A 144,179-nucleotide genomic window follows, 5' to 3' on the forward strand; every position below is an offset into this window, starting at 1 on the left:
AGTTGGCTTTTGTAGAATGGAGTCACTTTTTGGAGGAGGCTGTTCAACAGATCACAGTGATTACTGATCACAAGAACCTGTCGTACATTGAGTCTGTCAAACGTTTGACTCCTACACAGGTGAGGTGGTTGCCTTTTTTTTCATGCTTTTATTTTTCCATCACCTTTCAACCAGTTCCAAAAATGTCAAGACTGATGCCTTATCTTGCAGCTTGGATCCGATATCACCTCCCGAACTTCCTTCCTCCATTCTTCAGCACAGAGTGGTCATGGCAGGGGTGTCTTCAGAATTGGAGTGGGAGATTCATGAGGCTCAGTCTCTTGCTCCACCATCATTGGCTGATAACAAGCTCTGTGTCCCTGTTCAGTACCGGTTGAGGGTGCTCCGGGAGTTCAATGATTCTGCTATTAGTGGGCATCCTCGAATCTCAGCCACTTGAAGAGCTATTGCTAGGCTGTTTTTGTGGTCCTCTGTGGCCTACGATGTCACTGTGTTTGTGTCTTCTTGTGATATGTGTGCCCATGCTAAAGTTTCCCATAACTGGCCGGCCGGTGAATTGGTGCCGTTGCCAATTCCGGATAGACCTTGGACTCATTTATCCATGGACTTTATCACTGATCTCCCTCCTTCCAATGGCAAAACTGTTGTCTGGATGGTGGTTGACAGATTTATTAAACACGTGCATTTTGTACCTTTGGCAGGTCTGCCTAATGCAGAAACACTATCTAAGCTGTTTGTTGAGCACGTGGTGCGGTTACATGGCGTGCCTCTGAGTGTGGTTTCGGATAGAGGGGTACAATTTGTGTCAAATTTCTGCAGGGCATTTGTAAAAGGTTGGGTATTAGCTTGATTTTCTCCTCGGCCTACCATCCCGAGGCCAATGGTCAGACGGAGAGGACCAGTCGCTTGAACAAATTTTTGCAGTGTCTTACCATGTCTCAGCAGGATGATTGGTGTTCTTCATTGCCCTTGGCTGAGTTTGTATTTAATAATTGGATTAATCAGTCCACTGGCACCTCTCTGTTCTTTTGTAAATAATGTTTTCAACTCCATTTTGGTGAATTTTCCAGGCTGGATTCAGGGTGTCCAGGGGCTGATTCAGCTATTCAGTGGTTAGAAGAGGTATGGAGAAGTCCAGAGGAACATTGGGGAGGCTCAGGGCAAATGTAAACATTTTGCGGACAAGCAATGGTCTTTTGGGGCCGGTATTTCTAGTAGGACATAATGAGTGGTTGTTTACTAAGAACATATGGCTGAAGGTTCCTTCTGTTAAGCTGGGTCCCAAGTTTACGATATCATGGAGGTTGTCAATCCAGTTGCCTTTCACTTGTGCCTTCCTCCATCGCTTCAGATCCCCAATGTGTTCCATAAGTCCATCCTGAAGTCATATGTACCTTCCTCTGTTGGATGGCCATCTCTTCCACCACCTGTCTCTGCAGATGGTCAGACTGAGTATGAAGTGGAACGGATGGTGGATTCTTATATGGTCAGCTGTTTATTTCAGCATTTGGTTCACTGGAGGGGTTATGGTCCTGAGGATCAATCGTGGGTCCCAACACAATTTGTCCATGCTGATTGCTTGGTTCTGGCCTTTCACACTCGTTATCCTGGGAAGCCTGTTGGTCCAGTTGTCCCCCTTGAGATGAGGGTGCTGTCATGATCCAGGCCGGGTTTTGTATCCTTTCTCTCTTTCCCAGTCTGATCATGTCAAGGGTTAATTTTTTTCTGCTTCATTCTGGCTTCAGGCTGGCTATTTCTCTCCACTGCATCCTGCAGGTGGTATCAGTTACAGCTTCTGCCTACGGCGTGAGTAGCTGACTCCATGTATACCCTGATTTGTACTTTTGGTGTTGCTGACTTTGCCCATGTCTGTTTGTTCCCCTCTTCCCGTGCCGACTCCGTGTTCCCTCTTTCATGTTTTGGACTCTCTGGTATTTGACTTGGCTTGGACCCTGACCTGCTATTTGTCTCTTGTCTTTGGCATATCTGCTCCTGACCGGTACTGACCCATTTGGCTTGTTTCTGACTCTGTGTTTATTTATTCCTTTGGTACTGCCCTTCAAACTAATATCGATCTTGCTTGTTTGACTATTCCGCTGCCACCTGCTGGTAGCCTCACTGCTGCGCTGCAGGTCTGCTCTTGCTGTGTGCAGTCCTCCCTCCATTCTATTGCCATCTACTGAAGCTTGCATGCATCTATCTGCATATCAGCAGTGTGACACCCTCAGCTGCCAACTTAGCAAACTTATTAGGGTGTTTCAGATCACGACTAGTCTCCCTGGCACTCTTCCCTCTAGCCTGCCTTCTAACTATCACACAGCTAGCTCCCTCACTGTCCTACAGTTCCTTACTACCATCATCCCTCACATCTATCACATTGCTCAGTGAGCAGCAGACTTCTTTCCATATTGTCTATGGATCTCAGTATTGCCAGCTGCACATATAGATCCAGTACCTGGGCTTCCAAATGCACAATGTGCTCATAGCAGTATGAACCCTCGACCGGCTGTTCAAGGATTACATACAGTACGTTAGTATTATTATTTATTATTTTTATTATACATTTTTATAGCACCATTTATTCCATTGTGCTTTACATGTGAAAAGAGTCAAATATAGACAAATACAATAAACATGAGCAAAACAAGGCACACACAAGTACAGAAGGAGAGAAGACCCTGCCCACAAGGACTCACAGTCTACTGGGGATGGGTGAGGATACACTAGGAGAGGGTAAAACTGGTTGTGCGGCGGTTCAGTAGACTGAGGATCACTACAGATTTTAGGCTTGTCAGAAGAGGTGGGTCTTCAGGTTCTTTTTGAAGGTTTCCCTGGTTGCAAGAGTCTGATGTGTTGGGGTATAGAGTTCCAGAGTATGGGGCATGCACGGGAAAAGTCTTGTATGCGGTTGTGGGAAGAAGAGATAAGTCGGGAGTAGAGAATGAGATCTTGAGAGGATCAAAGGTTGCATGTAGGTAAGTACCAGGAGACCATGTCATGCCATGGAGGAGACAAGTTGTGAATGGATTTGTATGTCACAGTTAGGGTTTTGAACTGGAGCCTCTAGACGATAGGAAGTCAATGAAGGGCTCGGCATAGGGGAGAAGCTGGGGAATAACAGGGAGACCGGTGGATTAGTCGGGCAGCAGAGTGTAAGATGGATTGGAGTGGTGCCAGAGTGCTAGAGGGGAGGCCAAAGAGTAGGAGGTTGCAGTAGTCGAGGCGGGAGATGATAAGGGCATGCATTAGTGTTTTTGTGGTTTCATGGTCAAGGAATGCACGGATCCAGGAAATATTTTTGAGTTTGAGACAGCAGGAGGAGGCACAGGCTTGGATATGTGACTTGAAAGAGAGGGCAGAGTCGAGGATCACCCTGAGGCACCGAGCATGCAGGACTGGGGAAAGTGACCAGCCATTGACATTGATGGAAAGATTTGGTGGAGGGGTAGAGTGAGATGGGAAAATATGATGAATTCTGTTTTGTCCATGTTCAGTTTTAGAAAGCTGAAACAGTAGATAGACATTGTGGGATTTTGGTCAGTAAGGAGGTGAGGTCAGGTCCACATAAGTAGACATGCGTGTCATCGGCATAGAGTTGACAATGCAAGCCGTGGGATTCTATGAGCTGTCCCAGGCTGAAGGTGTAGATGGAGAAGAGTAGGGGGCCTAGAACTGAGCATTGGAGGAACACCGACAGACAGGGGGCAAGGTGAGGAGGTGGTGTGGGAGAGGAAGATCCAGGATAGGGCCAAGTCTGTGATGCAAAGAGATGAGAGAATCTGTAGCAGGAGTGAATGGTCCACAGTGTCGAAGGCAGAAGACAGGTCCAGGAGAAGGACAACAGAGTAGTGTCGCTTGCTCTTGGCGATTAGTAGGACATTAGTGACTATAGTTAGGGCAGTTTCAGTTGAGTGATTCAGTCTGAAGCCAGATTGTAACCAGTCAAAGAGGGAGCAGGAGGAGAGGTGGGAGGACAGTTCAAGATGAACATGCTGTTCCAGTAGTTTTGAGGCATAAAGGAGAAGGGATATCGAGTGATAGCTAGACACAGAGGATGGGTCGAGGGAGGTCTTTTTGAGGATGGGTGTGATCAAGGCATATTTGAAGGAAGAGGAAAAGACACCATTTGTAAATGAGCGGTTGAAGAGGTGTGATAGAATTGGGATGAAGACTGTGGCAAGGTTAGGGATGAGGTGGGATGGGAGCTGGGCAAGCATGCAAGTGGTGAGGTGTGATCTGGACAGTAGGGTGGAGAGCTGATCTTCTGTCATGGTGGAGAAGCTGGTTTTGGAGAAACAGGGCTGAGCAGCTAATAGAGGCATTGTGGGCTGCGGGCCAAAGCTTTCTCTGATCATATCAATCTTCTGCTTAAAGAAAGAGGCAAAGTCTTCAGCAGTGATAAGAGGAGAGAGGAGGTGCTGGGGGATGGAATAGAGAATTGAAAGAGTTGAAAAGCTGTTTAGGGTTGTGAGACAGGGAAGATATGAGAGATGAGAAGCAATTTGTTTTGCCGCTGTGAGCGTGGACTTAAAGCTGGTGAGGGACTGCTTGTATGCGATGAAGTGTTCGGCAGAGTGGGATCTCTTCCATCTCCACTCAGCAACCCTGGAAGCCCATCTCAGTTCTTTGGTCAGGCTGATCAGGCATGACTGCCCATGAATCGTACGACTTTTGCTATGCGTGAGGCAGGCGGCCGAATCAAGTGCTGCTTTTATTGTGGTGTTATAAAAGGTGGCAGCAGCATCTTCATGAAGAGAAGCTATGTCTGTAAGAGGGAGAAGGGTCTCAGAGAGTGATTGCAAATTGAGGTGCTTGAGATTTCTGTGAGGGTGAGTGAATTTGTGGAGTGGGGTTTGCACACTAGGAGTGGAGAGGGAAGAGAATGTCAGTAGGTTGTGGTCAGACAGGGGGAGGGGTGAGGTAGTGAGATTAGTAAGGGAACAGAGGCGGGTGAAGATAAGGTCCAGCATGTGACCACATTTGCGAGTGGCCATGGAGGACCAGCTGGGGTGGAGGCGTCAATGGGGATGTTGATGTCAACCATGATGATAGTGGGGATGACAGCAGAGAGGAAATGAAGTAGCCAGGTGGTGAAGTATTCGAGAAAGGTGGAGATGGCTTGTTTTGGGGGGCAGTAGATGACAGCCAGCTGGACGTTTTTGGGGGAATAGATGAGGACGGAGTGTACCTCAAACAAGGGAAGAGCAACAGAGGGTGGTAGCAGAATTGGGGCAAAGGAACAGGTATCAGAGAGGAGCAAGCCAACTCCTCCACCACGCTTGTTGCGGGAGCAAGGGGTGTGAGAGAGATGGAATCCGCCATAAGAAAGCTCAGGTGAAGATGCTGACGCAGAAGTGGTGAGCCAGGTATCAGTAATGTCAAGGAAGGAGAGTTTGTGGTGATGAAGACATACATGGGGCGAGATGTACATTGGAACGCTTTGCCAATAATGGAGCTCATTTCCTAATGGTGATTGCACCAGACAGAAATGTTAAGTAAAAAGAAATATATTAATTATTTTAAAAATTCAAACAATTCAGTAATTCCTCCCTTGTAAACTCCCTGAATCCAAAGTCACTGAATCACAGTGATCTTTTTTCCCCTTCAGCAGCAAACCACCCCGCAGCTCAATGCACTTCCAACTGGAAGCCCCAACCAGCTGCCACTGATAAACCCTTAATTATGAACCCCCACCCTTATTTTACCCCTTGTGAGTATAGCTACACCTTAGGATTTAAATTCAATGTAGTTAACCCTTAAACACACAGATAGTAAAATAAGAGACTAATCCAGTAAAGAGAAAAATAGGAACCCTAGCATGCGTATTGGGGGCCTTTTAGGCCAGCATGCTTACTTTTTTGCTATTATCTGCAAAATTACTTAAGTTAGAATTTTGAAACTTCAGGTAATCCTCAAGTATGTCGATGTTGGTAATATCCAGATGTTCATATAATTATTTTCATAGGCATTTCGGTGTAACAATGCTTTTTTGGTGAAAACCACATTGTATGGATTGGGGGCCTTTTAGTACTGCAGTGCGCAGGCACCGGAAAAGGTCAGAGAGGTCCGGCGCCTGCGCACTGCAGGACTCTGTCCTGCCCTCAGGTATAGGAGTAACCCCGGCACACTAATAACATGAAAGTAAAGTCTTCTCAACGACAGTCTTTAATTGTTGTGAAACACACAACAATTAAAAACTGTCGTTGAGAAGACTTTACTTTCATGTTATTAGTGTGCCGGGGTTACTCCTATACTTTAGTCTTGTTTTTTCCCAGAGCACCTAAGTTGGGGTTTGAGCCTGTCATATCTACTTTATATCTGTCCTGCCCTCAACAGGGCAGAGCAGTGCATCTGCGCAGGAGCCCCGACGGGAAGCAAAGAATAGAATGTCACAGCTAGAAGATGGGAGGCGCCGGACCGCAACACCCATCGGACCAAAACCGGACCCGGAAACAAGGAAAGACTAGAAGGAATGGGATGAAACTGAATGGGAAGAGACACATCTATAATAATAAATGCCCTAACCAGCTTCCGGTTGTAACAACTTCCGTCCAGTTGTAACCGGTGACGTCACCACACACACACGCACATGTTAACCCTCAACACACCACACCGCCTCAACACACTCCTCTCACCTTTCACCTCCACTCATGTCCACTCACTCTTTCACTCCACATACGTTCCTTTCTCTCACTCCGTTTCTCATACTCACACCGTCATCGTCGCTGCCCCGACATCTTCCTCCGCCGCCGCGATCCAGGATCCAGACGTTCTCCAGGCCGCCGACATGTTCTTGCGGGACGCCGTCTTGGATATCGTGAAGTCACGCGATATTAAAGATGGCGTCGCTGCAACAACATGTCGCTGGCGTGGGCGACATCTGGATCCAAAATGGCGTCGGCGTAATCGCGCGAGATTTCGCCGACGCCATCTTTTTGGATCCTGATGTCGTCCACGCCAGCGACATGTTGTTGCGGCGACGCCATCTTGAGTATCGCGGGATTTCACGAAATCCAAGATGGCGTCCCGCAAGAACATGTCGGCGGCCTGGAGAACGTCTGGATCCTGGATCGCGGCGGCGGAGGAAGATGTCGGGGCAGCGACGATGACGGTGTGAGTATGAGAAACGGAGTGAGAGAAAGGAACGTATGTGGATTGAAAGAGTGAGTGGACATGAGTGGAGGTGAAAGGTGAGAGGAGTGTGTGTTGAGGCGGTGTGGTGTGTTGAGGGTTAACATGGCAAGAGGTGTTAATGACGTCGGCGAAATCTCGCGAGATTTCGCCGACGCCATCTTGCATTCGTGAAATTGCGTCATTTACCTCACGCCGACTTGCTGTGCGGACGCTTGGCATTGCCTGTACCACCATAACTACTGCTGCCTTGGTCCTATGCCTGTTTACTGCCGGTGTCTAATTACTGGACCAATTTGCCTGTACCGCCATAACTACTGCTGCCTTGCTACTCTGCCGGTGTCTAATTACAGGGCTAATTTGCCTCTACCGCCATAACTACTGCTGCCTTGCTCCTCTGCCGGTGTCTAATTACAGGACCAATTTGCCTCTACCGCCATAACTACTGCTGCCTTGCTCCTCTGCCGGTGTCTAATTACAGGGCCAATTTGCCTATACCGCCATAACTACTGCATTTGTCCTCTGCCGGTGTCTAATTACAGGGCCAATTTGCCTCTATCGCCATAACTACTGCTGCCTTGCTCCTCTGCCGGTGTCTAATTACAGGGCCAATTTGCCTCTACCACCATAACTGCTGCTGCCTTGCTCCTCTGCCGGTGTCTAATTACAGGGACAATTTGCCTCTACTGCCATAACTACTGCTGCCTTGCTCCTCTGCCGGTGTCTAATTACAGGGCCAATTTGCCTCTACCGCCATAACTACTGCTGCCTTGCTCCTCTTCCGGTGTCTAATTACAGGGCCAATTTGCCTCTATCGCCATAACTACTGCTGCATTGCTCCTCTGCCGGTGTCTAATTACAGGGCCAATTTGCCTCTACCGCCATAACTACTGCTGCCTTGCTCCTCTGCCGGTGTCTAATTACAGGGCCAATTTGCCTCTACCGCCATAACTACTGCTGCCTTGCTCCTCTGCCGGTGTCTAATTACAGGGCCAATTTGCCTCTACCGCCATAACTACTGCTGCCTTGCTCCTCTGCCGGTGTCTAATTACAGGGCCAATTTGCCTCTACCGCCATAACTACTGCTGCCTTGCTCCTCTGCCGGTGTCTAATTACAGGGCCAATTTGCCTATACCGCCATAACTACTGCTGCCTTGCTCCTCTGCCGGTGTCTAATTACAGGATCAATTTGCCTCTACCTCCATAACTACTGCTGCCTTGCTCCTCTGCCGGTGTCTAATTACAGGGCCAATTTGCCTCTACCGCCATAACTACTGCTGCCTTGTTCCTCTGCTGGTGTCTAATTACAGGGACAATTTGCCTCTACCGCCATAACTACTGCTGCCTTGCTCCTCTGCCGGTGTCTAATTACAGGATCAATTTGCCTCTACCGCCATAACTACTGCTGCCTTGCTCCTCTGCCGGTGTCTAATTACAGGGCCAATTTGCCAATACCGCCATAACTACTGCTGCCTTGCTCCTCTGCCGGTGTCTAATTACAGGGCCAATTTGCCTCTACCGCCATAACTACTGCTGCCTTGCTCCTCTGCCGGTGTCTAACTACAGGGCCAATTTGCCACTACCACTTCATAACTACTGCTGGGCAATTACAGGGTCAATTAGTATCTGTTTACTCTACAATACTCCAGGACGCCTTCTTCACTGCCAGATAACTGCCAAATAGACTCCTTTACCTGTGCCAACATGAGTCATAACAAAAAGTATGCCAATGCCAGTGAAAGGAAAGCAGCTTTAGCACTACGACAAAAACAACGCCGTGCTAATGAGACTCCTGAGGAAAAACAGCATCGACTTGACAAGATTAAGGCTTATAAACGCCGTCGTCTCACACACGAATCCCCTAACTCTAAATCTATTACATTGGCTGAAGAAGCCTCTATACGCCATCACCGCCAACAACAGACGGCTTCTTCCTCATCATTATTAGTAGACTCACAACAGGATGCTTCCACATCAGCATGTGGAACAAGTTACTACCACACTTCATCCCATATGCCGTTGACTGACATAACTAATCAGCAATCTGTTTCTGCCCTATCAATACCACCATTAGTCAATACCAACGCACAGTTTCTTCACATACAAGCTGCAGTTAGCCCGCAGAAAGTGCAACCAAGACAAATATACGTTGGTCTCAAAACTAGGCGCACCCCATCGGTTGGACATGCACTTCTACTACAACCTCACATTTTCACTAATGATGAAAATAGTATTACCGAACACAGCTGTGGTGACATGACCCATGTATGTGAGCATTGCGAAGCTTTGCATTTTGTAGCAGAGATACCTTCTGATAACAACTTTACACTCTGCTGTCAGAAGGGTAAAGTCCATGTACCCATACTACAATACCCTGATGTCTTTACACGTTTGCTGAAAGGGCAAAGTGAATTTAGCAAAAATTTCATGGATAATATTCGAAGTATTAACAGTTCCTTTGCTTTTGCCTCCATGGGTGCAAATATTTCACCACCTCCTGGATATGGCCCATACTGTTTCCGCATACATGGCCAGATCTATCATAGAACTGAAACACTACATCCCTCAGATGACCAGCAACGCGCATTTGCCCAACTTTACATTCTCGATACCACTACCGCAAACGAACAACGCTTACGATGTAAAGAAAATCAAAAATGTCATCCTACATTGATGAACATTATTGCCCTTCAAATCCAAACTATTAATCCTTTTGTGGAAGCTTATCAAATGTTACGTGATGTGGAAGAACAAGAAAAAATTAAATCTCTACAAAACGGAACTGTCATGCCAAACATCACTATGGCTATTAAACAAGATCGTACTCAAGACCCTCGACGCTACAATAATCCCACTGTCAGTGAAGTAGCAGTCGTGTTTCAAAATGACAATGGTGAGCCACTAATGTCCACTCGCAGGATTTCAGAATACTCAAGATGGCATGGCCGCAAGAACATGTCGCCGGCGTGGACAATGTCGGGATCCAGGATGGCGCCGGCAGAAGATGATGTCGGGGATCGTGGAGCAGCGACGATGACGGTGTGAGTATGAGAGACAGAGTGAGAGAAAGGGTCGTATGTGGAGTGAAAGAGTGAATGGACGTGAGTGGAGATGGTGAAAGGTGAGAGGAGTGTGTGTTGAGGCGGTGTGGTGTGTTGAGGAGGTGTGTGTGTATTGAGGGTTAACATGGCAAGAGGTGTGTCACTATCCTCTCGATGCGATAGCATCGGGCCTTAATCTAGTATTAAATATTAGAAAAAACTTTTGACAATGAGGGTGATCAATGAGTGGAACAGGCTGCCATGAGAGGTGGTGAGCTCTCCTTCAATAGAAGTCTTCAGAGGCTGGACAGACATCTGTCTGGGATGATTTAGCGAATTCTGCTTTGAGCAGGAGGTTGGACCAGATGGCGCAGGAGGTCTCTTCCAACTCTACGATTCTATGGGTGAGTATAATCTAACTCGTTTTTCTTCTCTTGGTGCATTATAATCTTTTCAGTAAATTATGAACCACAACACTTATTATATGTATATGCAATATTGCCAAATCTAGATATATACTTCTATAAATTATGTGTTATGCTGGTCAAGAATAAATTGTGGAATGTCTTTGTTGCATCTGCATCTACTAGTAATCAGCAACAACTGACGACAATATGGCATACAGTATCTGTATTTCCTTGTTTTTTTGTTGTTTTTTTTGTAATTGAACTTTAATTATGTTCTTTCTACCTTCTATCATATAAGAAAAGTATATACTATTTGTGATACTCCCACGGTCTGCACACATTTTGGTTGAGAAACTTTCCCCTATCTTTTCTTCTTTTCTTTATGTAACTTTAATACGCAATTAATAAAGTTCTATATTTCATTTAAATATGCTCCTTGTGTGTCACATTTATAGGTTGTGTATGCAAACTGTGAGGCAGCAAGAATATTCTGGGTATTGTAGCTCATTACAATTCCAAATTACAGTTCATGGGGCACCTACCAGCAGACAAATTGCTATTTGATGCACAACAACTCTTCTGCTGTGTAGCTTTTCTTCCCAAGTCCTTGTATCTTCAACGAAGACTGAGTGCATGCCATCATTTGTCATATGGCAGCATGATCCACAAACTGGTAAGGAAATGACTGCATTTCTAGCATCTGATCACAGGAAAAAGCTGATTTGACCCAAGAGAATTTGACGATACGTGCTCTGTGTATAAGCAATACCAGCAACCTCCTTCTCTGTAGAATTCAGCTTCTTGTCACCTGTCTTGTTCCCATCCTAAACATGTTAAAGTGTCAAAACTAACATAGTAAATAATACATGGATGCTTTTTTATTTGGAAAATGATGATGAAAGAACTTTTGTTTTCATTTCATGAAATTCTGCTTTTTATGAGTTTCTATTTTCTAATGACCATCGCCATTCATGACTAAAAGCTGACGGCTCCAAGAAAAAAACACAGTTCTCTTTTTTTTTGAGTGCCACACTTCCAGTACCTCCATAACACCATTAACCTTCAGATTAACCTTATATCTGCAGGTTAATAGAATAATCACACCTGACAGGCTCACTTTAGGCTACGTTCCAACAATGAGCCTTTGATGCTACAGTTTTTCTGCATCATATTAAGTTTATTAGGTTATTGGCATTTTTTTCATTGTGTTTTTTGAGTACTTTATTACCTGCATTATTATCATGTTTTTGATGTTGTCGTTATTGTCTCTTCTTGGTACATCATATAAACTAAAAGCAATTAAGTGATCAATTAAAAAGAAAAGAAATGTTAATGCAATTTACTTTTTATTAAAATGTATTGTTTCCCTTGTGAAGATAAATTGTAGTTGTTTATTCCGGATATGGAAATTTGGCATTATATGCATGAACAAATTTTGCAAAACATTGGAGTAAATGTATAAAGATAATTAACTACATACATAAACCACTTAATAGATTACATTTACCTGGATTATTAAAATAATTATTCAGTCAAAGTTGAAAATCAGGGCCTAAATTAATGTTTTAACTATAGTTGAAAATCAGGATACCTGCTGCAGTGTATATACTGTAATTAGAGTTCCCAGAGGACATAAAGACAACGAGTTTTATAAACTTGAATCCATTCTGCCTCCAGCATTCCCTTAATAAATACTTCTCCAAAGAATTCTATAAAGATTAATTTTTTTCTATGGTTAACTAATTTTTTAATTCAAACAATATCCAAAAGAGTCTTAAATAATCTTTGACTGTTGGAGAACATAAAAGACAATTGGGAACTAGTGGTAAGTAGTATATGCATGACTCATAGGTTGAATGTACACAATAATATTATTTTTTTTTACTCATTTATATAACTCCACAGCGCTTTACATACATTCTCCCTGATGGGGCTCACAATCAAGAATCCCTATCAATACGTCTTTCGAATGTGGGCAGAAACCAGAGAAACCCACGCAAACACGGGGAGAACATACAAACTCCTTGCAGATGTTGTCCTTGTGGGATTTGAACCGCAGACCCCGGTGCTGCAAGGCTGCAGTGCTAACCACTGAGCCACCACGCTGCCCATGTATTAAAAATGGCTTTTTATAAACTCTTTGTGCATCTGATTTTATAAGATATTGAGGTACATCCCGACAGGCTCATGTGTGGATGATCTGTTCCACTAGAGATGTTAAACTGACCATCCATACTTTACACTATTACTGTAGAAGACTATAAGGCATTATGTTACTTGTGTAGCACGGCTGTATTACTAAAAGGTACAGTTATATGATCATTCTAGTAGACTTTGCTTCCAGTCACACATGCTCCAGAGAAGGTTGGTATTCAAAGTGCTGGAAAGTGTTTATTAACCTGCAACATTTGCAAATAAATAGTGTTTTGGAAGGGACAGATTCCATTTTAAAAGGCCACATTACTTAACAATGGTTTACTTCTATCGCTTAAGAGCCTTTCACACATAGCGAGATCGCTAGCGATATCGCTAAAGCGTCACCGATTTTGTGGCGCAACAGCGATATCGCTAGCGAGCTCGCTTTGTGTGACACATACCTGCTACTGGCCCCCCGCTGGATATTGCTGATCGCGCTTGAAGTGCCTGGGCCATTTTTTCCACATTGGCGTCTCGCTGGCGCCGACGAGCGACGCATGGATGCAGGTGGAAGACGGATCGCTTATCGCTGCCGCGCTGATGGTGAGATGTACCTGTTTGGCAGCTCACTAGCGACAATTCAGCGATGCACCAGCGATCCTGACCGGGTTGTGTCATTGTTGGGATTGCTGGTGCATTGCTAAATGTAACGGGACCCTTACTCTGCTGGGTAAACTAACCCTTTCAATAATTATCACTCTTAGACTATTGTTGCTGGCATGAGACTCCCCAAAATTCCACAATACTGCAGAGTTATTTTTTTAAGGCCTCAGTCAAACATCCAATTTTTCCACATGAGAAAAAAACAGTCCATTTTTTTAATCAGACTTTGATTATCATTATGCTTTTATAGCACCACCTCATTCTGCAGCACTTTACAGACATTATCATCACTGTCCCCAGTGGGGCTCACAATCTAAATTCCCTATCAGTATGTATTTGGACTGTGGGAGGAAACCCACACAAACATGGGAAGAACATACAAACTTCTTGCAGATGTTGTGCTTGCTGGGATTTGAACCCGGGACCCCAGCGCTAACTACTAAGCTACTGCTGCCCCTGATAAGAGTTTGGTCAAAGTGTCATCATTTTTTCTCCATTCTGACAGTCTGTGAAAATTGGATAACATCTGATTGCAGTCTAATTTTTTCACAGACGCATAGACTTACATTATTAAATCCAAAGTCAATGGTCCATAACCAAATAAACAAATCAAAATTGTCACTTAGTAAAACACTAAATAACAGCGGCAAAGAAGGCAAAGTGAACACTCAAAAAGTGTCATCATCAGTATATTTTATTGCACAATCACAAAAATGACAAAACACAAAAAATATTTGTTCTTAAAAACAGATGCTTCTTGTGTGAAGGAAGCAAAAATTCCATCCCAATGCAGACATAGTCTGTTAACTGATACATCCTTGAAGCCAGCATCAAAGAGGTGTTTATAGTATCATCCTATGGTGATGCAACCACATATGAGGCTATACCCACTCCCATATTGGAAATGACAAAACCAGACAAGGTAGAAGTAAACAGACTGCACTCAGTATCACCCAACATTACAAAATCAAACGATTGTCCAGGTAAGTACTTTCAAAGTGCATGTACATATAAGAAAAGGAAATTAATCCTCATTAAAGGTACCCCATGGTTATTCCACATGTAGATGCAACAGAAAGTGAAACTGCAACAAAATCAATGATACGCGAGGTATACTGAAGTACATGTGCATAAAAATTGTAACCTCCTTCTCCTATAAATTAACACAAAATTGCAAGGTATATGTTATCAAAGTGCATGTACATATAAGTGCAGGAGTTTAATATACATTGCAGGAGCCAAGTGGCTATTTATCATATGGATGCAGCAGAGAAGGTGCTATAAAGCAATCATTGAGTTGCATATGCATAAAGATTGTGACTAGACATGAGAGAACGGTCAAGGTTTCAGTTCGATTCCCTGAATGTTTAGACGTTTGTTGAACATACCCGAACCTCAATTGAGTCAATGGGAGGATAAACAAAAAGTATACACAACACCAAAAGGGGTGACAAATAACTTCCTAAAAAGCTAAAATTAGGACAGACATCATGAAAAGCAGCATCAATTGATCCACAGTAGAAATTTGCAAAGGGCACAGCAGCAGTCAGCCATCGGCCATATATGAGGTATCAGGGTCTGTGCCAACATTTACAGCTTGGAATTAAAGTTTCAATGAAGACCAATTGGATTAAGGCAGTGGTATAAGCCATCTTAGCTGGGAGCCCTGATACCTCATACAACATCTCCAATTATTTTTTTCTATAGCCATACTCAAATGGCACAACCATCAGTTCCATACACTGATCTTGGTAGAAAAATGTAAGGAATGTAACACAGGTAGTTGACTGGCAATCCACTAGATGGAGAACAAACTTGGAGTCTCCACATTTAAAATATCATTGTTACATGCTGCTAAAGTGGCATCAAGTTCTAGAGTAGAAACAGTATTAAAGGCCTCTGACACACCTTCCACTACAGGAGGCCCACCAGACATAGACCCAACTTCACTCAACACATAAATAGGTTTGTAACATCAGCAGCAGTAGCATCCACAGGCACAGAAGATGCCACTAAGGTGGCACAGACTGCAATAACACAAGATCTATGTATGACACTAAAAACTACACCATTGCCTAGTCTGCCCAGTCTGCGATTTTAGTGCAAAAGTCATTGGACATCTATGACTTGTTCATTTTGATGAATCATTTTGATGAAAGTTAGGTGGTCTACACTTTCAGGGGACAGATGGATGCACTTATTCATGAGGACACCACCAGCAGTGCTGAAAACACATTCTGAAAGAATGTTGGCTGCTGGGCATGACAAAAACTCTGAGTCGTTTCAGGTAGAGATGGGCAATCCCAAACAGTAAATTTCGGAATATGTACCAAACCTACTGTTTGGGCATGGACACCGAACACAGACTTCACCAGGAAGCCCGTGTTACTGTTTGGGTTTGGCTGCCCAAACACCGGGTGTTTGTCATACTGTCATGTGCATGACAGTGTGGCAAACACCGCTTCTGACCGGCATTGAAATAATCCCCACCGATCAGAGAGCCACGGTTCCCACACTGTCAAATGACAGCGTCAGCACTCAGTTGTGATCTGAGGTATCAAGTTTACCTCTGGTCACTGGTGTCAGCTGATGGGACTACTGCTCCCATCATCCAATGCTTGCTGCAACCCTTAGCTGTCAGCTTCAGCCAGGCTAGTTATCAAGAATAGAGAGGTCCGCACTCTGTTTTTTGACAACCAGCTTTGCAAAAGCAGAAAGCTGGGGGCAGGTTTTCTCAGGCTGGTAAGGGGCCATTAATTTTGCCCCCTCAGCCTAAAAATAGTAGACCATAGCTGCCTGAAAAAGGCACATCTCTTAGATGCGCCAATTCTGGCGCTTTGCCTGGCTCTTACCACTTGCCCTGTAACGGTGGCAAGTGGGGTTAATATTAGTGGGGTTGATGTCATCTTTTTATTGTCAGGTGACATCAAGCCCACAGCTTTGTAATGGAGAGGCAGCTATAAGACACCTATCCATTACTAATCCTATAGATGTATGGTAAATAAACACACAGCCAAATTAAAATCCTTTGTCAGAAATAAAACAAAACAAAACACACATTTACTTTTTTAATTAAAAATAGCAATCACTTTTATACTCACCAAATGCCTATTCCACCAAAGCCCTCGTCTTCTGTAAAAAAAACAAAAATAAAAAGCAACAATATCCCTCACCTATCCATCATTCTGTCTCATGCCGTAATCCATGTCTGGGGGTAAAACAGTTTTAACCTGGATGGTGCCAAAATGCGACCGTCCAGGCTGACACCCACTGGTGACCGAATGCTTCAAGCACAGCCTCAGTGATTGGTTGTGACATCATTGAGGTTACCTCCGGTCACTGAGGCTGCATTCCCAGCCAGGCTGAACTGCCATGACCTCGGTCAGATCCCCGCTAGCACCGTGAGAGTTTATCCATGGCCCCATACCAGCCTGAGAATAACAGCCCTCAGCTGTCTGCTTTAGCGAGGCTGGTTGTCAAATATGGGGGGTCCCCACGCCATTTTATTAAACTATTTATTTAAATAATTAAAAAATATGTCATGGGGACCCCTCTATTCTTGATAACCAGCATTGTTGAATCTGACAGGTGAGGGTTGTAGCCCCGAATTGTGAGTTATGCCTGGTAGGTCATCAAAAATACCGGGGTACCCACATCATTTTTAAAAAAATTATTTACAGCACAGGAGTCAGCTAATGAATACTCCCATCAGCCACTCCTGCTCTCGCTGTTATTAGAAGCAGCAGGTATCGGATGATGAGATCAGTTTATGGGAGCAGTAGTCCCATCCCTTGACACCAGTAACCATAGGTAAACTTTATACCTCGGATCCCACCTGAATGCTCACGCTGTCCTTTGACAGCGTGGGAACTGTATTTCTCTGACTGGAGGGGATGAATTCACCACTGATCAGAAGCGGTGTTTGCCGCACTGTCATGCACATGACAGTGTGACAAACACTGAATGTTCAAGCCCCCATTCAAGTGAATGGGCTTCGGTTTTGGGTACAGGTCCCAGTACAATTCTGGTTTCCAAACCCAATCTTTTTGTAACTGTCAGGCTGAACCCACCAGACGCGAACATCCAGGTGTCCGCCCATCTCTAGTGACAGGTGAGCTCAGGCCACTCTTCTCTTTTTGAAGAACAAAATGCAAAAAGGTCCAAATTCCCCCTGATAGCATTGATATTGAGCTCTAGTTACTTCTGCACCATCCTCTCCAGTCGTTGACAACGTGTCAGACTTGTATAGTCTTCTGCTGGTGCATGGTCTGGTCTAAAAAATGTGAGAAATGACTCATGGAAATTGCTTATACCACTTTACCCTGCTGTTCCTGCTGCTATTGTTTTTGCAAATATGCCTTGTCATTCCCAGGGATAGAAGTCTAGAACTGTTATGTACACTGTGTGCCTTACTGCTGTCTTGGGGAAAACCAATCTTAAGATTACCAACAAGCGTGTTTCGATACTCCAACACGCGCACATCCCTTTCCAGGGAGGAAGCATCTGGCAAAATTTACTCCTGTATCATGGATCTAACACAGTGGCAACTAAGTAGTCAGCACTATTTTTAACTGTAAGAATATGGGCATCATGATGAAGATAGTGCAGCAAGAAGGCGATCATGTGTCGAGCGCTTCCATGAGGTCCAAGTCCATATTGTGTTGGTGGCAAGGAAACACTCAAGGTTGCTTCCTCTGTCACCTCCTGCCAACCACAGACAAGAGAGAGAGGATCATTATTATCTTCATCTCCTGACTGTTGCCCCATCCATCACCTCTTTCTCCTCAACCTCCTCACTTTGTCCCTCTGCTCCAGCACCTTAACTAACAGTTTGTTTGGTACCATGAGCCCCCCTTGATTGCTATAATCCACCCTCCTATGGCACTCATCTGTGCGATGACAGTCCAGAACTTATAGATATTGTTATCCCTTCCACATCCTCCTCTGCTTCCACCTTTTCCTCTGGGACCACTACATCCTCCTGCATACTATTTAACGTGTGCTCTATCATGTAGATAACCAGAATAGTGATACTGATGATGTCAGCGCTAACCTTCTTAGTAGCCATTTCAAGACTGTGCAGAAGAGTGCAGAGGTACTTCATCTATGGCCACTCCGTAAGCGTGATTTGCACTACGCCCTTACTACATTTGCACAGGCAATGCAAAAGGATATAATGCACATTGCAAATCAAACGGTTAACAGGTAGGCCGAAAGACCTCTGTAGCAATGCAAGTCAATGACCTGCGGAGTGTAACCTTTGGAAGTGAGCACACAGTGACCGTGCTTTCTGCAGCAGCGCATCCAGGCTGGGATAGTGGCAGAGAAATTGCTGTACCACCAGGTTGAGGACGTGAGCCATGCAAGGCACATGTGTGAGGTTGCTCCTGCATACAGTTGTGGACAAATGTATTGACATCCCTGCAATTCTGTCAGATAATACTCAGTTTCTTCCTCAAAAATGATTGCAAACACAAATTCTTTAGTATTATTATCTTCATTTAATTTGTCTTAAATGAAAAAACACAAAAGAGAATGAAGCAAAAAGCAAAACATTGATCATTTCACACAAAACTCCAAAAATGGGCCAGGCAAAAGTATTGGCACCCTCAGCCTAATACTTGCTTGCACAACCTTTAGCCAAAATAACTGCGACCAACCGCTTCGGGTAACCATCAATGAGTTTCTTACAATGCTCTGCTGGAATTTTAGACCATTCTTCTTTGGCAAACTGCCTTCTCCAAACTGCCATTTTTAGATCTCTCCACAGGTGTTATATGGGATTCAGGTCTGGACTCATTAATGGCCACCTTAGAAGTCTCCAGTGCTTTCTCTCAAACCATTTTCTAGTGCTTTTTGAAGTGTTTTGGGTTATTGTCCTGCTGGAAGACCCATGACCTCTGAGGGAGACCCATCTTTCACACTGGGCCCTACATTATGCTGCAAAATTTGTTGGTAGTCTTCAGACTTCATAATGCCATGCACATGGTCAAGCAGTCCAGTGCCAGAGGCAGCAAAGCAACCCCAAAACATCAGGGAACCTCCGCCATGTTTGACTGTAGGGACTGTGTTCTTTTCTTTGAATGCCTCTTTTTTCTCCTGTAAACTCTATGTTGATGCCTTTGCCCAAAAAGCTCTACTTTTTTCTCATCTGACCAGAGAGCATTCGTCCAAAACGTTTTAGGCTTTTTCAGGTAAGTTTTGGCAAACTCCAGCCTGGCTTTTTTACGTCTCGGGGTAAGAAGTGGGGTCTTCCTGGGTCTCCTACCATGCAGTCCCTTTTCATTTAGATGCCGACGGATAGTACGGGTTGACACTGTTGTACCCTCGGACTGCAGAGCAGCTTGAACTTGTTTGGATGATAGTCGAGGTTCTTTATCCAACATCCACACAATCTTGCGCTGAAATCTCGTGTCAATTTTTATTTTCCGTCCACATCTAGGGAGGTTAGCCACAGTGCCATGGGCTTTAAACTTCTTGATGACACTGCGCATGGTAGACACAGGAACATTCTGGTCTTTGGAGATGGACTTGTAGCCTTGAGATTGCTCATGCTTCCTCACAATTTGGTTTCTCAAATCCTCAGACAGTTCTTTGGTCTTCTTTATTTTCTCCATGCTCAATGTGGTACACACAAGGACACAGGACAGAGGTTGAGTCAACTTTAATCCATGTCAACTGGCTGCAAGTGTGATTTAGTTATTGCCAACACCTGTTAGGTGCCACAGGTAAGTTACAGGTGCTGTTAATTACACAAATTAGAGAAGCATAACATGATTTTTTGAACAGTGCCAATACTTTTGTCCACCCTCCTTTTTATGTTTGGTGTGGAATTATATCCAATTTGGCTTTAGGACAATTCTTTTTGTGCAAATTAAATAAAGATAATAATACAAAAGAATTTGTGTTTGCAATCATTTTCAGGAAGAAACTGAGTATTATCTGACAGAATTACAGGGGTGTCAATACTTTTGGCCACAACTGTAGGTCTACCACCAGGTTTGCACGATTAACGCACACGGTCTTCCCTGGCTCCAGGTTCAGTGGAGACAGCCATTGCTCTAACTCAGCCTGGATAGCTGTCCACAACTTTCGAGCTCTTTAACTGCAATCTCCAATGCATATCAATTTGAAAACTGCCTAATTGTGATGAGGTTCTTTGGACTTTTGTGATTTCTTTAGAATTATGTGAATATTTTTTGTGTCCTACCATCATGGGTCACATTCACTTGAGTTCTAGAGTTATATAAAGAGAAAAAAGAAAGATTATATTTTAGCAGCGGCTTAAAAAAAATTATTTATGAAAATTATGATAGCTTTTCAATTATGCAATTGATTAACTAAATCATTTAAATTGCAATGATCCTATTGATAAATATGAGAAACTGCATGCTATAAACTCTGTATTTTACTCATGACCATCAAGTGTCTTGTCAGCTTGTGTGAAACTAAACCAAGCAATAGCGTTTGTTACATTTGGGAATTTTATGCTAGCAATACAAATATTGATTGTCACATATGTCATTGTGTTCCTGGAAGGAGAGCTTGTGCTTATGAAATGACGGATTTACAGGACTAGAACTAAAATATATCAGCAAATACTTATGAAATAATTGATAACTGTCCAATATTTAGTAATGTAATGAAGAGTAGTAAAATGAGAATGATGTGGGTTATAATTGTTATTAAAATGTATTAAAATAGTTTATATACATGAAAGTAATCATTGAAATTTTTTGATCTCAGATGTCATATTTTTTAAGTATAGCTTTAGACATGTTTCAGAATAAGCTGTTGTATGTATACATAGGAAATAACAATCTTTCTGGCCATTATATGACTAGCATCTTGCATTATTTACCATTTTTCTCTTCTGCAGGCAGCATCTTTAATTGCCAGTTTTCCATGATCCAGTGAAAGGAGACTACATGCTACAATATCTCCCATGCATAGTACACATAGATGTTAGACATTCCTGCTCCCCTCTGTGTAGAACAAGCTCAGAATTAGCAGCAACATCCAAGACATCTAACAGCAAGATCCAAGACATCTAACAGCAAGATTGAGCAGTGTAGTTGTGAATTCAGCACTGGGTTAAGGTAAAACACTTACCAGAAGACAGCAACACCTTTTCTGGATGGGTGTCTCTCTCGCCTCCATTTACCCCACTTCCCTCTTAAGAGTGTTCTATTAACAGCTTAGTGACCAAAGTAATTTTGACCCTAATGACCAAGCCAAATTTTACAATACTGACCAGTGTCATTTTATGTGGCTAAAACCCTGGAATGCTTCAACATATGCCACTGATTTTGAGAGTTTTTTTGCGACATATTTCTCTTCATAATAGTGGTAAAATTTCTTCGATGTGTGTTGCATTTATTTGTGGAAAAAAAAGGAAATTTGGCAAAAATTTTGCTACTGTCAAACTTTTAATTTTCATGTCCTAAATCAGAGAGATATGTCACACAAAATAGTTAATACATAACATTTCCCATATGTCTACTTTACATCAGCACAATTTTTGAAACATAATTTTTTTGTTAGGAAGCTAGAAGGGTTAAAAGTTGACCAGCAATTTCTCATTTTTCCAAAAAAATATGCAAAACCATTTTTTTAGGGACCACATCCCATTTGAGACTGTGAGGGGACTATATGAGAAAAATCACCTGAAAGTGACACTGTACAAAAAACTGCAACCCCTCAAGGTGTTCAAAACCACATACAAAAAGTTTATTAACCCTTCAAGTTCTTCACAGGAACTGAAGTAATGTGGAAGGAAAAACTAAACGTTTTACATTTTTCCTAAAAATGTACTTGAGACCCAAACTTTATTATTTTTACAACGGTAAGCCAAAAAAAATTGGACCCCAAAATTTGTTGTGCAATTTCATCTGAGCATGATGATACCATATTTGTGGGGGAAATCTACTGTTTGGGTGCACGGCAGGTCTCAGAAGAGAAGGAGTTTCATTTGACTTTTTAATTGAAAAATTTGCTGGAATAATTAGAAAATGCAATGTCTTATTTGGAGAGCCCTTGATGTGCCTAAACAATGGAAACCGAAAGGATTTTAACCAAGGGCATAAAGAACATTTTGAAACCACAGGTATGACACAAAATTTGATAACATCAGGTTGTCATATTGAGTAAGCTGTCATTAGTGTTGAGTGCAAGTGCTCGCTACTTTAGTTTGCATCAGCTGCTTGGTTATGCAACGAATATCGCGGGTGCTCGATTGGCATGCTAGAGTCCCTGGCCCACATTTTCGCGGCTTCTTGACACCCAAGAAAAACATTTCTGACCCCAACCTTAGCCCTAACCCAACCCTAACCCCAACCACAACCTTAAGCCCAACGATAACCCTAACTCTAACCTCAACTGCAAAGAATGGAAAAAAATATATAATTTTTATCTAACTAGGCAGGTCACAAAGCGAGAATTGATTTACTATTTTTTCTTGTTTTCTTTAGATAACTGTGATTGAGTCTAGCACAGTGATCAAAAGAAAGCAATAGGAAAAAGGCCAGCAGATCTTGGCGGGCACACTGCTCATGCACCCACCATTTTTCAATGAACTGATCAGAAGGGCCATCGGATGGTGGAGGTATCATAGAGAATCGGGGGGCCTCATTTCTCTCTCCTCTAACGTGTGTATTACTTCAGAAGAGAGAGAAATCATTGTAACAGAGGGCATACTTTTTTTGTGATTACCATTATTCACTGAATAATGGCTATCACGTGAATTTCGACCCTGATCATGTTCTCCTGGGTCTCAGCTATCCCCGATAGCTGAGAACACAGAGAGTGCGGCAAACTTTTTCCCTATCACCATTTTAAAATAGTAATGAGGGAATAAGCACCCTTAGCGGCCAGTGTTTTTATGCATATCGGTGGTTATTAAGGGCTTAACATAAACTCTTTTGCAATCTTTCATTAACCTGCAAATCTGTTTTCATTATAGATGATCAGTTTAGGCAAAATTGTAATTCATCTGCTTGTGTGGATTTTTCCAGAAATTTTGATTAGCAAATAAGTTATTTTACACAAAATTATTGTGTCACCTCACCTTTCCACCTGCTGCTCCCTACCCACTGTTCTGTCCTTTGTGCCTTTTTCACATTGCATTTCTGGCCTGACACTTACTCTTGGTCAAGACTTCCAGCTGTAAGTAGGCTCCATCGCATGTGCAATGAATTCTGGGGCCTGCTTATGGCCAGAAGCTTGGTCTAGAGTGAATGTTGAGCCAGGGTTGCATAGCGATAGAGGCACAGAGGACTGGAGATGCCAAAGGGTTGAAAGAAATTATACAGTACATCACCAATCACTTTTCCAGCTATTCTCAGTGCTCCCTGCCTATTGTCCTGTCCTCCTTGCCTCTGTTGCAGCTCATCTTTGACCCAGCGATCTCTCTATGTCGGGGCTTTGGTCTGCCAGCAGTGACCTTTGGCTGGAAGTTGAGGCTCGGTATTTACTGTAAACTGGGAATTTCAGGCACAGGTAGGCCCTGAATCATGAGCAGTGAACTCCAAGGCCTGCTTGTCACTGAAAACCCAGGCCTAGAGTGAATTCCTGGCTTAAGATACAATGCAACAAAGCAACAATGGAATGGAGGAAGCAGGCAATGGGCAGATTCAGCAGGGGCGTCCAGTGAGGTGAGCAAATGAGGTATGCTTTTAATTTATTATTTTAACCTTTTGCTGTCACTCTACTCTTCAGGAAGATGGCAGCTGCAGTTTTCCATCATTTTGCTGAATTTGCTCAAATCGGATTACAAAAGCAATCTGTATTATCCAGGATGTAGATTTTTTAATCACATTTTTAAAAATTCAAGGAAATTCAATTTGCTTCTATAAACTGAAATAAAAGAAATTTACATTTTGCTTCTGCCCTTTTCCTTAGTCAGTTGTCCCATATCACTTATTATTTTACTTTTTAAACTTTTTTCTCTTTACTTTAACCCCTTCCTGGATGCCGGGCATTCTATTAGGAAAGGTGTTTCCCCATTATTTTGCTCATTTTTAATTTTTTCCCTTCTTCTTTATAAAGTATTATTTATGAAATTTTACTTGATAACCTTGAACTCAGTTATTCCTTATGAGCATACACTGTATCAAAATAAGGGATGTCTGGGAAAATTTGATAGAATTTTGGATAGGTGGAGCTCTTCTCATCTTACCATACTAATGTGTAATGATTTGACAACACTGTAAAATTTTAAGATTTACATTTTAAGGCATCACATGGAGGATAATACAGTGCAAAGTGTTTGGCGGTGAGATAGTAGTTGTTGCAGTTCCCCCTTTCCAGTCCATACTTAATGCAGCAGCCAGGGTCATCTACCTGGCTAATTGTTACTCGGACGCGTCCGCTCTTCGCCAGTCCTTACACTGGCTGCCCATTCATTATAGGGTCCAATTCAAAGTGCTTGTTCTCACCAACAAAACTCTCCACAGTGCGGCACCCCCCTACATCTCCTCCCTCATTTCTGTCTATCGGCCTAGCCGACCGCTGCGCTCTGCAAAAGATTTTCAACTAACCTTTGCACTAATCCGCACCTCCCACTCCCGACTCCAAGACTTTTCCCGTTTTGCGCCAATCCTCTGGAATGCTCTACCCCAAGAAACTAGGACTATCCACAATTTGCACAGTTTTAGGCGCTCTCTCAAAACACATCCATTCAGAGCAGTCTATCACGTTCACTAGTCAAAGTAATTTTATGTGCAAGTGTGAGTATGTAGCCCATTCACTATCTCTGTCCCCCACCTTCTCAAGATGGCTGGACCATCATTGTAAATACACCATTGTAAATTCACACCTGTACTTTGTATCTCCCCCACCTCATTGTAGATTGTAAGCGCTAACGAGCAGGGTCGTCTTATTTTACTTTAATTACTGTATTGTTAACGTTGTTACTTATGACTTGCGCTGCGGAATAGGTTGGCGCTATATAAATAAAGATTATTATTATTATTATTAGTTTAGAGAATTCTTCTGAGTCATGAATTACCAAACATGTATAAGATTGAATGATACTCAATTGTTTCTTGTTCAATTGTTAACTGGTTTATTACTTATGTAACAGCACAAAAACTTGTGTACAACAGAAAAAATACAGAGAAAAATGGAATGCCTCACCGTGTCAATGTGCCTGTTAGCCTTGAATTTGCCAGCAGCGAACCAAAAAATTTTGTCTGATCGTCAGATCACAATGAGAGGAAGAAAAAAGTTGTCGGATCACACAGCTGAAACAATTCTTCTTTATTTCACACCATCATAAAAACGTGTAGATATATCCACAAATAGATAAAAACAGAGTCACATTCTTACGCTTTTCTGGCTATCAGCCCTTAGTCATAGACTGTGACTCTGTTTTTATCTGTTTGTGAATATATCTACACGTTTTTATGATGGTGTGAAATAAAGAAGAATTGTTTTTGATTATTCAGCTGTGTGACCCGACAACTTTTTTTCTTCCTCACAAAACTTGTGTAATCTACATGGTACAAATAGTTTATTGTGCAAAACTTACTGTCCTTTTGCAAATGCTCTGTAAGCTACACATGTGTTATTTTGGATATATACAAGTGTGTACATTCTATTTTGTGTTTAATAAACAAATTTAAAAAAAAAATAACAACAAAGATGAATGTGCGACACCCCAGAGTCCGGTTGTCACAGTGACATTGCCTCCCTCTATGAGGTGAAGTCATGCTTGGAGGCAGAAAGGGGACCCCCATGCCAGGTAACATAGATTAAATCACAATTCCTGCTTCTGGTCAGAAAAGGGAGCTGCCTTATAAATTCTGGCCAGCAGAGGGGGTTGGTGAGTTAGCTAGAAGTGAGCTGAGGAGGTTGTCATAAAAACGAGAGCAGCTGTGAGCAAATGACAGGACAATTAAACGTGAGGTAAAAAGATCTTTCTGAAAGATCCAGTCAGTTCAAGACAGGGAGCTGATCTGTGAGGAACTAGTGAGGGAGAGTTGGTCTGAAAAGAGGGAAAGGACACGAGCAGAGACAGAGAGGCTCTGGAGAAGCTAAAAAAACTGCATATAGCAGCCCCCAGAGCGAAGCGCTATTAGAGAGAAAGGGACGCCAGAGTCCTGGGTGGGCAGGAGTTGAATGTCCTGCCGCTGCATCTGGAAGTACAGGGGATTGTAAACTCCTGAGCGACATTGAATACCTCAGGGTACGGCAGCAGATAAGGGGCTTGGGGCTGACGGTGAAAAGCACGCTACCCGTGGAATAGGCTCATGCTGACAGCCGTACAGGTTAGTGAAATCAGCACGCAATTGAGGGTCGCATCTTAGTTATAAACAGCGGAGACCTCCACACAAAGCGCAGAAGGAAGGTTCCTAAACCCCCACCTGGCAAGGTGGATCCCCTGAATGCCTCCAGGCAAGCTGGACTCATTCCATCACCTGTATGTGGTACTTTGGATTGAAACCAATTACCAGTAAAAGGTTAAGAAACTGCACGTCTCTGTGTCCTTCTTTCATTTCTCTGCACCCCAATGTTCACAGCCATCTTAACTATTAGTCAAACATCTTTGCCCTGGGACTATTGCTCTACCTGTGGCTATTTTCCCCTCAGCTGCGACACACCAACAGTCTCAGGGGAACAACACTGCAGCGCTGGTTACCTCTGACCAGAATACCACAGGTGGCATCACGTATTTAATCATCTATAAACTTTATCTTCATTTTTACCACATCTAACAACATCACAAACAACTTTCCCCCCTATTTTATTATTTAATGGACGCCCCAGGGCCACGGACCGGGTCGCCGCCGCCGTGACACCGTCCCCCATTGAAGTCGATGGGCCCGGTACCGAGTACCCCACAGCCCTGCCCGTCGCACTCGCGAGCATAGGGAGCTCCAAATGCAGGCCGGAATGTTCTAAAATGCAATGCTTCTTCTATTTCTAAAACTTAACCTTTTTTTCCAATAATCTGTAAATTACATTTTTTCTCTTACTTATGTTTATTTGCATGCATATAGCCATCAATCATATATAAAAAATGTTGTTGCTATTTAACAAATAATACATTGGTTCACTCTTAGGGAGCATACAGAAGTATGAAATATATCAAACTGCTAGTGCTGAAAATAAAGGAGTTTTCTTAACCTATGTGGAAAATAAATAACCAAAAGTGATGCTTCACTGATAGGCCCAAAGTAAAATGCAACAAATGTAAAATGTGCTAGCTTTTGCATGATTGGGTAAATTTCTGAACATCTGATATTCAGAATAAGTCCTAAATTTATCATAAAAGGTTCTCTAAACCCTAAGAAACATTTTCTAAAAATACTTTAATTGAAGGGGCTGTCATCTTTTATCTTTAGGAGCACATTGCATCGCAGTCTCCGACTTACCAGGCATTGATGTGCTCCTGAATGATCATGAGTGATAGTTCGGGCACTGCCACTGGTGAACATTGTATGTTCTCCACTACAACTGGCCAGATTCAGCTTCAAAGCAGTGCTGGCAAGCACTAGAGCTTGTAAGTGCTGCTCTTCTTTTTTTAGAGACTATCCATTGCTGATTAACTGCAGAGGTGTCCTTTAGCAACAAGCAGTAAACTATGAAATTAAAAGTACCTCTGTTGATTAGAATGGTGAGGATTTTAAATAAAAGACATGAGAGCTGTGCCTGGCATGATCACTGTGGGAGCTTGTCTTAATGACAGATCAGCTCATGTAGCAACAGCAAAGTTCTGTGCTATCCTGGCTGGGTATACATCCAGATGCCAAAGGTATTAGCGACCACTGCATCTAGATGGCTGTGAGAAGAAGGGGAAACTATCTTGAACATTCCATGACTTGATGATTCTCTTGGTTGTCATGGCCTCAAGGTCTGTCAATCATGTTCGACTGATCGTAACTGCTATAAGCAGCGTCAAGAAAATTTGCAAATAAAGAGACATTTTCTAAACTTCTTTGAAGCAACTATGGGTTCAAAATACTCATTGCATTCCTAGATTAATTCCTTGCAGCGTGTAGTTTACAAAATGGTGTCAATTTTAATGAGTTTCTGCTTTTTGGTAACTGAAGTAATCTGCAAGTGTAATATGATATGGTACCTGCAATCTATTAGATCCATATTTTTGCTTTAAATGACAAATAGTGCATGCGACTAGTCCTCCAAGTCCTACTGTATGTCCAAACAATAGCTTCCAACCACATACTGTGCATTACCATGTTCAATAGAAATCCCTAAAATAAATTTTATACATTTTGTAGAAAAAAATAAAAAAATTGTGGTAAACCTTTACACCTATACTAAAATAATAATTAATTATTTAAAAATATATACAGTAATTAAGTAGACATACAGTAAAGGAAATAATTACTTGATCCCTTGCTGATTTTGCAAGTTTGCCCACTGACAAAGACATGAACAGTCTATAATTTTAAGGATAGGTTAATTTTAACATTGAGAGATAGATTATCAAAAATAAAATCCCGAAAATCATATTGTAAAAATGATATAAATTTATTTGCATTTTGCCTTGTGAAATAAGTATTTTATCCCTCTGACAAACAAGAAGTTTGCTCACATGTCAGACGGAATTTTGGTCCACGCTTGGCAACTCGGAGCTTCAACTCCTTCCATAAGTTTTCTATGGGATTAAGGTCTGAAGAGGAAACTGGCTACGTCATTCCATAACCTTAATGTGCTTCTTTTTGAGCCACTCCTTTGTTGCTTTGGCTGTATGTTTTGGGTCATTGCATTGCTGGAATACCCAGCCATGTCCCATTTTTATTGTCCTGGCAGAGAATATGAGGTTGTCACCCAGGATTTTACGGTACATGGCTCAATCCATTCTCCCATTGATGCGGTGAAGTAGTCCTGTGCCCTTTGCAGAGAAGCACCCCCAAAGCATAATGTTTCCACCTCCATGCTTGACAGTGGGGATGGCGTTCTTTGGGTCATAGGCAACATTTCTCTTTCACCAAACACTGCAAGTTGAGTAAATGCCAAAGAGCTCAATTTTTGTTTCATATGATCACAGCACCTTCTCCCAATCACTAACAGAATCCTCCAGGTGTTCCATGGAAAACTTCAGACAGGCCTGCACATGTGCCTTCTTGAGCAGGGGGACCTTGTGGGCACTGTAGATTATAAACCTTTACGGCATAATGTGTTACCTATGGTTTTCTTGGTGACTGTGGTCCCAGCTGCCTAGAGATCATTAACAAGTTCCCCTGTGTAGTTTTAGGCTGATCTCTCACCTTCCTCATGATCAAGGATGCCCCACGAGGTGAGATTTTGCATGGTGCCCCAAGTCGATGTAATTTTGTATTTCTTCCATTTTCTTACTATTGCAGCAACAGTTGTCTCCTTCTCCCTCAGCATCCTACAAACGGTTTTGTATTCCATTCCAGCTTTGTGCAGGTCTATGATCTTGTCCCTGACATACTTAGAAAGCTCTTTGGTCTTTCCTATGTTGTAGAGGTTAGCGTGAGTCTGACTGATTAATTGAGTCTGTAGACAGGCAGGAAGCTTAAAGAGGAGAATTTGCATATTCCAGATGCCTTATGGGAAAAGCAAAGAGTTTCCCTCAGCAAGAAGATTGTTAGGTACAGCAGGGACCAACTGCATTGAAAGCATTGCCAAACCAGGGATTGAAGCTTGAAGAGGACAATTTGCATATTACAGGTGCCTTCTGGGAAAAGCAAACAGTCTCCCTCAGCAAGAAGATCGTTGGGTACAGCCGGGACCAGCAGCTTGGAAAGCATCACCAAACCAAATTTTTGCCTCTAGAACACTATTACAAGGAAGATTGGGTGATTGAGTAAATTACACAAGAAGTAAAACGCATAGCAGATTACACAAGAAGGTTATACACAGTAGATTACACAAAAGGAACACACAGCAAGTCAGCAGGATCTAAGAGTAACATGACAGATGTGACAACCTACATGGTGAGCTATAACATGTGCTACATGTTCACAGATCGACCAGAAGAAGAATCCAACTTCACCTACCAGAAGTGTAGACTACTGGACCTATTGGAAAAAAAGGTGCATGGTCTGGAGGAAAGAATTGCAACTTTGAAACTTATCAAAGAAAATAAAGACTTGCTAGACAGAACAGAAGCATCTCTACTGGTTACAGAAGATGATGAAAGTGTCAGAGAACTTCCAAAAGACGATGAATGGAAGCATATAACAAAAAGAAGCAAGAAGACCATGGAGACATCACCAACTACACAACTGAGAAACTGATACCAAGGCCTTGTGGAGGATGAACATGGCACACATAAGGATAAGGCACTACCAGCAAGCAAAGAAAAGGGCACACAGCAACACCCAGAAGTGACAACAAAAAGAACAGCCAAGAAGAGTGGTAATGGTGGGAGACTCACTACTGAGAGGCACAGAAGCAGCCATCTGCACATCGAACATAACTGCAAGAGAAGTATGCTGCCTTCCAGGTGCAAAGATCAAGGATGTGACCAACGGGACACCAAAGCTCATCAATTCCAAGGATGTCCACCCATTTCTTCTGATACATGTTGGCACCAATGATACGGCAAGGAAGGACCTACTGACAATCTGCAAGGTTTTTGAAGAGTTGGGAAAGAAAGTAAAGGAACTAGATGCACAGGTAGTTTTTTCTTCTATCCTTCCAGTGCATGGGCATGGCACCAGGAGATGGAACAGTATCTTTGATGGGAACAACTGGTAAAGATGATGGTGCATTCAACGAGGATTCATATTGCTGGACCGTGGCGTGAATTACCTGTAAGACGGACTCCTCGACAGAGATGGACTACACATCAAAAAACCTGGGAAACACACTTAAGACTCGCTACACTCATCAGGAGAGTGTTAAACTAGAAGAAGAGGGGACAGAAAGAAAAACAGACTCGAACATGGAGACAGAAAATATACTAATGAAGGATATGAGGTTCGGCAAAGAAGACCCAAAACAACATACTCGGAAGGGAGGTAAGAAAATTTTTAAAACAATCCACAGGGAGGAGATTGGAACAAAACAAAATACTCTAAACTGCATGCTTGCAAATGCCAGAAGCCTGCCAAACAAGATGGAAGAACTAGAAGCAGAAATATCTACAGGTAACTATGATATATTGGGAATAACCGAGACCTGGATAGATGAAAGCTATGAATGGGCAGTCAACTTACAGGGATACAATGTGTTTAGAAAGGATCATAAAAATTGGAAAGGAGGAGGGGTTTATCTTTATGTAAAGTCTTGTATAAAGTCCACTTTAAGGGAGGATATTTGCGAATGGAATGAGGATGTCGAGTCGATATGGGTCAAAATACATGGAGGGAAAAATAGTAACAAAATTCTCATTGGGGTCTGTTACAAATATAATAGAAATCATGGAAAGTTTACTACTAAGGCAGATAGATGAAGCTGTAACCCATAATGAGGTCCTTGTTATGGGGGACTTTAACTCCCCTGATATTAACTGGGAAACAGAGACCTGCGAAACCCATAAAGGCAACAGGTTTCTGCTAATAACCAAGAAAGATTATCTTTCACAATTGGTGCAGAATCCAAACAGAGGAGCAGCACTTTTAGTACTATCTAATAGACCTGACAGAATAACAAATCTGCAGGTCTTCGGGCATCTAAGAAATATGGACCACAATATTGTACAAACAAGGAGCGTTTTTCCAGTGAGCAATGGAGGAACAGTTGTAGACGTTTTTGCAAAAAACTTCTTAATATTTAATGAATAAAAATGTTACATATAGAGACAAAAATTTCACCCCTCACCCCCCTAAAACTACGGATGCCTTTATCAAGTTGTTTTCCGGCATATTGCAGTATCAGAATAAATAGAAATTCCACATGAATACCCATTGCTTGTCTCAATATTTTACTTAGCCTTTTACATTTTAGTAAATATTGCTCAGTAGGTGATATTGATTTATAAATGCTATGCAAACAACCTTTATATATGGTTTTAGTTTAATTTAATATTGCATGCCTCTATATCCCTATAATGGTTTCCGCTGATGAATACTTTAGTTGCAAAGCATAAATTTGCAACTAAAGGACGAAGGAGATTTTATTTCCGAAATGCGCGTTGGGGCGCGTTCTTATACAACCCATATAGCGCCAATTGGCTTACAGGTATTTTATATTTTGCACACGCCTTATGGCGATCTGTATACATTATTTCTTTGCACAACAGCACTTTTTGCACTTTGGGCACACTCATTAGATATTTTGTGTCACTTTATTCATGTTTTTTTGTACCTGGATTATTAATTAAGCCTTTTGTTATGGATTGGTTTTTCCATTGTCCATAAATATATTGCTCATGTGGTTGTTTATGTCATTATTTTATTTTATTATATACATATATATTTTTAATGCATTTATTTGTTGTGCCAATACTTCAATAAAGGCATTTTTAATAGATTGTATTATTTATTATTATTATTGTTATTATTTTCTCACTATCATTGTTACACCTTTTTTATCCTGGTGTTTTTTATTCTAATCCATCTTTGAATTTTTTCTTATCTATACCCGGATGGTTTGCCATCCTTTACTTGGGGGATTGGTTCCATCACACTCTTGATATTGATATTTGTATTTTTATATACTTTGTTGAGATTATTGTATTATATACAGGCATCGTGTGATTGTTTCCTTTTCCTTGTTTATTCCTATTTGAAATATTGTAGTAGCAAGTAATAGTTTATATATATCTTTTTGTATTAAAACTGCATGTTTATTCAAGGAAGAATCATCTTGAAAGTGGACTGATCTGCTTCAGCTTAATGACTTGCACATGTGTGAAGTGAATTTTTTCACCTTGCAACATGGAACGGACATTATATTTATTCTGAGACTGCAAGATGCCGGAAAACAACTTGATAATTGCACCCGCCAAAACGCGAAGTTTTAGGGGGGTGAGGGCTGAATTTTTTGTCTCTATATGTATCACTTTCGTTCATTAAATATTAAGAAGTTTTTTGCAAAAACATCTACTACTGTTCCTCCAACTCTCACTGGAAAAGCTCTCCTTGTTTGGATACAGCTGTGCTTAGTTTGGACTGAACTACATCCATCCTGGAGCATCTTAAATGGCCGTCACAATGGTAAGCTGAAATTTATTAATTTTTTCCTTTGCAGTATTGTGCAGTTTCACTTGTCTTTCGCTAGGGGGACTTGTTAGGGAGTCACAAAAACACTGAGCTTTAGGAAGGCAAAGTTTGACCAGCTTAGAGATGCCCTTAATCTGGTTGACTGGGACAATGTCCTCAGAAATAAGAATACAGATAGTAAATGGGAAATGTTTAAGAACATCCTAAATAGGCACTGTAAGCGGTTTATACCTTATGGGAATAAAAGGACAAGAAATAGGAAAAACCCAATGTGGCTAAACAAAGAAGTAAGAGGGTCAATTAACAGTAAAAAGAAAGCATTTAAATTAGAAAAGCAGGATGGCACCGTTGAATATCGAAAAAAACTATAGGGAGACAAATACTTTATCTAAAAAACTAATTAAAGCTGCCAAAAAGGAAACAGAAATACATTGCTAAGGAGAGTAAAACTAATCCCAAACTGTTCAACTATATCAATAGTAAAAGAATCATGAGTGAAAGTGTAGGCCCCTTAAAAAATTGTGAGGAAAGAATGGTTGTAGATGACGAGGAAAAAGCTAATATATTAAACACCTTCTTCTCCATGGTATTCACGGTGGAAAATGAAATGCTAGGTGAAATGCCAAGAGACAAAGAAAACCCTATATTAAGGGTCACCAATCAACCCAAGAAGAGGTGCGAAACCGACTAAGATTAAAATAGATAAATCTCTGGTTCATATGGCATACACCCACGAGTACTAACAGAACTAAATAATGTAATAGACAAGCCATTATTTCTTATATTTAGGGAATCTATAGCGACGGAGTCTGTTCCACAGGACTGGCGCATGGCAAATGTGGTACCAATATTCAAAAAGGGCTCTAAAAATGAACCTGGAAATTATAGGCCAGTAAGTCTAACCTCTTTTGTGATAAAATATTTGTAGGGTTTCTGAGGGATGTTATTCTGGATTATCTCAATGAGAATAAGTGTTTAGCTCCAAATCAGCATGGGTGTATGAGGAATCTCTCCTGTCAATAACTCCATATCAGCATGGGTTTATGAGGAATCTCTCCTGTCAATAACTCCATATCAGCATGGGTTTATGAGGAATCGCTCCTGTCAAACCAATGTAATCAGTTTTTCTGAAGAGGTAAGCTATAGACTGGACCAACTTGAGTCATTAGACGTGGTATATCTTGATTTTTCCAAAGCGTTTGATACTGTGCCCCACAAGAGGTTGGTACACAAAATGTGAATGCTGAGTCTGGGGGAAAATGTGTGTAAATGGGTAAGTAACTGGCTTAGTTATAGAGAGCAGAGGGTGGTTAAACATGGTATATTCTCTAACTGTGTCGCTGTGACCAGTGGGGTACCGCAGGGGTCAGTGTTGGGACCTATTCTCTTCAACATATTTATTAATGATCTGGTAGAAAGTTTACACAGTAAAATATCGATATTTGCAGATGATGCAAAACTGTAAAGCAGTCAATATTAGAAAAGATATTATTCTGCTGCAAATGGATCTGGATAAGTTGGAAATTTGGGCAGAAAGGTGGCAGATGCGGTTTAAAAATGATAAATGTAAGGTTATACACATGGGAAGAAGGTATCAATATCACCATTAGGCACTAAACGGGAAACCACTGGGTAAATCTGACATGGAGAAGGACTTGGGGATCCTAGTTAATGATACACTTATCTGCAGCAGCCAGTGCCAGGCAGCTGCTGCCAGGGCAAACAGGATCACGGGGTGCATTAAAAGAGGTCTGGATACACATGATGAGAGCATTATACATCCTCTGTACAAATTCCTGGTTAGATCGCACATGGAGTATTGTGTACAGCTTTGGGCAGAAGGATATAATGGAACTATAGTGAGTACAAAGCAGGGCAATAAAATTAATAAAGGGGATGGGGAAATACAATAGCCAGAGAGCTTAGCAAAATTAGGATTATTTAGTCTGGAAAACAGATGAATGAGGGGTGATGTAATAACCATGTATAAATATATAAGGGGACAACACAAATATCTCTCAGAGGATCTGTTTATACCAAGGAATGTGAGGGTCACAAGGGGGCATTTTCTGCGTCTGGAGGAGAAAATGATTTTCCACCAACATAGAAGAGGATTTTTTACTGTTAGGGCAGTGATAATCTGGAATTCCTTGCCTAAGGAGATGGTGATGGCAAACTCAATCGAAGGGTTCAAGAGAGGCCTGTATGTCTTTCTGGAGCATAATAATATTGCAACTTACAGTTATTAGATTATTTAGAAGGACGTAGATCTGGGGATTTATTCTGATGGAATATAGACAAATGTCTTTTTTCGGCCTTGCTAACTATGTTACTATGATTCTTTTATAAAGGTGACTATGTAAGACAGCTGTCTATAATGCAGGTAATGAACGAGTTGATTAGCAGCGTCTAACTGGTCTGTAGGAGCCAGAACTCTTAATGGTTGGTAGGCGATCAAATACTTATTTTTCACTGCAAAATGCAAATAAATTTATATAATTTATACAATGCGATTTTCTGGATTTTATTTTTGATATCTCTCAATGTCAGAATTAACCTTCCTGTGATGGTGTGATATGTTATGCGGGTATCATTTTGTGTCTATTTATATTTTATGGATTTCCATAGTGTTGTCTTGTTGCCCTGTATCATTCCATGTATTCCCCATACTGTCTAGAGTCTCAATTACCTTCCAAAAGTCAGATAATTGAATTAGGTCACTTACTGTCTGCAGCCTGACTGTATCTATGCCTCTTGATGAACCCCCTGTAGTGCCTTAATCCCCAAGGCACCTTTGTCAGGTCTGGGAGGCCTGAAAACCACCCCAACCTGTCTGACTACCCCTGGACATAAGGAGGGGGCTGGGGAGGACAGGAGCTGTACAAGTCATACCTTGTGTGGTGATGATCGTGTGAAGACAGCACATGTCAGAGAGGAGGGGAAGCATATGGACCCATTGTATCCTCTGTCTGCTAGATTATTGGACTCTCATCTCCTTGGACATTCATCCTGTTACTGAACAGCATTCGTGTTCTGGACTATTGCATGCTCAGTGTGGTTGTTTATGGACCTTTTAGCCTTGCCTATAATAAAGGTCTTGGGATTGTTCACACTTCCCTCGCTCTGTTGATTGTGTGGTATCGAAGAATGACCCCGTGACACTACCCTTAAAATTATAGACTGTCCAGGTCTTTGTCAGTGGGCAAACTTACAAAATCAGCAAGGGATCAAATAATTATTTCCTTCACTGTATGGTAAATGTCATTTATTAGCTATTTTATGTGGTATGAAAATCTGATTCAAATGTTTTAAAATTCTAAGTTTGAAATTTGCTAATATTATTGTTATTGCTAAACTATGGATTTTTGGTAATAAAAAACACTAAAATATTGTACATTGTCTCACAATAAAATCTCAGAATTATTGGGTTGGGAAGAAGCATTCCAAAGTAATTAACACATAAATTGATTTGTTTAATTTGAAGATTATGGTCTGAAAATCAATTTCTATGCTGACAGCAGCAGGAATATGTACATTTTCATCTACTTAAAGTTGCTAACCAAGTTTGGCACGAAAGTCTGCAGTCATTTTCAGGAGGTCATGTGACTGCAAGTATGTGATATGCATACTTCAGGCCACATTCTGACTAAACATGTGCGGCCTCACTCAATTCACACATATAGAACAGGGCCTGATATGTCAAATTGCAATATCACAGGAAGTAGGCATGCAGCATACTTGATTCCTGTTGCTACTACAGGAGAATCTTGACAGTGCACATTGTGTGAGATGTGAGTATTCACAAGTCTTAATTCATTATTAAAATACTGCAGACTTTTTTTGCCAAACATGTATACCCTATTTAACAAAATGTGAACAACCCTTTTTTTATTAAAGAAACCACTAACAATAAACATTTGTTTATATAAAAAAAATGCAGTGAAATAAGTTTAAGGGAATCTGTCAATTGGTTTTTGCTATGTGATCTGATGAAAGCGTGAGGTAGGTGCCAAGACACAGATTTTAGGGATATGTCGCTTAATAGACTGTGTGCTGTTCTTTCCATACAATTAATGTTTTATCACCAGGAGATTATCACTGCCCAGACTTGCTCCCTTGTGCCATGTGGTTTGACCATGCCTCCTCATGTGATAAGCAGCTCATTGTCAGTAGACAATGTACACAGAGAGCTGTGGTGGGGGTGAGGCTAGCTTTTGAGCTTGACTACATACTACCATACTACATCTAAAAACTCTGATTGTGTCACAACTATTGCATGCAATGACCTAAGTGACACATCAATGGAGTCATGGTTTATTTTCCAAAGTCATGATGCTCTCAGGTGAGGTTACAAACCCTGGTAATAGATTACATTTAACAGATAAAATGAAACTATGCTAAATGTAGGCACAGTGAGTATGTGTTAATAGTTCCTGCTTAACTGTACTATTGAGTTTTGCCTAGAATTATTATGTTTATGAATATATACTAACCAATATAATTAAAATTCACAGTTTTTAATAGAAGAAGAAAACGGCATCATGGCATTATTTTGTCCTTTAAATCTATATCTCTACATTAAAAAAAAGTTTTTGATTCACATATCTTAATAAATGCCATAATGACCAGTGGTCTACATAACATTTTAAATCATTTAGAGAGTAAAAATGTACTTTGCATGAGGTTAGTATATTAGCAACCCAATTTGTAATACTGCCTTGAGGAATAATTGAACTTTTTCTCTTTTTGTGTTCAGCTTTAGATTGCTAGATATTTTTACTGTTTCATTTAAGCTTTTTACATTGTTACTTGTGCTCTCATTTTATTTTTATGAGCTCAAAATTATAGTTAATGCCTCCAAGTGATACATATTTGAGAAATTAAAAAATAAGAGTGAAAATAATTATTATTTCTAAATATTATATAAAGTTTTTGTAGCATCTAGAAATGCTAATATAGCTTTTTCTTTCGCAAGGGCTTTTCTTAAACACTGTCGGGTTGTCAAGCAATAACTGAACCAGTTTTATAAGAATCACAGACATGTTTTATAGAACAATAATGTCATGTTGGTGATGTTTACAGTTGAGAACCACATATTTAAAAGCAGTAAAAATAGAAATAACAAGACTAACCTGTCAATATTACTGCTTCAATAACAGACTGTAAACTTTTGTTTTAACAAATGAATAGTATTGAGCGATACCATCCGATATTGAAAAATATTGGATCGGATTGGATCGGCCGATATCCAAAAAGTATCGGGTATCGCCGATTCCGATCCCGGAAGTCCCATTCAAGTCAATGGGACAGAAATATCGGAATAAAAAAAAAACCCTTTCTTTCCTTGTAGGTTAATTCTACATGAAGAAAAACAACTAATGATAATGTAGAATGTATTGGGGGAGGTGGAGGAGACATTAAAGGCATAGAGGTTTAGCCCAATCAAATGGAATAGCAGGAATACATTTTTTTTTTAAGACGTTCGGAGTTACAAAGATATTGACTATGTTAACCTTTTTTATATTTTGTCAGATATGTATGTTTCACTACTTCCATGCTCTTCACCTTCTTTTTTACTTCTCCCACACTTTCTCCTTCATGATCCTCAGCAGCAACATCTTTTTCATCAACTTCTTCTTCACCTTATTCATCTTCTTCTTCTTCTTCACCTTCTTCCTGTTATTCTTTTTTTTACATTCTTCATATTCTTCTTATTCAACTATTATTCTTCTTCATATTCTACTTCATCTTCTTCCTATTCTTCTTCTTCATTATATTCTTATTTGTGACAGGCATTCCTGTAGTTGTTATCTATAAAAGTTTGAAGATTACACCTTCCGTTCTGCCTGTCACAAAAGATTTACAACAGGATTTGTCCGCATTCAGTTTGGCCTCCAGCAGCAGGCATTTTCCAGGGGCACCACGAGGAGGAATGGACTCACCCCCATACACTGCTTAGTCTTCTTCTGCTTATAATTTAGATAATATCATTTGCTCTGATTTTTAGTCTTATGCTTAATGTTCTTCTGCTTTTGGTTTTTCTGCTTCTTGGTCTTCTGTCTCTTGTTGTTCTGCATCTTGGTGGTTGTCTTCATGTTCTTTGTCCTCTTGGTCATCTTCTTCAGGGTCATCTTTTTGGTCTTCTTCGGTGTGGTCTTCAGGGTCGTCGTCTTCAGGGTCGTCGTCAGGGTGATCCAGAGTGAGAACCAAAAACCATTTCCACAAGCTCGAACTTGGAAAAGTAGCAGAAGGTACAAGAAGGCTGAGGAACTGCTGAGAACCAGCTGACGGTACTGGAACCCGGATGGTTAGCAGAAGGAACAAGAGCAAATGGAACTAGCGAGGACCAGCTGACGGTGCTGGAACCCAGAGTTGCAGCTGAAGGAACAAGAGCCAATGCCACAACCGTGGACCAGCTGACGGTGCTGGAACACGGTTACTAAGCAGGAGGTACCTGTGCTACAAAGCACTACCAACGACCAGCAGACGTTGCTGGAACTCGGATACCAAGAAGGAGGCACCTAGGCCAAAGGCACTGCCGAGAACCAGCTGGCGGTGCTGGAACCAGGATGGGTAGCAGAAGCTGCAAGAGCCAATGTAACTAGCGAGGACCAGCTGATGGTGCTGGAACCCAGAGTGGCAGCTGAAGGAACAAGAGCCAATGGCACAACCGTGGACCAGCTGATGGTCCTGGAACACGCTTTCTAAGCAGGAGGTACCAGTGCTACAAAGCACTACCAAGGACCAGCAGACGTTGCTGGAACTCAGATACAGAGAAGGAAGCACCTCGGCCAAAGGCACTGCCGAGAACCAGCTGACGGTGCTGGAACCCGGGTGGGTAGCAGAAGGTACCCATGATAAACAAAGCTGCAAGGCCACGAGCAGGCCGCAGTTACCGAAACCCACAGTCGCCCAGGGGGGTGCTTGTCCTATTGGCCATACGGAACCAGCCTTTATTACCAGAACCCGCAGCCCAAATAGGAAGCACCTAAACTGCAGGCACCATAGACGCGGCTAACCCGACCGCAGCACGACCGGACAACGAGTCGGTGGCAAAGTGACGTTGACACTACCCGGAAACAGCAGGCGTGCTGGAACAAGGCTGAGCAGGAGGGAGTACCAGTGCCAAATACACTGCCGAGAACCAGCTGACGGTGCTGGAACCCAGATGGGTAGCAGAAGCTACAAGAGCCAATGGAACTACCGAGAACCAGCTGACGGTGCTGGAACCCAGAGTGGCAGCTGAAGGAACAAGAGCCAATGGCACAACCGTGGACCAGCTGACAGTGCTGGAACACAGTTTCTAAGCAGGAGGTACCTATGCTACAAAGCACTACCAAGGACCAGCAGACGTTGCTGGAACTCGGATACCGAGAAGGAGGCACCTCGGCCAAAGGCACTGCCAAAAACCAGCTGATGGTGCTTGAACCTGGATGGGTAGCAGAAGGTACCCATGATAAAAAAAAGTTGCAAGGCCGCGAGCAGACCTCAGTTACCAAAACCCACAGTCCTACAGGGGGTGCTTGTCCTATTGGCACTACGGAACCAGCCTTTATTACCAGAACCCTCAGCCCACATAGGAAGCACCTAAACTGCAGGCACCATAGACTCGGCTAACCCAACCGCAACACGACAGGACAACGTATTGGTGGCAAATTGACGTTGACACTCCCCGGAAACAGCAGGCGTGCTGGAACCGGGATGGGCAGGAGGGAGTACCCGTGCCAAAGACACTTCTGAGCAGCAACTGGCGATGTTGGAGTGGGAATGTGGACAGAGCATTAGACATTGCCGGACACACATCTGGGGTTCAACTGACGTTACTGAACCCCAGTAACACAGGAACAAGTGTTGATTGTGCAGACGCCACTTCTGAGCAGCAACTGGCGGGGTTGGAGGCCAGGGGAAATACTAGAGACAGAGTGGAGCCAGAGGCCTAGTTGGAGCACGTTTGAAATCAGTAGTAGTGTGAATGTGGAGGCAGCAGGAGATATTGCTGTCCACACAGCAGAAGAGCAGCTGGCATTACTGAATCCCACTAACACTGGAGCATGTGTTTCTCTCTGTGCAGACGGCACTTCCAAGCAACAACTGGCTGTGTTGCAGCCCAGGATCAGTCATGGAGCAGGCGGATGCCTAATTGCAGCAAGTTTTATAGGTGATGTAGTTTGAATGTGGAGGCAGCAGGAGATATTGCCGTCCACACAGCTTGGGAGCAGCTGGCATTACTGAAACCAACTAACACTGGAGCATGTGTTTCTCTGTGCAGACGGCACTTCCAAGCAACAACTGGCTGTGTTGAAGCCCAGGATCAGTCATGGAGCAGGCGGAGGCCTAATTGCAGCAAGTTTTATAGGTGATGTAGTTTGAATGTGGAGGCAGCAGGAGATATTGCCGTCCACACAGCAGGGGAGCAGCTGGCATTACTGAACCCCACTAACACTGGAGCTAGTGTTTCTCTCTGTGCAGACGGCACTTCCAAGCAACAACTGGCTGTGTTGAAGCCCAGGAACAATTATGCAGCAAGCAGAGGCCTACTTGCAGCAAGTTTTATATAGGTTGTAGACTACTACTGATTGTAACCTTGCTCCGCTTCGGCCTCTGGCTCCACTGTCTCTAGTATTTCCCCTGGCCTCCAACCCCACCAGTTGCTGCTCTGAAGTGGCGTCTGCACAATCCACACTTGTTCCTGTGTTACTGGGGCTCAGTCACGTCAGCTGATCCCCTGATGTGTGTCCGGCAATGTCTCCTGCTCTGTCCACATTCCCACTACTAGTAATGGGAAGGTAAAGGTATAGAATAATAAATAAAGATAGTAGATGAAGATAATAGATCATAAACTAAACATGAGTCAACAGTGTGATGCAGCAGCAAAAAAGGCAAATACAGTTCTGGGATGTATTAACAGAAGCACACAGTCTAGATCACGTGAAGTCATTATTCCCCTTTACTCATCTTTGGTCAGACATCATTTGGAATACTGTGTCCAGTTTTGGGCATGCATTTTAAAAAAGACATCAGCAAACTGGATGAAGTTCAGAGAAGAGCGACTAGAATGGTGACTGATCTAGAAACCATGTCCTATGAGGAACGGTTACAAGATATGGGAATGTTTAGCTTGCAAAAAAGAAGACTGAGAGGAGACTTAATAGCTGTCTACAAATATCTCAAGGGCTGTCACATTGTTGAAAGATCATCTTTATTCTCATTTGCACAAGGAAAGACTAGAAGCAATGGGATGAAACTGGATGTGAATGAGACACAGATTAGATATTTGAAAAAACTTTTTTTGATCAATGAGTGAAACAGGCTGCCACAAGAGGTGGTGATTTCTCTTTTAATGGAAGTCTTCAATCAAAGGCTGGACAGACATCTGTCTGGGATGATTTAGTGAAAGCTGCTTTGAGCAGGGGGTTGTTGGACCAGATGACCCATAAGGTCCCTTCAAACTCTACCATTCTATGATTCTATGCCAGATCGGGGAATGGATCAGGAGGGACCAGGGATGGCAGAGATACCCGGAGGTCTCAGAGGCTTCATTTCTCTCTCATCTGGCATGTATATCATTTCAGAAGAGAGAAATCATTGAAACAGCTGGCATTTTTTTTTACCTGAAAATCCTGCCCTGATTATGTTCTCCAAGGTCTCAGCTACAGCCTTATTCATGATCGCCATTTTAAAATGGTGATGAGGGAATAAGTACCCTTAATGACCTCTGTTTTAATGTGTTTCAGATGTCTTTATGGTGATAAAAAATGGCAAATACTGATTTTGGGCATGACTTAGTTTATTGCATGTTATGGTTGAAGTAGCTCTTTAATAACGTGACTGATATCGGCACAATGAATGTCTGCACATACTTACCTTTCTGCACCTGCTCTATTTCAGCAAAGCCCTTGGTATACACTGGAGTCCAAAATTGTACACAGTATTCTAAGTGTGACCAAACTTATGACTTGTATAGAGGCAAAGCTATGCTCTTGTTATGTGCATCTATGCCTTTTTTAATTCATGCCATGATTTTATTTGCCTTGTCAACAGCTGTCTGCACTGGTCACAGTGACAGAATAGGTGGTTTTTAAGGTAGTGTAGGTATACTATTACTGAATACACAGATCCAGCTAAACCATCAGTCCTTCTAAGAAACTAATTACTGGGTATATATATATATATATCAGTGCTAGGCAGAGGGCAGTGTATGTGGGTGTATAGATATCAGTTCTAGTCAGGCAGGCATTGTATGTGGCATGCTTCATTGCATTCAGCAAGACAGTCAATTTCATTACTGTTTGCTGCTGCTGCCTATTACAGATATTTGCTGTATATACATAGCCCCAGGTATCAGTGGCTAGGAATAATTTTTTTTACATATTAATTCTAATCATTTTTTTCAAAAGCAATTCAGAGTACACATTTTTTCCCCATTTCCTTTTTGGCACTGCAGAATGCAGCCACATCTTTTTCAAAGTACAGCATGAAAATCCAGTTATTTTAAGCAGGAGCGATCACATCTGAGTACGCAGAAAATTCTGCCATTTTTGTGGTACTCTAAAATTTTGTTGTAGTGTCTTTTACAAGTTCTTGACACCAGTTTGCTGAAGAAAAAAATTACTTAAAAGGCAAATATTTTATACTGGGTTTTGTCCGCCGCACGGATCACATATCATTGTGCTCAAAATTGTGGCATTTCAGGCCTCCATTGAATTTTTTTTGCTGTGTGTTAGCCTAGTTATTGACACCATTTTACTGCCAAAAAAATTTAACAGACCATATGTTTTAAAGTGGGGCATCTGTGTCACAGGCATCACATATCATTGCGCTCAAAATAGTGCCATTTCAACTCTCCATTGAATTTTTTTTGTTGTGTGTTAGCCTAGTTATTGACACTATTTTGCTGGGGGAAAAAATACAGGCCAGATATTTTAAATTTGGGTACCTCCGTTACATGCCTCACCTATCTGCAGGCAAAAATTGTGGCATTTTTGGGGCTCCACTGAACTTCTTTTGCTGTGTCTTCACCTACTTATTGACACTTTTTTGCTGTGAAAAAAATACAGGCAAGATATTTCAAAGTGGTGGATCTCCATCACAGGCCTCACATATCTGTGGGCTAAAAATTGTGGCCTTTGAGGGCTAAATTGAACTTTTTTTGCTGTGTCTTAGCCTAGTTATTGACACTATTTTGCTGTGCAAAAAATACAGGCCAGATATTTAAAAGTGGGGGATCTCCATCACACACCTCACCTATCCATGGGCTAAAAATTGTGGAATTTGAGAGCTCCATTGAACTGTTTTGCTGCATCTTAGCCTAGTTATTGACATTTTTTTTGCTGTGAAAAAAAGTACACGCCAGATATTTTAAGGTCGCGTTCCTCCATCACAGGCTTCACATATTAGTGTGCTCAAAATTGTGCCATTTTAAGCCTCAATTGCATTTTTTGGCTGTGTCGTAGCCTATTTATTGACACCAGTTTGCTGCCAAATGAAAATTGCTACTTAAAAGGCCAGATTGTTGTGAATTCACTTTCTGGTCTGCCTCTGGTTGCTGGTGAGGGTGATGGAGCTGGTTGTATTGAAAGAGGAGTCGTGAGTTCTCTTTCCGAGCTCCCTCTGGTGGTTGCAGGAGGTAATGATGCTGATCTAATTAACAGGCCTGTCACCTGATAATGGGGACGACGATTGGACATCTGGAGTCTGGATTTAAGACAGCCTACTCCCTCTATCCCTGCTGGGTTTTTTTCCTGCCTCCTGAGGTCTTAGTTTCCAGTTCAGTACCTGCATTCTCAAGCTAAGTGTTCTTTGCTATTGTTCACATTTGATTTGGTTTCTTCTATTCAGTTTTGTGTGGTCAGCTGGCCCCGGCTGGGGCTGTGCTGAATTTCCATTCTTAAGTGCCAGTTTGCTTTTTGTTCCTTATTAGATTGGCCTCTTTTTGCTCTGTCTTCAGAATATGCCAGAGTGCTGGTATAGTGGGTGAAGTCTAGTGACTTGAGGATTTTTTTTGCTATCAGAAGTGTTGGACATTTTTGCAGGGTTTTTTTGCCGTGATTGCAGACAGTTTCTTTCCTTTCCTTTCTAGTTAGTGTGGGCCCCATCGTTTGCTCAGCCTATTTTCCTGCCTGTGTTTGTGTTTTCATCTTGTCTCACCGACATTATATGTTTGGGGGCTGTCTATTCCTTTGGGGTCTGTTCTGGGGTAGTTTAGATTTCCCCTTTTCTGGCTTTAGGCTTATTTAGTCCTCCGACTGTGTCGAGGCGTCTAGAATCATTGAAGGTTCGCTCCACGGCTACTGCTAGTTGTGTGGATAGGATCAGGGGTCTGCAATCTGCTTACTTACCAACCTCTCTGGTTTTCTGTGGCTTAGCTTGGTCTTGTTTTCCTCCTTGGTGACCCAATCACAACACCAGATATTTTAAACTGTGGTTTTCCTGCACACAGATCGCTTATAACTTTGCTCCAAATTCAGCCATTTGTACTGAACATGGAAAATATAATACTCCATTTAAAATGGGCAAGGCATATGGCAAGGGATGGGTAAGTTGATGCTATGGTGAAGGTGCATACAGAGGCAGACGACAAGGCCATGGGCATGCTGAAATGGTTCCACAACAAACACCCACATCTTCTCGCCTGACCTTCTTGTCCCAATTACTAGGGGACAGCAGAAGCACACCACTATTGAACCCAGAGCAGTGTCAAAAGGTTGTTGGTTGGATAACTTATAATGCTTCCAGTCAGTTTGCTGCCACCACCACCATCACCCTGTCTTCCACATGGTCAAGTCTCAGTAGCCATGAGTCCTCATTCTGATCTTCCTTCCTCCCACCATGCCGTTCGCCCGGAGCCAACTGATCCCACACTTAGACACTCCATACAGGTGTTCTCATTTTCATTTATACATTATGGCCTCGCGCCCAGGCCACTTGAAGCTGGTCAAGAGAAGATTGCATGTAGCGATGTCCAAATATTTGAACAGCGATGTTCACACGAAGGCAACGGTGGGAAAGTGTCACAAGAGGTTGATGATGATGACATACAATTGCGACAAAGTCAGGAGGAGGACCAGGTTGCGGAAGTGGAAGACGAGGTGGTGGATGATATAGTAACTGACCCAACCTGGAAGGAGGACATGCAGAGCGAGGACAGCAGCACACAGGTGGAGGGAGGCGTAGCACCCCAACAGGCAGGAAGAAGCAGTGTGTTGGCCGCAGATAGAAGGCGGGCAACCGCTCCCCGTAACACCAACACAACGGAAGTTGCTTGTCCAACTGTTAGGTCTTCCCGAGTCTGGTTGTTTTTAAAGACTCTGCCGATAATCCCAGAAAGGCCATTTGTGCCACTTGCCGTACCCGCATCAGCAGGGGTAGCAAAACTATCAGCCTCACCACCACCTGCATGATCAGACTCATGGCAGCAAAGCACCTGACTTTGTGAGCAGAACCCCAGGGTCCACGAGCAGTGTCTGTGGATGACACCACTGCTTCTGCTGTTGTGCTTGCAGGCCAATCCCCTGTCCATGGTGCATGCAAAGATGCCTCCTGCCTTGCACCTGTCATTGCACACACTCTACTAACACCATCATCAATAGATATATCCAAGGGAAAACAAACGATCAAAGAAAATCCAAATCCAATTGTTTAGAAAATACAAACTACAATTTTGTTATAAATATCTGGACATATGGAAAATAGTGGGACAAGAGTCAAGGACCAAGCAGGGTTTGGATTTTTTTGATCATTTGTTTTCCTTGGATATATCTATTGTCATCAGCGATTGTTCTATTATGTCCATATTTAAACCCATTATGTAAAATTATATGATAGAGTTTTATAATTATTTCATTACATTCCAAATGGGTAATTTTTCCATGAAACTGTTATAGCACCAACATCAAGCATGTCCACGTCCTTGTCCCAGCACAGCGTTCAGTTGTCCATACCCCAGTCCATGGAATGCAAGCACAAATGTGCAGCCAATGACCCTAAGGCCACAATAGTAAATTCACACATTTCTCGGCTGCTTGTGCCTTTTAGGCTCATGAAGATGGAAGCTTTCCACAACCTGATGGCGGCAGCCATCCTCGGTACTCGGTCCCCAGCCGCCACTATTTCTCCCTATGTGCCGTCCCCATATTACACAAGCACTTGTCCTACAGCATTAGCTGTGCCCTCAACATTGCTGTTACTGGGAAAGTCCACCTAACCATGGAGCGTTGCAGCTTCCAGCTCACCAATTGATGTCCCAACATGTTGGATCTATTCACTGTAGATGTTGGAAAAGATTTGTCAGCAGAAAAGGGCAGTTGTTGACTACCAGCATCAATAAGGCCCTCGGCATTCAGTTCAGACTCCACACATAAGACCTCAGGAGTGGACATGGATATCAGACATATGTACCATTCTCCAAAATATTGAGGACTCCACCAGGTTGGTGAGAGGCGATAACATCATCATTATCACCACCATCACACTTCTCTGTGTTCTGAAACGCTCTCTGCTCACAATCAAAAAGTAAGCATTGCAGGCAGAGCATGATGAGATGGCGCAAAAAAAAACAACCATACAGGGTGATTACACACAGCCCAGCCTCATCTCAGCCCAATGTGGATTAGGTGACAATGAGGAAGAGGAGGAGGAAGAACAGGAGCTATTTCATGCGCTATAGAAGGTACTTGTTATGATTGAGTCACCGAGGAGGAAAAAAACAAAAATACAAGCTCAGCCCAGAAAATCAGAGAGGTTGGAAACTAGCGGATTGCAGACCCCAATCCTATCACACAACTAGCAGTAGCCGTGGAGTGTTCCTACGGTGATCCTAGACACCTCGTCACAGCCGGAGATCTAAATAAGCCTAAAGAGAGAAAAGGGAAAAACTGACTGCCCCAGAGCAGACCCCAAAGCAATAGGCAGCCCCCAACATATAATGACGGTGAAGCAAAATGAAAACACTAACACAGATAGAAAGATAGGATGAGCAAACGATGGGGCCCAAGCTAACTAAAAAGGACAGGACAGAAAAGCTGCTGTCTGCAATCTGAGAAAACCCTGCTAAAAATATTACCAACACAACTGATAAGCAAAAAGGACCCTGAAGTCACTAGACTCATCACTCAGAATATTCTGGAAGCAGAGCAAAAGAGAACACTGATAAAGGAATAAGAATCCAGCACACCCCCAGCCAGGGATGGCTGAACTCCAGAACAAGGTAAACAAAACCAAAACTAATAAGTTCAATAGCAGAGCAAAAACTTATCTTTGGGAAGCAGGAATCAGACTGGTCTCAAAGAATCCAGCAGAGAAATCACCAGCCACTTTGAAGCGCGTCGGCTGCCTTATATCTAGTCGGAAGTTCCTTGTACCCAGTCACAATCCACCTGATCAGGTGTTTGGTTTCTTTCATCCAAATCAGCCTCACTACCTTCCTTCACCAGAAGAGGGAGATCCTCGGACACAAAAGGTGAATGAACAGATGAGCTCACAACAGGTACTACAAGCACAACTGTCATACCATCTGTTCAGCGTGGATGGCCTGAAAACATGGAGGAGGAGGAGGAGTCCATGGTCCGTCGTCCTCTTGGTGAGGACAAGAAAGTCTTGCCAGTTAGCAGTCTGGCACATATGGCTGAGTTTATGTTATGCTGCCTTTCCCATGATCCTCATGTTCTCCAAATTTTGGGTGACAGATAGGGATGAGCAAGTAGTGAAATATTCGGACTCGCTGTACTCGTTACGAGTACCTCCTAATACTCAGGTATCGTAATGAGTAGCGAGTGCAATGCAAGTCTATGGGAAATTGGAGAAATGGGCTGTGTGTGTGCTGGGCTGGGCGAGGACTGTGTGAAGACTGTGCGGGACTGTGCTGGCCTGTGAGAAGACTGTGCCGGTATGTGTGGGACTGCGTTGGGCTTTGCAGGCACTGTGCAGGGACTATGCCGGGCTTTGTGGGACTGTGCTGGCCTGTGCGGGACTGTGCTGTGCGGGGACTGTGCGATGACTGTGCCAGGCTGTGCGGGACTGTTCTGGGCTGTACGGGGACTGTGCGGGCTGTGCTGATTATTGTGAGGTGAGTAGTGAAATACTCACCAGGATTCGAGTACCGCGAGTACTGCATTACTCGCAGAGTATCGAATCCTAACGAGTATACTCGCTCATCCCTAGTGACAATCATTACTGGTTGGTGACACTTCTAGACCCATGCTCCAGAGGCAGACAGGTGTACTAAAATGGAGCAGTACCAGAGGGCCATTGTTGCAGAACTATTAAAAAAATTCTATTCTAAAAATGGTGGCCGCAGAGGTTACAGTTCATTGGAAAACCAAGGAGTACAGACGAGAGAGATGCAACTCCAATCCAGCAGAAGCAGGGGAACACTGGCAAAGTTTTGGGATAGTTTTTTCAGACCATTCCATCGCAATGGCCCTGAGGCACAGGGTACTCTCACAAGGAGTGGAAAGTTTTGGAAGTTGCTGAGGGAGTACCTTGCTGACAGTACGAAAGTCCTCCGTGATTCCTTTATGCCTTATAATTATTGAGCATCCAAGCTGGACACATGGCATGAACTGGTTCTCTACGCCTTGGAGGTCCTGGCCTGACCTGCTGCTAGCGTTTTGTCAGAGAGGGTATTTAGTGCCACTGCGGGAATTATACAGTAACTGATAAGCGCTTCTGCCTGTCAACTGAAAATGATGACAGGCTGACTTTTATAAAAATGAACAAGGGCTCGATTGGGCCTGACTTCTCTTTACCACCGAATGATAGCAGCGTGATGTAAAGTCCAATCCAGCATCTTTATTTGGGAGGTCTATTCCTATGCATCTCTTCACACCCACACATGTGTATATGCTTCAAGATTTGGCTTATTTGCTGTTGTCCTCATCCTTATCCTCATCCTCATCATCCACCACCATTATATCACCAGGGTGACCGTGGTCCGTGATGCAACACCAACATTATAGTTGTAAAGAGTATTTGTCACAGTACTTCCTCTCAGGGTGTCTGGGATGCAGGTTGCTGACAGCTCAGCCATCCAGCATGGTACAGGGGCATGCTGAGGTTGTCAGTACTGTGATTGACAGCATGGCCATTCAATGTGATTCAGGGCGTGCTGAGCTGTCAATGTGTTTATTGACAGCTCAGCTAGCCAATCTGTGATTGTGGGGCGTCGGCTGTCTCATGTGTTCATTATTCCAATTAATGGCCATGCTTCTTAACTGAGCTGAGTTTCTCAGAACACTGCCAGATGTACTGTATATTCACCTTGTGAAGTTTGTGCTTTGTGCTCTCTTGTGCCTTGAGTTCTACATGCTTGATCTGTTGCCTGACTTTGAACTTTGTTCTTACAATCTGCCTTTTTAACACCTTCAGCTCTGATTCATTCTCCTCATGGTATTCTGATTTCGGAATGTTAGCTCACTACGCTTTTGTCTCTTCCTTCTGTTTATGACATACCCTCCTGGCTTCTGACCTTGGACTCCTTGACCACTCTGACTCATGGCTTGGCCGTGAGAAGTGACTAGCTTCACATTATTTATGATTCCCATAAAAAAAATTTTTAGACATTATTTTGCTGTATCCTCCCAGGGGGAAATGTTTGTCAGCCCGTACACTTACTGTATGGGTATTACAAGTACAATTAGGTCCATATATATTTGGACAGAGGAAACATTTTTCCAATTTTGGTTCTAGACATTACCAAAATGAATTTTAAACAAAACAATTCAGATGTAGTTGAAGTTCAGACTTTCAGCTTTCATTTGTGGGTATCCACATTAAAATTGGATGAAGGGTTTAGGAGTTTCAGCTCCTTAACATGTGCCACCCTGTTTTTAAAGGGACCAAAAGTAATTGGACAATTGACTCCAAGGCTATTTCATGGACAGGTGTGGGCAATCCCTTCATTATGTCATTCTCAATTAAGCAGATAAAGGGCCTGGAGTTGATTTGAGGTGTTGTGCTTGCATTTGGAAGGTTTTGCTGTGAAGGAAAAATGCGGTCAAAGGAGCTCTCCATGCAGGTGAAACAAGCCATCCTTAAGCTGCAAAAACAGAAAAAACCCATCCGAGAAATTGCTACAACATTAGGAGTGGCAAAATCTACAGTTTGGTACATCCTGAGAAAGAAACAAAGCACTGGTGAACTCTGACTCATGACTGAAGATTCCACCTGCCCAGAAGAAAATCGAGGATGAAACGCAAAGTTACAGAAAAAAGGCGATATCAAAGTGGCAGAACTAGCCCTATTGTTTAGCGCATATTCAGCCAAGGGCAAAAATGGGGCCTAGTCATCCTGATCAGCAGATATGAAATATCTCAAATAGAATTCCAAAGTCTGGTGTGTTCTCTCAGTCTGCCCATTGGTCTGAGGATGAAATGCAGAGGAGAAAAATAGCTGAATTCCCAGTTTGGAACAAAAAGCTCTCCAAAATCAGGAAACAAACTGGACTCCTCTGTCCAACACAATGTTCTCAGGAATCCCGTGCAAACAAACCACCTGTTGGAAAAAAACAAGGGCACCAACTCTGAAGAAGATGGCAACTTTGGGAGTGGTATAAGATGGACCATCTTAGAAAACCTATCACAAATCACCCAGATAACAGTCATTCTCTGAGAGACAGGAAGATCAGAAATAAAATCCATTGAGATATGGGTCCATGGCCTCTTGGGCACTGGCAGGCGCATCAACAACCCACTAGAACGAGAACATGGTTTAGACCGAGAACAAGTCCCACAGGACTGCTCAAAATTCCTGACATCACGAGATAAGGCAGGCCACCAAAAAGTTATGTTTATTTATGCAAATAGCCTATTTATAGGAGGAAGTGTTCTCAGTATTGACCATTTAATGAGTTTTGACAACATGACTTAGGATAACAAGCCAAACCAGAAATTCCACCTGCAAACACATGTTTCGAGGTGTTTACTTCTCCTCATTGCAAAGAAGATCTGATTAGGCTAGGTGAGAGGTTTAAGAAGGAATGATTGTCCTTGTGAAAAGTGCTAAGCAAGCAAAAGCACAGACTTATAGGCCAAGCAATGCTACTCTGGGTATCTAAATATGCAAATAACCACCTCATAGAGGAATAGCACTTGAAATCTAGTGTCACATATTAGATGTAGCAATCCTAAAACTCATTATCTGCCCTTAGTGAGCCTTGCCGCATTAGTTAAGAAGCCGGACAAGAAACTACATTTGCAGACACATGCTTTGTGCTATTTGGCCCTCCTCAGTGCAAAGCAGTAGATCTGATTTGGCTAGGTGAGAGGCCTCTGCCATTGTTTCTAAGGGGAAATGTTTCTCATTGTGGAGAATAACATGCCACCAGAACGAGACTTATAGGCCATGCAATGCTTCTCTGGCAATTTCAATATTCAGTTATTTTTATTGTGATACTCTAGATTAGCAACTCTTATAAAACCCTTAAAGATTTTGCCCACAGTTGCTGTTAAAGGTACTTGCCTATAATTTTTAGGCTCAGTTTTTGTTCCCTTTTTGAATTATGGTCCATTTTCATTGCACCAATCCAGTGGTACAGACCCTGTTACTGTGGAATCCTTAAATATTTGAAATAATGGCCTGTCTATTACTGTGTATCCCGTTCTTGGGGATATATGCTAACCGGGCCCGATGATGTGTTTATTTCAGTGTTTTTGAAGTGTCACCATACTTCTTGCTTGCTCCCTGATCATGATGCGTGTCATGGGATGTTCTTTTTTAAATACTGTAGCATTGAAGTCATGTAGGAGATTGGCTTTTCCTTCATCATCTTTCATCATTTCACAGAGAATTTCATTTGAACGACTCAACACTATCATATTTTAGATTTTCACAGTTTATGTAATTGAAGAATATTTTTTAATTATTTTTACTTTCCTTGTCATTGACAGTCATTGTCTCAGTCTTTGCTGCCTTAATTTGTTCTTTACAGAATGTATTTCTTTAGCTATGATTGTCTAATGCCTTGTCACTACCATCTTGCTTTTATTCCCTAAACACTTTATTTTTGTCATTTATTACGTCCATAGCAGGTCTCTTTAGCCATTGTGGTTTCCTAATATTTCTTCCTTATTTATTCCCATAGAGTACATATTGTGCAGAGATCCTATTTAAGTTTTTAATAGTTTCCCATTTGCTTTCTGTACTTTTATTTCTCAGGACAATGTCCCAGTTTATGGCAGAAAGATAATCTCTTAGCCAATGGAAATTAACCTTTCTGAAACATATTGTCCTTCTAGCCCCTCTACTATATATCTTATTAAAGGATATATAAAATCATATTATTTTCTTGTCACTATTACTCAAGTGACCACCAACTTAATTGATCTTAAAGTGCTCCGCCTCTAGTTGGATCTTATATAGGTTCTGCAAAGTAATTACATGCTTCTCATATGTGAAGAAGGTTACTTTGGAAGCAAAATTAACTATTTATTGATTTTATAGAGCTGCAAACATCATTATGAATCACTATCATGGTTTGTAGCATGTGGAAAGTAAGCTGTGTTACTGAAGATGCAATAGAAAGGAAACAACCACAAACAAATCCAAATGTTTATTTTCGAGTTGTTGAACTGACTTCTTGGGAGGTTCTGCCTAAGAAAAAATAGAAAGCTTTTTTTATGTATATTTTTCATTTCTATAGTGCCAACATAGTTTGAATCACTTTCAGAGTGGGCTTCTACATATAAAAAACACATTACAGAGTAAAACATAATTCAACAAATAACAAGAGAAGTGAGGGTCCTGCTCACAAGTTTACAAACTTTGAGGAAATAGGAGATGCACAAGCGGTAAATGGTAAAAAGTGGATGTATTGTACAGCCAAGCCATCAATAAAATAAACAGGGTATTCACATGAGGCTGGATGAACTGGTAACCAGCCAGTTTCTGTATAAGTACAGATACAAAATGCTACTAAGTGTACGGAGGCTGTGTAAAAATGCTATGAGGGTCCTGATTTGGAAGAAAATTTTGTATGGGCAAAACTGGAATAGTCATACTAGTGAGGTGAGACAATAGGCCAGTTTAAAGAAATGTGTTTTTAGACCATAATTAAGCCAGTTGGTATTGGTAATTAATCAAATTATCCTGGGTAGTGCATTCCAGAGAATTGGTGCAATTCATGAGAAATCTTGGAGACAGGAATGTGAGATTCCGATTAATGAAGATGTTAGCTGTGGTCATTAGCAGAATGGAGCACACATGTAAAGTAGTAGATAGAGATGAGGGAGGAGATGCAGGGTGGTGCTGAACTGTGGAGAGCTGTGTGGGTGAGAGTCATACGTTTATATTGGAACTTGAAGCAGATGGTCAGCCAGTGCAATGCCTAGCACAGGGTAGAGGTATCGGTGTAGCAGTTGGAAAGGAATATGAGCCTGGCTGCTACATTAAAAATGGATTGGAGAGAGGAGGGAGAGAGACGGATTAGTAGAGAGTTGTAATAGTCCAGAAGAAGATTCATTTTCATGAAAAAGTTTGCAATTATTTTAACCCCTTAACCCCCACGGGTGGTTTGCACGTTCATGACCGGGCCAATTTTTGCAATTCTGACCACTGTCCCTTTATGAGGTAATAACTCTGAAACGCTTCCATGTATTCTGGTGATTCTGACTCTTTTTTCTAGAGACATACTGTACTTCATGTTAGTGGCAAAAATAACTTGCGTTTATTTGTGAAAAAAAGAGAAATTTGGCGAAAATTTTGAAAATTTTGCAATTTTCCAACTTTGAATTTTTGTACCCTTAAATCACAGAGATATGGCACACAAAAAACTTAATAAATAACATTTCAAATATGTTTACTTTACAACAGCATAATTTTGGGACCAACATTTTTTTTTGTTAGGAAGTTATAAGGGTTAAAAGTTGACCAGAGATTTCTCATTTTTGCAACACCATTTTATTTTTAAAATTTGCAAAACAATTTTTTTAGGGACCACCTCACATTTGAAGTCACTTTGAGGGGTCTATATGACAGAAAATACCCAAAAGTGACACCATTATAAAAACTGCACCCCTCAAGGTGCTCAAAACCATATTCAAGAAGTTTATTAAGCCTTCAGATGCTTCACAGGAATTTTTTGAATGTTTAAAAAAAATGAACATTTAACTTTTTTTCACAAAAAAATTATTCAGGTCCAATTTTTTTTATTTTACCAATAGTAACAGGAGAAATTGGACTGCAAAAGTTATTGTGCAATTTCTCCTGAGTACGCTGATACCTGATATGTGGGGGGGAACCACTGTTTCGATGCATGGCTGAGCTCAGATGGGAAGGAGCGCCGTTTGACTTTTTCAATGCAAAATTGGCTGGAATTCAGATCGGACGCCATGTCACGTTTGGAAAACCCCTGATGTATCTAAACAGTGGAAACTCCCCATGTAACCCCATTTTGGAAACTAGACCCCCAAAGGAACTTATCTAGATATGTGGTGAGAACTTTGAACCCACAAGGGCTTCACAGAAGTTTATAACGTACAGCCGTACAATTGAAAAATCATATTTTTTCCACAAAAATGATATTTTCACCCCAAATTTTTATTTTCCCAAGGGTAACAGGACCCTAAAAGTTATTGTGCAATTTGTCCTGAGTACGCTGATACTCCATATGTGGGTGTAAATGACTATTTGGGCACATGGCAGAGCTCAGAAGGGAATCAGCGCCATTTGACTTTTTTGGCTGGAATTGAGATCGGACACGATGTCGCGTTTGGAAAGCCCCTGATGTACCAAAACAGTGGAAACCCTCCACGAATGACAACATTTTGGAAACTAGACCCCAAGGAACTTGTCTGGATGTGTGGTGAGAACTTTGAACACCCAAGGGCTTCACAGAAGTTTATAACGTACAGCCGTACAATTGAAAAATCATATTTTTTCCACAAAAATGATATTTTCACCCCAAATTTTTATTTTCCCAAGGGTAACAGGACCCCAAAAGTTATTTTGCAATTTGTCCTGAGTACGCTGATATCCCATATGTGGGGGTAAACTACTATTTGGGCGCATGGCAGAGCTCGGAAGGGAAGCAGCGCCATTTGACTTTTTTGGCTGGAATTGACATTGGACGACATGCCGCGTTTGGAAAGCCCCTGATGTGCCTAAACAGTAGTAACCCCCCACAAATAACACCATTTTGGAAACTAGACCACCAAGGAACTTATCTAGATGTGTGGTGAGCACTTTGAACCCCCAAGTGCTTAAATAAATAATAATCTTTATATAGCGCTAACAAATTCCGCAGCACTTTACAGTTTGCACACGTTAGCATCACTGTCCTCAATGGGGCTCACAATCTAAATTCCCTATCAGTATGTTTTTGGAATGTGGGAGGAAACCCACGCAAACACGGGGAGAACACACAAACTCCTTGCAGATGTTGTCCTTGGTGGGGTTTGAACCCAGGACCCCAGCGCTGCAAAGCTGCAGCACTAACCACTGAGCCACCGTGCCGCCCTTAACAGAAATTAATAATTCCCGGGTGTGGAAATAAAAAAAAACATATTTCTCCACAAACATGATCATTTAGTCCCCAAATTTTTTTATTTTCCCTATGGTAACAGGAGAAATTGGACCCAAAAAGTTGTTGTCCAATTTGTCCTGAGTTCACTGATACCCCAAATGTGGGAGAAAACTGCTGTATGGGCACACATCAGGGCTCGGAAGGGAAGTAGTGACATTTTTGAATGCAGACTTTGATGGAATGGTCTGCGGGTGTCATGTCGCCATTGGAGAGCCCCGATGTACCTAAACAGTAGAAACCCCCCACAAGTGACCACATTTTGGAAACTAGACCCCTTAAGGAACTTATCTAGATGTGTGGTAAGCACTTTGAACCCCCCAGTGCTTCACAGAAGTTTATAACGCCCGGGCGTGAAAATAAAAAAATCATATTTTTCCACAAACATGATCTTTTAGTCCCCAATTTTTTTATTTTACCAAGGGTAACAGGAGAAATTGGACCAGAAAAGTTGTTGTCCAATTTGTCTTGAGTACACTGACACCCCATATGTGGGAGAAAACTACTGTATGGGGACACGTCGGGGCTCGGAAGGGAAGTAGTGACGTTTTGGAATGCAGACTTTGATGGAATGGTCTGCTGGTGTCATGTTGCGTTTGGAGAGCCTCTGATGTGCCTAAACTGTTGAAACTCCCCACAAGTGACCCCATTTTGGAAACTAGACCCCCCACGGAACTTATCTAGATGTGTGGTGAGCACTTTGAACCCCCAAGTGCTTCACAGAAGTTTATAACACCCGGGCGTGAAAATAAAAAAATCATATTTTTTCCACAAAAATGATATTTTTGCCCCCAATTTTTTATTTTCCTAAGGGTAACAGGAGAAATTGGACCCCAAAAGTTGTTTTGCAATTTGTCCTGAGTAGGCTGATATCCCATATGTGGGGGTAAAACACTGTTTGGGCACATGGCAGAGCTTGGAAGGGAAAGCGCACCATTTGACTTTTTGAATGCAGAATTGGCTGGAATTGAGATCAGATGCCATGTTGCGTTTGGAGAGCAATTCTAACTCCAACCCTTACCCCAACACACCCCTAACCCTAATCTCAGCCCTAACCCTAGCTCTAACCCTAGCCCTAACCCTAACTCTAGCCCTAACCCTAACCATAATGGTAAAATGGAAATAAATACATTTTTTTAATTTTATTATTTTTTCATAACTAACAGGGTGATAAAGGGGGGTTTGATTTACTATTTATGGTGGGTTTTTAAGTTTGTCAGCTGTCACACAATAAAAGACGCTTTTTATTGTAAAAATAGTTTTTGCATCACCACATTTTGAGAGCTATAATTTTTCCGTATTTTGACCCACCGTCTCATTTGAGGTCTTATTTTTTGCGGGACAAGATGACGTTTTTATTGCTACCATTTTCGGGCATGTGACATTTTTTGATCGCTTTTTATTCCTATTTTTTAGACGCAGAACAAACAAAAAACTAGCATTTCAAGAATTTCTTTTAGGGGGTGCGTTTAAACCATTCCACGTGTGGTAAAATTGATAAAGCAGTTTTATTCTTCAGGTCAGTATGATTACAGCGATACCTCATTTATGTAGTTTTTTATGTTTTGGCGCTTTTATGCAATGAAAACTATTTTATATAAAAAATAATTATTTTTGCATCGCTTTATTCTGCGAGCTATAACTTTTTTATTTTTTTTGCTGAGGATGCTGTATCATGGCTTGTGTTTTGCAGGACAAGATGATGTTTTCAGTGGTACCATGGATATTTATATCCGTATTTTTGATCGCGCGTTATTGCGCTTTTTTTTTGGCAGTATGATAATAAAGCATTATTTTTTGCTTTGCTTTTTGTTTTTATTTTTTAAGGGGTTCGCTAAGGGGGTTAACTAATGGGACAGTTTTATACCCTTTTTTAACTTTATTACATTGGGGACATCACTGTCATGTGAAAAGGAAAAAATAGTCCTGCTGATGCAAAAGGGCTAATTTATTGAAAAGTCTATGATAAGATCGGCATACCGCAGACAGAAGTGGCACCGCACCTATGCATTTCGAACACTGTGTGTGTTTTTGTCAGAGCTCCTCCTGCCTCCTCTGACCTGCTGCTCTGCCACTCCCCCTCCCCCATCATCTTCTCTGACAATGGCTCATGTATAAGCTGAAGGGGTTGTTTTCAGCACAAAAAAGTGCTGAAAAACTCAGCTTATACACGAGTATATAAGGTATTTGGATATGGAAACAAGTGGTATGCTGCACGACTTCTGGTAATTTTGCACTGCTACATAAAGGGACACTGGCAGCACAAAATGACTGTTCAAAGAAAGTACAGGCACACAATTCACAAAGGTGTGGCCAATCATTTAAATGCACCTTCCCACCTGCTTGTTTTCCCTCTATCTCTTCCTCCTTTTTTGAATAACAGCTCTGGTTTCATAGATCCAGAGAAGAACAGAGATAGATGCAATCCAAGCAGGTGGCAAGGTGTGGTTAAATGTTTGTCTGTGCTATGATGCACCGAGTGCCTGTTCTTAGTTTTAAGGCCGGAGTCACACTTGCAAGTATGATGCAAAAAACTTGCGCATCAATACCTGAGACTGCCACCGGCACTCAGGACCGGAGTGTGCGGTTGCATGTATTTCTATGCAGCTGCACATCCTGGTCCTGAGTGTCGGCGGCAGTGCCAGGTATTGATGCGAGAGTTTCTCGCATCACACTTGCAAATGTGTGACCCCGTACTAACAGCCATTCTGTGCTGTCAGAGTACCTTTAAGAGCCATGTTCATGAAGTTAAAGATTACCTATCATGAATGTGGGGCTGCTCTTTTTACTTAATAAAAGAGTGGGAAGCCAATTACTGATGATTTTGGTAAATACAGGTTAGTGTCAAAATCTCTCATAAATGCTCATAATGCCCCTCAGAAGGGCCCAAGTTTTCTAACACTGTCTGGTCCAAATGCCGAGTGGGAGTCCACATCACTCTTTGGTCACTTTTTCATTGTGAGAGTGAAATCTAACAAGATCTCACTCTTTTGCTAATCCAACAATGCTGCATACTTTACTAAGCTGTTACCTAATGGTAGCATTAGTAAGTTGGTAGACATTTTGCTGAACTGTAAATGGTTTGCAAAAAGTAAAAAAAGCAAACTAATTCCTGTGAACTCCCCCTTCTGCTCACCGTGCACCATCCAGTTCTCCATGGCTCTTTTTTCCTCTGTGGTGTGCCACATCTCTGGCCCTTCAATCTAGCCCCGAACTTCCAACCAGGCCTCTGAGATCAATGTGCATGACATCAGGATGTGCTCCGGATCAGCATGACAGGAAGGAATGTCTAAAGGTCTGGTTGTCATCCAAAGTCCTGGGTTAATGTGAAGACAGTGTGCATGTGGCAGAACAATGCAAAGAAGGGGCGCAGAAGACCGTATTGTGGGCAGTGAGAGGTATGGGTGGAAAGAAAAGTGAGAGGAGCAGATGAGTTACAGGTTTTTTTTTTATATTCTACAGTTATTATGCTCTGGTGTCTGGAAATACCCCAGTGCATAATAAAGAAAACTCAATTTGTTGGAAATAACTTTGCTGGAAATTGAATTTCAGGATCAGAGCATATTTGTGAATTTGAATTTTGTCAGATCTGCTCATCCCTACTTTCCATTTGAAATACATTAATTAAATTAATATAACTAGTCAATTTCTAATTGTACTTTGTATACTTTAAGAATGTTATTCTGTGTGTCTTCAGTTCATAAGACATCATTTCATGTTTTGCTTTCTTTTTGTTTGCTTTGAATTATTTAAACTACTTAATAACAAGGAAGCAAGTATTGATGAATGACATGCATTACACCAACAAGTCAATACCATGCTTAACAATAAGTACAAAGTTAATAAACCCTTTTAATGACTGTTTTATCAACTTAGATATGGAAACAATTATGCCTTGTTATTTTTATAAATGATAGCTTGAAACCAAACAGTTATTGAAACTAATGGTGAGGCGGTACAATGAGACTTTTATATAATTTGTTTGTCCGATGGAGGGTTTGCATATTGATTCCTTGTCAGTATATTGCTTGACTGATAGTTTAATAATGGGTTTTAGAGCTTTACCAAATCAGTTCTGTGGCTTGACCTTGAAAGAATATTAATAGGTTGTTCTGCTGGCTCCATCTAATTACTGTTTTTCTGTGTGGACTGCACTACACTGACCTGCCACTCATCAAGTCCATTTGTTTGTGAGCTGGCGAAATTAAACACATCAAATTCAATTTACTTTTTATTTTGCACATCCTTAAAACCATGACCATTAAACATTTACTCCTCCCTCAGTAGTTTATCACTTGGAGTATTTTAACAGAGCTCAGAGTTCATCCATTTTTTAGTGTTTTTTTTTCAGTGCTTGTAAAATAAAGATCTTTCAATTTAAAATGTTTCCTTTTATAACATTTTTTTTTAACAATGTTCACTGCTTTTTAAATTTCAAAAATGCCAAAAACAAAAATACTGTGTATGTTGCTGAGATTGCCACCATTATAATTCACTCCTGGAACATTAGTTTTCTGTGTAAGGGCTTGTGTTGCCAGAGAGGGGTCAGAGAACTGTCAAATTCACCTGTCATCCAGTTTATATACAGAAAAGAAGGATTCACCATTTTCATTCACAGGGATCCTTTATTATAGAATTCTCAGCCACTTGAAGATTTGATGGTTCATTACCTATAAAAGTTCACAATGCCTTTATTGAAAATACTAAATATTTAGTAATTGATCCCAGGATTAATGCCAATTGCCGTGATCTGAGTAAAAAAAGAGGAATTTGCATTTGTGCAACTCTGGATATACACTATAAAGTTTTATGGCAGGTTCGATTTGTTTAAATTGAAAATAACTGTATAGATGTATGAATCCATCCACGTCTTCCTGCTCTCCAGTTTCTATTTTCTTTCTCTGTGCAGGCGATGCACTGATGTCATCATGCCACCTGTATCATTCAGCAAGATTTCTGCCAATGACAGTAAGTAAAGTGGTGCAATGTAGTATAAAAAAGAGGTCAGTGGTTCTCATTTTTATGATTGTGGTGACAACACAGTGGGGAGAAGGCATTACAATGATGGGCAGAGCACAATGGTTGGGAGAAACTTGAGGGGCATAGCACTAAGAGGGGAAAAGTGCAAATGGGGATGAACACAAAGAGGGGTAAACAGTATTTCTTAATTCCAGTCCTCAATGTCCTCCAATTATTACCAGTGCAATTCTAATGAAATCCTAAAAACATGATCTGTTATTAGTCCTTGAGGCCTGAAGTTGAGTTGCACTGATGTATAGCATAATGGGTGAGAGACCACAATGGACAGAAGCACAAATGATGGAGAACACAATGAAGGAGACAAAAGTGGAGGGGAGCACATTTGTTGGATGAACACAGTGGAGGAAAACAGTGAAAAGGGGAACCCAATGGGAGGGATGCGCAACATGGAAAGAAAAGCAGAGGGGAGCACAATTGTGAAATGAGTATAATATGGGAGAAAATACAGTGGAAGTGGAGCAAAATTGTGGGGACAGCACAGCAGGAGAGGAAGAACACACAGTACAATGACTGTTAATGAATTGGCAAAGGATAGGAGCACAGTTAAGCGATGCACCAGCGATCCCGACAACGATACGACCCGGACAGGATTGCTAGTGCATCGCTAAATGGATGCTAGTGAGCTGTCACACAGGCAGATCTCACAGCGATGTAGCGACGCAGCAGCAGTCGTTACTTACCTTTCAGACGCGGCGATCATGACGTCCTCCTGCCCACGTCCACGCGTCGCTCGTCGGCGCCAGCAGGAAGCCCAGCAGGAAGCGCCCGACGAGAAATGGAACTGGACGATCTCATGCAATCAGCGATGATCAGCGGGGGAGCCAGTCGGAGGTAAGTATCACACATAACGATATCGCTAGCGATATCGCTGCTGTGTCACAAAATTGGTGACGCTTTAGCGATATTGCTAGCGATATCGCTATGTGTAAAGGCCCCTTTAGGCGATACATTGTAGTGGAGTGGAGTGGAGTGGAGAGGAGCAATGTGGTTAATTAATCTACACTTCTCAACATTGAAATTGTAATAAAGAGGAAAACTTGCAGAATTGTGGAAATCACAGGATTGATAGACAAATTGACAGTGCAAAAACAGAATTTTTTTAGATGATCGACCTAATCTTCCGAACCAGAACATCCACGGGTTCACTACTTCCTTCTGCCTATAGATTGAAACATTTTAAAAATTGATACTTGCATGCTTATCAATTCTATGATTTCCATAATACGTGTGACAGTGTGTTAGGTGTCGGGTTCCTGCCTCTGCACTGGAGGGAACTGGAGCATTGCCTTCTGCGGTTTCCCATTCCACTCCAGCCAGAGAGGAGGCTGCTCAGCAGAGACATCGGTCCCAGCACCTTGCCCAGGCTAATACTAGGCATCTGGTTGCGCCTCCTGGCTCTGCTATTGTATCATGCATGAGTCAGCAGCAAGCAGACGCTATTGGGAGTAAGTCCTGCTTTTCTCCTACTGAGCATGCCGGTGGGATGACCTCTCATTGGAGTTCGGAGGTCACATGCGCAGGTCCCGTTCTTGCATGGATTGGTCCACTGGGAAGGTCCCGAAAGGATGCCGCTAGAAAAGAGTCGCATGGCCTCTCAGCCATGCGCTAGTATAGACAGTTATTATAACTTGTGTGTGCGTGTTGATGGATGTATGGAACTGGTGTATGACTTATTATGAAACCACTCCCTTTGATACGCATGTTGTAGGGTTATCTTAATTTGAGTCAGCGCCTTGTAGTGGCTAAGCCTAGTGCCACAGTGCTTCCTAGTCACAGCAGGTCTTTCAGCACCATATTGTGCAATCCAGCACAAGGCTCCAAGTGGCTACATCTGCCAGCGTGGCGCCATGCGCAGGTCTAGTGCTTTCCTCCATAGTCTGGGTGGTTAGTGGCTTCAACCAGAGCAGTACAGTGCACACTAGTGTTTTATTTCTTTGTTTGTCTCTTGCTGGCTCCGCTGCAGTGGCGCCGAGCGCTAGTGGACTAGAGGGACTCTATCCCCTTGTCCTTGGGGCAAAGTCCTGTGTCTGTACACTAGCGCTCATCCGGCCGAGCCCTGTGAGCTTAACAGGCTTCGGTATTTACATTGTGCGGCACCGCGGTTCTGTGAATCAACAGAACTCACTCCTGTACACACCAGGTGATGCTAACCCACGTGTGTTCATTTATTTGCCGTATAACCTCTGCCATTACCGAGCAGCAGCTGTACATCTCTGCACAGTGGACGCCAGGCTGCGAATACACCTCATTATCATCTTTGTATTTCGTGTGTTCCGCCAGCACAGCATTATACTAGCGCCAGGGTCTAGCTTGGAATGGTGGACGAGCAGCGACTCCACAGGTACATCCAGCAGCTGGAGGGCAGGTTGGCGGCTTTCGAGCGCTCAACCTCAGCTGAGGATCTTACTGCTGTCTCTGTTCAGGCAGCCACGGAGGCTGTCTCCCATGTGTCCACTGCCATCCCTGCCCCAACTTTGTTCCACCTTCCACTGCCTTAAAGGTTCTCGGGCGATTGTGCTTCTTGTAGGGGTTTCAAGAGCCAGTGCACTATAAAGCTGGAGCTGCTGGCTGCACGAATCCCCTCCGAGTGGACAAAGCAGGGCTTTGGAGTGTGCCACACTGCTGTGGGAGCATGGTGATCATGTGGTGCAGAGTGCCTCGCAGTTCTTGGGTACTCTGAAAGCAGGTCTTCCTGGGACCGCGAGTCACCTATGACACCACGCTCCGGCTGCTGGTATTGTCACAGGGCTTGTCCATGGTCAGCCACTTCGCCATCCAGTTCCGGATGCTGGCCTCTGAGTTGGAGTGGCCAGATAAGGTCCTCATTCCAGCATTCTGGAGAGGTTTGGCTGACCATGTGAAGGACGCCCTGGCCACCAGGGAGATTCCTGCGACACTGGAGGAGCTTATCACATCTCCACCCATATAGATCTTCAATTTGCTGAGCGAAGGTTGGAGCGATCCCAGTGTAGGCGGAGGTTTATGTTGGCACCCAGTTTTGCTAAACCTCTGGAATCTCCCGATCGGGCGTCCGAGCGTCAGGGGGCTTCCCGTGAGGGATCTAGGCCCTGGTTCGCTCAAGCTCCTGTGATCTGTCATGTTTGCCGGCAGAATGGTTACCTTGCCAACCGGTGTCCACAGCGGCTGGCAAAATGCTTGCGTCTAGTGGCCGTAGGAGGCGGCTCACTAGAATCAGCGGCGTTTTCCTCCAAGCTGTCCTTTAAGGGGACACTTGAGTTTGGTTCTTCCACTCTGGCGGTGGATTCCGGAGTGGAGGGCAATTTTATGTTGTCTGCCTTCACTCAACAGCACGCAATACCCCAGGTTATGATATCTAAGCCAGTCACCGTCAGAGTGGTGAATGGCGCATCTCTGCCCTCACAGATTACCCACCTGACCGCCCCATTGTTACACTCGGTGTCTCCATCTCATCAGGAGACAATATCCCTCCTTGTCATGCCCAAGGGGTCCCCTGGTTGTGGTATCACTCTCCCCAAATAGAGTGGTCCTTGGGGAAGATTCTTGGTTGGAGTAAATCATGTGAGGGTAGATGTATGAGGGAGTGCATTCAGGTTGCCTCCACCGAGGTCCCCGCAGATCTTTCCTTGCTTCACAAACACTATCATCAGTATGCAGATGTGTTCTCCAAAAAAGTGGCGGAAACCCTTCTACCGCATCGCCCCTATGACTGTCCTATTGACCTCTTGCCGGGTGCTTTGCCTCCCCGGGTCATGTCTACCCCTTATCTCTCCCGGAGAGAGAGGCCATGTCTCAATACATCAGGGAAAATCTGGCAAGAGGATTCATTAAGAAGTCAGTGTCAACAGCGGGGGCGGGATTCTTCTTCGTCCAGAAGAAGAATGGAGAACTGCGTCCCTGCATCAATTACAGGGGTCTTAACGCCATCACCGTTAAGAATAAGTATCCTCTGCCACTGATATCTGAACTGTTCGATAGATTACAGGGAGTGAGAGTTTTCACCAAATTAGATCTGTGGGGGGGCCTATAACCTGATATGCATCCATGAGGGGGATGAATGGAAGGTGGCATTTAACACCAGGTGTTGTGAGCTCATCTGTTCATTCATCTTTTGTGTCCGAGGATCTCCCTCTTCTGGTGAAGGAAGGTAGTGAGGCTGATTTGGATGAAAGAAACCAAATACCTGATCAGGTGAATTGAGACTGGGTAACGAGAACTTCAGACTGGATATAAGGCAGCCGATGCCCTTCTGAGTCGCTGGTGATTTCTCTGCTGGATTCTTGGAGACCAGTTTGATTCCTGCTTCCCAAAGATAAGTTTTTGCTCTGCTATTGAACTTATTAGTTTTGGTTTTGTTTACCTTGTTTTTTGAGTTCAGCCATCCCCGGCCGGGGGTGTGCTGGATTCTTTTTCCTTGATCAGTGTTCTCTTTTGCTCTGCTTCCAGAATATTCTGAGTGCTGATATAGGGTTTGAAGTCTAGTGACTTCAGGGTCCTTTTTGCTTATCAGTTGTGTTGGTAATATTTTTAGCAGGGTTTTCTCGGATTGCAGACAGCAGCTTTTCTGTCCTGTCCTTTTTAGTTAGCTTGGGCCCCATCATTTGCTCAAACTATCTTTCTATCTGTGTTAGTGTTTTCATCTTGCTTCACCATCATTATATGTTGGGGGCTGCCTATTGCTTAGGGGTCTGCTCTGGGGCAGTCAGTTTTTCCCTTTTCTCTCTTTAGGCTTATTTAGATCTCCGGCTGTGACGAGGTGTCTAGGATCACCGTAGGAACACTCCACGGCTACTGCTAGTTGTGTGATAGGATTAGGGGTCTGCAATCCGCTAGTTTACAACCTCTCTGATTTTCTGGGCTGAGCTTGTGTTTTGTTTTTTCCTCCTCGGTGACTCAATCATAACAACCAGGGATGGCCATTATGAGTATCTGGTCATGCCCTTTGGTCTTTGTAATGCACTGGCCGTCTTCCTGGACTTTGTCAATGATATCTTTCGGGATATGCTCTCAACCTCGGTGGTTTTCTATCTGGATGACATCCTCATCTTCTTTCCAGATATGCACTCCCACCGGAGAGAGGTTGGCAAAGTCTTCTCCCGTTTACGAGCTAACTCCCTCTATACCAAGTTGGATAAGTGCCTGTTTGAGCAGGAGTCCTTGCTGTTCCTGGGCTATATCATCTCTGCCCAGGGTTTGGCTATGGATCCTGCCAAATTGCAGGCGGAATGGACTGGCAAGAACCCCATTCCCTTAAAGTGGTGCAGCGCTTTTTGAGGTTTGTAAATTACTATCGCCAGTTCATTCCCCACTTCTCCACCTTGGTGACTCCCTTGCTCACCCTCACCAAAAAGTAAGCCAATCCCTAGGTGTGGTCGGAACAGGTCTCCAAGGTCTTCTCCTCCATCAAGACTCATTTTGCCAGCATTCCCATTCTACATCGTCCTGATGTGGACAAACCCTTTATCTTGGAGGTGGATGCCTCTTCTGTTGGTGCTGGAGCGGTCCTCTTCCAGAAGGATGCTCAAGGTCAGACACAACCCTGCTTCTTTTTCTCCAAGACCTTTTTGTCCGCAGAGAGGAACTATTCCATCAGGGACAGGGAGTTGCTGGCAATGAAGTTGGTCTTCTTGGAGTGGAGACATCTTCTCGGTTCCTTTCCAGCTATATACCGACCACAAAAACCAGGTGTACCTGCAGACGGCCCAGCGGCTAAATTCTTACAAGGCCAGATGGTCGCATTTCTTCTCCCAGTTCCACTTCACCCTTCATTTTCTGTCCGGCGAGAAGAATGTCCGGACCGATGCTCTCTCTTGCTCCGTAGTGTCATCGGAGGAGACAGGCTGATGATCCCATCCAAGAGCCTGAGGACCATGGCTCTGGTCACCCTAGAGTTGATGCCTCCGGGCAAGACTTTTGTCCCTGCCCATCTGCGACCGGAGGTCCTCTCTTGGGCTCACGTGTCCAGGGTGGGTGGACACTTAGGGAAGAAGCGGACAGCTGAGCTCCTGGCAAGAATGTACTGGTTGCCGCTTATGGCCCGGGATGTTGGAGACTACATTCGGGCGTGCATCTCCTGCGCCCAGAACAGGTCTTCACCAGAAATGACCTGCTGGGCTACTTTACCCCCTGCTGGTGGCAGAAAGGCCAGGGAGATGGTCGGCATGGACTTCGTGGTGGGTCTGCCCAAGTTCAGGGTCAGCACGGTTATCTGGGTTGTCACCATCCATTTCTCCAAAATGGTGCATCTGGTGCCTCTTGCGAGGTTACCTTCTGCATGGGGCCTGACGGCGCTCAGCACTATTCATCAAGCATATCTTTCGCTTACATGGTATGCCGGACAAGGTAGTTAGTGACCGGGGTCCCCAGTTTGCGTCTCGGTTCTGGAGAGAACTCTGTAGTCTCCTCACCATTGATCTGAATCTCTCCTCGGCCTATCCCGAGACGAACGGGTTGGTAGAGAGGGCCAACCAGACCCTGGTCACATACTTACGACTAGAGTTGAGCGACTTTTGTTTTTTTAGGGTCGCGTTTCGTTTCGTGAAACCCGACTTTTCCAAAAGTCGGGTCGAGCAAGATCGTCCGATTATAGGGAAAAGTCGGGGTCGTCCCGAAACACGAAACCCAATGTAAGTCAATGGGGAATAAAAGTCGGCAGTGAGAGGAGGACAGGAAACACACCTACAGTCCCCATTTGAATGCCAAAAGCATCAATTCTTCTTACTTAAGCTTGTCAACCTTAATTAACTTCATAATACAAGTTACGCACTGAAAAATGGGGGTTATTTGGCTAAAGTTGTGGGGGGGGGTAGGGCTGGCTCCAGGTTTTCATGTGCCCTGGGCGAAAGAGCGCCCCTTTAACACATAATACCACAACTCATCATGCTCCGATACGGCAGAGAAATAGCGGTATAGTACAATGAAAAATACTTCACTTTTTACATCTCATGACGAGGCCCATCTATTTCTCCATACAGAATCATTGGTCCCATATAATGTTTGAAACAGTATATGATGAGCTCCACATAATGCTACAGTATATGTTGGTCCCCATGGATGAAGCTCCACTGTCTTATGGGCCCAAATAATGCTCCAAACATAATGGGCCCCATTTCTAATGCTCTAGTGTATAATGGGCCCTGTAAATGCTGCTCCAGTGTCTGATGTCCACCTTTGGAATGTTCCAGTGTATGGTGGGCCCCATCTATCATTCTCCAGAGTATAGTGCTCCCCAAAAATTGCTGTCCCAACATTGAAAACAATTAAATAAGTCTCCTCGCTAGGGAATCCCTGTACTTGTCTGGACTCCTCGTCGTCCCCATCTTCCATCTCACTGCACAGTATTTCAACTTTGCAAGTGCTGTGATCCTGAGCAAGCAGGGGGGGGCCCACTGGTTGGCGACGGCACTGGCACAGGGCCCCTGATAGTACGGTGGTGTGTCTGATGGTGGGTGGGCCGAACCTGCACTTTCATCTGCAGCTTCCTCTTTGTCACCGTGTAAGATGGAACTGTATATGGGAAGGGTAACCTGAGTTTCATCAGGGTCAGATTCAGGCCGTGTAGCGTGTGAGGGGAATGTAGTGGTCTGGGTCAATGTACCAGCAGATTCATCGAGCAGTGGCTGGGCATCATCGCACTTGTGTCGCCCCCAGGAGTACGGTCGCCACAGTGGCATTACCTTCTTACTAGGGAGTGTGATGTCATGCTTGGGAGCAACGAACGATCTCTCTAGCAGGTTAACTGATTGGGCGGCGTTATTCCCACGAGTCATGACCCTCCAAACAGCGTTCATGAAGGCAAAGTGTTTGTTTTACGTGGGCAGTATGGTTGCAAAGCTGAACCTTAAAGGAATGTCCAGAAGGGCACCACCAGGAGTGGAGCCTACGGTTAAATTCGACTCCACCTGGGAAACCTCAACCATGCCAGCTACAGAACAGATGCACACATTGCAAGCTTAATTCCGTTAACGAACGAGACTCCGTCATGCCCCGAGGTCCGAGTCCGGCTTACTAGAGGGACACGTGAGGCTCTGGCACATGAGATTGGCCAATAACTGGTGTGTCATGCCATTACATTTCCATGGCTGCATGTGTGCTACACTGAAAAGGCCAGCGTTTGTCGCTTACAGGTGCAGATAACCCGCTGAACAACGTTAGTGATGGGGATCACTGATGACAATTATTACCCGCGAACAATGATTTCCCAGTAAGTGCAGGTCAACCGCAGTTACGGAATTAGGCCTAACCGTCATTCCTGAAAAAATGAAAAACTTACGTGTGCAAACCACAGGTGCTGTAGCTTGCTTAACAGCTCGTCAGCCGTTCTCACGTCCAGTATGGATTGCACGTGATTGCACAAAGGTTAGAAAGGGTACCGTATCCCCGGATAACATGTATGGATAGCGTACACATTCAAAATATATGTCTGTACATCAGGAGGCAGGCTCAGACGGTGTTAGGCCCAGTATGGATTGCACAAAGGTTAGAAAGGGTACCGTATCCCCGGATAACATGTATGGATAGCGTACATTCAAAATATATGTCTGTACATCAGGAGGCAGGCTCAGACGGTGTCAGGCACAGTATGGATTTGACGGCCCAGATTACACAGCGGAGGAGCAGGGAGAGGTAAAGATTGCAAATGCTGGGGCCCTGCCCAAGCAAGGGGGGCCCACTCGTGGGCGTCGGTACTGGCACTGGGCCCCTCATAGTACGGCGGTGTGTCTGACGGCGGGTGTGTCAGAGACACTTGATTGCACTATGAGGGACCCTGTGCCAGTGCCCGCACCCAAGAGTCGGCCTACCCACCTGTCCAGGGCAACGGCACTCGCACGGTATCGTGCGCTAGGTGGTGACCCCGGCCATGGGGGGGGAGGCAGCACAGTTAGGGAGTTTTAGAAAGTGGCATATGTTGATGTTGGACATTCAGCTGATGCAAAAGGCGAAATAGGTAAAGTCCCAGGAAGAGGTGGACCAAAGCAAGCCATTTTTCTGTCACCCTATGTGTCATCAGGGGAAGGTGGGACAAAATCCTTGGAAACCCATGCATGGTTCATTTTAATGAAGGTTAGATCATCCACATTTTGGGTTGACAGACGGGTCCTTTTTTCTGTCAGGATTGATCCAGCTGCACTGAAGACTCTTTCCGATAGCACACTTGCAGCTGGGCAAGCGAGCTCCTGTAAGGCATATTGGGCCAATTCAGGCCAGGTGTCCAGTTTAGCGGCCCAATAGTCAAAGGGGAATGACCTGTGTGGGAGAACATCGATATGGGAGGAAAAGTAGTTTGTAACCATAGTTGACAACTGCTGTCTCCTGTCACTTTCCATCGATGCAGTATTTCCAGTTGTGTGAGCGGTATTTGAAAAATCAGTCCACAACATTGTCATGAAACCCCTGTCTCCAATGCCACTTCTGCTGTGTGCACCACGAACACCTCTGCCATGCTGCCCCCGGCCCGTACGGCTCGTGTGAGAACCATAACCGCTGCTGTGTGCTGGGAATGCCTCAAGCAACCGATTTACCAGAGTTGCTTGTTTATTAGCCAATATTAGGTCAAGGTTCTCCTGTGGCATGATGTTTTGTAATTTGCCTTTATAGCGTGGATCCAGGATGCTGGCCAACCAGTAGTCATCATCGTTCATCATTTTGGCAATGCGTGGGTCCCTTTTTAGGATCTGCAAGGCATAATCTGACATGTGGGCCAATGTTCCCGGTGTCAATGATGCACTGCGAGTGCTGGTTGGAGGAGCACTTTCTGGCAAATCCACATCCCTCCAGTCACGCACAAACCCTGTACCAGACCTTGCCACGCCAACATTTTCACTTGCCCCACGAGATGCATCCTCCTCCCCTAAGTAATCATCCCCATCATCCTCCTCCTCCTCTTCCTCCTCCACCTCGTCCAGGAGAGGTCCCTGAGCAGACAATGGCTGAATGTCATCAAAGATTCCCTCCTCCTCTTCCTCCTCATCAACATTGGCTGCAGACGCCTGCTCCTTAAGGTGCGTCAAAGTTTGCATGAGCAGACGCATAAGTGGGATGCTCATGCTTAGGATGGCGTCGTCTGCGCTTACCAGCCGTGTGCATTCCTCAAAACACTGAAGGACTTTACAGAGGTCTTTCAGCTTCGACCACTGCACACCTGTCAACTCCATGTCTGCTCTCAAAGTGCCTGGCCGTGTATCCTCCCACAAATGCATTATGGCCTGCCTCTGCTCGCACAGCCGCTCCACCATGTGCAGGGTGGAGTTCCACCTTGCTGCAATGTCGATAATGAGGCGGTGGTTGGGAAGGTGGAGCAATCGCTGCAGCTTCTGCATACGAACGGAGTGTACAGGCGACCGGCGGATGTGCGCGCACAGTCTTCGCACCTTCTGGAGCAGGGCTGTTAACTCCGGATAATTTTTGAGGAAGCACTGCACCACCAGGTTCAAGGTGTGAGCCAAGCAAGGTATATGGCTGAGTTTTGAAAGGGCTATGGCTGCCACAAAATTACGGCCGTTATCACTAACTACCTTGCCTGCCTCAAGATGTACACTGCCCAGCCATGACTCATTTTGTCACTTCAAGTACTCGGCCAGCACCTCGGCGGTGTGTCTGTTGCCCAAACACATCATCTGCAACACAGCCTGCTGACGCTTTCCACTAGCTGCTCGATAGGGGGAAACATCGTGTGCCACAGTGGCAGCTGCAGATGGAGTGCTTGTACGACTGCGCTCTGTGGACGAGCTTTCGCTTCTGGAGGAGGAGGAGGAGGAGGAGGGTCGAACGCCTACAGCCAACTGTTTCCTATACCGTGGGCTAGGCAGCACTGTCCCACCACCGCTGTCCCCTGTGGACCCTGCATCCACCACATTAACCCAGTGCGCAGTGATGGACACGTAATGGCCCTGGCCATGCCGACTGGACCATGCATCAGTTGTGAGGTGCACTTTCCGCTCACTGACTGCTTGAGTGCATGGACAATGCGGTCTTTCACATGATGGTGGAGGGCTGGGATGGCTTTTCAAGAGAAGAAGTGGCGACTGGGTAGGTCATAGCGTGGTACTGCATAGGCCATGAGTTCGCGGAAAGCTGTGCTTTCCACCAACCGAAAGGGCATCATCTCAAACGAGATTAGTTTGGCAATGTGGGCGTTTAAACCCAGTGTACGCGGATGAGAGACTGAGTACTTTCTTGACCTACTCATAGTGTCTGGGAGGGTGAGCTGGACTTGAGAGCTGCATATGGTGGATGTAGCGGTGGACAGGGCGGACTGAGAGAGGGTTGATGATGGTGATGGAGTTGGTGTTCTTTCTGATGGCCTAGAATCAGTCTTTCGTTGATATAACAGTGGGATTCCCTGACTGCTGTGGCCTTGCAACGACACCTCAACATTTGCTGCTGTGCTAACCGGTGGGCTTACAGTGGGGGAAACAATGTAGCGTTGCTGACTACCTTCGTTGTGATCAGTTGCACATGTGGCACTTGAGGTTTGGTGTTGTGTCCACGCTTGCAAGTGCATGCTGGTTAAATGTCTAAGCATGCAACTGGTATTCAAATTTTTCAGATTTTTCCCTCGGCTAAAGGTCTTTGCGCACTTCTTACAGATAACCTTGGCCTGATCATGAGGATTTTGTTCAAAAAAGTGCCACACTGCACTCTTCCTACTTTGGCAGACATTTTGCGGCCTAGCACGCTGTGATCTTTTGACCCTCTGGACAAGCTGTCCAGCAACTCTTTTGATGTTTGGAACCTGTCTTTGGAGTGCTCCGGGCCTGCCAGATAACAGCTGTTGCGATGTCGATGTCTGCTGTGGATGCTCCTCATCTGAGCTATTGGAAGCAGCACCCTCTTCCCCCAATGGATGCCAATCTGGGTCAACAACTGGGTCATCCATCACCTCCTCTTCTATGTCATGTGCACCTTCCTCTGTGTCACCGTGTATGGTGGTATAGTGTGCGGGAAGGGGCACCTGAGTCTCATCAGGGTCAGAATCTGGCTCTGTACACTGCGAGGACAATGTAGTGCTCTGAGTGAATGTACCAGCAGAATCATCCATCAGCGGCTGTGCATCAGTGCACTCCATGTCAGATTCATCATGGCCTGGGTAATTCACCATTTGACTTGATAATTCAGGCATGGTATGTGAAAACAGCTCCATGGAGTAATCAGTAGTATGGCCTGCGTCATCCTTCAATCTTGGTTGGGGTGAAGGACACAAGGAAAGGTGTGGTTCATGAACATGAGCCTCCAATGACGACTCAGTGCTTTTACTTTTTACAACTGAAGAAGAGGAGGCGATAGAGCTGGAGGCTGAGTCAGCAATGTAAGACAAAACTTTTTCCTGATGCTCTGGCTTTAAAAGCGGTTTGCCAACTCCTAGAAAACTAAGCGTTCGAGGCCTTATGTAGCCAGACGATGACGCAGGCTTAACACCTCCTGCATTCGGTCCTATTTTGCTCTTGCCACTACCATCAGATCCACCACCAACACCATCATTACCAGCTGCCAACCCCCGCCCAATTCCATGGCCTCTTCCACCAGCCTTCCTCATTTTTGGTAGAAATGTAGACAAAATCCAACAAACTATATAGTAATCAAAAACAAAACACAAAACAAATATCCTGGAATAAAAAAGTAAAAAAATATATTGCAAAAATTGCATGAAGGTAGTAATAATAGTAATAAGGGTATTTAGTTAACATAATTTTGATCAAAACTATATAGTAATGTAAAACAAGGTACAAGGTGTCTATAGGACAGGGGAGATTTTGAATTTCTGCAGACACTTGTGGACACTGGACACTTTTGGATTGTGTGAGGCCCAATGAATATCTGAGCGCTATGTGACAGGCTCGATGGCACAGCTGTGACCAAAGTGACTAGAGGATAAGGGAGATTTTGAATTTCTGCACACACTTGTGGACACTGGACACTTTGGGATTGTGTGAGGGCCACTGATATCTGAGCGCTATGTGACAGGCTCGATGGCACAGCTGTGACAAAAGTGACGAGAGGATAAGGGAGATTTTTAATTTCTGCAGACACTTGTGGACACTGGACACTTTTGGATTGTGTGAGGGCCACTGATATCTGAGCGCTATGTCACAGGCTCGATGGCACAGCTGTGACAAAAGTGACGAGAGGATAAGGGAGATTTTGAATTTCTGCGACACTTGTGGACACTGGACACTTTTGGATTGTGTGAGGCCCACTGATATCTGAGCGCTATGTGAGAGGCTCGATGGCACAGCTGTGACAAAAGTGACGAGAGGATAAGGGAGATTTTGAATTTCTGCAGACACTTGTGGACACTGGACACTTTTGGATTGTGTGAGGCCCACTGATATCTGAGCGCTATGTGACAGGCTCGATGGCACAGCTGTGACAAAAGTGACGAGAGGATAAGGGAGATTTTGAATTTCTGCAGACACTTGTGGACACTGGACACTTTTGGATTGTGTGAGGCCCACTGATATCTGAGCGCTATGTCACAGGCTCGATGGCACAGCTGTGACTAAAGTGACTAGAGGATAAGGGAGATTTTGAATTTCTGCAGACACTTGTGGACACTGGACACTTTTGGATTGTGTGAGGGCCACTGATATCTGAGCGCTATGTCACAGGCTCCATGGCACAGCTGTGACAAAAGTGACTAGAGGATAAGGGAGATTGGATTGCTTTTAAAAAAGCAGTTTGCAGAGCAGTGGGTAAACAGCAATGCCAGCCTGTCAGGAAGCCTTAAAAGGCAGCCCAACAACCAACACCACTGATACACCACAACATAGCCTCCCCTTGCACTGCACACACAGTGACTGGTGTGTTGTGCAGGCCAAATCGCTAGCAGCAGAAGCAGTTTTTTTTTCTTCTCAGCAGGACAAAAAAAAAAAATTGGGATTGCTTTTAAAAAAGCAGTTTGCGGAGCAGTGGGTAAACAGCAATGCAGGAATGTCAGGAAGCCTTAGAAGGCAGCCCAACAACCAACACCACTTATACACCACTATATAGCCTCCCCTTGCACTGCACACACAGTGACTGGTGTGTTGTACAGGCAAAATCGCTAGCAGCAGAAGCAGTTTTTTTTTCTTCTCAGCAGGACAAAAAAACAAAATTGGGATTGCTTTTAAAAAAAGCAGTTTGCGGAGCAGTGGGTAAACAGCAATGCAGGAATGTCAGGAAGCCTTAGAAGGCAGCCCAACAACCAACACCACTGATACACCACTATATAGCCTCCCCTTGCACTGCACACACAGTGACTGGTGTGTTGTACAGGCAAAATCGCTAGCAGCAGAAGCAGTTTTTTTTTCTTCTTCCCTGCCTAACGCTCTCCCTACAGAATCAGCAGCAACCTCTCCCTATGCTAAGATCGGCAGAAGTAAGATGGCGGTCGGCGTGCACGCCCTTTTATACCCCCTGTGACGCCCACCAAAGCAAGCCAATCACTTGCATGCCCTTCTGAAAGATGGTGGTGACCCGTGCCTATGTCATCACGTTGCCCACAGTGTCCGTGGATCCTGATTGGCTGAAAAAGAGCGCAAAACAAACTTTTGAAACGCGACTTTGGCGCGTAAGTCGCCGACCTCATGGCCGACCTCATCCTAGGGTCGGGTTTCGTTTCATGAAACCCGACTTTGCCAAAAGTCGGCGACTTTTGAAATTTTTCGACCCGTTTCGCTCAACTCTACTTACGACACTTTGTCTTGGCAAGGCAGAATGACTGGGCATCCCTGCTACCATGGGCGGAGTTTGCGTTGAACAACGCTGTGGCTGATTCAACCGATCAGACCCCATTTCTCCCCATTTATGGCCAGCATCCTTGCCTCTCTGTTCCCATGCCCACGTCTTCCACCAATTCTAGGGTGGCAGACTGGTTAGTGGAGGCATGTGACTTTTGGGACCGCACTCAGGATGCCATCCGGGCCTCCAAGGAGAGAATGAGGGTCTCCTCCAAGGCACATTGGCGGCCCGCTCCGAGCTTCTCCCCTGGCGACTTAGTGTGGCTCTCCGCCCATAACATCAGGTTGCGGGTTGAGTTCACTAAGTTTGCACCTCGCTACATTGGTTGTTTCAAAGTCCTCGAACAGGTCAACCCTGTAGTCTACCGGCTGGCCCTTCTCCCATGCCTAGGTATCACTGATACCTTCCATGTTTCCCTCCTTAAACCCGTTCACATGTCCCGGTTCTCTGAATTATCTGCTGGGGCATCGGATGAGTGTGAGCTCATCGGATGAGTGTGAGCTGCAAGGTGGTACATGGACAAAAGTATTATCTGGTGGATTGGAGGGGTCATGGCCCGGAGGATCGGACCTGGGAGCATATGGAGAACATCCGCGCTCCACTACTCATTGCGGCTTTTGAGCGTAGAGATGCTCAGGGGGGAGGGGGCAATGTTAGGCATCCGGTTCCTGCCTTTTCACAGGAGGGAACTCGAGCCTTGCCTTCTGTGGTCTCCCATTCCTCTCCAGCCAGAGAGAAGACTGCTCAGCAGAGATGTCGGTCCCAGCACCTTGCCCAGGCTAATGCTAGGCGTCTGGTTGCACCTGCTGGCTCTGCTATTGTATCATGCATAGGTCAGCAGCAAGCAGATGCTCTTGGGAGTAAGTCCTGCTTTTCCCCTACTGAGCATGCCCATGGGACGACGTCTCAATGGAGGCCGGAGGTCACATGCGCAGGTCCCGTTCCTGCTCGGATTGGTCCACTGGGAAGGTCCCAGAAGGACGCCGCTGGAAAAGAGTTGCATGGCCGCTCGGCCATGCACTAGTGTAGACAGTTATTACAACTTGTGTGTGTGATGATGGATGCATGGAACTGGTGAATGACTTATTATGAAACCCCTCCCTTTGATACGCATGATGTAGGGTTATCTTAGTTTGAGTCAGCACCTTGTAGTGGCTAAACCTAGTGCCACAGTGCTTCCTAGTCACAGCAGGTCTCTCAGCGCCATATTGTGCCATCCAACACAAGGCACCTAGTGACTGCATCCACCAGCGTGGCGCTGTGCACAGGTCTAGAGCTTTCCTCCTTAGTCTGGGTGGTTAGTGGCTTCCGCCAGAGTGGTGCACTGCACAATAGTGTGTTATTTCTTTGTTTGTCTCTTGCTGGCTCCGCTGCAGCAGCACCGAGCGCTAATGGACTAGAGGGACTCTAACCCCGTGTCCTTGGGGCAGAGTCTCGTGTCTGTATACTAGTGCTGATCCGGCCGAGCCCTGTGAGCTTAACAGGCTTCGGCATTTACATTGTGTGGCACCGACGTTCTGTGAATCAACAGAATTCGCTCCTGTACGTGTGTGTTCATTTATTATTTGCCATATAACCTCCGCCATTACCGAGCAGCAGTTCTACATCTCTGCACGGTGGACCCCAGGCTATGAACACACCTCATTATCATCTTTATTATTTGGTGCGTTCCGCCAGCCTAACACAGTGCAGCACATTTAACGTGCTTCATCCAACTGAATCTGATATTTCCTTGAGTATTTATCCACCAGCAATGCTGCAGCAGCAGTTTTTTTTCTCCAAGCCCACATAGAAGTTTTGTCTGTCACAACTCCACCAGGTGAGCGTTAACTAGTAATGGGCTGGCACTTGGATGTTTGAATCTGGCGGCTTTGGCCAAACAGTTACAACAAGTTCGGGTTTGGATACCAGAATAGTATCTGGACACGAACCAGGACCCCATTCACTTGAATTGGGGCCCGAACATGCAGTGTTTGCAGTGTTCATTTAAAAAAATAATTAAAAAACCCGGGTGGGGTGGTGGGGTCCCCCCATTTTTTGAAAACCAACCTTGCTAGAGCAGACAGCTTGGGTTGGTAATCTCAGGCTGGTAAGGGTCCATGGATATTGCTCCCCCAGGCTAAAAATAGCAGCCCACAGCAGCTGAGAAAAGGCACATCTATTAGATGCACCAATTCTGGCGCTTTGCCTGGCTCTTCCCTCTTGCCCAGTAGTGGTGGCAAGTGGGGTAATGTTATGAATGAGTCACCGTAGGCGGCAAAAACAGAAATACTAGCTAAGTCCAGAAAACCAGAGAAGTTGGCAGCTATCGGATTGCAGACCCCTGAAGCTAACAACAACAACTAGCAGTAGCCATGGGGGGTTCCTACGGTGCCCTAGACCCCTCGATCACAGCCAGAGAACTACATAGCCTAAAGACAGAAAGGGAAATCTAAACTGCCCCAGAGCAGACCCCAAAGCAATAGGCAGCCCCCAACATATAATGATGGTGACGCAAGATGAAAAAACACTCACACAGATAGAAAGATAGGCTGAGCAAATGATGGGGCCCAAGCTAACTAAATAGGACAGAATAGAAAAGCTGCTGTCTGCAATCCGCCAAAACCCTCTCAAAAACAAGAGCCAACAGACTGATAGGGAAAAAAGCCCTGAAGACGCTAGGCTTCAAAAAGACTATATCAGTACTCAGGTATTTTCTGAAGACAGAGCAAAAAGGAATTCAGCTCACCCAGCAGGGGAAGGCAGAAATCTAGAAAAACATGGCAAAACAAAACCAAAACACAAATGCAAAAAACAGAGCAGAAAACTTAGCTTTTGAGGAGCAGGAATCAGACTGGTCTCCAAGAATCCCTCAGAGAAATCACCCGCAAGGCAGAAGGGTGTCGGCTGCCTTATATCCAGTCAGCAATTCCAGTCACCCAGTCATCATCATTCTGCCCAGGTGCTTTGTAATCAGCCTCACTATCTTCCTTCACCAGAAGAGGGAGTTCATCAGACCTCAATGGTGAAGGGAAAATGAACTCACAACAGGGTAATATTTGTGGAGTTGATGTCACCTTTGTATTGTCTAGTGACATCAAGCCCACAGCTTAGTAATGGAGAGGCGTCTGTAAGACACCCATCCATTACTAATCCTATAGTTGTATTGTAAATAAAGACACAGCCAGAATAAAGTCCTTTTTCAAATAAGACTAAACACAGTTTTCCATTTTTATCTAAATGCCTAATCCAAGCGAAGCCCTCAATCTCCTGTAATAAATGTAAAATAAAAAAACAACACTATACCATACCTGTCTGTCGTTCTGCCCATGCCGTAATCCATGTTTGGGGGATAAACAGTTTTAAACCTGGATAGTGTGCCAAGATGCATCCGTCCCGGCTGAAAACCACTGGTGAATGAGCTCAGTCTCAGAGAGCGGTGGTAACGTCAAAGAGGTTATGTCTTGTCACTAAGTCTTCGTTCCCAGCTGGGCTGAATTAAGGTGACCTCGGTGAGATCCTCGCTAGCATGGTGAGAAAATGAGTGCAAAACATTTCTCCATAATACCATTTAAAAGTCATGGACAGACGCTTTAAGCTTGTAGTGAGTATCACTTTCCAGGCAATGGCAGTAGAAACTTTGTGATGCTAAGCATGAGGTATAACAGCTGTTCTTAAGCCTCTTGAATTTTATGGATTCATTATATTGTACATTGCTAATTGATAATACTGTATCCTCTTCATCATATCGCAGCTTGTTTTGGGACCATACTGTATCTTTATGTGATTTTATAAAGAATAAACAGATTTTCTTTTTCACATATTCTGTAACATTCTAAGAGAAAAGAATGTTGCATGACCTATAACATATGTAGGTAAGTAAAAAGAGATTTATAGTAATCTTAAGAAGAATAAAGGTTATGGCTACCATCTATTTAACCACGCAGACAATCAAAAAGCTTAGACAAGAGGTTAGCTAATTTTTCTATTGAAGACACATGAGTAGAGTTGAGCGATACCGTCCGATACTTCAAAATATCGGATCGGAATGGATCGGCTGATCTTTAAAAAAAGTATCGGTATCGCCGATGCCGCTACCGGAAGTCCCATTCAAGTCTATGAGACTTCCGGTATCGGAATTGGAAAAACCCTTTCCTGCCCTTGTACAGCCTCTCGGGGGTCTGTACGGGCCTTCCGGGGGTCTCTGCCGGCCTGCCGGGGGTCTGTGCCGGCCTGCCGGTGGGCTGTGCGGACTGCCCGGGGTCTGTGCACCCTGTGGGGGTCTGTACCGGCCTGCCGGGGGGCTGTGCCGGCCTGCCGGGGGGCTGTACTGATGTCCGGGGGTCTGTGCACCCTGTGGGGGTCTGTACCGGCCTGCCGGGGGGCTGTGCCGGCCTGCCGGTGGTCTGTGCACCCTGTGGGGGTCTGTACCGGCCTGCCGGGGGGCTGTGCCGGCCTGCCGGGGGGCTGTGCTGATGTCCGGGAGTCTGTGCAGGCATCGTCCGATGGGACTACAAGTCCCATCGGGCGATGCCTGCTACCATGACAGTGATTGACACATTAGCCAATGATGGGACAGTAGTAGTCCCATCATCCGGCTAATGTGTTAAATGTAAAAAAAAAAAATAAATAATAATACTACATACATACATACTACATGCATGCTACATACATACTACATGCTACATACATAGTACATATATACTACATATATACTACATGCATGCTACACACATGCTACATGCTACATACATACTACATATATACTACATACATGCTACATACATACTACATACATACTACATATATGCATCATACATACTACATGCTACATACATACTACATACTAACTACATGCATGCTACATACATACTGCATGCATGCTACATACATACTACATGCATGCTACATACATACTACATGCTACATACATACTACATACATACTACATGCATGCTACATACATACTACATACATACTACATATATACTACATGCATGCTACATACATACTACATGCTACATACTGTACATACTACATATATACTACATGCATGCTACATACATGCTACATGCTACATACATACTACATACATACTACATGCTACATACATACCACATATATACTACATGCATGCTACATACATGCTACATGCTACATACATACTACATACATACTACATGCATGCTACATACATACTACATGCTACATACATACCACATATATACTACATACATACTACATACATGCTACATACATACTACATGCATGCTACATACAATACATTCATACAATACATACATAGACATACAGTACATATAACATAGAGTAACATACTTACCAATACTTGTCACATTGTTCCCCGAAGCCATTGTCTTTTACGGAATAAATATTAACATAACAAACCACAAAAATACTCACCCATGATCCGAAGCAGTCCACGAGTGTGTCCCACGACGATCTTGGGTAGAGAACTGCAGCATCAGCTGATGCTGCCGCTCTCTACGGGCTGCAGGAATCCAATGACGGAAGGTAGGTATCCTTCCACACTGTATTCCTCCGCCACTTAAAAAAAAAAATCCCTAGTCTCACTTTATGGTAAAAGCTGTGTAGCATGCATGTAGTATGTATGTAGTATATATGTGGTATGTATGTAGCATGTAGTATGTATGTAGCATGCATGTAGTATGTATGTAGTATATATGTGGTATGTATGTAGTATATATGTGGTATGTATGTAGTATGTATGTAGTATGTATGTAGCATGCATGTAACATGTAGTATGTATGTAGTATGTATGTAGCATGCATGTAGTATATATGTAGTATGTATGTAGCATGTAGTATGTATGTAGCATGCATGTAGTATATATGTATTATGTATGTAGCATGTAGTATGTATGTAGCATGCATGTAGTATGTATGTAGCATGTAGTATGTATGTAGCATGCATGTAGTATATATGTAGTATGTATGTTGCATGTGGTATGTATGTAGCATGCATGTAGTATATATGTGGTGTGTATGTAGCATGTAGCATGCATGTAATATGCATGTAGTATGTATGTAGTATGTTTTTTTTTTTTTTTTTACATTTAACACATTAGCCGGATGATGGGACTACTACTGTCCCATCATTGGCTAATGTGTCAATCACTGTCATGGTAGCAGGCATCGCCCGATGGGACTTGTAGTCCCATCGGACGATGCCTGCACAGACTCCCGGACATCAGCACAGCCCCCCGGCAGGCCGGCACAGCCCCCCGGCAGGCTGGTACAGACCCCCACAGGGTGCACAGACCACCGGCAGGCCGGCACAGCCCCCCGGCAGGCCGGTACAGACCCCGGGCAGTCCACACAGCCCCCCGGCAGGCCGGCACAGCCCCCCGGCAGGCCGGCAGAGACCCCCGGAAGGCCCGAAATGACGGCGCATCATGATGCGCACACACCGCGCATCATGATGACGTCATTTCGGCTGTCAATCAACTTTGAACTTCCGATTCCGATTCCGGAATCCGATATGACAAAAGTATCGGAAGTCAGTATTGGAATTCCGATACCGCTAATATCGGCCGATACCCGATACTTGCGGTATCGGAATGCTCAACACTACACATGAGTAGGGGAAGAGTTCTCTTAAAGCCAGTTGTCAAAAGGCAAAGGACTTTCAGGGGAACATTAGGTATATGAGACATAGAAGAATATTTTGTACACATCTCAGTTTTCTTGTGATATGAGAAAAAAATAGTTTTAAGGAATAAAGAAGATTAATGGTAATTTGCTAGGGTTTTATAATTGTTGGGGTGAGTGTATTTTCTAAGTTTAAATATACCTTAATCAAATTCTTAAAGTAGTTTGATTCCATTTTTTCCCAAAGTTTTCTGTTCTACTAAAATATAAAAAAAGTTTTATTCAACCAATAAACCATTAAACTAGCTATAGGGGTACACTGAGAATATGTAAAGTATAAGCTCTGCTCTCTGACTCTTATCAGTATATTAAATTATACTTTCTTTTACCGCAATTAAAATGTAACAAAACTTTATAATTTTTTATATTTTTCATCTTATTGAATGCCATTTTTAAATTAGTGGTGGTCTTTGTCCTGAAACACTCGACCACAAAGCACAGTGCAGAAGTGCCCAGCTAATACATGAGTCCCCTATACAGCACAAAAAGTCTATGGGTCCATGTAGAGCTGTGTGTGCCCTCAGCTTTGTGAAATCAACACTTCTGCAAAATGGTTTCTTATGGGCGGAGTCTAAAGACCCAGACCCATAGTTAGTTATAGGGTATTTGAGGGGTTCAAAAATATTAAGACGTTTGATAACGCTTTAGAAGTAATATATCACCTTACTTGACATCTTTTAGAAATTGCCTTCAGGGAGATTCATAATTGTTGTGAATCTCAAGCCCACCTTTTGCCCCCGACATCTCTTTTTTCAGACCACACCTGTGAGGGACGAGGGAGATTCCATTTTGGATTTAGGAATTTAGGCCCCATAGATTATCCAGAGATCTCTCTCCACTCCTGAAATGTGGCCCACACCCTTGGGAAAAGTACACAGTTCCCAAAAGAGCAGAGCTTTAGCCAAATGAGCAGTGAATTAGAGGCCACGTGTTAATGAAGGCAAGGAAGAGCAGAGCTAGGACCCCTTGCTATCTTTCGTGCAAGTCTGCCTACTTCAAAGGAAAACTCTAGACCGAGCATCATCAACATCTAGAGATGAATTATGAACGTACCGTGAATCTCAGGGTTAAGTCCAATGTATCAACAGTATCCTGGAAGCCCCTGGATTCATCCCTGCATCTCATATTGCTCTCGCTCTCCTAGATGCCAAGCTATCAAGACTGGCTCTCCCAAACCACTTAGCCAACCCAAATTTGGAATCCCAACCTAAGTATGGACTCTTTGCTTCGGTTCAGCCCCAATGAACCCATTGAGATGTCAGTCATCCCGTTTTGACCTCCTGCTAGAAAGTTATGACCCATCTCAGATATTGGGAATTATTTCAGCCAGGAGATCGAGGGAGGAGAATTCAGTCCAAACCTAGAGGGGCGGTGGCAAATATGGGAGGGGGCGTGCAAACGGTTAAGGCTAGCTGCACACTTTTAGCCCCATCGTTGTTCTGCCATGGAAGCCACGTCGCTTTACATGTGGAGATGGACCAGAAACTAAGGAAGTGCCTGTGGACTCAAGTGCTTCCCTGGGTCCCACATGCAATAAGAAATGGTAACTTGACACCTACAGCTAACTGCTATCCCAACCTATACCCTAACTTTAATATGTACCTCTGACTGTAATGTCTGCAATATCTGTATATATTTGTATCAAGTGCACCTTTCGGCAATTAAAATATCAATTAATTTTGGGCTAGTCTTTTATCTTGAAACCTGGTCTCCCACGTCTGTGAGTTCGGCTAGTACTTATTCGCTACCCAGGATTGCCTTTTGACCCGACATCAGCTTGTTAACAGACAGGGCTTTTATCTAACGAGGAACTGGTGGCAGCAAACCGTTTTGGTGTTCATATATATATTCCCAGCCTGGGATTGGTGATATACTGTATATACCGCCCTCACTGCAGAGTGCCCCGAAAACCAGTACATGACAGGGCAGCCTCTCCAATGACTACTTATCCTTGGTGCAGTTCCCTGATTGACCTGAGGGTAAGGGGGGCACCAGAGAGCTGAGATCATGTATGCTCCATCACAGAGTGGTGATTGCGGGGTGATATCCATATCCCCATGTGACGGATCACACAGGGGAAGGGGTGTGAAGGACCCAGCAGGGATTGGCTCTCTGGTGCCACCACTCTCCCCAGGTTAGTCAGGGAACTGCACCGAGGGCAAGTAGTCGCCGGAAAGGCTTCCCTTATAGGTACTAGTTATTGCGGCACTCCCAGTGAGGGGGGTATATGTCACCAGTCCAGGCTGGTGATATATATATAAACCTCCTGGCCATCACTGCCAGAGTTCTTCATGAATGTCATCCGCTCAATGCCGACTTTTATTCCCCATTGAGTTGCATTGGGGTCGGGTTTCGGACGAAACTCTGACTTTTTTTTGCCCTAGTCGGACCAGTTTCATCTGACTCAAATTTTGTTTCATAAAACCCGATCCGACCAAAGTCACTCAACTCTAGCCAAAAGGCGCACTAGAAACATAGAGGCATATATTTACAGAACAACATACAGGTATACAGTCAAGAGTATAGTACAAGGATAAGGTATAGATAGGCTGCAATTACTACTGTGTTATGTAGCATGTGACCACAGTACTGATGGATCACAGGTCAAAATCTAAGTTACGAGCTTTCCTGGCTGCGTCTGGTAATGGACCCTCCTGCCAGTAGAAAATCTAAGCTCAAAATGAGGAGCTGCCTCTTATCTCCAAGGCCTCTTATCTCCTAGGCTGCTCCTTTCCACATTCTGTGTCCACCCCTGGGCTTGTGCAGCCTCTCATACCATATCTGAGCTTATAATCCTCTGTCCAGAACCGTGGAGGCTCATAACTTTCCGCCCAAAGCTCTGAATGGAATGGAATATGTCTACCTTATGTAATTCCTGGTGGCTATGTGTCAAAACTCCATAACGCAGAGTGCTAGGAGTGGCTGGATGTTACAGGCTCATGGGTGAAGGAATGCAGAGTCCAATAATGTGCTCGGCTAGGCTCAGAAATATTGCATTCTGTTATAATAGGTCATTTTCCATATTCAACACCTTAGAGTCTTGCTGTGATCTGTGATGCATGAGTTAGACCAAGGAATCCAGTTTGGCTGTACCTGCACTAGAGCTCACACCCTTATGCTAATTGCTAGTCACAGAGCTTCAAAGGGCTTGTTACTGGAGTTTAATTAAAGAAAAACAATGATCCTGTGGAATCCCAAGGGTGGGGGCATACCCCAGGAGTGGAGGGACATATCCGTCATCCCTTACACCCTCCGGTTCTCTCATGTGTGTGTCATTTTCCTTACAACACCTATTTACAAACCTCGTCCTCACCATAATGTTGTTCTGTCAAAGCATAACACAAACTGAAGGGCTTGGATACTTGTGCATAAAATAAAAGTAATGGTAACCAAAACTAAAAGCATATTAATTGTTCTGCAAAGATTGTAGATGTTACCTGCAGTCTTATGCAATACCATTCATAACATAGTGATAACTCTCTGAGTACATATAATGTAGTAGATATAACCTGCAATCCCATGTAACACTATATATAACATACAATGATATATCTTTGAATAGAGAATTGAGTAGATTTGACATGCAGTCCTATGTGACACCACACAGTGAAAATTTTCTAAATACAGATTATGTCTTATATGTTACCAGTAGTTCTATGTTACACACTTATGACTCAGTGATAACTCTGAGTACAGATTATATAGTAAATTTTAAAAGCAGTCCTATGTAAGAGCACACACTAATCCAGAAATGTATAAAATTCAGAGTACATGTAATTTACAGATATCTGCAGTTCTATGTAGCAAGACAAAGAACACAGTACTAATTCTGAATACAGATAATGTAGTAGATGTTACCTGCTCACCTATGAAGCATCACAGAAAACGTGGTGTTAACTCTGTGACTACAGATAATGCAGTAGATGTTACCTACAGTTTTTGTAACACTACAAATAACACAGCAATAACTCTCTAAGTACAGAAAACATAATAGCCAACATGTTAATCTCAGTCCTATGTAATACTACAGATAATTCAGTGATATCGCTATGAGCACAGATAATGTAGTGAATGTTACACGCAGTCCTTTGTAATAACACAGTGATAACTTTGTGAGTACAAATAATGTAGTGAATGTTACTTGCAGTCCTATGTAACAACACAGATAACAATGATACCTTTCTCCAATCACCTCCACGACAGCACCACAGAAAGTTTCTTCCTAATCATAACTAAGTACAAGAAACACAAGAGGTTAAATAGCCTCTCCCCACCTTTTACTCTCAATGTTTTTCCTGTCCCTAAGGGATGAAGAGTTTATTGGTGGGAGCTGTGGCTGGCAAGCAGTCTCCCCTGAAAGTTACCTGGGAAGCCAGGTTTTAGAGGTTGATCGCTCTTCCTTCCTTCTCTAGCAGCTCCACTGCTTGAAGGCTGTCGAGTGCTGGGGGCCTCTAATAGCTACCCAGCTACTGTCTTCCTCCTATCCTCTATGGCGGCGAGTGACGCGCATGCAGGAGGGGCTGGAAGTTCCTTTTGGAAGAAGTAAGAGGAATAGTATGGCAGGAGATACAATCTTCTATAGCCTCCTTTTCACAATCTTTCTGTCAAACTGGTTCTATGAATCCATCATCAGCAAAAAACAGGAAGTACAACCATAAGGATAGTTCTGATTCAGAAGCAGTCATATTAATTTTGGACAAATGATTAGAAGATTGGGAATTAAGCACAAATGAAATTGTGGAGGAAGATAAAACAATTACTTTTCCTCTGAAGATATGGATGAATTATTGTCAGCTGTAAGAAATACTATGGAGGTAGAGGAAGAGAAGAAGACATGAAGACTAGAACAGTTCAAGACAGATTAAAATAAAAAAAGAAGCTAGTATTCCTCATTCACAACAATATTCAAAGTTTAATAACAGATGAATGGGACCTTCCTGAATAAAGGCTGAGTACTCCAGAAGAGCTGAAGGATAAATTCCTCCTGGACAAAGATATAACCGAGATTACGAAAGTGGATATCCAGGTGGCAAGAGTAGCACAGAAGGCAACTTAACAATTTGAGGATTCTTCTCAGCTCAAAGTTCTGATGGACTGAAAAAAATGGACAGCTTGTTAAGAAAGCTTTGCCAAACATCTGTAGCTTCTCTGAAGACTAACATCACTTCAACTCGTGTAACAAGGTCTATGTTTCGCTAATTACAGCATATCTGTATGGGTACTCCTAGGGGAACCTACGTGCCTACTTGCCATTACTTGAAGAAGTTACAGGCTTTCTAGGAGATGCTTCCAGGGAGTCACTCAGGATTGCAGCTAGATCTTTGATCTTATCTAACTCCATGAGAAGAGCTCTATGGTTGAAGATGTGGAGATAGTGTTTCTAAGTCCAAGCTTTCCTCTATTCTCTTTACAGGGGAGTATGTATTTCGATTTGCTCTGGATGATCTTTTGGAGAAAGCATCAGATAGGAAGGAATCGCTACCCAACCCAAAAATTCTAACAAAAAGATCCTTTTGTCAATCACAGGACTTGTCACAGGCCTTTCCACCAACTGCAGCCACATTGAATCCACATTTTTTTCTTCTTCTCTTTCTTGGTTAGGTACAGTTTGATCAAAGTGTCATTTGCATAATCGGCCCATATTGTAGGAATAATCTTTAAAAATTCAGCTCTTTAGCTTTAACCAGAATGTACAATGCAAAATTATAGAAAGACGTGTAATATTTAAACTAGATTTAAACAGTAGGTCATTTTCAGATGACACATTCCCTTTAAAAAGGAAAAATAAACCTGAGTTATTTAACCTGTGTGAATGCTCACTACAATCACAGTTACTGTTATAAATAGTGTATTGATATATAAGCAAGTAATTGTTGATAACTTTCATTGCTGCTCACATTTGCTTTTAAGATCAGACCTTAAGCACTTAAATTACTAATTTATGCTTATTTTTTATTTAAACATTTTAATTGCATTTATCAAGGCTGAAGGTTTTAATGTGTGCACTGTCAATTCAAAGAACCAATAATTATTACATGAATAACAATACTGAAAGCTTTCTAATTAAATTGTATAAAAACAGGCTTTTCACAGGCAACAATTAGAGAAGAGCAACTTTGCCTTTTTTAGGGTCGAGTCGGGTTTCATGAAACCCGACTTTCACCTAAGTTGGGTCGAACGAAATCGGCCGACTATAGGGAAAAGTCGGAGGCCGACTGAAAAACGAATCCCAATGCAAGTCAATAGGGAAGCAAAGTCGGCAGGGAGTGGAGGACAGTAAATACACCTACAGTGCCCATTTCAATGCAAAAAACATCAATTCTTATAACTGAAGCTTATCAACCTTATAATAATAATAGTTACGCACTGCAAACTGGGGGTTATTTGACTATAGTTGTGGAGGGGTAAAGCTGGCTCCAGGTTTTCACGTGCCCTGGGCCAAAGAGTGTCAGTGCGCCCCTTTAACACATACCTCAACTCATGATGCTCCGATATAGCACAGAAATATAGGTATAGTGCAATGACAAATACGTCACTGCTTACATGACATGACTGATCTATTTTAAATTGTACAATAGCTCAAAAAAAGGACAGTATATTACTCCATACAGTATTATGGCCACCACATTGTGTGCCATACAGAATAATGAGCCCCATATATTTCTCCATACAGAATAATTGGTCACATATAATGTTCCATACAGTATATGATGAGCTCCACATAATGCTACAGTATGTGATGGTCCCTATGGACGATGCTCCAGTGTGTTATGGGCCCAAATAATACTCCATATATAATGGGCCCCATTTCTAATGCTCCAGTGTATAATGTGCCACATAGATGCTGCTCCAGTGTCTGATCTGCCCCATTTAGAATGTTGAAGTGCAGAAGTGCATTTTCTTGTTGTTGGTTTGTGGCTCACCACCACTGCTGCCGTGCACGCTTGGCTATGTCCGCTATAATTTTTCTGTGTTCATTATGATGGATCTAGGCTGCTGTGCACACACACGGCAGCCCCGCCCTGCCCCAAGCTTTATTTAATTGTGCACCTGTGTCCGAGCCAATATCGCCCTTCATCTATGTTTGCTGGTTGGGCAATGTGTGGAGGTCAATCCTGATATGTCTGTGTTCAGACCTGGTTGGCCTTCATCTGCACTTGTTTCATCTGGCTTCATGGGAGCGATTCAGCAATGTTCAGGTACAGATTGCACTTGATGTGGTCATGCTCTTAGGAGGCCGTAATGGCACAGTATTTATTATTAATGTAGAGTAGGACCCCCCACATGAGATTGCCTTGGCGCGGCGGGGTGGCTCAATTGAAATGATCAATTTTTTTGCCAAATATCTCATTTTTGAATACAGCTGGATATCATGTGCATGTGCACTTCAATTTATGCGTTCTAACCTTGAGCAGTGCTGGCTTCCTCCCCTATTTTCTTGTTGTTGGTTTGTGGCTCACCACCACTGCTGCCGTGCACGCTTGGCTATGTCCGCTATAATTTTTCTGTGTTCATTATGATGGATCTAGGCTGCTGTGCACACACACGGCAGCCCCGCCCTGCCCCAAGCTTTATTTAATTGTGCACCTGTGTCCGGGCCAATATCGCCCTTCATCTATGTTTGCTGGTTGGGCAATGTGTGGAGGTCAATCCTGATATGTCTGTGTTCAGACCTGGTTGGCCTTCATCTGCACTTGTTTCATCTGGCTTCATGGGAGCGATTCAGCAATGTTCAGGTACAGATTGCACTTGATGTGGTCATGCTCTTAGGAGGCCGTAATGGCACAGTATTTATTATTAATGTAGAGTAGGACCCCCCACATGAGATTGCCTTGGCGCGGCGGGGTGGCTCAATTGAATTGATCAATTTTTTGCCAAATATCTCATTTTTGAATGCAGCTGGATATCATGTGCATATGCACTTCAATTTATGCGTTCTAACCTTGAGCAGTGCTGGCTTCCCCCCTATTTTCATGATGCTCCACAAATAATGCTCCATATATAATGGGCTCCATTTCTAATGCTCCAATGTATAATGGGCCCCGTAAATGCTGCTCCAGTGTCTAATGTCCCCCATTTGGAATGCTCCAGTATATGATGGGCCTCATGGATGATGCTCCAGTGTATGATGGGCCCTAATAATGCTCCATATATAATGGGCTCCATTTCAAATTCTCACGTGTATAATGGGCCCCGTAAATGCTGCTCCAGTGTCTGATGTCCCCCATTTGGAATGCTCCAGTATATGATGGGCCTCATGGATGATGCTCCAGTGTATGATGGGCCCAAATAATGCTCCATATATAATGGGCTCCATTTCTAATCCTCCAGTGTATAACGGGCCCTGTAAATGCTGCTCCAGTGTCTGATGTCCCCCATTTGGAATGCTCCAGTATATGATGGGCCTCATGGATGATGCTCCAGTGTATGATGGGCCCTAATAATACTCCATATATAATGGGCTCCATTTCTAATGCTCCAGTGTATAATGGGCCCCGTAAATGCCCATTTGGAATGCTCCAGTATATGATGGGCCTCATGGATGATGCTCCAGTGTATAATGGGCCCTAATAATGCTCCATATATAATGGGCTCCATTTCTAATTATCCAGTGTATAATGGGCCCCATAAATACTGCTCCATTGTCTGATGTCCCCTATTTGGAATGCTCCAGTATATGATGGGCCCCATTTTTAATGAACCCAGGCATGGTATGTGTAAAGAGCTCCATGGAGTAATCTGAAGTGTGTGCTGCCGCATGCTTCACTTTTGGTGTGGGTGAAAGACACAAGGACAGGGGTTGCTCCTGACCAGACGCCTGCACTGATGACTCAGTGCTTGCATTTTTTTAAACTTCAGAAGAGGAGGCGATAGAGGTGGCAGCTGTTTCAGCAATATAAGCCAAAAACAATTCCTGATGCTCCGGCTTTAACAGCAGTCTACCTACTCCCAGAAAAGGGAGCCTTACAGGCTTTCCGGCGCTACACCATGACGCAGGCTCAACACCTCCTGCCATAGTTGCTATTGTGCTTTTGGCACTACCAGCAGATGCACCACCACTACCATCAGTACCAGGTGGCCGCCCACGCCCACATCCGCGTCCTCTTCCACCATACTTCCTCATGTTTTGGAAAATGGACCCAAAATACCAGTAGATATATGGTACTGTATCAGAAGCGTACAGCTCTATACAGTCAAGGGATAGCAGTAAATCTCCGTATATATTGCATGAGTCATACACAGACGCTCACAGGCTCAGTATGGATTACACAATGAAACAAAAAGTTGAAAAGGGTACAGTATCACCAGATGCAAGGTATAAATAGTTTAGTGTAAACATTCTGACTCTCCGTATATATTTCAGGAGGCAGACACAAACACTCTCAGGCCCAGTATGGATAACACAAGAATATGAAAAGCTGTAAATGGGTAATGTAACAATGGCATACAGCTGTATACAGTTTTGGGGTAATCTTAAATCTCCAAATATATTTCTGGAGTAACAGACAGACGTTCACAGGCTCATTATGGATTACACCAGAATCTTAATAGCAAAAAAAGGTTACTGTATCAGAAGCGTACAGCTGTATACAGTGTTGGCCAAATTTGAAATCTCGGTATATATTTCCGGAGCCACCCTCAGACGCTCACTCAGTCTGGATTTGACCATAATAAAAAATATTGTAAAAAAGGTACTGGATAACAAGATAGCAAGTATATATATTATAGGGTACAATTGAAATCTCCATACGCGTAGTCCCATAGTCACTCTCAGACGCTTACTCAGTATGGATTTGACCGTAATACTAAATGTTGAACAAAAGTACTGTATAGCAAGATACAAGCTGTATCGAGTATGGGGTCAAAATAGGTACCTCCGATTTATTGTATATATAGAAGGCGTAAACCACACACGCTCACTCACTATGGATGATACCGTAATAAAAAATTTTGAACAAAGGTACTGTATCAGCACATACCAGGTGTATCCAGTCTAGGGGTAATTGTAAATTTCCATCTATACTTCCGGAGTCAGACACAGACACTCTCAGGCTCAGTATGTATTACGCCAGAATTTAAAAGTAGAAAAAGGGAAAGGCATTTGAAGAGTACAACAGTATACAGTGTTGTAGTAGTTTTAAATCTTCGTATATATTTCAATCTCAGTAATCCAGTCCTGACTCTCCGCTACTGGAAACTGCATGGATTCAAGTACAGACAGAAAGTCGAGAGTTTGCAGAAATTTGGGAATTACTCATTGTGGGAAAACCTCCCAGTAGATGCTGCAGAGGCGATACAGACCCTCAGTTACTGTGTTTGTGGAGACAGCGAAAATGGTTCTTTGTGAAGAAAGGATTGCTTTATCACAGTAGAGTGGATCACATGACCGTTACTCATCTCCATCAAATTGTGATCACAGGGAGAGATGTAGACATGGTCCTCACTGCCTATCATGATGTGTCTGGTCATTTTGGAGTGCAAAAGACAGAAGCCACAGGACGTAGGCGATTCTATTGGATTGGCATGAGAGGAGAAATTGAAAAATGGTGGCAGGAATGTCACACGTCTGTGACTATCACAACTGTGAAAGGTGATCATAAAGCACCACTGCATCCGCTTGTAAGTTGACATCCATTACAAATGGTAGCCATTGATCATCTGAAGGTAGAGGCCAGCAGGACAGGCCATAGCTACATCTTAACCATCATTGATCAATACACCAAATTTCTAGTGGCCGTCCCTGTGAAGGATTTAACTGCCCAGACTACACAGCGGTGGAGCAGGCAGAGGTATGTATTGCAACCTGCAAGTGCTGGGGCACACTCGTGGGTGATGGTACTGGCACAGGGCCCCTTATAGTATGCTGGTGTGTCTGATGGCGAGTGGGCCCCCTCCATCAGAGACACTGTATTGTACTAAGAGGAGCCCTGTGCCAGTGCCGTCAGCCATCAGTGGGCTCATCCACCTGTTCAGAGCAAAGGCACTTGCCCTGGTGAGCCAGGTGTTGACCCCAGCCCTTGGGGGTTGGGCAGCCCAGTTAGGGAGGTTTAAAAAAAGTCATATGTTGATGTGTAGGCTGGACATTCAGCAGCTGCAAATGGCGGAATTGGGCAAGTCCGAGGAAGACAAAGACAAAAGCGAGGCAGTTTTCTGGCAACCTATGTGTCATCAGGGGAAGGTGGGACAAAATACTTTAAAAACCATGCATGGTTCATTTTAATGAAGGTTAGATCAACATTTTGGGTCGACAGATGGGTACTTTTTTCTGTCAGGATTGATCCAGCAGCACTGAAGACTCGTTCAGATAACACACTAGCAGCAGGGCAAGCGAGCTCCTGTAAGGTATATTGTGCCAATTCAGGCCAGGTGTCCAGTTTAGAGGCCCAATAGTCAAAGGGGAATGACCTGTGAGGGAGAACATCGATATGGGAGGAGAAGTAGTTTGTAACCGTAGTTGACAACTGCTGTCTCCTGTCACTTTTAATCAATGCAGTATTAGCAATCATGTGAGCGGTACTTGAGAAATCAGTCCACAATATGATCATGAAACCCCTGTCTCCAACGCCACTTTGGCTGTGTGCACCATGAGCACCTCTTCCATTATGCCCACTATGGCTTGTGGGAGAACCAGCACTCAAAGCCTCAAACAAATGGTTTACCAGAGTTGCTTGTTTGTTATCCAATATTATCTCTAGGTTCTCCTGTGGCATGACGTTGTGTAATTTGCCTTTGTAGCGTGGATCGAGGATGCTGGCCAGCCAGTAGTTGTCATCCTTCATCATTTTGGCAATGCGGGGGTCCCTTTTTTGGATCTGCAAGGCATAATCGCACATGTGGGCCAATGTTCCAGGTGTCAATAATGCACTGCCACTGCTGGGTGGAGGAGCACTTTCTGGCAAATCCACATCCCTATAGTCACGCACAAACCCTGTACCTGACCTTGGAATTCCAACATTTTCTCTTGCCCCCTAAGAAGTATCCTCCTGCCCAAAATAATCATCCCCCTCATCCTCCTCCTCTTCCTCTTTTTCCTCCACCTCATCCAGGACAGTTCCCTGACCAGACAATGGCTGACTGTCAGCAAGGCTTCCCTCCTCCTCCTCCTCCTGTTCCTCCTCCTCTGCTGCAAATGCCAGATCCTTAATGTGCATCAAACTTTGCATGAGCAGACGCATAAGTGGAATGCTCATGCTTATGATGGCATCTTCTGCGCTTACCAGCCGTGTGCATTCCTCAAACAACTGAAGGACTTTACAGTGGTCTTTCAGCTTTGACCACTGCACACCCGACAATTCCAAGTCTTCCCTCAAACTGCCTGCCTGTGTATCCTCCCACAAGTGCATTACAGCCTGCCTCTGTTTGCACAGCCTCTCAACCATGTGCAGGGTGGAGTTCCACCTTGTTGCAATGTCTATGATTAGGCGGTGCTTAGGGAGGTTGAGCAATCGCTGCAGCTTCTGCATACGACTGGAGTGTACGGCCGAGCAACGGATGTGCGAGCACAGTCTTCGCACCTTATGAAGCAGGGATGTTAAATCCGGATAATTATTAAGGAAGCACTGCACCACCAGGTTCAAAGTGTGAGCCAGGCAAGGTATGTGTGTGAGTTTTGCAAGGGCTATGGCTGCCGCAAAATTACAACCATTATCACTGACTACCTTGCCTGGCTCAAGATGTAGCACAAAGGTTCAGCCGACAGCACACAGATTATTCAGTAAGATGCACGTTCCACAGTCCCAGGACCCAATAAGGACAATATTACCAGCAAATATGTAGAAGGAACAGCATCCAGTCTGGGTGAAAAAGTTAAATTCCTTTATTCTGCCATTCATATATCAATACAACGTTTCGACCAACATGTAGACTGCCCAGTTTGTCGCTGCAAGTAGTTGGCCAGTTCCTCCGTGGTGTGTCTGTTGTCGCCCAAAGACATCATCTTTAACACAGCCTGCTGACGCTTACCACTAGCTGTTCGATGATAGTGGGACACCTCGTGTGCAACACTGCCAGCTGCGGTTGGAGTGCTCGTGCGACAGCGCTCTGTGGACGAGCTTTCGCTTATGGAGGAGGAGGAGAAGGGTTGAAAGCCTACAGCCAGCTGTTTCCTATACCATGGGCTAGGCAGCACTGTTCCACCGCTGCTGTCCCCTGTGGAGCCTGCATCCACCACATTAGCCCAGTGCATAGTGATGGACACGTAACGGCCCTGGCCATGCCTATTGGACCATGCATCTGTTGTGAGGTGCACCTTTCCACTCACTGATTGCTTGAGTGCATGGACAATGTGGTCTTTCACATGCAGGTGGAGGGCTGGGATGGCTTTTCGAGAAAAGAAGTGCCGACTGGGTAGGTCATAGCGTGGGACAGCATAGGCCATGAGCTCGCGGAAAGCTTCGCTTTCAACCAAACGGTAGGGCATCATCTCTAATAAGATTAGTTTGGCAATGTAGGCATTCAGACACAGTGTACGCGGATGAGAGGATGAGTACTTTCTTGTCCTACTCAGAGTGTCTGGTAGGGTGAGCTGGACTGGAGAGCTGCATATGGGAGAAGTAGCGGTGGACCGGACGGAGTGAGAGGAGGTTGGTGATGGTATTGGTGGTGATGGCCTAGATTCAGTGTTGTGTTGCAAAAACATTGTGATTCCCTGAGTGCTTTGGCATTGCGACGACACCTCCGCATTTAGTGCTGGTGGTGTGCTTAAAGGTGGTGGTGGTCTTACAGTGCTTGAAGTGATGGAGCGTTGCTGGCTACTTTCAGTCGGAACAGGTGCACATGTGCTACCTGAGGTTTTGTAGTCTGTCCACGCTTGCAAGTGCATGTTGGTTAAATGTCTAAGCATGCAACTGGTATTCAAATTTCTGAGTTGTTTACCTCGGCTAAAGGTCCTTCTGCACTTCTTACATGTAACCTTTGCCTCATCAGTAGGATTTTGGACAAAGAAGTGCCACACTGCACTCTTCCTACTATGGTATACATTTTCTGGCCTTGCACGCTGTGCTAAGCTGTCCTGCAACTCTTTTAGTTTTCGGTCCACGTTTTTGGACAGCTACGGGCATGGCAGATAACCGCTGCTGCGATGTCAATGCCTGCTGCGGATCCTTCTCCTTATCTGAACTATTGCCAGCACCACCCTCCTCCCCCAATGGATGCCAATCCGGGTCAAGAACTGGGTCATCCATCACCTCCTCTTCAAAGTCATCTGCACCTTCCTCTTTACCTTCCTCTGTGTCACTGTATAAGGTGGTATAGTATGTGGGAAGGGGCACCTGAGTTTCATCAGGGTCAGATTCTGGCTCAGTAGACTGAGAGGGCAATGTAGTGCTCTGGGTCAATGTACCAGCAGAATCATCTTGCTGTGGCTGTGCATCAGTGCACTCCATGTCAGATTCATCTTAGACTGGGGAATTCAGGATTTGACTGGATAACCCAGGCATGGTATGTGAAAAGAGCTCCATAGAGTAATCTGAAATGTGGGCTGCCACATCTTTAACTTTTGGTGTGGGTGAAGGACACAAGGAAAGTTTTTTTTTCCTGACCAGAACCCTGCACTGACGACTCCGTGCTTGCAGGTTTCGACCATTCAGAAGAGGAGGCAATAGAGCTGGAGCCTGTTTAAGCAATGTAGGCCAAAACCTGTTCCTGATGCTGCGGCTTGAAAAGCGGTTTTCCTACTCCAAGAAAAGGGAACCTTACAGGCCTTCTTGGGCCAGAGGATGATGCAGGCTCAACACCTCCTGCCTTAGCTGCTATTGTGCTTTTGCCAGAACCAGCCGATGCACAACCACCATCAGTACCAGCCGCGCCCCCCTGCCCACGTCTGTGGCCTCTTCCACCATACTTCCTCATGTTTGGGAAAATGAACCAAAAATACCAGCAGAGAGATGGTATTGTATGAGGAGCGTCCAGCTGTGTAAGGTGTATTAAAAAAATTAAATCTACATATATATTTTGTTAGTCACAGACGCTCTCCCAGTATGTATTTGGCTGTAATCCAACAAGCAGATATACGGTACTGTATCAGAAGTGTACAGCTGTATATTTTTTTGTGTAACTAGCAATCTCCGTATATGTATTTACGGAGTGTCACACACACGCTGACTCTATATAGATGTGACTGTAATGCGAACAGCAGATATTCAATGCTGTTTGAGAATAGGACAGCTCAATATGGTGTATGGAGAAATGGAAATGTCTGTATATGTATTTATGGAGTGTCACACACACACGCTGACTTTGTATAGATGTGACCGTAATGCGAACGGCAGATATACAATACTGTTTGAGAAACGGACAGCTCTATTCGGTGTCTGTAAGGAAAATTTTAAGTTTCCGTCTTTTTTATACGGAGTGACACACACTGTCTCTGTATAGTTTTGACCATTATCAAACAGCAGATATATGAAACTGTTTGAAAAGTGGACAGCTCTATACGTTGTAGGTCTGGAAAAGTAGAAAATCTCCTTGGTCTGTTTTTCCAGAGTCACACACAGATAGCTTGTATTTGTCTGTGATACCAGCCTGTACACGGTAGAGTGTGAGGAGCGTACACCGCTATACGGTGTATGTATGGAAAATTTTAAATCTCCGTCTATTTTTATACGGAGTGACACACGCTGTCTCTGTATAGTTTTGACCGTCATCAAACAGCAGATATATGAAACTGTTTGAAAAGCGGACAGCTCTATACGTTGTAGGTCTGGAAAAATAGAAAATCTCCTTGGTTTGTTTTTCCAGAGTCACACACAGATAGCTTGTATTTGTCCGTAATACCAGCCGGTACATGGTAGTGTGTGAGGAGCGTACACCGCTATGCGGTGTCTGTATGGAAGATTTTAAATCTCTGTCTATTTTTATACGGAGTGACACATGCTGTCTCTGCATAGTTTTGACCGTCATCAAACAGCAGATATACAAAACTGTTTGAAAAGCGGACAGCTCTATACGGTGTAGGTCTGGAAAAATGGAAAATCTCCTCGGTTTGCTTTTCCAGAGTCCCACACAGATAGCTTGTATTTGTCCGTGATACCAGCCGGTACACGGTAGTGTGTGATGAGCGTACACCGCTATACGGTGTGTGAAAAAATGAAAGTTCGGTAACTGACCAGAACAAAATAATAAAAGTTGGAGTGCTTTGAAAAAAGCAGTTTGAACAGTAGAGTGCACACAGCAATGCAGCTATCAGGTAGCCTTAAAAGGCAGCCTAATCACCACCAGCACTGCTGCACACAATAAAAATCCTCCCCTTTCACTGCACACTAACGGTACAGTGAAAAGCGCTATCCGCAGAAGCTATTTTTTTTCTTCTTCCCTGCCTAACGCTCTCCCTATTCAGAATCAGCAGCAGCACCTCTCCCTATTCTAAGATTGGCAGAAGTAAGATGGCGGTCGGCGGTCACTGCCTTTTATAGCCACTGTGACGCCACACAAAGCCAGCCAATCACTTCAATGCCCTTCTCTAAGATGGTGTTGGCCGCTGCCCATATCATCGCATTGCCCACAGTGTGCGTCCTCCATCATTGGCTGAGAAAATGCACTGGAAGCATTATTTGTAACACGACTTTGGCGCTCGGATCGGCGACCTCATGGCCGACCTCACGCTATGGTCGGGTTTCGATCGGCGAAACCCGACTTTAGCTAAAGTCGGCGACTTTTTAATTTGACCGGCCCGTTTCACTCAACTCTAGAAACAATCACTGACATATAAAGTGTTAGGCCACATGCACACATCCAGTATTTGGTGAGTTTTTTCCTCAATATTTGTAAGCCAAAACCAGAAGTGGGTGAAAAATACAGAAGTGGTGCAAATGTTTCTATTATGCCTTTCCTCTGACCGTTCCACTACTGGTTTTAGCTTAGAAATACCGTATTTTCCGCTTTGTAAGACGCACTTTTTTTCCCCCAAAATTGAGGGGAAAAAGGGGGTGCGTCTTACAAAGAGGATATACATTTGCGCTGCCACTGAGGGTACTTGCCGCGGCACTCTGTGCCCTGATGCTGCCGCTGCGCTGTCCGCCACCGCCGCGCTCCTGTCCCCCGGTGGTTTCTTCCGCCCCACCGCCGCCGCCGTGCTCTGTCCCGTTCAGCGTGGGGGGGTCTCTGTCGCTCCATGCCTGCTTTCTTCCTGGAAAATGGCCGCCGCGCATGCGCAGACGGACATCTCGGCACTGAAATCTCGGGAGATGAGATTTCAGCGCTGAAATCTCATCTCCCGAGATTTCAGTGCCGAGATGTCCGTCTGCACATGCGCGGCGGCCATTTTCCAGGAAGAAAGCAGGCATGGAGCGACAGAGACCCCCCCACGCTGAACGGGACAGAGCGCGGTGGCGGCGGTGGGGCGGAAGAAACCACCGGGGACAGGAGCGCGGCGGAAGAAACCACCGGGGGACAGGAGCGCGGCGGTGGCGGACAGCGCAGCGGCAGCATCAGGGCACAGAGTGCCACGGCAAGTACCCTCAGAACGGGACAGAGCGCGGCGATGGCGGCAAACACTGGGGGATAGGAGCGTGGCGGTAAGAACCGGGGGACAGAGCGCGGTGGTGGCGGTAAGAACCGGGGGAGAGCGCGGCGGTGGTGGCAAGCAGGCACCGGGGGACAGCGTGGCGGTGGTGGCAAGCACTGGGGGACAGAGTGCGGCGGTGGTGGCAAGCAGGCACCGGGGGACAGAGCATGGCGGTGGTGGCAAGCATCAGGGGACAGAGGGCGGCGGCAGTAACAGACACCGGCAGCGGCACGCTGCACATCAAAACACCCCCTCATCCCAGCAGCAATGTTCCACTCCGGCCTCCTCCATCACCACCCCTGGTAAGCAATAAGACGCATGGATTATAAGATGCACCACCATTTTATTAAAAATAAAGTTTTTTTCCTATTTTTCTCCTCAAAATTTGGGGTGCGTCTTATAATCCGGAGCGTCTTATAAAGCGAAAAATACGGTAATGGGGTAAAAAACTCACCAAATACTCAATGTGTGCACATGTTCTTAGTGGTCAAATCACCTAAACACAAGAAATATATTCACAGGCCATTTTATATAATGCTAAAATTGTAAGAAAGAAAAAGTAATGTATAACTAAAAATCACCTTACCACTGAAACCAATCACAAGCTATGGCACACAGGTGACAAAAAAATGAGACTTTATCATTTACAATCCCAGCCGCAGATATCTAGCGTGACATTGCTGGATCCATTAATTTGAGTGAGTGAATATGCCTGGATTTTATTGGGTTTAATTTATCCCTGCAATTTACAAAATAAACACCCCCCCAAAAAAAATCCTGACTTGATGTTTTTTGTTCATTCTGCCTCCCAAAATTCAGAATAGAAAGCGATCAAATAGTGTCATGTGTCTAAAAATAGTACCAATAAAAATTTCACCTCACCCTCACATGACTCCTTGGGCCAAAATATGGAAAAATTATAGCTCTCCAAATGTGGTGATGCAAAAACTATTTTTTGCAATAAGAAGCGTCTTTTAGTGTGTGACAGCTGCAAAACATAAAAACCCGCCATAAAACCCCGCTATAAATAGTAATTCAAACCCCCTTTATCACCCCCTCAGTTAGGGAAAAATAGTAAAATAAAAAAAGTATTGATTTCCATTTTCCCATTAGGGTTAGGACTAGGGTTAGGGCTAGGGTTCGGGTTTGGGTTAAGGCTAGGTTTAGGGCTAAAGTTAGGGTTAGGGTTGGGGCTAAACTTAGGGTTAGAGTTAGGGATAAAGTTAGGGTTAGGGTTGGGGCTAAAGTTAAGGTTGGGGCTAAAGTTAGGGATAGGATTAGGGATAGGGTTGGGGGTGTGTTAGGGTTAGCTTTGTGGTTAGGGTTATGGTTAGGGTTAGGTTTAGGGTTAGAGGTGTGTTGGGGTTACTGTTGGAATTAGATTTGGGGGTTTTCCACTGATTAGGCACATCAGGTGCTCTCCAAGCGCGACATGGCATCTGACCTCAATTCCAGCCAATTTTGCATTGAAAAGTCAAACTGTGCTCCTTCCCTTCCGAGCTCTGCCATGCACCCAAACAGTGGTTTACCCCCACATATGAGGTATCAGCATACTTAGTAAAAATTGCACAGCAACTTTTAGGTTCCAATTTCTCCTGTTACCCTTGGGTAAATAAAAATTTGGGGGAGAAAAGGATAATTTTTTGTGAAAAAAATGTGATTTTTTATTTTTACAGCTCTACATTATAACCTTCTGTGAAGCACTTGGGGGTTCAAAGTGCTCACCACACATCTAGATTATTTTTTCTCCAAGTTTGATTTAAAAAAGTAACCATTACTGACTAAATTTTTTGTTCTTGATTTCTTTTAGTGTTTCTTATAGCCAGAAAGTTGCCATTTGAATTGACTTTAGTTTTGTAACATGTCTGTGATCTGCTTTTTTTCTACAAAATTAAGCAACTGAATGAACATCCTCCAAGGCCGATGATTCCATAATTTTTGCTAGGGGTTGTATAATATATAAGTACAAAAAGAATTCCAAGACAATAGTGCTTATCCTGATTAAATATATTAGTTGTAATAAACCAATTTCTGCACACCAATGGACAGATAGAGGATAATTCGGAAAACTAAACAAATCAGACTACGGAAAACCGAACTAGTATGCAAAATTTTATTATTAAAACATATACAAAAAATATATATGCATACGTGTATATATATAAAAAAATGGGGATGGAATCCCAATACCCAAATGGAGGAATACTGAAAACCAATAAGGCATCAATAAATTTACACAATAAATATAATTGTAATAGAGTGTCCTCAATGAAATGCAAATATAGAAATTATTGAGTATGACATAGCGCATATCATGATGAAATTTTTCAAAATGTATACTATGGTTTGACCAAAATGTATACAACATAACATGATTAGCTTAAATGGTATAGTAACAAATAATGTTCAACAAATACCAGTACTAAATAATATGAGCATACATGTTTCACTGCAGACTAGTGCCAATATGATAAAAATAAGTACACAATTACATAATGCACATTTATATACTGTAAACTAATGCCACTCTACTAAATAATATGAGCATACATGTTTCACTGCAGACTAGTGCCAATATGATAAAAATAAGTACACAATGCACATTTATACATACACATTTATACATTTCATCAGGGGGGATGAAGGCAGACGCCGAAACGCGCGTCGGGGTGGGACGTGTACTGGGAACCTGGCACTAACAGACATTAGGTATTTACAGCTATTTTCTGAACATGTGTTTCTCATGATTGTATACATTATGGCATGGCTACTTTGCTTGCAGCACATTGGTGCATATAGAGTGGCACTAGTTTATAGTATATAAAAGTGCATTGTGGTATTGTACACTTTATTGTTATCTTTTTAACATGTGTCTCTCTCAATTGTATACAATATGGCACGGCTATTTAGCTTGCAGCACATTGGTGCATATAGAGTGGCATTAGTTTACAGTATATAAATGTGCATTATGTAATTGTGTACTTATTTTTATCATATTGGCACTAGTCTGCAGTGAAACATGTACAGTATGCTCATATAATTTAGTACTGGTATTTGTTGCACATTATTTGTTACTATACCATTTAAGCTAATCATGTTATGTTGTATACATTTTGGTCAAACCATAGTATACATTTTGAAAAATTTCATCATGATATGCGCTATTTCATACTCAATAATTTCTATATTTGCATTTCATTGAGGACACTCTATTACAATTATATTTATTGTGTAAATTTATTGATGCCTTATTGGTTTTCAGTATTCCTCCATTTGGGTATTGGGATTCCATCCCCCTTTTTTTATATATATACACGTATGCATATATATTTTTTGTATATGTTTTAATAATAAAATTTTGGATACTAGTTCGGTTTTCTGTAGTCTGAGTTGTATAATATATGTATTCTAATTGCTAAAATGTCTGATAGTGATTGGTTCCTCTGTTAGTACAATCACACCCATTAGTAATGAAAATGGGGTAAACCCCAACAAAGGCTGAAATGCATTGTTTTTAAAGTATTTTTTATTGTCTTTTATAAAGCTTTTTATTTGATGCTTTATTCTTTGGCTATATAACCCTCTAATTCCAATTTGGGTCTTATAGACACCTCTCCATTACTAAGCCATGGGCTTGATGTCACCAGACAATACAAAGATGACATCAACCTAAAAAATATAAACCCTACTTACCACTGCTACAGGCCAAGTGGGAAAAGTTAGGCAAAGATCCAGAATTGGCCCATTGAATATGTGCCTTTTTTGGGCAGCGGTGGGCTGCTATTTTTAGGCTGGGGAGACCAATGTCCATGGTGCCTTACCAGCTTGAGAATACCAGCCACCAGCTGTCTGCTTTTGCAAGGTTGGTTGTCAAAAATGGGGGGAACCCATGCCTTTTTTAAAATTATTTATTTAATCTAATCTTGATAACCAACCTTTCTAAACCTGACAGCTGAGGGTTACAGCCCCCAGCTGTCAGTTTTACCTGGCGGGTTATCAAAAATACAAGGGAACCCATGCCGTTTTTTGTTTTTAATTATTTATTTAGAGCACAGGTGCTGGCTGATGAATACTCCCATCAGCCACTGCCTGATCTTGCTGTTATTAGCGACAGCACACAGAAAGCTGCAGCAGTTGACACCTGTGTTTCATCATTATCATCATCATCAGAGATGTGCTACTATGACCATTTTCTCTACCCCTCCCATGCACTCATCCTCCAACAGAACAAGTGGTTGGACGTCACTGCACTCAATCTCTTCCAATTGTGAGGCAAGGCCAGGCAGAAGGCCTATGGAATCATAGCCAGCAGAGTCAGCAAAAAGCAGGAGTGACTGCTACATGACTTGGGGCTAAGACTATTTGCCTGATTTTCAAGGGGAGGAGGTCGAAAACAGATGCCCACGGACCGTAGGTGCATAGTCTGCGCTTTTTGACAGGGAAAGACAAAGTGACGGAACTGAAGGCACGCTCAGCAAACCAATCTAAATCCACCTCTACTTTCTCTGGACTCACCATTCATCCATGTAGTTTAATTACGGTAATTAAGGTTTTGCTTAAAGCATATTAGTTCCATCCCCCAAAAATAACCCTATACAAAACAAATGACAGGAGGTAGGAGCACAGCAATAAAAAACTGCAATAGATCTCAGCATAGTTAGAATAGGACTAGAAAGAATGGAGTGCTGACTTCATGAGTATAAACAAATATTTTTTTATTTAGTCAAAAATCAATAACAAAAAAAAAAAAAAAAAAAAAAAAAAAAATATATATATATATATATATATATATATATATATATATATATATATATACTATATACAAGGTGTACATCAAGAAGGAAACGAGTGTCACATGGGGAATAGTAAAGTAATTGGGCTGTCAAAATACAGAGGAATTATTTAAGCATACATGAGTTACTGTAAATGTTGAGTCAAGCATATAGAAATCACTATCATTATAGCATGTGAATACACCACCTATGAAGAGGGGCATATCACCACAATAAAAGAAAAAGTTACCAGTATATTAAGGTACATTCTTGTGATATAATTTTCCCAAGAGAGATATTCCATGGAGGAGACAACTTACCCATGTTTAAGGTGCAAGTGCAAACAAGGTGTAATCCTTTGACCTTTCCCCAGGTGTTTCCTTCTGGATGTACACCTTGTACACATATATATACCAGATTGAGGTTCTCTTGCCTTGTCCATGGATGGTTTGCACCAGTAGCCCATTTATTATCAGATTGTCCTTGGTATATAATTTTCTTGTTAATTTATTTTCCACAGGACAGAGCTGTGATTTGAACCCCAGTCTCCCATGTTGTAGGTTGTGTACATGGCCATTACACTATACCAGCCACTAGAGCAAACACTAAGTACCAGAGAGGCAGGAATCTACAACACAACACAAAATCCAAGGTGCAGACTATTCAAAGAAACCTCCAAAACCATTCAACACATAGTGGCAGGATGCAAAATGCAAGCAGGAACAGCGTATACTAAACGCCACAACCAAATAGCGGGAATTGTATACAGGTACATCTGTGCAGCATATGGGCTAAGTCCTCCTAAGTCCAGGTGGGAGACCCCAGAGAAAGTGGTGGAGAATGAAACGGCAAAAACCTGTGGGACTTCAAGATCCAGACGGAAAAGCAGGTGTTGGATAACCAACCACATTGTGATAGTAGGCAAGGATCAGAAAACAGCAATCATAATAAATGTTGTAGTGACAAGTGACAGCAGCATCAGAAATAAGGAATAAGAGAAGCTGGAGAAATACTAGGGTCTCAAAGGAGAACTGGAGAAGATGTGGAATGTGAAGACAACAGTGATTCCAGTGGTGATAGAAGCACTTGGAGCAGTGACCCCGAAGTTGGAAGAATCGTCACAACAGATCCCAGGGGCAACATCTGTTCAGAAATGCGCAATGATCGGAACAACTAAGATCCTGCGCAGAACCGTCAAACTCCCAGGACCCTAGAATGAGAAAGGACAAAAAAGACCATCCCCAGTGGTGGGTGAGAAGGAAGTATATATATATATATATATATATACAGTATATATATATATATATATATATATATATATATATGTAAAATATAGGAACAGCACAAAATACCTTAGAGCAGTGCACGCTTCTCCAGACACCTCAATGCCTGTAGATAATAGTAAAAAAAAAAGAAAAAAGCAGCACCAAAATAGTAGTGGTGTGAACTGTTTAATAGCCTAGTGGCGTGCTGCTTTTTTCTTACTATATATATATATATATATATATATATATATATATATATATATATATTTACACTATATATATATTTACACACATATATAGGGTGGACCATTTATATGGATACACCTAAATAAAATGGGAATAGTTGGTGATATCAACTTCCTGTTTGTGGCACATTAGTATATAGGAGGGGGAAAACTTTTCAAGCTGGGTGGTGACCATGGTGGCCATTTTGAAGTCGGCATTTTTGGATCCAACTTTATTTTTTCCAATGGGAAGAGGGTCATGATAAAAAATAAAGACACCATTGGTATATGGGAAAAATCTATAATAAAATAGAAAAATAAGTGAATTATTAAAAACATAAATACAATCTATATATATATATATATATATATATATATATATATATATATATGTAAATCACAGGAGAAACATATATAAAAAATTGTTAAAAATACAATCACAGGAAAGCACTAAAACCTAGATTCACTTATTTTTCTGTTTTATTATAGATTTTTACCATATACCAATGGTGTCTTTATCTATTCCATATAAGTTCGTTCGTGGATTTTGTCATGGATATGCAATCAAGAAAAGAATATCCCATGAATTTTTTATGGACTTTTCTATTGGTTCCTTTTTGCAATAAGCACAATATTATATGTTTTATAATTGTACTTCATGGTGATAATTTATTTGGTCTTCATAATTGTATTACATTTCAATTGGATCATTCTCCTTATATATATTTTATATGTACTATGTAATTTATGCACATATATTTTTATTTATTTATTTTTTCAAATATTTCTATATATTCTCATATATTTATTATTTATGTATATTAATTCCTCTTCTTATATTTATTACTATGTAATTTATGCACATTAATTTTTATTTTTAATTATTATTTTTAATATTTTCATTTATTGATTATTTTTGTATATATCTATACAATTATATACTTGCACTTTATATATATATATGTTATTTTTCATATATATATAAAAGATTATTATTCACAAGCACTTGTTGCACACTTATACATTGTTTCTGGGAGGGAACCTTTTAAATTAAAAAAAACTTTTTTGTTTGGTACGATTCAATATTGTGAGGTACACTTCATCTATGTATGGCCACCCAGACTACAGGTTTTGCACATCAGGAATTACATGCGTTCCACGCTTGTGTTCCAGCACGATAACAGGAAGTCAAACCTTTGACATTTGGATCCGGTCACTAAGAACGCTGAAGCGTCATCTGACTCCAATACTGACCCGTCCTTTAATCACTTCCGGGTTACGCATATAAATAAGACACCTGGTGTAACCATGTATCGATACCCCCATGGAAGAAGCGGGATAGCAAAACGGCGCTGTCGGGGTGGGAGCACATCTCCAGAGACTTATGCACATGTCACTTTGTAAGTGTGACGCTTCGGGGATTTTGGCAGCGTCCGAGAGTGGACCCTCCGGGTCGTGGAACTGAGGCCCCCGGGGCGAGCGCACCAGGTGGAACCGACCCCTATACAGGGACCATTTGGGGCAGGCCCGTGGGGGATCAGACACCGCGACAGCTGAAACCAAGAGGGGCGGCTCAAAGGACCGGAGTGACCACAGGCAGAACTGGGAGACCGCACCGAGACCAAGGTGCGAGACGAGGAGACGTACACAGCAACAGAAACCGAGAAGATAGGGAAGACAGGAGGACCATAGGCTAGGAAACTGGACAGGAAGGGAACCAGACACAGGGAGTGTGTCAAAACTGATGTCTAGGAGACACAGACCAGCAGGGCGGAGGACGGACAGGGCAACCAGGAGAGGGAGAGACGAAAAGACTAGGAAGAGTATAGGACATGAGGAAAACCTATAGAAACCCTATAGGCGGCCAAATCAATGTATGGACTTCACACAATAACCAGGCGTCATCCCCTTATGGGAGACGCCTGATATATCCCCTGCTGGCAGGTGATTGGCTAACCGCTAATCGGCCGCCTCCCACCGCAGGGTAAACCATCAGGACGGGCGCGCGCCCACGCCCTAGTATGCATGTGAAGGCAGGGAGCTGCCCGGCGGCCAGGAAGAGGAGAAGCACATGAGCAGGAGGAAGGAGGGAGCGCACGCGCCGCCGGGTGAGGGAGCCGTTGCCCGTGGGACGGCGGCGGGGACGGCTGTCGTTGTCACAGAACACCCCTCCTTACATCTCCCCCTTCTGAAGTTGGCAAAAAACTTTTTCAGAATTTGCGGGGCATTTATATTCTCCCGGGGCTCCCAGGACCTCTCCTCGGGACCAAATCCCTTCCAATCGATAAGAAAGAGGGTCCTTCCTCTGACCTTTTTCATGGCCAAAATGTCCTTAACTTCAAAGACGTTATCATCCCCAATTGACTGAGGGGATGAGATAGAAGCAGGACAGAACCGGTTAAGGATGACAGGTTTAAGGAGCGAGACATGGAAGGCATTAGGAACTCGGAGTGAAGCCGGCAATCTCAATTTGTAAGCAGCGTTGTTAATGCGTCCAAGTACCTCAAAAAGTCCAATATAACGGGGACTCAACTTGTATGAGGGAACTTTTAGACGGATGTGTTTAGTCAAAAGCCAGACTTTGTCACCAGGATGGCATGGTGGAAGATCCCTTCGTCTTTTGTCCGCATGTTTTTTCATCCGGGTACTGGACTTCACGAGGGCTTCTTTGGTCTCCTTCCAAATTTGCGCAACGTCAGCGGCGAGAGCATCTGCCACGGGCACACCCGAAGACGTGGAGATGGGCAGCGGGATGCCAGGGTTTTGGCCTGAGACCACAAAAAATGGTGATTTGGAGGAGGACTCATTAGGATGATTACTGTGGGCAAATTCCGCCCAAGGGAGGAGCGAGACCCAGTTGTCCTGGTGGGCGTTGGAAAAGTGGCGCAGGAAGGTCATCAGAACTTGATTGACTCGTTCCACTTGCCCGTTGGTCTGTAGGTGGTAGGCGGAGGAGAAATCCAAAGACGTACCCATGTGCCGACAGAGAGCTCTCCAAAATCGGGAGGTAAATTGAACTCCCCGATCAGACACGATCCGTTGAGGGAGTCCATGCAGTTTGAAGATCTGATGGATAAAGATTTCGGCCAACTTAGGAGCCGAAGGCAAGCCGGGTAACGGGATGAAATGGGCCATTTTGGAGAAGCGATCTATTACCACAAGGATAGTAGTGCACCTAGAAGAGGAAGGCAAGTCTGTCACAAAATCCATGGCAATTTGCTGCCAGGGGGCCTCTGGAACAGGTAGCGGATGAAGGAGGCCGGAGGGCAGATCCCGAGGCACCTTGTTCTGTGCACAGGTAGTACAGGATGCTACAAAATCCAACACGTCCTGGCAAAGAGAGGGCCACCAATAGTAGTGGGAGAGAAGCAAGCGGGTCTTCTTGGTCCCGACGTGTCCTGCGATTTTGGACGAGTGCCCCCAGTGTAGCACCTTCAGTCTTTTGCCCTGTGGAACGAAGGTCCTGCCTGGCGGAAGGGTAAAGAGGCTCACGGGAGCCACGGTAATAACTTTCGCAGGCTCGATGATATAAGATGGAACCTCCTCCGTTTCTGGTGTCTGCAAGGACCTAGAGAGCGCATCCGCCTTGGCGTTCTTGTTCCCGGGTCAAAAATGGAGCTTAAAATCAAAGCGCGAGAAGTATAGGGACCACCGGGCTTGCTGGGTGTTGAGTCTTTGGGCAGACTGAAGATAGGCTAAGTTTTTGTGGTCCGTGAATATAGTAAAGGGGTGAACTGCCCCCTCAAGCAGGTACCGCCATTCCTCCAGAGCCATCTTTACAGCGAGCAACTCCCGGTCTCCAATAGAATAGTTGCATTCAGCAGAGGAAAAGGATTTTGAAAAAAACCCACAGGGCACCAGATGTCCGGAGGAGGCCCGCTGGGAAAGTACTGCCCCAGCCCCTGTGGAGGAGGCATCGACCTCAAGAATGAAGGGCCTACTGGCTACAGGGCGATGTAAGATTGGTGCTGAAGCAAAGCAGCGCTTCACGGCAAGAAAGGCCTCTTCAGCCTCGGGAGGCCAGGTGTTTGATTTGGTTCCTTTTCGGGTCAAGAGCATGAGGGGCTTAGTCACCGAGGAGAAATGAGGAACGAACTGTAGGTAATAATTCGCAAATCCCAGGAAGCGCTGAATGGCCTTCAAGCCGGCAGGACGAGGCCACATGAGGACAGCAGAGAGTTTCTCGGGATCATCTTCAGCCCAGAATCCGTGATGATGTAACCCAGGAAAGGCAACGAGGTTTGTTCAAACAGGCATTTCTCCAATTTTGCATAGAGCCGGTTCTCCCGAAGACATTGTAGGACCAGGCAAACACTTCTTCTATGCGAGGAAAGATCGGGTGAAAAGACGAGAATGTCATCTAAGTATACCACCACACAGGAGTATAATAAATCCCGAAAAACCTCGTTGACAAATTCCTGGAACACTGCCGGGGCGTTGCAGAGTCCGAACGGCATGACCAAATATTCATAATGGCCATCCCGAGTATTGAAAGCCGTCTTCCACTCGTCCCCAGCGCGGATTCGGATCAAATTATAGGCTCCTCGTAGGTCCAGTTTGGTAAAGACCTGGGCCCCTCTCAGCCGGTCGAAGAGCTCTGGGATCAACGGAAGAGGATACCGATTTTTAACGGTAGTATTATTCAGGCCTCGATAGTCAATGCATGGCCTGAGGGATCCGTCTTTCTTCCGAACAAAGAAAAAACCCGTGCCTGCAGGAGATGAAGATTTCCAAATAAAACCGTTGGCCAAGTTTTCGTGTATATACTCTGACATGGCCGAGGTTTCTGCTGGAGACAAAGGGTACGTTCTCCCCCTGGGGGGGTGGCTCCCGGAATCAACTCGATGGGACAGTCAAAGAACCTGTGTGGTGGCAAAGACTCCGCCTCCTTCTTACTGAAGACGTCGGCATACGCGTGATATGGTGCCGGGAGTCCCGGAAGATCGGCTGGTTCCTGTGGCAGATGAGAACGGGCCACTGACAACAGACAGAGTTCTTGGCAATTATGGCCCCAGCGCAAAATCTCCCCATTCAATCTGAGCCAGGGTAATCCAAGGAGGACAGCGTGGGACAAATTGGGCAGCATGTAGAAAGCTATCTTCTCCAGATGAAGAGATCCCACTTGAAACTCAACTTCGGCAGTAACCATGGTGATGAGCTCAGGAAGTGGTCTGCCATCCACAGACGCAATCGCACGTGGGTTCTCCAAGGTAACCACAGGAATCTGGAACTTGTTAACCTCCTCTAGCCGAATGAAATTGCCAGCCGCACCCGAGTCCACATACGCCTCCACAGATCTACGCTCCCGACCTAGAAGAATTAAAGCCGAAATGGTAAGGGGCAGAGAGGAATTAGAGTCACCTAGGGAAGCCTCTCTTACCTGGCCTAGGTGGAGGCGTTTCCCGGTCTCACAGGACATGTGCGCAAAAAATGATTGTGAAAAATGAGAATGAATGAACTCATGGAGATCAACATCCAACACTGCGGAGACACCATCACATGTTTCTCAACGCAGTGATGCTAGAGCAATGCCCCCATCCCTTATGGGAAATATGCAAAAACATGTAAATCAACAGCCGCGGAGACACCATCACATGTTTCTCAACGCAAGCAATGACTAGCCAGGTCTTTCACCGGGAAGGAACAACCACGGGAAGGGCAGTCTCCAATGAAGGAAACCACCTATGCCAAAACATGGTATCCATCCACAGACAGCTGTTTCGGGGTATTGCCCCTCATCAGTATGGAGTAGGAAACTGGCTAGTAGGAGCAATGCCTAGTAAACGACTGTGAAAAATGAGGATGAATGAACTCATGGAGATTAACATCCAACACTGCGGAGACACCATCACATGTTTCTCAACGCAGTGATGCTAGAGCAATGCCCCCATCCCTTATGGGAAATATGCAAAAACTTGTAAATCAACAGCCGCGGAGACACCATCACATGTTTCTCAACGCAAGCAATGACTAGCCAGGTCTTTCACCGGGAAGGAACAACCACGGGAAGGGCAGTCTCCAATGAAGGAAACCACCTATGCCAAAACATGGTATCCATCCACAGACAGCTGTTTCGGGATATTGCCCCTCATCAGTGTGGAGTAGGAAACTGGCTAGTAGGAGCAATGCCTAGTAAAAGACTGTGAAAAGACTTTGGATGTTGATCTCCATGAGTTCATTCATCCTCATGTTTCACAGTCTTTTAGTAGGCATTGCTCCTACTAGCCAGTTTCCTACTCCACACTGATGAGGGGCAATACCCCGAAACAACTGTCTGTGGATGGATACCATGTTTTGGCATAGGTGGTTTCCTTCATTGGAGACTGCCCTTCCCGTGGTTGTTCCTTCCCGGTGAAAGACCTGGCTAGTCATTGCTTGCGTTGAGAAACATGTGATGGTGTCTCCGCGGCTGTTGATTTACATGTTTTCGCAAAAAATGATTGGCACCGCCGCAATACAGACAAAGGCCCTCCGTCATTCTCTCCCTGCACTTTTGTTCAGACAACCTAACATGGTCTATTTGCATAGGCTCGGGGGCAGAGCTGGCAGAGGGTACGGAGAAACGTTGAATGGGGGCTTGATAGAGCCTAAAGGGTCTCCTCTCTCTGGCGGCCTCCCGAGAACGTTCGAGAAACCGGAGATCTATACGAGTGGCCAGGGATATGAGATCTTCCAGGGTGGGAGGCGTATCCCGTCCGGCAAGCTCGTCTTTTATCTTGCCAGAAAGACCTCTCCAAAAGGCTCCCACCAGGGCCTCATTATTCCACCCAAGCTCCGAAGACAGTGTCCGGAAGCGGATGGCGTACTGCCCCTCGGTGAGCGAACCCTGACGGAGGTTAAACAGAGCCTCCGTAATAGAAGCCAAGCTCCCGGGTTCGTCAAATACCTTGCGAAACATGTCAAGGAAACTCTGAATACTAGCGACCACAGGATCATCACTCTCCCACAAAGGATTCACCCAGGCCAAAGCCTCTCCCTCAATGTGGGACACGATGAATGCCACCTTGGCACGGTCGGAGGGGTATTGCTGGGGTAACAGCTCAAAGTGCAGTCCGCACTGGTTCAAGAGGCCCCGGCATAGCTTTGGATCTCCGCTATACCTGGGGGGGGCTTTCCCAGGCGAGGTGGCGGGTGAGATGCCGGATCCCGGGGTTGGACAGAGGCGGCCGCCGAGGACTGTAGAGAAAGTAAATGGTCATCGACGGACGCCATGTAATTTAGGATGTGGGACTGGGCATCGTGCTGCTGCGCGAGCTCCTGCTGGATGCTGGCTAACATGGGAGCGTGCCCTGGATCGGTGGTTTGAAGGGCGGATAGCCGGGTGTCAATGGACTTCATAAAGGACATTATCTGGGTCTGGTTCTCCCGCAGGTATAGTAACTCTTTTTGCGTAGCGGCCACGGCTCCAGCGGGGTCCATGGCCTGGTTATACTGTGACGCTTCAGGGGTTTTGGCAGCGTCCGAGAGTGGACCCTCTGGGTCGCGGAACTGAGGCCCCCCGGGCGAGCGCACCAGGTGGAACCGACCCCTATACAGGGACCGTTTGGGGCAGGCCCGTGGGGGATCAGACACCGCGACAGCTGAAACCAAGAGGGGCGGCTCAAAGGACCAGAATGACCACAGGCAGGACTGGGAGACCGCACCGAGACCAAGGTGCGAGACGAGGAGAGGTACACAGCAACAGAAACTGAGAAGATAGGGAAGACAGGAGGATCACAGGCTAGGAAACTGGACAGGAAGGGAACCAGACACAGGGAGTGGGTTAAAACTGATGACTAGGAGACACAGACCAGCAGGGCGGAGGACGGACAGGGCAACCAGGAGAGGGAGAGACGAAAAGACTAGGAAGAGTATAGGACAGGAGGAAAACCTATAGAAACCCTATAGGCGGCCAAATCAATGTATGGACTTCACACAATAACCAGGCGTCATCCCCTTATGGGAGACGCCTGATATATCCCCTGCTGGCAGGTGATTGGCTAACCGCTAATCGGCCGCCTTCCACCGCAGGGTAAACCATCAGGACGGGTGCGCGCCCGCGCCCTAGTATGCATGTGAAGGTAGGGAGCTGCCCGGCGGCCAGGAAGAGGAGAAGCACGTGAGCAGGAGGAAGAAGGGAGCGCGCGCGCCGCCGGGTGAGTGAGAGCTGTGGAGGGAGCCGGTTCCCGTGGGATGGCGGCAGCCACGGCCGTCGTTGTCACAGTAAGTAATACAGACCATTTTGCTTGCCCTTTTTTTTTTGCACAGCTATTTCTATGGTGCTTATTGAATACAGAGCGTGTTTTGCACGAATTACTTTTGTGAACTTTGCACACTTTTATGAGTTCTCTTTGTTGCACATTCACATAATGTTGCTTATCTTGCACACGTGATTTAATCATGTATATCAAAGTAGCATAGGAGCATTTACTTCATGTTCCCCTCTTTTTTGCACACGACACTTTGCAAGCAATGTGGATATTTTTTTGTTTTTTTTTGCACAGCTATTTTTATGGTGTTTACTGATTATATAGTGTTTTTTGCACAAATTACTTTGTGAATTTTGCAGATTATTCTGATTTTTTTGCACATTTACCATAATGATGTCTTCTTGCTCACATGATACAATCATGTTTACCAAAGCAGCATAGGAACATTTCATATATGTTCCTTTTTTCAGGGATGGCTATATTGTTACATTCATTGTTACATTCATTGCTATTTTCATCGGTTGTGATTTATTTTACAGTGCACTTTGCATTGAAATTGTTGTGATAATAATTTCATAATCGTCATATTTGCATATTATGAATTATAATTGCCTCCCACTTTGATATATTTCTTCGTTCAAAAATATTTCTTTGTGTGCATTTTCACATTCATGTCATACATTTAGTCCTGGATTTTGGCATGCTCTTTTTTTGCGTTCCATTGCTTGGAAATTTACCCATTTTTTATGTATGTTCCTAATAAAGGTATTTTATATAAAAAACATTTTTTGGCAATTTATCGTCTTTTCCCTTGGTAATATCTGGGGTTGTGTGTATTCATATTAATTTTTGGCTTTTTTTGCCCCTATTGCATTCTATGAGATTGTGGTTATTAATATATATGTATATATTTATTATTGATTTTTGACTAAATAAAAAATATTTGTTCATACTCATGAAGTCAGCAATCCATTCTCTCTAATCCTATATGTTACCGGAGTTTCTTCATTCATTATCCAGTTGATACATCCAGATATGAGTAGTCACATGATGCAATTATTTTCCATTTATCTATATACTAGCTGAAGAGCCTGGAGCTACCCGGGCATAGTAACTAATTACGGTTAGTTATAACAAATTATAATGATTACTTCTATATATATAAAGCTGAGTGTAGAGTCCCACCCACTCCGCATAGCCACATTCACTATAATATCCCACATCATCCCATCAGCCAGAGCAACCGGACTACTACCCATAATATCCCACATCATCCCGTCAACCAGAGCTACCGGACTACTACCCATAATATCCCACATAATCCTGTCAGAGCCACCGGACTACAACCCCTAATATCCCACATCATCCCATCAGCCAGAGCCACTGGACTACTACTCCTAATATCCCACATCATCCCATCAGCCAGAGTCACCGGACAACTACCACTAATATCCCACATCATCCCGTCAGCCACAGCTACTGGACAACTACCCCTAATATCCCACATCATCCCGTCAGCCAGAGCCACTGGACTACTACCCCTAATATCCCACATCATCCCATCAGCAAGAGCCACCGGACAACTACTACTAATATCTCACATCATCCCGTCAGCCAGAGCTACCGGACTACTACTCCTAAAATCCCACATCATCCCATCAGCCAGAGCCACCGGACAACTACAGTACCACTAATATCCCACATCATCCCGTCAGCCTGCAACCAATCACAGCTCAGCTTCTTTTGAACAGCTCTGGTTAAATGAAAGATGCTTCATGATTGGTTGGTGATACACACACACACACATTCATTTTTATATATAGAGATTATTTCTGGAATTTTCTTAACTGTGTAGTTGGTAGTTGTATAGTTGGCAAATTAGAATATTAAACAGGTATGCAAAGTAAAACATGTGTAGAAATGAATTATTTTATTTTTTAAATAATATTATAACCTGATTAAAAAAACTTAATCAAGAATGATATGCTGGCAAGAAGGTACATGTATGAAAAGGAACTGAAATGAACTGTGCACGCATCCCTAGAGTGTAAAAGCTTGGTTAGCCCTCATCTTTTTATACTGGCTCTGATAGTTCCACATTTTTTTCTGTTGTGTTAGGAGCAAAGTATAATGTGAACGCCCGTGTGACCATACCCGATATGAAAAGCCTGCACTTTGTCTCCTCCAATTTTCAGCAATGTGTGAAATGATGACAATTTTTTTTAATTCATGCTAATTTAATTCTCAGATTGTTTGATTTCGGAGGGACCATGCAATTTCAGGGAATTTGACTCTAAATCAATCTACAGTGGATTGATTCGCTTGTACCTAGTGTGCATGTCTGTTATGAACTCCTATTGTGTAATACATTTTTCTTCAACATCTTTTGTTCTGTAGTTGAACTTGAAAACTTATTTTGATTAGTCTTGTGAACAATGATCTTTCGGCATAGAATACAAGATGTTAGCATCTGACTTATTTTTTCCAGGAGCAATCAGTGAAATATGTTTTGCTTCTTTTTCCTACAGTAATTATTGTACTCTTTGTGTGTTCAATACAAAAGTTGCAACCACTGAAATGGATGCAAATTTCACTTGTCAAATGAAACAATTTTTATTCATATGCTAAAACATCTGTAACAATACATGTGCTAATTCAAGATCAAACTACCTCTATTATCAACATTTATCCTTAAAGAAGACAAGTTTGATTAACTTCAAGTTATGCTCATTTACATTCCTAAAAAAATTCACTTTTATTAAAGAAAAAGTAATAATTACCAATATGAATCATATTGGGGTTTGAGTTTATATTTTTTCTACACTGACAAAAAAACAAGATCCATCTAGCTTTTTTCTAACAATGGAGATCAAGACCTGGAGATCATCCTGCTTTGATTTTCTGCAGTTTTCAACAGCATTATAATCGACAAAACAAAATATGATGCGCACTAGGCCTAAAATTCATACTTTTCCTATAACTGTCTTCATAATAGTACTAGCAGAGTATTATAGAGTTTTTAAGTGTCTGAGTACAGACTGCAATGTATGGTCTAACCGCAGCTCTCCTGACCAAAACTCCACTGTTATATATTTGCCTAAGAAGAACTGTGACCACTCACCAGCATAGTCAAGGACTTGTGCAACCAGCCTCAGGCTTCATTCAAAAGTCTGTTTCTCATACCCCCTCAAGTTCCATCTCTTGTTTCATTTTAAGCATGTGCCTTGGTTTATTTGGTGATCATATCTCTGCCAGTAAATGTTGAAACTATAGCAATTGATAAGTTTTTTTGCCACTTTTATATCAATATATATTACCTGTATGTCAATAACAATACAGTGGGTAAGGAAAGTATTCAGACCCCCTTAAATTTTTCACTTTTTGTTTCATTGCAGCCATTTGGTAAATTCAAAAAAGTTGATTTTTTCCATTAATGTACACTCTGCACCCCATCTTGACTGGAAAAACAGCAATGTAGAAATTTTTGCAAATTTATTGAAAAAGAAAAACTGAAATATCACATGGTCATAAGTATTCAGACCCTTTCCACAGACACTCATATTTAAGTCACATGCTGTCCAATTCCTTGTGATCCTCCTTGAGATGGTTCTATTCCTTCATTGGAATCCAGCTGTGTTTATTTAAACTGATAGGACTTGGTTTGTAAAGGCACACATCTGTCTATATAAGACCTCACAGCTCACAGTGCATGTCAGACCAAATAAGAATCATGAGGTCAAAGGAACTGTCCAAGGAGCTCAGAGACTGAATTGTGGTAAGGCACAGATCTTGCCAAGGTTACAAAAGAATTTCTGCAGTACTCAAGGCACCTAATAGAACAGTGGCCACCATCATCCTTAAATGGAAAAAGTTTGGGACCACCAGAAGTCTTCCTAGACCTGGCTGTCCAGCCAAACTGAGCAATCATGGGAGAAGAGCCTTGGTGAGAGAGATAAAAAAGAACTCTAAGATCACTGTGGCTGAGCTCCACAGATGCAGTAGGGAGATGGGAGAAAGTTCCACAAAGTCAATTATCACTGCAGCCCTGCACCAGTCGGGCCTTTAAGGCAGAGTGGCCTGATGGAAACCTGTCCTCTGTGCCAAATATATGAAAGCCTGCATAGATTTTGCTAAAAAAACACATGAACGACTCCCAGACTATAAGAAATAAGATTCTCTGGTCTGATGAGATGAAAATAGAACTTTTTGGTGATAATTCTAAATGGTATGTGTGGAGAAAACCAGGCGCTGCTCATCACCTGCCCAATACAATCCCAACAGTGAAACATGGTGGTGGCAGCATCAGGCTATGGGGGTGTTTTTCAGATGCAGGGACAGGATGACTGGTTGCAATTGAAGGAAACATGAATGCGGCCAAGTACAAAGATATCCTGGAGGAAATCCTTGTCACGGTCACGAGTGTCTGGACGCAGATGTTTCCGCAAGGCGAACCCATAACACACGTGACCCTGGATACAGCGCCTCCAGTGGGGCGAATTTAAATAATAAAATGTGCAGATGGATACACCGCCTCCACCTGGCGAATTTAGGTATTACACGTTAATATAAATTCTGGAAACCTCGTCTCCAGTAAGGCGAATTTAAATAATAAGGGGGACCTGGGAAACATTAACAATGGTGGGCCCTGCGATAGGGAAAAGGGAATTGGAGACCTCCTGAGCTCCCCTGAGCCAGTGTCCCTGCACTCCCAACGTTCCCTATGCCGGTTCCGCACCGGGCGCCGCACGCGTACCTCAACGCCCTTGCTCGCCCTGACTCTAAACCCTCACTAGGGAATAGGGCGGTGCGGAGACTAATCCCACCACTGCACTAACAACACACATGAGGGAAAGAGACAATACAGGGGGACACCACTTAGCTTTATGCTCTGTGCTTATGCTCCCGCAACAGAGCCCTCCACCTGCGTGCGTCTTCTCCTCCACCCGGATCCATCACCATAACAGGATCCCTCACCTCAGTGCAGCCTTGGAGCAGAGTCTACCACCAGTTGCTGCTGCTTAGTAACAGAGTCCCAGAGATGAGTTCAGCTTCTGCCACGAAGGCAAGCATGCTTGAGTCCAGTTCAGCAGCCAAGTCCCACATGGTGAGTGCCACTCTCCATAGTCGCCACTCCACCAGTCCATGCAGACACTTCCTGCCGACACCATCACTGCGACCCCACCACACCATGCCAGCCCTTCGTCCAGACACCATAGCTGACACACGTCCCCCCTGGCTAAGCTGCGCAGGACTCCTCCTCAGCTCCATCCTTCCACCAGGCTCTCACCAACTCAGAACAATGAATGAATGAATATCACCAGACGTGATTACACACCCTGAGACTCATTTATAGAGCCCCACACCTGAATCATAATTACAGAGAACTTTAAACTGAAAACCTAAGGTGCGATACCACTAACCACCACCGGGGACAGTCGAGTCACCTTGGCAACTTGCCAAAAGGAAAAAAAGTTCACTCAGTGCTTTTAAAACTGTTAGATCAGTTCAGATCATGACAGTACCCCCTCCTTAATGAGGGGCCTCTGGACCCTCAAGACCACTCCTCATTAGGGAAACACCTACAGCGGGGACGCCCAGATCCTGAGTTCACCCCACCACTACCTGACACTTCAGGTTAATGACAAACGCACCGCTGGAATTGGCAATGATGTTCGTTCTGGAGGCACCACTCATCTCCACAGTGCCGACCTGGGGAACGAGGTTATGTATGTATATGTTTGCTATGAGCTGATCAGACTCCACAACACACTTCCACCAGATGTTTTTTGGTGGCCACCATACATGCTCGTTCACACACAGGTCCGGACCTGAACGTTTATTGCATACATTCGTTTGTCATATTTTGGTGAACTCATTCTGGACTCGACAACAGAGGCGTCCCCCTGCTGTCACCACACTCACACCCCCGCTATTCACCAAGGGACACCACCCTCCAACCCTTTCACCATGAGATCTCAGCCTCTCAGGGTTGGTTAATAGCGAGGGGTAAGATTTGTCCCTACTCCCCCGCAGCACACCTGCCGCTCACACCTGGAGGAGAAGGGCACCGGAATATGGAGGAAATATACACTCGCTGGTCGCCTCCACATGACCAGGAGGGGACGGCATTAAAGATTTGGCGTGAGCCCCGCAGACTCTACACCAGTCTGCTCATCACTGGAACATACCCCTTCACCTCGGGGAATACCAAGCAGCTCCGTTGGGCACCATTCCTCCCACCTGCCTGGGTACGCCCGCGTGCATGAACAAGTCCCGCTCCCCAGCAGCGACTCTAGGGGCTTTTAGCCAGATCACAGCCGCCATTTTGATTTTCTGGTTGAGCCAAAGGAAAGGCCCCAGACCCTGATAATTGCTGCCGCAGCTGCTTCAACACCATGCAGCTCCTCACTCACCTCAGTGAAGCCCAGCAGCAATTGCTCACAGGTCTCCACATGGCCAAAAGCTCACCAGAAAAAAGGTAGGGCTGGAGATAATGTCACGGTCACGAGTGTCTGGATGCAGATGTTTCCGCAAGGCGAACCCATAACACATGTGACCCTGGATACAGCGCCTCCAGTGGGGCGAATTTAAATAATAAAATGTGCAGATGGATACACCGCCTCCACCTGGCGAATTTAGGTATTACACGTTAATATAAATTCTGGAAACCTCGCCTCCAGTAAGGCGAATTTAAATAATAAGGAGGACCTGGGAAACATTAACAATGGTGGGCCCTGTGATAGGGAAAAGGGAATTGGAGACCTCCTGAGCTCCCCTGAGCCAGTGTCCCTGCACTCCCAACGTTCCCTATGCCGGTTCCGCACCGGGCGCCGCACGCGTACCTCAACGCCCTTGCTCGCCCTGACCCTAAACCCTCACTAGGGAATAGGGCGGTGCGGAGACTAATCCCACTACTGCACTAACAACACACATGAGGGAAAGAGACAATACAGGGGGACACCACTTAGCTTTATGCTCTGTGCTTATGCTCCCGCAACAGAGCCCTCCACTTGCGTGCGTCTTCTCCTCCACCCGGATCCATCACCATAACAGGATCCCTCACCTCAGTGCAGCCTTGGAGCAGAGTCCAGCACCAGTTGCTGCTGCTTAGTAACTGAGTCCCAGAGATGAGTTCAGCTTCTGCCACAAAGGCAAGCATGCTTGAGTCCAGTTCACCAGCCAAGTCCCACATGGTGAGTGCCACTCTCCATAGTCGCCACTCCACCAGTCCATGCAGACACTTCCTGCCGACACCATCACTGCGACCCCACCACACCATGCCAGCCCTTCGTCCAGACACCATAGCTGACACACGTCCCCCCTGGCTAAGCTGCGCAGGATTCCTCCTCAGCTCCATCCTTCCACCAGGCTCTCACCAACTCAGAACAATGAATGAATGAATATCACCAGACGTGATTACACACCCTGAGACTCATTTATAGAGCCCAACACCTGAATCATAATTACAGAGAACTTTAAACTGAAAACCTAAGGTGCGATACCACTAACCACCACCGGGGACAGTCAAGTCACCTTGGCAACTTGCCAAAAGGAAAAAAAGTTCACTCAGTGCTTTTAAAACTATCAGATCAGTTCAGATCATGACAATCCTCTTGCAGAATGCTCTGGACCTCAGACTTGGCCAAAGGGTCACCTTTCAACAAGACAATGACCTTAAGCACAAAGCTAAAATAACAAAGGAGTGGCTTCAGAACAACTCTGTGACTATTCTTGACTGGCCCAACCAGAGCCCTGACCTAAACCCATTTGAGCATCTCTGGAGAGACCTGAAAATGGCTGTCCACCAACGTTCACCATCCAACCTGACAGAAATAGAGAGGATCTGCAAGATAGAATGGCAGGGGATCCACAAATCTAAATATGAAAAACTTGTTGCATCATTCCCAAGAAGACTCATGGCTGTGCTAGCTCAAAAGAGTGCTTCTACTCTATACTGAGCAAAGGATCTTAATACTTATGATCATGTGTCATTTCAGTTTTTCTTTTTTAGTAAATTTGCAAAAATTTCTATATTTCTGTTTTTTTTCAGTCAAGATGGGGTGCAGAGTGTACATTAATTAGAAAAAAATTAACTTTTTTGAATTTACCAAATGGCTGCAATGAAACAAAGAGTGAACATTTTGAAGTGGTCTGAATACTTTCCATACCCATTGTATGTGGAGCTACATGGACATCTTGGATCCATTAGATGATATAGTATCAGGAACCTGTCAGCGCTGACAGACTGCTTTGGCTGAGCAGGGTAGCTCACCCAGACTACGGGGGGGGGCCCGGGGTCCGAAACTACAGGGAAAATTCAGACAACAGGACCTGCGATACTGAAGATAGAAAGAAGTACAAGGACCTATGACCATGTGATCACAGGGGGCGTGGCTTAGCATCCTGCTGCAGAAGATGACTGTAGGATTCTATTACAGGAATCCTGGAGTACAGGCTAGGGAAACTCAGGTCAGACAAACAAGGGGTCATACACGGGGAGGGCGACGCGGTACCAGAGGAACAGACAGAGAATAGTCATAATGTAAGCAAAGAATCATACACCAAGATAGCAATGCAGTACAAGAGGGGAAATCAGAGCATAGTCAGGTTCAAGGTAAAAGAGTCATACACGGAGATAGATAAGTAGTACCTGTCATGATCACGTGTGCAGGACACAGATGTTTCCGCAAGGCGAACCCATGTGACACACATGACCCTGGATACACCGCCTCCAGTGGGGCGCATTTAAATAATAAAACGTGCAGGTGGATACGCCGCCTCCACCTGGCGAATTTGGGTATTACACGTTATACATACAATCTGGAAACCCCGCCTCCAGTACGGCGAATTTCCATAATTAAGTGCACAAAAACCTAAAGTGCAATACCACTAACCACCACCGGGGACAGTCAAGACACCTTGGAACTTTCCAAAGTAAAAAAAGTTCACCCAGTGCAATTTAAAACTGTCAGATCACTTCAGATCATGACAGTACCAAGAGGACAGGCAGAACTCGTAACAGGGACAGAACCGGATCAAAACCAAACAAGCGTAAAGTATCACAATCACTAAGCACACCAGGGTCACACACTCGGCCAAGGTCTGAGTATAAGCGACAAGGAGTGAGCCCACAATGAGGCTATAAAAAGCCTCCCAGAATCTCAGAGTGAGGCTGTCCAGATTAACCTCTAAACTACCTGATCCTACGAACTCAGAAGATCATGACATATAGGCTGCGCCAGAATTAGGATATATATTTTTGCATCTCTTGTATGTGGAACATAATTTTGAGAAGTTATACTATCTGCATAAGAGTTTTAAGCACTCTCATAATATTGTTTAAACTTACAATGTATTTCATTTATCACATGGTGGATCATGCTCTTATAGAATCATATAACATTGCATGGCACCTTTTTTATTACTTCAGTGATTTTATCATTCACTGTGAAAATATTCTCTTCAGAAAGAAAGAGGACTTGAACTCTATTGCGCCACCTGTTGGAAGTAGCCATTCTTCAAGTCACAATTGACCCTTCATTGAGTCTTGCAATACAACTTAGAATAAAATCCAAATCAGAATCTCAATTTGCAGACACGGTGTTTTAGGCTATTGTACCTCGTCAATGCAAAGTATGAGAACTGATTTGGCTAGGTGTGAGGCTCTGGACTGAGGTCAAAGGGGTAAGGTTTCTCCTTGTGGAAAGTGACATACCAGCTCTGGCTTGTCAAGGAAAGGAGGATTATTCGCCGTGCAAAGCTCCTCTAGGAAATTTAATACACAAATTGCCTCTTCAGAGATAAAGAGGATTTGAACTCTATAGCGCCTCTTGTTGGAAGTAGCGATCCTAAAAGTAACAATAAACCCTTTAACAAGTCTTGCAGTACAACTTAGAATAAAAGCCAAATCACAATCTCAGTTTGCAAACACGGTTCTATAGCCTAGTTATTATTGTGCAACAAAACACAAAAAAACTATATTTATCTGGTATTAATGTAATTATACTGACTCAAAAAGTAAAGCTGTCTTATCAGTTTTACAATATGCGGAGTGGCATTAAGACCCTTCTCCCCAAAAAAATTCATGAATTGTTGTTTTTTTGTTTATTCTGCCTATCAAATATCGGAATAGAAAGCAATTAAAAAATGTAAGCCTAAAAATTTTTTCCAATAAAAACAAAAACTTGGCCTACAAAAAAATAAGCCCTCACATGAGACTGCGGGCTGAAATATGGAAAAATTATATCTCTTGGCGATCCAAAAATTAATTTTTGAAAACAAAAGCGTTTTATAATGGGTGACAGCAGCCAAACATAAAAATCTGATATAAATCTGCTATCACTGAAACTGGCTGGAACAATAAAATCACCTAATCACTGGTGAATGGCGTAATAAATAAATCAAATCAATTCTTCACCTGTTGTTAATTTGGTAATTCTGCCTCCCAAAGATCGCAGTAAAGCTCAGCTCACATTTATTTTGCACTTTTCGCTGAGCTCTTACACCAGGATTTCCATTTAAAGATCCAAAATACGTGATTCATATGGAACCCCTGGCCGAAGATTTCCTATAATGATGCAGATGTAGGCAGTGTGGATGCATTTGTACCTATGATCCAACAGTGTATGTCTTTTTATTAGGCATGCATAAAAGTGCCATTGGCCACAGTTTTGTGCAATTCTGAAAAAAGTACACCACTGATCAGAGACCAAACAGAGTTCAGAGTAACTCTGCTATCTAATTATAGTGACTGGATCCCTCGGGGGTTTCATCTGAATCATGTCACTTGGAGATTTAGATGGAAACCCTGATATAAGTGCGCAGCATAGACCGTCAGATAAATATGATCCAAAATGAAATGTAAAATGTTCCCAATAAAAGTATCAACTTAATCTGCAAAAAAGCAAGTCCTCACTCAGATTTGTCATTTGTGTGCTGGAATATAGGGGCTTTCACATTACTGGTAGTACATAGGTTCTGGAAAAATGAAATGACTCCTCGCACCACAAAAGATATTCAACAAATTCTGTGCTCCCAAATTCAAATGCCCCTCTCCCTTCTGAGCCTGACAGTGTGCCTGAACCTCAGTTAGTGTCCGCATGTCTGGTATTTCTGTAGTGATTAGAGCTTGACTAATTACGGGCGCATGAGCTGGGCACAATGTACGGGCACTACAATGGCAGTGTGCAGTTTTCAATTAGGAACATGCACTGCTGCTTGTTTCTGGAAATCACCCATCGGTTCAAAATCGTCACTACACCTGTAGATAAATTCCCAAAGTTATATAATTTCCAAAATGGGTTCACTTGAGAGGGGATTGTGCTCTTTTAGCACTTAGGGGCTCTGTATGTGGAGTTCGCAAACTAATGGAGAAAATTCTGTGCTCCAGAATGCCTCCTGTAAAACAGTACTGCTTAGCCATAAGGCGAGACTAAGCAGGGACAGATCTCTATTTGCCAGTAGCTCTTCGCTCCTTCCCAGTCTTGACAAATGGCAAAGCATTAATGTACAGGCATTTATTTGGTATTTCTACATTCAGCAGAAATTGTGGGACAAATTTTGGTGCAATTTTTACTCATTTCCCAGTGTAAAAATGTAAAATCTGGGGCTAAAAGAAAATTTTGGTAATAAAAATGCAATTTTTTTTTCTTCATTGCACACTGTTAGAAAATTCTGTGACCCACTTGTGTTGTCAATGTGATCACTGCACCCTTAGGTGAATTCATTGAGAGGTGTAGTTTGTAAAATGGGGTCTATTAAGGTTTTTTTTTTTCATTTTGGCCCCTTATGGGCTTTGCCAATTTGACATGGCATGCTCAAACCAGCACAGCAAAATGTTAACTGCAGTATGGCTCTTCTTCCCTTCTGAGCTTTGCACTGTGCCTAAAAAGTAGTTTTTGACCACACATAGGGTATTGGCATACTCAGGAGAAACTTCACAAAAATATGGCTCCATTTTCTTCTGCTATCCTTGTGAAAATAATTATTCCAGCAAATTTTGCATTCAAAAGTTCAACTGTTGCTCCTTCCCTTCCAAGCCCTGCTGTGCACCCAAACAGTAGTTTTCCCACACATATGGGGTATCAACGTACTCAGGAGAAATCATTTGTATGATGCAATTTCTTCTGTTACTCTTGTGAAAAAACAAAATTTGGGGCTAAGAAACATTTTTGTGGTGAAAATACGATTTTTTTTTATTTTCACAGCTCAATTTTATAAACTTCTATGAAGCACCAGCAATTTCAAGGTGCTCACCACATATCTAGATAAGTTCCCTGAGGGATCTATTTTCCAAAATGGTGTCACTTGTGGGTGGTTTACACTGTTTTGGCACATCAGGGGCTCTCCAAATATAATAAGACACTTGCTTATTATTCCAGCAAATTTTGCATTCAAAAAGTCAAAAGTCACTCTTTCCCTTCCAAGCCCTACTGTTTGCCCACACAGTTGGTTTCCCGACATATGGGGTATGGGTATGCTCAGGAGAAATTGCACAACAAATTGTGACGTCCATTATCTCCTGTTTACTTTGTGAAAATAAAAAAGTTTTGGTCTAAAGAAATTGTTTTGTAAAAAAAATGAAATGTTAATATTTCCTTCCAATTTGCTTCAATTCATGTGAAGCACCTGAAATGTTAATAAACTTCTTGAATGTCATTTTGAGCACTGTGATTGGTGAAGGTTTTGTAATAGTGCCACTTTTGGGTATTTTCTCTCATATGGCTGCTCAAAGTCACTTCAAATGTGATGTGTCCCAAAAAGATGGTTTTGTAAATTTTTTGGGAAAAATTAGAAATTACTGATCAAATTTCAACCCTTATAACTTCCTAACAAAACAAATGTTGATTCAAAAAGTGTGCTGATTTAAAGTCGACATGTGTGAAATGTTATTTATTAACTATTTTGTGTGATATTACTCTTTTATTTAAGGCCATCAAAAGTAAAAGTTTGAACATTGCAAAATTTTTAAAATGTTTGCCAAATTTCCATTTCTTTCACAAATAAACAGAAGTCATATTTATAATAATAATAATCTTTATTTTTATATAGCGCTAACATATTCCGCAGCGCTTTACAGTTTGCACACATTATCATCACTGTCCCTGATGGGGCTCACAATCTAAATTCCCTATTAGTATGTCTTTAGAATGTGGGAGGAAACCGGAGTACCCGGAGGAAACCCACGCAAACACGGGGAGAACATACAAACTCCTTGCGGATGTTGTCCTTGGTGGGGATTCGAACCAAGGACCCCAGCGCTGCAAGGCTGCAGCGCTAACCACTGAGCCACCGTGCCGCCCATATTTAATTAATTTTACCACTATCATGAAGTACAATATGTCTTAAAAAAAACAGTCTCTGAATCATTGGGATCCATTGGAGCATTACAGAGTTATTACCTCATAAAATGACAATATTAATTTTGTTTGGTCTGGTCATTAACGTGTAAGCAGCCTTGGGTAGCAAAGGGATTAAAATGTAAAAGATTACAACATATATATTTATTTTGCCCAAAATACAAAGCAAATTTGTCATCTTTAACTTTTTTTTAGAGATTATTTAATATTTACCTTGCTTAGCTGGTCACAATAACAATAATTTTGACCCAAGGATGCCCAAACTTTTACATGCCACTGTACAGTGCCATGGGTTGTAAACTTCTTGATTATGTTATAGACAGTGGACAAAGGAGCATCAAGATCTCTGGAGATGGACTTTTAACCTTGAGAGCATTAATATTGATCAACAATTTTGATTCTCCTCTCTCTCTTCTCCATGCTTAGTGTGGCACACACAGACACACAATGCAAAGATTGAGTCAACGTCTCCCCTTTTTATCTATTTTCAGGTGTGATTTTAATATTGCCCACATCTGTTACTTGCCACGGGTGAGTTTGAATAAGTATCACATGCTTAAAGCAAAGATGTTTACCGGCAACTTTGGAAACGTGCCAATAAATTTGCCCAGCCCATTTTTGGGGTTTTGTGTGAAATTATGTCCAATTTGCCTCTTTTTCTATGTTTTTTGAGTTGGCCCAATACACACAAAGGAAATAAACACGTGTATAACAAAACGTGTATTTGCAATAATATTCTGGGAGAAATACTTCATTTTCTGGAACAAGGATGCCAACACTTTTGGCCATGACTGTATATATACTTTGGTTTACATTAAGACCACTTGGCAAATAACACATAATCATTAAAAAATTATATTATTAGTAGAGTTGAGCGATACCAGCCGATACTTGAAAATATCGGATCGGAATGGGTCGGCCGATCTTAAAAAAAAGTATCGGTATCGCCGATTCCGATACCGGCAACCAATGCAAGTCAATGGGGCCAAAATATCGGAATTAAAAAAAAACACCTTTCTTTCCTTGTAGGTTAATTCTACATGAAGAAAAACAACTAAGAATAATGTAGAATGTATTGTGGGAGGTGGAGGAGACATTAAAGCCATAGAGGTTTAGCCCAATCAAATGGAATAGCAGGAATTAAACTTTTTTTTTAAAGACGTTAGGAGTTACAAAGATATTGACTATGTTAGCCTCATTTATATTTTGCCAGACATGTATGTCTTCTTCTTCTTTCTTCTTTCTTATTCTTCTTCCTTTTTTTACCTTCTTCTTCTTATTATTCCTTTTTTTACATTCTTCTTCTTCTTCTTCTTCTTCTTCCTTTTTTTACATTCTTCTTCTTATTCCTTTTTTTACATTCTTCTTCTTCCTTTTTTAAATTCTTCTACTTCCTTTTTTTACATTCTTCTTCTTCTTCCTTTTCTTACATTCTTCATATTCTTCTTATTCAACAATTATTATTCTACATATTCAACTTCTTCATCTTCTTCCTATTCTTCTTCATCATATTCTTGTTTGTGTCAGGCATTCCTGTAGTTGTTATCTAGAAAAGTTAGAAGTTTACACCTTCCGTTCTGCCTGTCACAAAAGATTTACAACAGGATTTGTCCGCGTTCAGTTTGGCCTGCAGCAGCAGGCCTTTTCCAGGGGCACCACGAGGAGGAACGGACTCACCCCCATACACTGCTTAGTCTTCTTCTGCTTATAAATAAGATAATATCATTTGCTCAGAGTATTAGTCTTATGCTTAATGTTCTTCTGCTTTGTTTTTTTATGCTTCTTTGTCTTCTCTCTCTTGTTGTTCTGCATCTTGGTGGTTGTCTTCCTGTTCTTTGTCCTCTTGAACCAGCTGACTGTACTGGCACCCGGAGGGGCAGCAGAAGGAACAAGAGCCAATGGCACTACCGAGGACCAGCTGACGGTGCTGGAACCCGGTTACTAAGCAGGAGGTACCTGTGCTACAAAGCACTACCAAGGACCAGCAGACGTTGCCGGAACTCGGATACCGAGATGGAGGCACCTAGGCCAAAGGCTCTGACGAGAACCAGCTGACGGTGCTGGAACCCGGAGGGGTAGCATAAGCTGCAAGAGCAAATGGAAATAGCGAGGACCAGCTGACAGTGCTGGCACCCGGAGGGGCAGCAGAAGGAATAAGAGCCAATGGCACAACCGAGGACCAGCTGACGGTGCTGGAACCCGGTTACTAAGCAGGAGGTACCTGTGCTACAAAGCACTACCAAGGACCAGCAGACGTTGCCGGAACTCGGATACCGAGATGGAGGCACCTAGGCCAAAGGCTCTGACGAGAACCAGCTGACGGTGCTGGAACCCGGAGGGGTAGCATAAGCTGCAAGAGCAAATGGAAATAGCGAGGACCAGCTGACAGTGCTGGCACCCGGAGGGGCAGCAGAAGGAATAAGAGCCAATGGCACAACCGAGGACCAGCTGACGGTGCTGGAACCCGGTTACTAAGCAGGAGGTACCTGTGCTACAAAGCACTACCAAGGACCAGCAGACGTTGCCGGAACTCGGATACCGAGATGGAGGCACCTAGGCCAAAGGCTCTGACGAGAACCAGCTGACGGTGCTGGAACCCGGAGGGGTAGCAGAAGTTACCCCTGAAAAGCAAAGTTGGCATGCTGCAAGCTGGCCGCAGTTACCGAATCACACAGTCCTACAGGGGGTGCTTGTCCTACTGGCACTACGGAACAAGCCTTTCTTACCAGAACCCGCAGTCCACATAGGAAGCACCTAAACTGCTGGCACCCTAGCCTCGGCTAACCCAACCGCAACACGACATGGCAACTTGGGGTGGCAAACTGACATTGACACTTCCCGGAAACAGCAGGCAGGGCTGGAACCAAGCTGGGCAGGAGGGAGTACCCGTGCCAAAGTCAGTTATGAGCAGCAACTGGCGATGTTGGAGCCCAGGACAAGCACTTAGCAGGCTGAGGCCTGATGTGCTGTCAATTGGGAGGCAGCAGGACATATTGCCATCAAAACAGCAGGGGAACAGCTGACATTACTGAACCCCACAAACACAGGAGCTAGTGTTTTACTCTGTGAAGACGGCACTTCCGAGCTACAACTGGCTGTGTTGAAGCCCAGGAAATAGGAGGGTGTAGGCAGAGGCCTACTGTATTTGGAATGAGGTGACAGCAGGAGAGACTGCCATCCATACAGCAGGGGATCAGCTGACGTTACTGAACCCCACTGAGACACGGGAGCAAGTGTCTCTTTCCGTGTGGACGGCACTTCCGAGCTACAACTGGCTGTGTTGAAGCCCAGGAAATAGGAGGGTGTAGGCAGAGGCCTACTGTATTTGGAATGAGGTGACAGCAGGAGACTTGACATCTCCACAGCAGGGGAACAGCTGGCAGTGCTGAACCCCACTAACACTTGAACGAATGTGTTTGGCTCTGTGGAGACGACACTTCTGAACACCAACTGACGCTGTTGGAGCCCAGGATTAGGCGTGGAGCAGGCTGGGGCCTACTGGATTTTGGCAGGTGTAGGCAGCAGGAGACTTGCCATCTCCACAGCAGGGGAACAGCTGGAAGTGCTGAAACCCACTAACACTCGAACGAATGTGTTTGGCTCTGTGGAGACGACACTTCTGAACACCAACTGACGCTGTTGGAGCCCAGGATTAGGCGAGGAGCAGGCTGGGGCCTGTTGCTTTTGGCAGGTGAAGGCAGCAGGAGACTTGCCATCTCCACAGCAGGGGAACAGCTGGCAGTGCTGAAACCCACTAACACTCGAACGAATGTGTTTGGCTCTGTGGAGACGACACTTCTGAACACCAACTGACGCTGTTGGAGCCCAGGATTAGGCGAGGAGCAGGCTGGGGCCTGTTGCTTTTGGCAGCTGAAGGCAGCAGGAGACTTGCCATCTCCACAGCAGGGGAACAGCTGGCAGTGCTGAAACCCACTAACACTCGAACGAATGTGTTTGGCTCTGTGGAGATGTCACTTCTGAACACCAACTGACGCTGTTGGAGCCCAGGATTAGGCGTGGAGCAGGCTGGGGCCTACTGGATTTTGGCAGGTGTAGGCAGCAGGAGACTTGCCATCTCCACAGCAGGGGAACAGCTGGCAGTGTTGAAACCCACTAACACTCGAACGAATGTGTTTGGCTCTGTGGAGACGACACTTCTGAACACCAACTGACGCTGTTGGAGCCCAGGATTAGGCGAGGAGCAGGCTGGGGCCTGTTGCTTTTGGCAGCTGAAGGCAGCAGGAGACTTGCCATCTCCACAGCAGGGGAACAGCTGGCAGTGCTGAAACCCACTAACACTCGAACGAATGTGTTTGGCTCTGTGGAGATGTCACTTCTGAACACCAACTGACGCTGTTGGAGCCCAGGATTAGGCGTGGAGCAGGCTGGGGCCTACTGGATTTTGGCAGGTGTAGGCAGCAGGAGACTTGCCATCTCCACAGCAGGGGAACAGCTGGAAGTGCTGAAACCCACTAACACTCGAACGAATGTGTTTGGCTCTGTGGAGACGACACTTCTGAACACCAACTGACGCTGTTGGAGCCCAGGATTAGGCGAGGAGCAGGCTGGGGCCTGTTGCTTTTGGCAGCTGAAGGCAGCAGGAGACTTGCCATCTCCACAGCAGGGGAACAGCTGGCAGTGCTGAAACCCACTAACACTCGAACGAATGTGTTTGGCTCTGTGGAGATGTCACTTCTGAACACCAACTGACGCTGTTGGAGCCCAGGATTAGGCGTGGAGCAGGCTGGGGCCTACTGGATTTTGGCAGGTGTAGGCAGCAGGAGACTTGCCATCTCCACAGCAGGGGAACAGCTGGCAGTGCTGAAACCCACTAACACTCGAATGAATGTGTTTGGCTCTGTGGAGACGACACTTCTGAACACCAACTGATGCTGTTGGAGCCCAGGATTAGGCGAGGAGCAGGCTGGGGCCTGTTGCTTTTGGCAGGTGAAGGAAGCAGGAGACTTGCCATCTCCACAGCATGGAAACAGCTGGCAGTGCTGAACCCGACTAACACTCGAACGAATGTGTTTGGCTCTGTGGAGACGACACTTCTGAACACCAACTGACGCTGTTGGAGCCCAGGATTAGGCGAGGAGCAGGCTGGGGCCTGTTGCTTTTGGCAGCTGAAGGCAGCAGGAGACTTGCCATCTCCACAGCAGGGGAACAGCTGGCAGTGCTGAACCTCACTAACACTTGAACGAATGTGTTTGGCTCTGTGGAGACGACACTTCTGAACACCAACTGACACTGTTGGAGCCCAGGATTACGCATGCCGCATGCAGAGGCCAATGGGCAGCGGTTTTTATGGAGGTTGTTGACTACTACTGATTCTAACCATGCTCCACTTAGGCCTCTGGCTCCACTGTCTCTACTATTTACCCTGGCCTCCAACCCCGCCAGCTACATCTCTGAAGTGGCGTCAGCACAATCTACACTTGTTCCTGTGTTACTGGTGCTCAGTCCCGTCAGTTGATCCCCTGATGTTTGTCCGGCAAGTTCGCCAGCTCTGTCCTCATTCCCACTACTGGTTATGGGAATGTGGACAGAGCAGGAGACCTTGCCGGACACACATCAGGGGATAAACTGATGGGACTGAGCCACAGGAACACAGGAACAAGTGTAGATTGTGCTGACGCCACTTCAGAGATGTAGATGGCGGGGTTGGAGTTCAGGGGAAATAGTAGAGACAGTGGAGCCAGAGACCTAAGTTGGGCACGGTTAAAAATCAGTAGTGGTTTGAATGTTGATGGAGCTGGTGACTTTGCCGTCCACACAGCAGGGGATCAGCTGGCGTTACTGAACCCCACTAACACAGGAGCTAGTGTGTTTCTCTGTGCAGACGACACATCTGAGCGACAACTGGCTGTGTTGAAGCACAGGGATTATAGTTCAGGTGGTAGAAAAATGAACACACCAGCAGACCTGGATACAGTTGCCAACCACTAATTTAGTCTGTAAGAGGAATGGCAAAGTCTTTGGAGATCCAGGCCTTGTTCATTTTCAGAAAAGTCAGCCGGTCAACATTATCGGAAGATAGTCGCGTGCGACGGTCTGTTAGTACACCACCTGCGGCACTAAAGACACGTTCCGATAATACACTGGCAGCAGGGCAAGCCAGCACCTCCAATGCATACTGGCTAAGCTCTGGCCATGTATCCAGCTTAGAGACCCAAAACTTGAAGGGGGAAGAGCCATCTGGGAGTACAGCGACAGGGCAAGACATGTAGTCTGACACCATCTGACAGAAGCGTTGCCTCCTGCTGACTCGAGGCATCGCTGATGGTGTAGACAATTGTGGTGGACACACAAAACTTTGCCACATTTGGGCCATAGTGGTCTTGCCTTGTGCTGCGGCGCTGCCTCTGCTCCCTCTTTGTGCAGAGTTTCCTCTACTGCCTCGACGCACAGAGCTGCTTTGTAAAGCACTAGCAACAATGCTGTCGGGTGGAATGGAAAACATTATGGACTGCACCAGTGACTCTTCATACTCCCGCAGTTTACGCTCCCGGTTCAACGTTGGTATGAGCCTTTGTACGCTGTCCCGGTAGCGAGGATCTAGGAGGGTGTACACCCAATAATCAGCCGAGACGAGAATGTGGGCGATGCGGCGGTCGTTTCTCAGGCACTGCAGCATGAAATCAACCATGCGCTGCAGACTCCCAACTGCCAAATAACCGCTGTCCCCTGTTTGAGGCGTGACCTCGGCCTGCTCTGCATCACCCCACCCTCGCTGTACATACTGAGTAGAGGTTTGTGTACCTCCCTCCTCTGGAGAGATGTCTTCCTCCTCCATCGACTCCTCCTCATCCTCCTCACAAAGTGTCCCCTGCCTAGGCCTTTGTGAGGAAACACGTAGCGCAGACTGTCCAGAAGCAGATGGCATTTGGGACTCCTCATCCTCCACCTCTTCCGAAACCTCATCCCTTAGTGCTTGCAGTGTTTGTTGAAGCAGGCAGATAAGGGGGACAGTCATGCTGACTAGTGCATCATCTGCACTCGCCATCCGCGTGGATTCATCGAAGGCACGCAAAACGAGGCAGATGTCCTTCATAGAGGCCCACTCAATGGTGCTGAAGTGTGAATGGCGCACAGTGCGACTTGTTTGCGCCTGATGCAGCTGGTACTCCATGACTGCTGCCTGCTGCTCACACAACCGCTCCAACATATGTAACGTTGAATTCCACCGGGTGGGTAGGTCACATATGATGCGATGTTCCGGAAGGCCAAATCGTCGCTGCAGAGCAGCGAGGCGCGATCTTGCCGTGCTGGAACGTCGCAAGTGAGCGCCCTCTATGCGGACCTTGTGCAACAGTGCATCAAGATCCGGATAGTCCCTCAGAAAGCTCTGCACGACCAAGTTAAGCACATGTGCCAGACATGGGATGTGTGTGAGGTTGCCTAGGCCAAGAGCTGCCACCAGATTTCGGCCATAGTCACACACTACCAAGCCCGGCTGGAGATTCGCTGGCCCAAACCACACATCGCTCTCCAGCTTGATAGCATTCCAGAGCTCCTGCGCTGTGTGGCTTCGATTCCCCAAAGAAATTAAATTTGAGTACAGCCTGTTGACGTTTGGCCACGGCTGTGCTCATATCGGTCGTAACAGGCTCCTGCTCTGCTGTTTCTGAGGAACTTGAGTAGGAGGAGGAGTCTATGTGTACAGACTGGAGTCCTGCAATCCGTGGCGTAGGAAGAACACGTACAGCGCCACTCTCCAGATCTGTACCCGGCTCCACAACATTGACCCAGTGGGCAGTGAGGGAAAGGTATCATCCCTGTCCATGGTTACTGGTCCACGCATCGGTGGTCAGGTGGACCTTGCTACTAACGGTGTTTAGTAGCGCATGTTTTATTTTGCCCTCAACATGTTTCTGCAGGGCAGGGACGGCTCGCCTGCTGAAATAAAAGCGGCTGGGCACGTTGTATTGGGGGACTGCCAATGCCATTAAGTCCCGGAAGGTGTCAGTGTCCACCAGCCTGAATGACAGCATTTCAACTGCCAGAAGTTTGGCAATGCCAGCATTCAGAGACTGTGCTCGGGGATGGTTTGCCAAGTAAGGGCGCCTTTTATCCCATGCCTGTACTACCGATGGCTGTGATGGATGGGAACGTGCTGCTATGGGTGGAATCTGACAGGGTCTCCGGACAACAGTGGCAGAGGTTCTTCCTTGGCGATCCTGTGAGGAAGCCGAACCAGCAGTGCGTGAGCTGGAGGAAGAGGCCCCAACACGAACTGAAGAGGTGGTAGGTGGTGCTGTACGTTGGCCTACGTCTTCAGGGTGTCTCTGCAACTCCAACTCGTGCTTGTTGCGCACATGTTTCCACATATTTGTGGTATTGAGGTTGCTGACATTTCTCCCTCTTTTGACTATCTGATGACACAGCTTGCATTTGACAAAGCAAATGTCATCTGCAACTGTGTCAAAAAAGGACCACGCACTGCAACTCTTGGGAGCGCCCGGTTTGCCTTTGGAATGAGGAATGCTCCTAACGGGTGCCGAAGTGGAGGGTACAGGCAACCAAGTATTCCCCCTCCCTCTGCCTCCTGTTTTGGCCGGTAGGGGAATCTCTTCCTCCGAGCTGCTCCCACCACCTTCCTGTTCCTCACGCCATGATGGGTCAAGGACCTCATCATCTTCCCTCCCCTCTTCAAACAGCTGCTTCTCCGGGGTTGTCTCGCCAGCACCGTACACACCAGAAAGTGGCAACTGAGTCTCGTCATCATCTGATGCGTACTGAGGTGTGCTGACCATAGGCACTGGCCCACTCGCCTCTTCAGATTCAGAGGGACAAAGAAGTTGCGCATCACTGCATACTCCCTCTTCTTCACATTCAGGAATGCTGCTTGGCTGGCCCCCTCTTTCCAAGCCAACAGATTCCGAGAACAGAAGTAGAGACTGTGATGGCTCCTGTCCATGTCTCTCTGACTGCCTGGGCACTTTGGCAGGTGGTGAAGAGACAGATGGTTGCTCTTCGGTGCTCTGATCCTGAGAGGATGTGGAAGTAATTGAAGTCGATGCGTTAGCTGCCATCCATCCGACAACGGCTTCAATTTGTTCCTCCCGCAGCAGTGGGGTACGTTGAGGTCCTACAAAGCTGCGCATAAAGGACTGTTGCCTGCTAAAACTGGGGGATGCTGATCCACTGGTGCCCGCAGCAGGCCCAGAATCCCCACGTCCTCTACCTGCAGAATCCCCACGTCCTCTCCCTGCAGAATCCCCACGTCCTCTCCCTGCTGAAACTCCACGCCCACGCCCACGCGCCTTACTCCCTGCCTTCTTCATCTTGCCAGACTGCTTAAGATAGGCAGAAAAGTACAAAGGGGGGCCTTAGTGTGCTTATTCCTGAACAGCTGGTTACAGGTACAAGAAACACTAATTTTATGAAGTGTGTGTGTGTGGACTACACTTTAATAGGAGCTGATGTGGCCTACACAAGTTCCAAATGTAGTGTTTGGTGAACTTTTTTTGTGGTTTCTTTGTTGGAAACAAACTCAAAGTATGTGAACAAAGAATTGAAACTGATAGTATCACCAACTTTTTGGAGCTATTACAATGCAGGCAGGTAACCTACAATGCAAAAGATGAGGCTTCAAAAAAATTGGGTAATACTAATCTGGCTGCGCCGGCAGGGCACAAGCCAGAAAAAAAGGCTCCTCTATCTACTCCTATATAGTGTTTGCAACCAACCAATGTTGATGGATACGGATGGATGCACACTAATAGGAGAAGAAAAAATGAGCTGCACTCAAAGACAAATATGTGTGAGGCAGTGACGCACATTGAGCGTCCTACAACCAGACGTAGCTGCAGGACACTCTACTCAGCGTGAGCTGCACTCACACACAGTCAGAGACCTCTCAGACAGCCGTCAACAGTGCAGCTAAGTGGGCACTGGCACTGACAGGCTGCAGAAAGGCTCCGCTGTGTACTCCTATATAGTGTTTGCAACCACCGTAGATGGAGACTGATGGATGCACACTAATAGAAGAAAAAATGAGCTGCACTCAAATAAAAATATGTGTGAGGCACTGACGCACGCTGAGCGTCCTACAGCCAGACGTAGCTGCAGGACACACTACTCAGCGTGAGCTGCACTCACACACAGTCAGAGACCTCTCTGACAGCCGTGAACAGTGCAGCAAAGTGGACACTAGCACTGAAAGGCTGCAGAAAGGCTCCGCTGTCTACTACTAGTGTTTACAACCAACGTATATGGATACGGATGGAAGCACACTAGATTGAAATTATGTAAAAAATGCAGCTCAAAAAATAAAAGATGTATGAGGCAGCAGTGATCACACTGGGTGGCCTACAGCCTGACGTGGCTGCAGGACCCACTCCACAGCGTGATCTGCACTCACACAGCCCTTGCAGACAGCTGTGAACACTGCTGCTAGGGCAAAGAAGGCTACAGTGGTGGTTTATGTAGCCTGGGTAAAGCACTAGATGTTTGGTGGAATCGCTATTTCTAACTGTCCCTCACAGTCTTCTACAGCAGCCTGTCCCTAACTGAATTCACAGCAGAGTGACCAGAAATGGCGGCTGCGGTGGCTTTTATAGTGCATCATAACATCATTTCGGCAGCCAATCACAGCCATGCCAATAGTTAACATGCCTACATGCCTAACAGGATGTGCCCACACTTCGGAGGATTCCCATTGTCTTAATCAAAGCAAGCAGGCTCATAGCATGATGGGAACTTCCGATTCCGATTCCGGAATCCGATATGACAAAAGTATCGGAAGTCAGTATCGGAATTCCGATACCGCTAATATCGGCCGATACCCGAAACTTGCGGTATCGGAATGCTCAACACTAATTATTAGTAAATATACACACAATAAGGTATATGCAGCTAAAGCCAGATGTATTATTTTGGTGAGTTCGGCTACTTAATTGGACTATTAATATAGTTATTTAAAATTATATATCACCTTCTGAGCCTTTTCTAAAATAGACTTGACAAGAAAAAACCCTAAAACTCCCAAAATCAATGACTGTAGCATGTCATTGCATTTAATCCACATGTATGAGTTTAATATTGTACTATTAAAGCTCTGCAAAAAAAAAATTACACACATTTTATGAGAAAGACAGTTGCATTTAATTTTTGGCATTTTTGAGATTTTACTTTTTGTTTTTAAAAAGAACAAAAACACCCTCACCTTGGAAACAAAAAATGCAAATGCAAATGCACCATCTCCTACTCTCTAGGCTCCAGTCACTAGGCATTAAGGACACTGCACTCTCCTGGTTCTCTTCATATCTCTCTGACCGCTCCTTCAGTGTTTTGTTCTCTGGCTCCACGTCATCTCCTCTTCCTCTTGCTGTCGGGGTACCTCAGGGCTCAGTCCTTGGCCCCATTCTTTTCTCTCTCTACACGGCCCCAATTGGACAGACCATCAGCAGATTTGGCTTTCAGTACCATCTTTATGCTGATGACACACAACTATACATGTCTTCCCCCGACCTTACCCCCGCTGTACTACAGAACGCCAGTGACTGTCTGTTCGCAGTCTCCAATATCATGTCCACTCTCTATCTGAAACTCAACCTCTCCAAAACTGAACTTCTTCTGCTCCCGCCGTCTACTAACCTCCCTAAATCTGACATTTCCTTCTCCGTGGGTGGTACCACAATAACACCCCGGCAGCAGGCGCGCTGTCTGGGTGTTATGTTTGACACCAATCTCTCCTTCACATCCCATATACAATCCCTTGCCCGCTCTTGCCGCTTACACCTAAAGAACATCTCTAGAATCCGCCCTTTTCTCACTATGGAAACAACAAAAACCCTCACTGTTGCATTGATCCACTCTCGCCTGGATTACTGCAAAGCTCTATTAATTGGCCTCCCCGTCACTTGACTATCCCCTCTCCAATCCATACTTAATGCAGCGGCCAGGATCGTCCATCTGGGTAATCGGTACTCGGACGCGTCCGCTCTTCGCCAGTCCTTACATTGGCTGCCCATTCATTATAGGATCCAATTCAAAGTACTTGTTCTCACCCACAAAGCTCTCCACAGTGCGGCACCCCCTTACATCTCTTCTCTCATTTCTGTCTATCGGCCTAGCCGATCGCTGCGCTCTGCAAACGACTTTCGACTAACCTCTGCACTAATCCGTACCTCCCACTCCCGACTCCAAGACTTCTCCCGTGCTGCTCCTATCCTCTGGAATGCTCTACCCCAAGAAATCAGGACTATCCACAATTTGCATAGTTTTAGGCGCTCCCTCAAAACACACCTGTTCAGAGCGGCCTATCACATTCACTAATCAAAGTCATTCTCTGTGTAAGTGTGCGTGTGTAGCCCATTCACTATCTCCATCCATCCTTCACTCCCGCAAGATGGCTGGACCTTCATTGTAAATACACCATTGTAAATACACACCTGTACTCTGTATCTCCCTCACCTCATTGTAGATTGTAAGCTCTCACGAGCAGGGTCGTCTTATTTCGTCTGATTTTGCTTTAATTATTGTATTGTTAGCGTTGTTACTTATGACTTGTGTTTTGAAACTGTTAAACTGTAAAGCGCTGCGGAATATGTTGGCGCTATATAAATAAAGATTATTATTATTATTATTATTAAAGGAGGTGCAAGATATTTAATCAGTAATGGCTTGTTTTTCTCACAGTTCAGGAAACACTCTTTCTGCAACAGACAAGCTTTGGCTGAACTCCTGTTCCATCTCAACTCCATACATTTTAGTGGAGATACCCGAAACTGGCAAAAGTCCTAACCTTGTTAACTCTACGTTGCACAAAAATGTTTTGAATTTTCAAAGCATATTGTGCAATTTTTCTGACATGATCACTTTAATAAATTGAGGCCAATGTCTATACTATTCTTTGTGAAGTATATGTCTCGCACAGGACTAAAAGCGCTTTTTCAGCTCGAAACACATAGATCTATGTCCTCCGCTACCTCTTGTGATTTTATTTACCTCACTCTTTTAATGGTCGTGAATAAAGTCATGCTTTATCTATTTTTGTTATGGTTGCTGGATTTTTTTGTTTTTGCCAACGAAAGTACAGAGCTATGATCATGTCTGTATAGATATTCTTGAATTTATTGGTGCATTTTGGGCCTTTATATATATACTGTAGCTCGTCATACTCATATGCATGGTGGGCAGTAGTTTTCATAAAATCACATCCACTAGAGTTGAGCGAAACGGGTCAAAAAAATTCAAAAGTCGCTGACTTTCGCCAAAGTCGGGTTTCATGAAACGAAACCCGACCTTACCGTGAGGTCGGCCATGAGGTTGGCGACTTTAGCGCCAAAGTCGCGTTTCAAAAGATGTTTTAGCTCCCTTTTTCAGCCAATCAGGAAGAACGGACACTGTGGGCAACGTGATGACATAGGCAGCGGTCACCACCATCTTGGAGAAGGGCATGCAAGTGATTGACTTGCTTTGTTTGGCGTCACAGGGGGTATAAAAGGGCGGGGACGCCGACCGCCATGTTACTCATACTGATCTCAGAATAGGGAGAGCTGCTGCAGCTGCTGATTCTGCAGGGAGAGCGTTAGGAAGGCAAAAAGAAAAAAACCCGCTTCTGCTGCTAGCGCTTTTCACTATAGTTACTGTGCAGTGAAAGGTGAAGATTTTTGCTTTTGTGTAGCAGTGCTGGTGGTGATTAGGCTGCCTTTTAAGGCTAGCTGCATTGCTGTGTGCACACTGGTGTTCAAATTGCTTTTTTAAAAGCAATCCAAATTGTATTGTTTTGTCCTGGTGAGGTGGTGAGCGTTCATTTTTTCACACACCGTACAGCGGTGTACGCTCCTCACACAGTACCGTGTAATGGCTGTTATCATGGCCAAATTGAAGCTATCTACGTGTGTGACTCTGTAAGGAAAAGTCGAGGAGCTTGTCTGTTTTTACAGACCTACACCTTATAGTTTTGTCCATTTTTCAAACAGTTTAGTATATTTGCTGTTTGACTACATTCAAAACTAGAGAGAGACAGCGTGTGTCAGTCCGTATACAAAAACACGGAGCTTGACAATTTTACAGACACCGTACAGTGGTGTATGTGCACGCTCCTCTCTCAGTGCCGTGTAATGGCTGTCATCACGGCCAAATTGAAGCTGTGTGTGACTCTAAGAAAAAGCCGAGGAGTTTGTCCGTTCTTACAGACCTACACTCTAGGGAGATTCCAATTCTGCCCTATTATATACACCTTGTAGTACACTAGGCAATTTGTGCCTGTCACATTGTGGTGTAATCTGTCCTGGGCCAGAGACAATAGTTCAGCGTCCTCCAATCTACATTGAGATTCAAATTCTCACCAATACTATATACAGTTTTTGGCTTCTCATACACCAGCCAATTTCTGCCTCTCACATTGCGGTGTAATCTTTACTGGGCCTGAGACAATAGTTCAGCGTCCTTCAATCTACATTGAGATTCAAATTCTCACCAATCCTCTATACAGCTTCTGCCTTCTCATACACCAGACAATTTCTGCCTGTCACATAGTGGTGCAATCTATACTGGGCCTGAGACAATAGTTCAGCGTCCTCCAATCTACATTGAGATTCAAATTCTCACCAATACTCTATACAGCTTCTGCCTTCTCATACACCAGCCAATTTCTGTCTGTCACATTGCGGTGTAATCTATACTGGGCCTGAGACAATAGTTCAGCATCCTCCAATCTACATTGAGATTAAAATTCTCACCAATACTATATACAGCTTCTGTCTTCTCATACACCAGCCAATTTCTGCCTGTCAGATAACGGTGTAATCTATACTGGGCCTGAGACAATAGTTCAGCGTCCTCCAATCTACAGTGAGATTAAAATTCTCACCAATACTCTATACAGCTTCTGTCTTCTCATACACCAGCCAATTTCTGCCTGTCACATTGCGGTGTAATCTATACTGGGCCTGAGACAATAGTTCAGCTTCCTCCAATCTACATTGAGATTCAAATTCTCACCAATACTATATACAGTTTTTGGCTTCTCATACACCAGCCAATTTCTGCCTCTCACATTGCGGTGTAATCTTTACTGGGCCTGAGACAATAGTTCAGCGTCCTTCAATCTACATTGAGATTCAAATTCTCACCAATCCTCTATACAGCTTCTGCCTTCTCATACACCAGACAATTTCTGCCTGTCACATTGCAGTGTAATCTATACTGGGCCTGAGACAATAGTTCAGTGTCCTCCAATCTACATTGAGATTCAAATTCTCACCAATACTCTATAGACCCTTTACCTTGTTTTACAGTACCATATAGCTGTTGTTATTTTGGGTACCTTTTTCAAAAAAATGAAGAAGTGTGGTGGAAGAGGCCGTGGAAGTGGGTGGGGGTTGCCAGCTTGTCCTTATGGTTTTGTTGGTAGTGGTGCTTCTGCTGGCTGTTGCAAAAGCACAATAGCACCTAAGGCAGAAGGTTGTGAGCCGGCGTCATTGTCTGGCTCCATAAGGCCTTGTAGGCTCCCTTTTC

This window comes from Dendrobates tinctorius, unplaced genomic scaffold (genome assembly GCF_039654945.1).
Source record: "Dendrobates tinctorius isolate UK_male_01 unplaced genomic scaffold, ASM3965494v1 ptg000154l, whole genome shotgun sequence".
Classification (NCBI taxonomy): domain Eukaryota; kingdom Metazoa; phylum Chordata; class Amphibia; order Anura; family Dendrobatidae; genus Dendrobates; species Dendrobates tinctorius.